Genomic DNA, 144,179 nt, shown 5'->3' with positions numbered 1-144,179 from the left:
GCAGAAACTTTATGTGAAAGACACCCAAATTCATGTGATTCAACCAGTTTCCATCTAGATTTCTGACTTTTCCCCAGGGAACATCAGGAATGGCTGCTTGAGCAATGAAAACTCTTCCAGAAGTCAAAAGCCTCCTCTTCTGTCTGCTGTAGCCTAGCGCAAACAGTTGCTGCCAGCTGTAGCTGCTGGGGGAAGACAGTCACTGAAAGAAGCAGATGATGGTGTGAAAGTGAGATCAGGAGTCGTACTTCAGAAAAAAATATGTGGAAGGAAAATATACTCTGGGGAGATGGGAGCAATATCTAGATTTGTCTTTCACTGTGTGAGAGTCAAGCGCCTTTGTCTAAATGGTTACAGGGCTTGGTTGTATGCATGTTTAGTCTGAAAAGAACTTCTGAAGTGTCTCTTATGACTGTATCCTAGATTTCAGTATTACATCATGTATTATGCCAGGCATCACAGTCTTCTTATAGAAAAGTGAACAATACTAGTGAAGGGACAAACCAAAAAAAAAATTATTCCGTAATACTCTTTATTCCATGTTTCCAGGAGAGGGATTAAAATGAATCTAATAATAATCTATTAATACAGCTCTCATCTGTTATATAATTTATTCAAAATTTACAGCAAGTTTTCTATTTTAAGAGAATCTCTAATTGATCTTGGCTTGAGTTTGCATTGTAGGCAAAATAGTGGCTTTTTAACACCCATAAATTGTAACTGTACTAATCAGGATACATTTAACATTCACTTGCCTTGGACCCAAATATCAGTATACTAAAATAGTGTAACTAACAACAGTATCTAAGGATTTTCTAACACTGTGATGGCATAACTGGACATTATGTACAAGAATTTTATACAAATATGTGATCAATGTGACCACCAAACAGGCAAATACAGGTGAGTACGTGTAGCAGGCATTCAAGTAACCACAGTTGTCAGAAAAAATACGCAGAACAACCTTCTTACTACACAAGAAGGATGACCAGCAAAGGCAAAAAGAAGAGAAGCAGCTCTGTGACACTGCTTTTTGGAGGGAATATCACACACAGTCAAGGAAAATCAGAGAAAAAAGAAGTGGCCACCTTAATCTCAGAGATGCCAAGGGTTTCACCAAGGATCAGTCCTAACTATATAGCATCAGCTCTGAAGTATTGTATGCTCAGTGCTAATGTGTTATAAACCAACAATCTTGTATGATTAATAAATGTAAGAATGAATCATTATTGAGAAGTGTGTTGAATTATTTTAGTAAAGTTAATATTCTAAATACTTATCACAGCAATATGTAATTCCCTATTCTCTATCCACATATATTTACCAGCAACAGCATTATAATAAACATGCATTAGGTGAGATTATAGAATGCCTCAGCTAGTCTTCAGTAAATCACTCAGGTGCACATTAAGCTGTAAATAATATGACTAGTTCCACTAAATGCAGTTAAATGACTTACTTTAACAGGTGAAGCATTAAAAGTTTTGTTTATCATGGGAAGTTTGGATGTCAGATCTTAAATCCTAACTTTTTAATGTTTTGAATAATCAGAAAAAAAATCACTAGGACCACAGAATTGTAACAGTGACATAGCAAAATCCCACCATGGACCCACCTTTCCATCAGTAAAAATGAGTTAACTCTAATTTCTCTAACCAGTAGAGAAAGCAGCTACAGGACCTATTAATTTTATTATCCTGGATATCTCATGCTACTGTAATCTGTGATGGTATACTCTGATGTCTCAGAAGTCTCACAACCATTGCAGATTTATTCACAATACCAAGATAAGAATTAAGGAACCCATTCCCAAAATTTATAAGCAAGCTTTCTGCACAATCCCTTGAGAATACTTTTGCAGCTTAGCTTATCTCTTGCAACTTCATTTTTGGAACAGTGTCTTGTTCTAAGCTGGGCCAGAATCATGAACTGATCTGAAGACAAAGTAGGCCATGAACAGGCAGAATTTATGGCAGCAACAGAGGGAAAACCACCAAACCCTACCAAGTCCAGTTTGCATGGGTCACAGCCCTCTTCAGAACTGGGAAGGAGAATAAGGAGAGTGGAAACTACAGCTGGCTGCATGTATTTCCTTTCTCAGTTGTCAGGCCTGTTCTCTAGGTAAGCTCGACATAGGCACTCAATATTAAAAAGAGTTGGGGGACAGTGGCTGAAGAGGCACCTTACAACAGAGAGACAACAGAGAGATTCGCTAACTATGGACTTAAATATTTCTTAGTCTACAGTGGCTACAAAATATCAAAATGATAACAGTGTGACTTTGCAAGAAAATTGAAACAGTAGTTGTGTTCTAAGGGTTTAGGGCAGAGAAAATTAAAGACGTTATTTTGATTACTATTTCTTGCTGCTTTGCTTTTTTTGGAAATTCTCCCAGGACATTTCGGGTTGGTCTCTTTACACTTCCTCAATTGGTCTATGGGGATTTCTAAACTCCAAGCTACAAATGAAGATGTGTATTTTATGATTACATCTAACACTGTGCACTAGTAATAAAGGAAAATTTGATGTGCTTGTATTAGTCAGAATCACATAATTTACAGAGGCAGGCATAGCAGTTTGGGTGGACTGAAAAACTGTATTCTCTGTAGACAGTACATAGAATAAAACTTGAACACTTCTCATATCCTTTCATAGTATTAGGCTGAGGTCTCACTTCATGATGTGAAGACTAAGCAGCAAAGTCAATAAAAACTCCGCTCATTCCTTCATGCTGTACTTTAACAGAGAACACTAAACCAGTAAGAAATCACATGAAGCTTAATGTTGGCTGGCCATGAGAAACTGTTTAAGTGATTGGCTTTTAAAGTAAGTTACTTGTTTCATCAAAATGCTGAAGCTTTTCCTCTTTTCTGTTCCTGGGAAAACAGGATAAAAGGCACCCCAGGGTTCAAGAGCAAGTTCCCTTATATGTACTTTCACCTGTCATCTTGACCATTGAATTAATTCCTCATCTGTCCATACCTGACCATTATCTCTGCTCTTACATGTAGATTACAAACCTTCTAATGCAGGACCAATCACTTGTAGTGTATGCTCCCCTGCATGGCACAATGGATGCAGAGCCCAAGAACCGAGTTCCTAAATGTTACAATAATACCATGAGATCCAACTGACAGTCATCAGTCAAGCTATATCTCATTGATGAACAGACTGTATCAGTTTAGCTTACAATGAATGACAGAACACAGTCAAACTGAAGATTACAGCCCACCTTCAGTGTAGTGCTTTGAGCCCTGGTTTAAAAGCTGTGTTGGGTTCCAGTGTTTTAATGAAGCAGAAAGACTATATATAAGTTTTAGCAGCTTTGCTCTTACTGAAATTCCATTTACAGGCTGAGTAGCTATATTGTAATTGTGTGGTCCCCCATCAGAAAAAGCAACTTTCAGAAGCTTCTGTAGCCAGAATTACAGACTAGCATCAAATATCCTACAGTTGGAGGACTAGGCAGGAAGGAGAAAGCCCTTTCCTTTCTCTGTCTGATAATTAAAATGTAAAGCCTTCAGAGCCAGCTCAGCCTTTTCAATATGCATTTGGCCAGTGCTGAGCACAATGAGCCCCAGAGTCCCCAGTTAAAATGCCTATATCCATCACAACACGAATGAATATGTATTGAATATATTCAATAAGACATTAATCCATCAAATAGCTCAGGGTGATTTTCTGCTTCCTAAAGAAGGAGGAAGGCTTGAAAGGAAGTCACTTGGGCTGTAAACAGGAGTTCATCATATTCCACTTCCTTCTGAATTGTGTAACAATTTTTCTTTTCATGGCTACCTGATTTATGGCACTATACAAAGCTGAGCTCCTAACTAAAAGCAAACCTCAGCAGCACCGGAGGCTCCTCTCCCAGATTTTAACTCCATTCTCACTATGCCCACAGCATCATTCTAGCACATGTCTGCAGAAAGCAAAACGGTCTATAGGTCAAATCAAGATAATCACAGCACTCAAATCTGCATTCAGGAGAAAGACATTCGCTTCTCACATTCTGAGGGTGTGCCTCTGCAATGAAACAGGAACAAACTACAGAAGCTGCACCTCTAATCCTTTTCTCACTCAAATTCTATGGTAGGAAGGAAGATAAGGCTTATGCCAGTGTATCTAACATCTGAACTTTAAACTCACACCGACGTTAAGGCACCTCTAGCCTGATCATCTGTATTTTTGTCAGATAATAACAGATGGTGATATTTGATACAAAATAATCAGCTCACTTAGCAAAGAGTTGGGCATGCATTTTCACAAGGCATCTGATGAGGCTGAGAAAACTTCCCATGGGAACAGAATACTGGAATTATCACCCTTATAATAGAAAAATATAATTAATTCAAAAAAGAGCAAGTGAAGGTACACTTAATTATAGAAACCACAGTACTTACAACCTTTATGCTACTGGAATTACATTTGCCAAATATAACTGCGAAAAGGTGACTTTCCCACAGTTAATAAATGCCAGCAGACAAACTGCTCTTGAATGTCCTGTTCTTTACCTAGAGGATCATTTTGCAGTAATACAGATATTATCAAATAAAATAATTGGAACTAAAGCTGGTCAGGAAATTTTTATCAAGTGCTCTTCTCCAGAAAATATCCATTTTTATTATCATTAATACTGAATTTTTGGCAGAGGAGGTTGACTCATTTCTTTTAAAAAAAATAAATTTCATGAAGTTTCCAATTTCTATGCCATTTTTCATGAGAAAAATAACACATTTTTTCATTACTTTCTAATTTCAGAAGAATAGTAATCTAAAAAGCTTTAGGCTAACAATAGTGAGCTTTGTATGATGATTTTTCTTTACTCATTTTAGAACTAAAATACTATTTTCACCCTTCCTGCTGAACACATTTTTCCTTTAGAAAAGTATTATAGCTATTATAATGACATCTTAGCTGTGCTGAAGATGAGGAAAGAAGCTTATTGAATAGAATACAATAAAACTTGCTTTGTTTCGTCTGATGTCTTGTGTATGAGAATATACACATTATTGACAACAGGTCAACAATGAGTTCAACTATAAATTGAGTTAGCTGCCAGCTCTGCACACCTCAAAAAACTAAGCCTTTCTCTGGGCAGTCTTTAAATGGGCTTTCTCAAATACATGGTATACTCTGTGTGATTCATATTATATGTGCTATTCATATAATATTGCAAAACAGTTTATTGTTCTGACCACAGGATACTCAAGATCACAGGATAACATTGCTTTGGTGTCAATTCAGATTCATTGGACCTTGGTATTCCAGAACCGAACACTTCATCATGCCACTATAAATCTATTTGGTTCATTGTTCAGATTGTACACAAATTTTACCTGAGATTAACAGGATCCCACGATGCAAAAGGTCTGCCTGTACGCAGACCACCAAAAGGCAACACAAAAATGATAATTGCATAATAGGAGCAATAACTGATGGGCCCATCTGGTCTTTTATCTGGCTTACCTGTCTAGGATAAATAGATTACTCATATATCATAGACTGTCATCAGCATGGAATAATAATGTCATTCAGGCTGGAAGAAACTTACCACTGTGTAGGCCAAACTCCTGCTCAAAGCAAGGTCAACGGACAAATAGTTTTATCCGTAAAATATACATTTGTCTTCAAAGACATACAAATATGGTAAGCTTCCCTGTTAACTTTCACCCTTGTAAGTTCTTTAAAAATTGTTATCTTTAAAATTAAAGACAATAAGTAAAACTAACAGCATCAGTAGAAAGGTCTTCCAAACAAAATGCTATTCTGCGTGCTAGTGTAGTATGACACCTGTTTCTTTGGGCTTATGTACTCATTTCTCAGCAGGAAGACAAGAAATAGAGGTATGTTTATTTGAACAGCTGAAGAACAGTGCAAAGACTTTATGATGGGAAGACTGTGACCTACAAGAATCTTCTCTATTACCAGCTGGTTTTAAAACCTTTATATATTTGAAACTCTATCACATATAATGAAGAACTAGGAATTTCTTACTTAGTAAAGCAAAAGATCCAAAGTCTCTACCTGATGTTTCAAAGGGGAATTTAAAAAATTTTTTAAAGTACATTTTTTCTTTTGTCTCTATGTGTCTTGTTCTTAGAGATAGTAATGCCTGCCAAATTAATAAGGTTTTGTTAGTCTTCTTCACGTTTCTCAGCTAGGCATCAAGGTCAGAACAAACAATAAGATAGGAGGAGGTAAATGGGGTGCAGTCTACAATTCATGATGGACAGGCAGTGCCTATCCTCACATTTTGAATTCTTGGTCACACGAAAGTAGTACTGAAGAAAATGTGCGTGTTCAGGCTGCGTTCTAAAGAAAAAACCCTGTTGTGAAAAGAAAGTAAAAAGAGAATTTGAAACATTCTTCACTGGAGAAACAATTGCAAATGTAAAGAAAAGGATTTCTGACTTGAAAACAAGAAGTGGGGGAAAGATCCATTTTACAGACAGAAACAGGACAGAAATAATTACAGTATCTCATAGAACTCCAGTTACAAATTTCCATCATATTTGTGTTCAAAAATATGTGTCACTTTTAAATATAAAACACCATGCTAGTCATAAGCAAGCACTATACAGACTCATTCAAGTGTGGGAAAAAGAAAAGTGTGGGAAAATGCAAATGGGAGGGGTAACAAAACTTGTGCTGACCTTTGTTCAAAGTTCCCAAGAGTAAATACAAAGCAAATTGTAGCTCACATTGTGGCAAGTTTTTATGATGCCCTACATTTGATTTGTGAACTTGTCTGTATTCAATAACAACAGTAGAAAAGAGTGAGGATATAATCCCTCTTCAATTTTTCAGTAATTCTAAGGCAAAACCCAGTTAAGTGTAAGCTATTTTTTTCACTGGTGTAATGCCTGAGAGATCATTTCTTTCATTATTTTTTTTTTCTTTTTCCTTTTTTGGTTGGGATAGTCAACAAAATATTGAAGTAAACTAAACAAAGTTGAAAGGAAAAAGCTGTGTTCCTTTTCAGGAACAAAAATTGAGCCTCTGTAATGTTGTTCCTCATAAGGGATGCATATCGTCTTCTGACTGTATGCTTTTTTATGTTAACAATGGTTTAAAATTATTCCTCCTGACTTTGCATTCATTAAAGTAGTATTTCTCAAAGTATATGTGCTGTTACCTTGAAAACCATGTCTTTCCTACAAATACTACCATTTTTTCTATTCTATTACTTTAATTCTAAGAAAACTCATACAATAAATATTCTCAGACGCTGTAAATATAAAGGCATAAAATGAAAAAGCCACTGCCACAGCCCTGCAAAGACACTCAGCTGTGTACAGAGATCTTCCAGGAGCATTGCTGATGCTCTAAAAATCTTGAATTGCTTCCAGACGTGCAAGATATGAAATCAGTTTATTGCTGCATGGTGAGATTTTCTAGAGAAAAGTCCAATTCTCATGGTGCTTACAGGCAGTTAATATATACTATACAACACAATAGAAACACAGAATGTGGCTAATGTACATATAAGTAAAAAAAGTTTTTCTAAGAACTAAGGGCATATGAACAAATACTTCAAAGAGAAATTACTAAATTCTTCCCAGAATTAAAAAGAACAAGGAGGATTTCCCCACAGACACAGGATTTCTGCTTTATCTTTCTTGCATCACAATAATCCACTACTGATTGAAACAAAATCTTTGCAACCATTTACCATTTGAGACAGCTCTTTTCTTCTCTAAACCAGGAGAATAAACATTTCCAAACCTTTTCTTCACCAAACATGAGAGACACCATCTCCTTCAGCCACATCATCCTATTCCATTAAGAAAAGCGCTGGCTTAACCATTTTCATAACACTGTCTATATTATTTTTCCCAAGCATTTCCAAGAATGCACTCTTCCTCCTGGATCTGCACAGTTAGAAGTGAATGAATGAGCCAATGATGTATAGAATCCCCTAACCTGTCAGATCCTTCAGAGATTATCCAGAAAAAAACAAAAAAAAAAAAAAAAAAAAAGGATCTAGAGTCTTATTATTACTTTTTCTAAAACCTGTTCACAGTGAGAATTCTGAAATAGGGCAATGACATTTGTCACTCCACCACAAAGCAAGAGGAGAGTCTTTACACAGGATGCTGGCATCCTACAAACACCAGCATAAACAGGGACAGTGTCTTAGGTGGACAAAGCATCATCATTCCATCTACTTTAGCCTGGTTAGTTGATGACTTGGACTCACCTTGTGACGGTTCCCTAAAGAAATGAAGTTTCTCACAGAGATTTCCTCCCAGCTCCTATTCTATGAATTTCACTGCTTAACAGGACAACCATGCACAAGAAAGCTTTTTACACTGTAATTTTTACAATTATATATTTGCCACTGAAGTACAAAATAAAAAACAGTATGGAACAATTGTTTTCTTACTGACTGCCCATTGTTTTGACCTAAGCTTTTCAACAATTTTATAGCCTAATATTTAAAAACAGTACAATCCAACAGTAAGCCCATTCTCACAAAAAAAATCAAACCAAAACAAAAACAAACACAAAAACAAACAAAAACCAACAAATAAAAAAGCTCAAAGCAAACAAAACACCCTCTACTAGTTAAAGCAGAACCATCAGCTTTTATATCGCAAAGAACTCCAACCCCCTCTTGTGACAAATGATCAGAAAACAAGCACAGTTTCACAATGTGGTACTGCACAGTTTGAAGCAGCTTCCACGCAAATAAAATTCCTTTAGGAGGATGGTGAGACTGGAATGAAATAGCTTAGACTGAATTATTTTTTGCTGATTTCTTCCCAACATCAGAAGAGATATCACATGAAGAAAAGCATCATAGTACGGTGTCAGTATTCTGTTCCTGCTTGCTCTCTGGGTAATGGTTATTTGGCTTCCTTTAGTGATTGTCTTAGACAGAAAGGCAGCCATCAGATAAAATTGCACAAGATAAAAACAAGAAGTGTTTACCGGTCAGTATGAATTTCTTCCACCTCTGTCACTTGTTTGTATGCCTACTATACCTCAAGCAGAGTTTACAAAAAAAACTCTGCTGGCTTTATGCCATCTAGAAATTTTTCCATGCCATGGAAATACTCAGGTATAATCCAAATGACTCATGGATATAAAAAGCAGTTTTGGTATAACTTCTTGTTCTAGTTGTGCATAATAAACATAGCTTTAAGGACCACCATATAAGCAACTTCTCTTTAATGAGAGAACTTTTAGCATAAATTCTCCACGAATATGATTTGTAGAAGAGCAAGGGACTAAAAATGGAGGAATATATGTGTCAAAATGCCCATTAAAATGTGATCTGGCCTGACATATCTCTGTATTTGCATCTGTCTACATATATATATGAAACTACTCACAGACTTTTTGTATCTCAGAAATTACATTTCAACAGTGAAAAGAATACCTGCTTATACTGCACTGACTTACTGACTCTATAAATGGATAAATTCAGCACCTATCTAATACTGGTGTATTGGGAAACAGCCAGCACCAATTTTCATTGCTGTTAATAGAAATTTTTCAGAAACCTATTTAGTGCATGAGAAAGTTAATGACTTTCAAAACTAAGACAGGACCCTAGGCAAAGGGTAAATTATCATGGTTCAGAAGGATTGGATTGATTCTTCCTTCCTGTATAATTTAATTTCTAATCCAGGACTTTACCCACAGGTAGGTAAAATACACCGTAGATGTTTTGAGTATGCAATCCCTATACAACGTAAATTCATTCATCTTATCATTCATTCCTTCCCTCTTGCTTGGTTTTGAAAACCAGCACAGTAGGACACAACTGCCAGTCCAAATTACTCACAGCCTGCTTCTCACCCCTTGACATTTAGTTCTCAATTGAGGGGAGATGTTGTCTGGTAGCATCTCCTCTCAGCTCCTTAGCAGTCTGACTTTATCTCTTCGTATTGTGTCTCTTCTTCAGGTGATAAACTTAGCAGCAGACTCACCCTTGTTTCAGAAAGTGTCACGATTTTAGAACTAATCCTGGAAGTGGTTTGTTTCTGCAGCAGCATTTGAAGTCCAGAACATGATCAGAGTTCAGAGCTCTGACTTGCTGACAGCTCTGTACAGACATACTGGTCCAAGCTAACAAGCCTCCTACTGAGCATAACTAGGAAGGAGCCTATTGCTTAAAACAGGCACAGCAATATTTAAAGTGCCTGTGCAAACCACTTTCTGAAAATTTTCAAGATAGAAATGCTCTGAACTACCCCTTCATGCACTGATGGTATTACAAAGTTATCTATATAAACCTTCATAAAGACAAGTCCAGCAAGACAGAAAAGCTCACTTACTCATTTCACAAAACAGATAGTTAGGCAAGTGCAGAGTTGTCTGATTTGTTTCAAACCTTTTTTTTCTTCAGAGCGTCTCCAATACCTCCAATTTGCATGTATATACAGTTTCACTGAGGGGTATAGACACATGTTATTAAGCAATACAAAGCAAACTGTATTGTTAAGAATCAGCCTTCTACAATATCAGAACTAGAAGTGTTTAATGACATTTCTACGAACTGCAGATAGACAAAGATCAAAAGGTTTAGAGTAATTAAGATGATCAATTGTAAATTCAAACAGCTCACCTACTCAGACCTTATCTAAACCTAATTACTAAACCTAATTATCTAAACCTAATCTTAGCAGTTCAACTCAAATTAGTCCATTGACTGTCTGTGTTCAAAAGACCGAGCACTCAAAAAAATTCAAAGATTGCAGAAGAAAAATAATATCAGTCAAATTTCCTGTAGAACCACACGCATACTCCTCCAAGTATCTCTTGTTTGAGTGGGCCATCTGGTCTGAATGAGCAGTTTAAATGCCAACTGAATAAAAGGTCTCCCTCAGCCTCATCTCTTCTTTCTCTAGTTTCACCATATGTCTAATTTTGAGCATTTCCTAACTGACACCAGGATGATGGCTTACTTCTCAGAGGTCATGATCAGAAGCTCAAGTATTGTTCCCTTATTCTCCACCTCAGAGCAGTGACCTAAAGTACTGCTTAATGCTAGCAGTCTTTGGGGACAACCTCTGACCCCAAGTGGTGCCATTCCTTGGGTTAGATGAAAAGCTCCACCATGGTCCCTGAGCTTCAGTTGCTGTGAATGCACCATTTCTTGCTTTTGCTAGCAGGTGTCCCCTGCCAGACATACAGGCAGACTAGGAACTCAGTTTGGGTGTGAGTTGTGACACTCTCTTATTTACTCATCTATCACACTTCTTCACAAGACTTTCACATTTGCTCATTGTTTCCGTCCACACAGCACTCCAAAGTGGCAGGACACTGGCACTGGATGCCTTATAGCTCAAGTGCTGGTTACAGATTTAAAGTAATCTAGTGATCTCAATAGAGGAAGCAAAACATTTTAAAGCCCTTCTGAAAGCATATTAAGCTCTTGGCATAGCCACTGAAAAGGTGTGAAAACAAAGATTAAGAAGAGATGGGACAAACTGGAGTAAGTTCACTGATGCAGTGCTGCACTCACTGCCACTGGAACAAAGACCTCATTCCTCGCTTCCCTGAAGGCATGGGCAAGTAGTGGGCTTAACTCTACTTCTGTAGTCCTCTATTCCCACAGATATCTGCATGTGTTATTTATGGTGTGGCCTAGAACTTCCAGGTAGTAGCAGTACATCATAGAAGAGCTTGAACTGCTCCTTAGAGACAGTAGCTGGAACTCAGTGTGCCTGACCTGATCTGTTCTATGCTGAGCAAAAGCCAGAGGATAGGAACTAGTATAATGTATCGGGAAGACTTTCCTGAAGCAGTAAACAATGTACCGGAAGCAGAAGACAAGCTGCAAATAGATCCAAATTTAGCACTAATGAACATGGTTCCAAAATACTAGCTATCAGTGCTGAAGACATAAAGCTCCTATTAAGCAGATTTCACATTCCAAAATTAGAGGGAAGTGGAAAACCTGCTTCACCAACACTAAGATGTCATAACTCACAGCACTCGTTATATGAAGTTGCTAATACATTGTACATCATTTTAATCTTGATATACAACATACTGTATGTTAAAATGAGGGAATCTAGAACAAATTTAAGGCAACTCACATCCTGTTTATTAATTGGCAGTGTGAAATTGTATCTGTTCCAATGAACTTCATGTTCAATTCATTATAACTTAATCCCACTGCAGCTTTGCTTTTCACTGAATAAGCAATTATCCTTTTAACATTATGCAGCCCCACCTCAGGAGGTGATACCACCTGTAAAAGGTTTTAAATGGATACCTGTACTTAGGCTATAGTAATATTAAACCAATCAACAATAGATATTCACCCCTCCCTGATACTGAAACATACACAGCATATAGAATAGTATTACTGGGTTATAGCATTATTAGCTATACACCACCTTAGCAGAGCTCCATAAGCTTTTAACTAACCTGACGCTCTTCCTGTATTTGTACTTTGTTGAACACAAGCAGGCTCATAGCTTCCTGTGTGATGGTGATAACACATGTCTGACTTTGTTGCTGGCAGCTGGAGTGAAGGGGAAGACAATGCCCTTTGACCTGTGAAAAGCAGTATAAAGCTTATCAGATCCTTTGCAGATATCACTAAAGGAAATGGGCTGGAAGAGTTGGCCCCACATAGGAAATATATATAAAAACCTGTCAGTACTAATCTTTTTGTAATGTCATTAAAAACATACTTTTGCAAATCTGAGTCCCAGCTAGACAATGTCATTTGTGCAAACTGAACTGAAGTAAAAGTGGAGAGGAAGAATTACATACCACACTTAGGTTCATATCACTCGAAATGACTCAGTAGTCAATAGTATCGAGACTGCTTCACTTTACAGTGCCAAAACAAATCTTTCTTAGTGATTATTTCTTTGCTCCACTTCTGAAATAGACCCTTAAAGGTCATGTATTGTATAAAACGTTATACACAACTTTTCCCACTAAACAGTTCATCTGGGGGTTCTGTTTATCTGGAAGGCTGTCTAGACAAACAGTGGTAAAGTAAGATCATGGACTGACCCCCACAAAACCCCCATACCTAATGAAAAATATATTTGCAGGTTAGTGTTAGGATAATGTCCTTACTGCCCTGCCAGATACTGTAGGCAGCATTAGTATATTAAGCTTTTAACATGAATCATGCTGTTTTAAATTGGGATAACACCTACCTGATTTACTTTGCCCTATACAGTTACAAAGCCAGTTAAAGAGCACCAACAGAATAGTTTAAAAAAAAATCACTAAGACCTTTTTTTATGATTGCTGAAAAAAAACCCCACCAAAAAAACCCAACAATGACAACAGGCACAAGCTTGAAAAGATTATGAGCAGAGATTCAGGAAATCAAATTCTTCCTTTTGATGTGCTCGCTTTGTGGATATGACAACACCAGTTAAAAAGTAATTTTTCAGTATCTCCACTGACTTAACAAGGGAAATTTCTAGTAATTTCAACTGGAGATGGATGTGAGTTTAAAAAAAAGAAGAAATATAATCCATCATCCTCACATTAGGTAACTGAAAGAAATCTGCAGTTGCTGGGTGAGGCATTAGCAACTGTAGAGCTTCAAATCTTTTCATGGAAAAGATTTTAAATTGTTGAGGTTTTTGGTTGTCCGTATACCCATTAATACACAGTAGTATATAATAAAGTTTTGTGTTTCACACTCAGAACCCCAGTCCTCTTAAACAATGGTATATTAACAATAGATAAATCATTTAGCAGTCAGAAAATCACACTGGAGATCATGCTGATGGTGTCAATATAAGAACGTAAACAAGAGTAAATATTATTCCCATATTATTTAAAAATATATTTTAAAATAACATCCAGGCAGATTATTGGCAAAACCGAACACACAATGTTCTGCTGCATATCTGCCCCAATCTATCAATGCTGTGCTCTGTTCCAGGTATCTGTCAGAACATGAGCTTCATACCTCTGGAAGAGAGGAAGAGGAGAACTAGGTTTTTCTGATTTGGGGTATTTGTTGGGTTTTTTTATATTTATAGCTTCTGAAATTATGTGGAAGGAATGCAGCTAGCTGATGTTTGCCAGAGATTGGTACCTGTGTGGCTTTACTCAGAAACTACTATTCAGTTCCAGGAGCTCACACAAGTCAGGTGTTCTACTGAATAAATTCAAATCCCAAACTTATGATCATTGTTTAATGATTATTAGTAAAGCAGAAAGTAGCTGATCAGGACTCCACTGTGTCACTGTCAATATATACTGAGAGAACTCACTCAATATATACTGAGAGCCCTGAACTCCCCCTTCTTGAGGGGGGAAATTAGTCTAAACAGGCAAGGCAGGGAAGAGAAGGAAAGAAACACTCCTGATAGAGAACACATGCACTGAGCAATTTTGCTCAAGGTCACTCAGGAAGTCTATAAAAGAACCAGGATTAGAGTCTCCTCAGACATGATCTATCATTAAGCCACAAGGTCATCCTACTTTTTAAGTCTTACAATACTTAAGGGTTTTTACCACTAAGTTAGTATCTCTGACAGGAGATATACCTTCTATTTTCATGATTTGCAGAAGATTTCAGAAATCTAATAATTCTTTTTGATTTCCAAAATCTTTGATCTATGTTTGTCCTTTTTTTTTTTTTTTTTTTTTTTTGGTTAAAGAGCTTCTTTTGGAATAAAATTTCTTACTGTCCTCCTCCACAGTATTTAGAGGTTTCTGGGATAAAGTGATTGTGAAACACACGCTGGAAACAGATATAATTAATTCTCAACCAAGGCAGGGAGCATCTGTCAGACTTAACTCCACTGGTAAAGAAATATTTATCCTATGAATCTTGTGGGCTTAAGCACAAGGTAGGTATGTATGTATAGAACAGGACCAAAGCATATAAAAGAGAATACCTAACCTGACATGGGCACAGAAACCCTCTTCTCCCCAGAAATGGGAAGGTCAGTATTTCACACTGAATTTCAAGGGGATGAAGGGGAAAGAGAGTAGTGGTAGAGGCATTCTCTATCCTCTGTATCCAACAGCTACCAGCACACAGAAAAAATGACAAAATGTGCTTGGAGAACATAATGAATAAAGCATAAAATTTACCTTAGAAAGCTTACCTGGAAGAGGAAATATTTAAGATTACATATCTGTCTTTGACTTGCTTGTATTTCATTCAGTGATGTTTAATACAGAGAGTCTATCCAAAAAAATGTACACAGACCAGTACATAAACTAGCAAGATAAAAAGTCACCTTTCTGCTCTCTGGCCCAATAAATCTGGACTTACAAGAGCACAGTTTCAACAAGAGAGGGGCAGAGTACCTTTTCCTGTATGATTTCACATAGCTTTAATTCTGGAAATCAGAGACTTCCCAAGTAGACAGAAAATGGAGATTTGACCTTCCACAGCAGTGGAAATTGAAATTTTCTTCAACCTTCCACTTGAAAATTAAATTCAGTGGTACTCAAAATTGCATTCCATAAGGACGAAATAATCCACCGTTGTCTGGACACTTCATGGTAACAGTTTAGAGAGATGGAGACAGATGATGCCACCTACCATACCACTTACAAAGTCAACAAAATTTAGGATTTCAAGAAGCCTTTATGCACTGAAGTTAAAGATTATGATTTCACTGCCTTAAAGTACAAGAAAACAAATCAAGAGGCACATGCTATCTCAAAGAACATTAGAAAAAATGCACTATTACACAACAGTTATTTCTAAAGACCATTAATAGAGCTGGATCCTGCTACATAGCGTGAGGTTTCTCATACTAGGAATATGCAATACAAGCTGCTAGGCATGCGGGCAAAGATTTGTAGTGTCTGATCTGCTTTGATGGTGAGGAAAATAGTGTCATTTTGCAGTCTGTAACATTTGAAGAGGATGAGGATTAAGAATGCTTGTTCTTGGAGGCTAGTAAGCCAGAGAGAATGAAAGGTAAATAAATACCAGACCAGCAAGTTCAAAAGGTAATTTGTAAGAGCAAAATGACATATCTTGTGTCATGTCATGGAACAGTTTGTAGCTGCAAATGGTAACAGTCCGTCGTGTGTTATATATAATAACCAAATATAACAATATTCCCCATTCGCTCACGAGAAGGACTCCCTATGCTATGACTTGGGAAAACTGTGGGTCTGAAATATGCACAATGTAGCTGTTCATCTCAACATTTACTGCAGCAGTTTCTTTTCTGAAGCTATTTCTCTGAAGAAGTTCAACAAAATCTAAAATTTAGTGCTTTATATATGTTTGTAATCCTATCCTTCAAAAGTTCAGCAAGGTAAATGCAGTGTTATGTATCTTCCTCAAATTCAGCCCTGAGAATTGTATAAATCACAAGAGCATGGATTGGTCTTAGTTATTCTTAAAATTCTTCTTCCCTCAGAGCAGATATTGTACATTCCTGTATGGCTGTTAATGCTATGACATCTTATGTTTAGTGGGGGAAAAAAAGAAAAACGTGGAATATAGAACCATAGGATGGTTTGGGTTGGAAAGGATCTTAAAGACCATGTAGTTCCAACCCCTTGCCACGGGCAGGGACACCTTCCACTAGCCCAGGTTGCTCACAGCCCCGTCCAACCTGGCCTGGAACACTGCCAGGGAGGGGGCAGCCACAGCTGCTCTGGGCAACCTGTGCCAGGGCCTCACCACCCTCACAGGGAAGATCTTCATTAGATCTAATCTAAATCTGCCCTCTGTCAGTTTAAAACCCTTACCCCTCATCCTATCCCTACCCTCCCTGATGCAGAGTCCCTCCCCACCGTTCCTGTAGCCCCTTTCAGCACTGGGAGGCCGCTAAAAGGTCTCCCTGGAGCCTTCTCTTCTCCGGGCTGAACACCCCCAACTCTCTCAGCCTGTCCTCACAGGGGAGGTGCTCCAGCCCCTGAGCATCTTTGTGGCCTCCTCTGGACCCACTCGAGCAGGTCCATGTTCCTCTCATGTTGGTGCTCCCAGAGCTGGACACAGCACTGCAGGGGGGGTCTCACAAGAGCAGAGTAGAGGGGGAGAATCCCCTCCCTCGCCCTGCTGGCCACACTTCTCTTGGTGCAGCCCAGCACACAGTTGGCTTTCTGGGCTGTGAGCGCACATTGCTGGCTCACAGTCAGTTCTCCCTCCACCAGTACCCCCAACTCTTTCTCCACAGGGCTGCTCTCAATCCACTCCTTACCCAGCCTGTATCTGTGCTTGGGATTGTCCCAACCCATGTGCAGGACCTCACACTTGGCCTTGTTGAACTCCATGAGGTTTGTGCAGGCCCACCTCTCCAGCCTGTCCAGGTCCCTCTGGATGGCACATCTCTTCCTTCCAGCGCGTCGGTAGCACCACACAGCTTGGGGTCATCGGAGAACTTGCACTCAGTCCCACCGTCTGTGTTGCTGACAAAGACATTAAACATCACGAGTCCCAGCACTGATACCTGAGGAACACCACTTGTCACTGCTCTCCACTTGGACATCGAACCATTGACCGCAACTTTTTGAGCAAAACCATCCAGCAAATTCCTTATCCACTAAGTGGTCCATCCATCAAATCCTTGTCTCTTCAATTTTTTATTTCCTAAAACATCATTCAGGAGAGATGACACAGTAGTAAAGTGAAGGAAAAGGACATAAACAAGCTGGTCCAGGAGATTTTGCAAGAAGTCTGTGATATCTAGTGAAAAATTACACCCTAAAGACTTTGCTTAAGAATGTTGTACCAAGGTACTTTGTCTGTTAATCCCCTTCCAACTCCCCACCCTTCAGCCTCAGCCTGCAGGCAGGGGTCTTACAAATTGATTGAAAGAAAAAACTCTTTCTGGGATTATTTGACCCACCACTTAAGTGAAAAAACAACCACTTCAGTCCTTCCAGGTTGACTTGTCCACTTGAGGTGACTCAAGTCACACTTGTGACCATCTCACCGGAGTCACTGTACCGTGTCACTCTATCAAGTCCCTGTGTAGTTAGTGACTTCCACACTACTCTACAGTTCTTTCCAACTCAGGTACCAGGGGCCTCAGCTGTTTCTTCATGAATCTAGCATTCAAAAAACCCTGTCTAACTGTGTTCTGAGCTCTGCACTGATCTGTATCAGGGCCCTGCAGTGAGATCAGCTTTTCTTCATCAACACTCTTCCTCCACCACCTGTCACAGGGGGCATCCATTTTGACGTGGCACAGCGCCAGGCCCCAGATTCCTGCTGCCTTCCCGTAACCTCATCCCAACTCCTCTGGCAGCCCCGGGGCCCCTCTGCTGACTCTTCCTGCTGTTCTGGGAGCACTTCAAAGAGGTCTAGCACAAGACAAAACATAAATGGGATTTAGGACCCCGTTACCACATTATATCTATTTATATTCCAGTAAAGACTACACAAACTACTTTTATATTATCAAAAGACTCGTAACTATCAATTGTTTAAAGAATCGATACAAATATTTAACATAGTGAAAATAAACACGTTTTTCCAGACTATCGGGAGTGCAACAGTTCCCCCTAGCGACTGCGACACAAAATGGAAACCCGCCCACCTTTCTGGTAAACGTTTTCTGACCTGTTTTGCCTTACAAAGAGCACGGAATAAACCCCGCGTATTTCGAGTGCGTTAAAAAAGAACCGAGGAGTGCCGAGGGAAGGGAACGAAGGGGGTGAGGAGGCGACGCCTCCCTTCTCCTGAGAAGATCCACCGGCAGCCGGCGGGAGCAGCCCCGAGGCCCGCGGGAGCCTGGGCTGGGCAGGGACCGCCGCCCCAGGCCGGCCGTGCCCGGCAGCCCGTCGGGTCGGCCTGCGGGGCCCGCGGCGGCGCCCCCGGCCATGGCGGCGGCGGGTGGGCGCCCGGCAGCGCCGGCAGCGGGCAGCACCGTGCGCGTCGCGCCGGAGCTGGGCCGTGTCGCTTCGTCTTTCCGCGGGCGCTCCCCGCCCGGCTGTGGCAGGTGCCGGGGCAGCGCCGCGCCCGCGCCGCCCTGCCGGCAGGGACGGGCCCCGCGCCCGCCGCCGCCCCGAGGTCCCGCCGTTTCCCCGTCGGGTTGAGGGCGGCGGTGCGCGCTGGAGGCCGCAGCGCCCGTGTGCGCGGCCCGACCTTGGTGCGCGGCGCGGCTGGTACTTCTGCAGAGCAGCACCGGCACGGACCGCGGGGCAACGCGCGCTGGCACCAGAGCTGCGCCCTACATGCGCCTGTTGGCTTGGTTTTAGTGCCGGGGGGGTGGTGGGGGGGTAGGGAACTATTTTTATATATGAGCGCAGGTGTGTTTACGTTGGAGCAAAGATAAAGCTGGTGTCAAAAACAGCCACACAAGATCCACTTCGGACTTCAGAAGCAGCCCGTGAAGCTTCCACCGAAGGCCCCTGCGAGCCCTGAACGGAGCCCCGAACCACTGCCCTAGCGTGAAGCCTCGCACAGAAATCCATGAAATGGTTTCCTGCAGCCACAGCAGTTTCTGTTCGCTGTTAAGGATGTATTACTTGTCTCAGGATTCAATAGGCTGAATAAAGCCCACTAAACAACAGAAAATTACTATTTTTGTCTAGGCTAAGTTTTTTTGGCAGTCTAGAAAGTTGAACCAAGTCACTGAAGAAATCAGTGACAGCAAAATAAGCCAGGAGGAGGACTATACCCTTGATTGAAATTAATTCTTAAAAATCTATTTAAATTTACCAAACTGAATCTACTACTGTAAGATTTTCAGCTTCTCTCATCTAATCACACCATTAACACTTTCTCTGTAAGACTGCGTAGGACTATTACAAGGCTGCTCCACTTAAATTGTCAAGTTAAACTGACAACTACCTTACTTTACACTGATGTTTATACATATTAGATATTTTGATCATGAATTGTAGGATACTGCTGAAAAAGTCTCAATTACCAAGAGATCATGAATGGAAGTATTAGCCTTATTTATGGCTTGCATGTAGAACTTAATGGATTTTAAATGCATGAAGCAATGTCCTCCAGAGTTTTGATAAAATTTCTTCATAGATAAGGGTTCTCCTCCTCTCCCTCTTCCACTTAAAGTTTAGTGCTTTCAGGCATTTTACAATTCGTTTTGTATTTCCGATACAGAACACTCTGTTACATCATTGATTACAACTGCAGTCTCAAGAAAAATGAAAATGCAAAAAAAGCAACAAAGTACTTAGTATTTAAAATGTATATATTTATATAACATTTAATATTTAAAAACACCTTGTACTGAAGTTAATCTAGTGCTTTCAAGATGTGCTTATGGGGTAGACACTGACAAATTTGCTGCCTCATTTAATAAGAAATTAACTATAGAACTACAGTTCATCTTGTACCACTTTTTTTCTAGCAAGTCCTTCAGCATAAACTAGCTGCAGTGACTTTTCTAATTTAGGGTGACATTTTTATTTTCACATCATTAGTATTTCATGAATGCTGCCAATGGCTTGAAGATTCCCCCTCAAACTTATGGGTGTATGAAGAAAGTAAACTGTGCAAAATGTAATCTTTTACTGATTTTGACATGGCTTTCTCTCACCAAACCCACAAACCTTTCTCATCCAAAGGATAAAATCTGTATAGCTAGGTTAGCTTTCTGACATGAGTCAGGACTTCAGGCTATTATGAGCCAGAATCTCAACTGGATTTTTAGATTTCCTTACCTAGAACTTTAGGAACTCAACACAAATAGCAAAAATATCCCACAAAATAATTAGTCTAAAGATCTTTTTCCAAGTAGTAGCAAGGCAGCTAAATACAAAACAACTTCAAAGAATGGCCACCATTCAAGAAGTTATTTCTTAAAAAATATTTACATACAAAAGTAAACATCTTGTACATAGTCAGAACCTAGTTTGCATTTTTTCATCGGAACTAAATTTTAGAACATTTTACTTTCTGAAGTTTTGTACAGTCAAAATAACTTCAGTAGAAACCAGTGAGGCCGTTTTCATCTTAAGTCGTCACTAGAATTTGTAACTAGTTTCTGGCTATGGAATATAGTGACATGGGATATCAGAACTGTACCCAGACTGAGTTTCAGAGAACAGATTAATTTGCCAAAGCTGGCTGTTAGCAGAGGGATTTCCTACCTTGCATCATTTTCTTCTTGTGAAAATAAGGAAACTTCAAGGAAGTTCCTTCAGTGTTTTACTGAGGTGTCAGCATTTGGTTATGAGACTAGCCTCTTGAATGAGAAGTAAAACACATTCGGTTCACAAGCATCATGAATTATACTCAGGAAATCATGTTTCCTTCTTTATTATTCCATGTTTCAGAACACGGTGCAAAGCTCAATTCGTTGGGATCTGAAAAGCTTTTTTTTTTTTTTTTTAACACAGGTCACTAGAGGGAAAAACATTATGCTGTTTATTTTTCCAGGAAATAGTATTTCTAGAAAATCCTCTGTAGTTGTTCATTTTCAGTATTTAGAAGTAAAAACTTTTTTTACTCTGACTTAAACATATCTATAAAGGCCTTTTGGAATTAAACACTGCTTTGATCAATAGATTTAGTAAACCAAATTTAACTTACTGAAAAAATACTGAAAACTTCTCAGTTTAGAAACATTTTTGATTCATTTTTGCATTGGACACCATTTTAGATAAGAACTTGCATAAGCAGTATTATTAACAGTTACTGTACAAGTGATAAAAAACAATTTACAACATTCTTTTGGCTGAAATGTACTGCATATGTTTGAGAGAGTACCTACCGCATTTCACAGATGGAGAACTCTTACAAGTGAGACAGTGCCAACACACTTAATTTTTGTGTTTATCTTTGTGTTTACTTTTGCTAGATGCTTTTAAGTTGGGTCTTCTGGAAAGAGAAATTGAGGATGTGCTTCAGCAATTGCATCAAGAACAAACACAAAATCCAGAGGAAATTCTCTCACAAACATTACGCCAGGAGAATGATAGATACATTGATCAGAAAGAAACTGATGAAGAGGATGTTTGTCCCTTTTGTCAGGAGGAGTTATTAAAGTGACTAAAGGAGTTATTAAAGAAAATGTTTCCCATCACTTACTGTGTATACAATTTGTTCTTTGTCTTGCTACAATTTTCATTAGAGAATAAACGTTACAATATACTTCGCTTCACTACACAGGGAAAAATACCTGGCAGGTGTTACAGCCCTTTTCCAATCTGGAAAATTCGGAAATCCTGCAAGTTAAAATGTGGGTTGGAGGGGAAGGAGGAAAAGAAAAGGGATGACTACTTAGTATTGCTATGTGATTTTTTTTTTTTTTTTTTTTTTTTTTTTTTTGCACATGCTTCTGGAGAGATTACAGAAATTGGTATTCGTTTTCTATAAATACAGCTATGGTAACAACATTCACACAAAATGTATGAAAATTTGGGCTGGCCACCAAGATGAAATGGAGAATGACTCTGTAGTGAAGTGTCCACTTTGCAGAGAAAAATTTGCACCTCTAAGGTTCATTTTAGAGGAATCCAGAAACTCTAAACAACTTGTGAGTGCAACAGATGAAACACGACTGGATAGGCACCTTGGAATCCACTGCGATAACTGCAGAGTATTTCCTATTGTAGGAAAGTGCTACAAGTATTTTTTAAACCAACATTTTGACGGTGCTATGTCTTTGAGCATATTTTATAGCTTGTCGGTTATTTCTCTGCCTTTATTATAAGTAACTGATTTCACCTACAGGGTAGACAATATGTGCTTTGTAAAGAAATAAACATCCATGGTAAGCAAAGCAAAGGTTTTTGGTTTTAAACTTGCTTTTAGTGGAGTACATCTCCAAAGAATTCTGTAGCATGTATTTGGAATTGTGTTTTTCAAATAATAAATTTAGCTACTATTTTATGATAAAGCATTGACTGCTTGTTAACCTAGCTCCTTATTCTGTTGATGTGTTTTGGTTTTTCCTTTTAGGTGTACTGCAAGGATTGAGTATCACCTACGTCATGAATGTTTCACTGGCTTTTGCCATTCTCTACATGGTTTTGTTTTTAAACAAGTACCAGAAAGGTTTTCTTTCTTACATCCTACCCTGACCTATATCATATTACTTGATCTCAGTTCCCCTTACACAAATCATGCAGATCTTGCATCGAATTAGACTTACTTAGCTACAAGCTAAGTAGCTACAGAAAGATACTGAGATAAGCAAAAATAACACCAAGAGAGCTCGGTCCTCCTCTGCCTGTATATGCTGCACCATGGCACCCTCACAGGGACAGCAGATGCAAATACATCCTAGTTTACTTAACCCTTTCTCATTTCTGTGTGTAGATAAGCCCTTGCAGTTGACAACGTGATGCAAAAAAAGGGCCACAGTAACCAACATAAGATGGAAAGACTTTGAAGGTTCTTTGAACTGTGCTCATCCAGGGCATAGGCATAACACATCAGTGCCAAAACCCTCCCTGGTTAAATCTAACTGCACCTTCACAGAATCACAGAATCATCTAGGTCGGAAAGGACCCTGGAGATCATCTAGTCCAACCGTTCGCCTAGCACAGTTCCCACCTACAGCATATCCTTAAGCTCTAAATCGACCCTACTCTTGAACACCTCCAGGGATGGGGACTCCACCACCTCCCTGGGCAGCCCATTCCAACGCCCAACAACCGCTTCTGGAAAGAAATGCTTCCTAATATCCAGTCTAAACTTTCCCTGGCACAACTTGAGGCCATTCCCTCTTGTCCTGTCGCTTTCTACTAGGCTAAAGAGGCTCAAACCCAGCTCTCTGCACCCTCCTTTCAGGGAGCTGTAGAGGGCGATGAGGTCTCCCCTCAGCCTCCTCTTCTCCAGACTAAACCCCCCCAGTTCCCTCAGCCGCTCCTCATAGAACATGTGTTCCAGACCCTTGACCAGCTTTGTAGCCCTTCTCTGGACATGTTTAACTCTATGTCCTTTTTGTAGTGAGGGGCCCAAAACTGAACAAAGTAATCAAGGTGTGGCCTCACCAGCGCCAAGTAACTTCCCACCTTATTAACTTCCCAATTGTATTACCTAGGATAGTAATTACCTTCTGAAAGATGTGTACCTGAGATATTACAGGCTGGGGGAAGTTCTATCAGCATGCTTTTTTTTTCCAAGTAAGTGCTACAAGAAATTTGCTAGGAGTCCAGGCCTAGAACTAGAGCGCAGAAACCACAAAATTAAGGAGCTGTGAAAATGAGTATGTGCAGTTCTACAGATAACAGCTTCTTTTATACAGTTAATTCACTATGTAGAATCAAAACAGTAGAAAAAAAAAATCAGTGAATTCAGATTACTGCGACAACCATAAATAGATATAATTATGTCTCAGAAGCTAATTTTGCTGCCACTTTGTCTCTAGATCTCCAGAAATATCAGCATTTCAAGTTTGAGAGAGTTGTCTTAGAAACAATGAGAATGTCTCCAAGTCCTAGCTGAAGACTTCAAGTAGACAGTCTTTGTTCCAGGCTTTATTGGACAGAAATGAAAAAGATGATACAAAGAGAAAAAAAAAGCTTTTGCTCATCTTTATATTTGCCACATCAGTGCACAAGGATTTTCATCAGAAAAACAGTCCTACCTGATTAGTCCTGGATGCATAAAAGATCAATATTTTAAAAACTTTCAGAAAGGAATAGAGGTTCATATTCCAGGATCACCTCTGATATGAACTGGTACAAAGCAAAGGCTGAAGATATTTCTGTATCCAGGTACTATGAACATCTGCTTATAAATTAGTCATTCTTCTATACCATATAAAAACATCACCACTATAAGCTGATGAGGCTTTTATCCTTACCTTATGCTTTTATCAAAAAAAAAAGAGAAAAAAAAAAAAGAAAAATCACTTTTAATTAAAAACTAGAAGAGTATCAATTCCTACCCAAACCAGACTACAGGATTAGGTTTAGAGTCCTATCCAAGAGAGAGCAAGATACAATCCCACATAAGTTCAAAACTAAGGTAGCTTTGCAAAAGATCACAATATTTGGGTTATGAATTCTGAGCTTGAGTTTCAAAAGGTCATGAAAACATTTGTAGCTTTTATTCAGAGAAACTGATAAAAATTGTTGCATAAAATTCAAAGGTTTACATTATGTAACTGTTCAGGCTAAAGGAACATACTAGCTTATTTTTCTGGGAGGGGTATGTATCTGTTTAGGACTGTCACAGTAAGATTAACATCACTGGAACAACTTTCACAGCAGCTCTGGTTTAACAGACTGGTTAGCCCACGCAATAATTTAAGGTACTACTGAAGAGAAACTTCTGTCAGAAAAAAAATTATCATTCTGAAGTATTCAGCTTTAGTTGCTGTTTCTCCATATTTACTGGGTTTTCTTTGTTTTCTTTTAGGACTAGTTGTACCCCAAAGAACACTGTAAAATCTTTACCTATCATTTTAAGTAGTAAACATAGTAATTTACTTGGCCTGGGTATTCAGCATAGACTTTGAAGAGCTTTCAACTTGGCCAGCATGTAAGACTCCTATCATGTAATTGCAAGGTAAGAGGAAAAAAAAAAAAAAGTGTTTTTAATATTAAAGAGCCAAATCTTCATATAGCCTGTTAACTCGTAGCACATTGGACTTTCTGATGCTGACACCCTCCAGCACATGGTGTACCTGAACCCTTAAGGCACCACCGCTAAGCGTTCACGTCATTAGTCTGAAAGTTCGCATCCTTACTGAACTGCATGCCTCAGTCTTAACATCTGCTTTAAGGAACAGGAAGCGTAAAGGATAGAAAGGGCAGCTAAAATAATTAATTTTTTACAAACCAGCAGCAAGAAGCAGCATAATGAAATGGTCTGATACGTAATTCTCTGCTAGTAATGAATCAGGTTGTTCCTATAGTCTGCATTGTTATTCTTGTAGTTTGGACAAGGTAAGTAACATTAGAAACAAAAGTTGGATCAGGGATATGTATGTTTTATAGCCATTAGTGACAATTTAAATACTTTTCACTGTTATCTACTGTTACTGATGTTTACTCCTCTACAGAACAAGTTCTGAATAATTATGGTACTTTTCTTTAGGAGCCTGGTCCACTATTCATATTCTTCCAGTTCTGATACATTCTGCAAGAACTCAGCAGCATCCCTCTGAGCAGATCACCCTGAACACACTTAAAATTTATGAAAAATTAAACCAGACTACTTTGCAAAGATTTAGATCCTCTGGGATATTGAAATGCTGAAATACTGCCTTTCACCTTAAGCCACAAAAAACAGATTCTTTCTGTGCTTCTTAATCAGTGGCAGTTAGCACCTTCCCAGTATTTGAGAGGTACATTTACATCTTCTGAGCAGTTTATAATTTCAAAAATTTAGCAGTGGAGCTTTGATCTGTCTCAGTGTACTTTTTGCAAAGAGAAGCCAAGTTTGCCTGAAAGTTGGGAAGCCTTTTATGAGCCTACAGCAAGTATTATTATTTGGAAATACATATTACTCAGCCAACCTGTGAAGTTAATCTTTGCTAGTTTGACCAGCACCCTTAACCAAGTTCACAGAAGATAGCCCTTTTCAGATTTATGTAACTCAAACTAGCTTACCTGACCAGCAGTATTTCTTCACTGATGACACAACAGTAGTAATATAAATTCAAACTGCTTACTCACTTGTAGAATCTTGGTTACAATCTCAGTAGTTACTGCCTTTTAAGTCCAGAATTGATAAGGAACAGAATCAAAAGGGAAATTAAGCTGAAAGGGAAGGCTAGCAGGGTCATCCCTGACTCCTTATAATAGCAAATACATGTGTAATTATATTACATGTTACAGTTAAGTAACTTGATATTTGAAGCACCTTTAAAAATTGGATTTAAATATCCAGTTTACAGCAGTTAGTAAAATTTTAACTAACTTTCTTTAGCTTGCCAGTGCCCAAAACTTAGAATCGATTCATTCTATACATAAGCCCTGTAGTGATCAGTGAATTTCCTGTGGGTTTGCACTCGTAACATTGCAGAAGAGGCCTCTCTGAATTACTGCTATATGTAAAAACAATTGATTAGTCCATATTTAGCTAAGAAATATTACACAACAGCTGACCTTCCAATCTTTTGAGTTTCATAGGGAATTGACAGTTGGCTACTGCAGTAAATAAACACACATCCTATTGATGTTGTATCCAATCCTCTGACTTGGCAGAATATGCCATTCATAATGCTTTGAGAAGCTAGCATCAGTTTGACTGTGGCAATACAAAGTAGTTCCTTTTTAAAAAGATGGCTGTAATAATTCCACAATTCTAAGATATCTCATGGAGTTGAATTTTGAAATCAATTTGTGCACTGCAAGTCATTCAAGAAAGCACAATAAGGATGTGGGAAACACCAGCCATCAACAGAGGCTCCTAATGAGACCACCGCCTAAACAAAATCATCTGAACTTTTAAGAAAAATAGATTATTGGCAGGAATTCCACTGCATACCTGCTCATGACTGTCTTGTTTAGGATAACATAGCTATATTTTTACTTTTACACTCCAAACACAGGATTTCTTAGAGACTAAGAAACAATAAGTGAATAATCAGACGTCATGAACTGTAAGTTCTACAAAAGTTGACTCAGTGCTGAGAGAAATGTATTAAATCTCAAATAAACTAAGGAACTGATCTGGCTGAGATGTATTTCAGAAAACAGCCATATACTTGTAAAATTGTAACTATTTCTTATTTACAAGTTTTTAACCTTTGATCGAGTAAATTACTCAAATGTAAAATGCAGAAAGCTTTTACATTCTTGAAAGAGTAGTTAGGTAACTGGCAAATTAAGCCAGATTCATTTTAACATTATTGATGAAAGAAATTATATCAAATGTGCTATTTTCAAATGCGCAATAGTAAAACCAAGACGGGAAAAACCCTATTTACAGTATCAGGTACATTCTGTAAGATCTGCTATGGTTTCCTGATCATGGTCAAAAGAGGAGCTAAGACTCCAAATAGGATATAGGAACTACCCACTTAGCCATTTTCAATCATGCGCAGATGGCCAAGCCAAAGAATTCCCAAGTCTAACAATTATTTCCTAAATGGTAATATAATAAATAAATTCGAATTTTAGTAATTTTAATTTTAAGGTCTAGATTCCCAATAAGTGTAACAAAGACTTAAACTTCAATACCTGCACTAAATGTAAATATAAAGCCCAACTGAAACAAAAATACTTTTCTTTCAACCCAGTTGCCAGTTGCTGATTAAACAGAACAAAGAGATATGCAATAAGAACATCCCATTTTTGAAGTTTTATTCTGAGAATCTAAGAAAATTGGGAATATTTTGTTGAAGTTTAGCCAGATTTACGACTTGTCTTTTTCCAACTATCTTTCTATTTAAAATCCAAATGTGATAGCATGTCTAACAGCTTATTTAGAACAAACAAAAGAATATCTACTTACACATACTTTAACTCTTACTTGAGTAATATGTATAGTTTGTATTTTGTGTTTTCTATAATGACACAGAACAAGCTGAAACTCAGTCAATTTTGATACAAGTATTTGCACTTACAGATCAGCTGATGACTCAGATGCCCAATTTTTACACAAAAGTCAAATATGATAGAAAATACTGTTGTTTTCTGTTGAATTGGAAATAAAATTCCTGAGATTTCTTTAGCTTCTTGTAGAGAGAAAGTTGACTCTATTTTAAAGTATCTAATGGATTTGCAATGGTTAAAACAAGTAACTTCTCAGGAAGGTTAAAAATAAAAAGTTACTCTGTGAGAGTAAGAAACCATGGTAGGAAAACCTTTGCAATGTGTTTGTCTGCAGACTTGCAGGGTTTCTAAACAATGGTGAAAATACCGAAATGTGGCTTTTGTGAAGCTTAGAAAAGAAAAAGGCTTGAGAAATACTAGCGTTAGATACAATTAAGAATAGGACATTACACCCTGAAGTTTATCTTAAACTCTTCTATGTCACAATATTGTTTTGTTCTTCTACCTGGATTAAAGTACTTTGAGCTTATTCATAGCTGGAATCGATGCCTCTTGTCTTATGACTGTGCAGACATAGAGAAATAATCTTTTATTTGTTATGGGAGCCACAGAAAGTCTCTAAAGGAAAGAATGGAGAAGAGAGAGATTAGACATAAGAACAAAAGCTGAAATAATACTCTGGGTAACCACCCTTTCCAATTGCAACAAAATCAATTTATACAAGGAATAATCTTAGCTGCACTAACCAAGAAACAGGAATCAGATTTAATGTGGATACAGAAGTTTTTCTTCAGTAGAAATGGAAAAATAGAACAGAGATTGTGACTGAATTAGAATTAGCAAATTTAAGGATATTAACATTCTTTTGTCATTGGAATTATGATGGTGACAGAAATACACAGTTAGTGATACTTAGCAAAAAAGTGTTAAGTGAGAGATATATGTTCCTAAACAATGTATGACTTCAAAGACATTCAAATAAAAGTTAAGGCACTGATGACTTCTTAAAATTTTTATTATATTGCATAAGCTATAACATTTTACAAATCTTAGTTACATTTTCAGCAACAGATACACTGATACTGTAGTAAATAGAGATGAAAATACACCTCTGACAAAATATAAAAAGGTAGAAATACTTAAAACCAGGATACTGAATATCAAGAATGTTTTACATGAACAACAGTCATACTACAGTGTTTCTGAAAACGATTGCCAAAGTAATGAAGTGTTTGTTGAATATAAGGCTCCAACGTGCTAAGTGGTGAGCAGTCAGTGCCATCAGTTCACCTGCCTTTCAGCATCTCAGAGCCAGGCTTTTTATGAACTCTATGCTCTAATGAACACTAAAAAGTGCCTTTCTACACGGTAAAATGTTGTAAAAATATTACTGTTCTAACATGGACTGAAGTGCAACAAGTGCTTCAAAGGAACTGAACCAGGTAACTGGGTAATAAAGCACCAGTACATTTTGGGGAGGGGGAACGTAAGAGTGTTCAGTAAGTCTTAAACTGAAAAAAAATGATTTGGTAAAATAATTCCCAAGCCGAGAGCGCCAATACTAAAAATAATGACACAGTTTTTCCCCTGCCAGTTTTAAAAAAAAAAAAAATAATCTGAAGCCTTTTTTTTTTTTGGTAATTAGAACATACAGAATACTGCGTTTAAAAGAAAATGAAGCTCAAAATAATTTCAACCACCTTTCATGTAAATTTTTAAACAGAAACGTAGCAGCCTACTGTTAGAAGTGTGGCACAAATTAGTGCAAACTGCTACAAAAGAATGCTCATTTTTAACTCTGTAGGCGTAGTACTGTGTTCTGTGTAATGTCACCATATTAAAAAAAAACATTTAAAAACCAGAAGCTTGTATTACATAAATAATGCAGGTTAGGCTCCATATTGAGATAAAAATTCCTTCTAGAAATTAAGAATTAAGTATCTATCTCCATACATTTTCTACTTCTACTGGCAAGGAAAGTTAGCAGCTAAAAAAAGGATTTTTATCATTATAATAGTTTTTATATATAAACATATATTAATTTCATTTTTGAAGTTAAAATCCCAGTCAGTTTCATACCTGTAAATCCAGTGATTTTGAGATGCTTACTCTTGACTTATGAAGTTGAGTCAGATCCCATATGTGCATTTTTAAAAGATACTACTGTTCAGATTGCTGAAGATATATATTTTTAATTTCTTTTCGAACATAAAATACAAAAAAACAGGGTTTACAACAATTACCATCATCATCAACATGCAGGAGTCAGTATTCCAACATAAAAACCAAGAGATCTGCCTTTTAAAATATTATAAAAGCTACATAATTGTATGTATAAATTGAGGGGCTTTTTGGCTAACAGAAAAAGAACCATAATGTGCTTTTCAGATAGTCAGGTGTCCCACTGATAAAATAAGGCACTTCAGCAGGCTAATTTATCCTCAGATTTTGCTAATAGGCAGTACTAGACAACAGATGTAGTGTACTGCCTTGTAATTTGCACAGTGTTAGATCAGTAATATTAATAACCGGTTTCACTTTTAACTAATGAGAAGAATTTAGACTGGTGCCCATTCATTTCATGCTCTTTGGTACAAATTACTGCAAAAGCAGACAACTAATCACTCCTACATTTTGCGTTATATTTTGTGCATCATCTCTAGCTCTACAAAGGTAAATAATATCTGTTAATCATCAAATCAGTTTTGCTTTCAGGTTTGTAAGATACCATAGTTCTTCTATCTTCTGACAGTACTATAAGGATTTTTCCTGTTAATCAAATGGAATTTTTAAGTGGTTCCCTTCCCCCCCCCACCTAGATTTCTATAGTATGTGGCATTTGGTAGCAATCTGAAAATTGCTGTCAATTAGCTTATTCTAGATAACATATCCAGATAAATGTGCATACAGCTGCATACTATTTAGCCTTATCATTTTCCTTAATTTATGATGCATTGAAGTACTGACCTAACACACATCTGCAGAAACAAGCCTTGGCTAACTCCATTAACCTTATCAAAGACAGGTCAGACCTGGAACTGGTGTACCCTTCTGCAGAAAGAATCTCAACATCAAGTATTGCAACTTGATGCAATTGGTGGGGAAACTATCCTGAAGTTTGGTGCTGGGTTTGTGTGTGTGTGGCAGGGTTTTTGGTAGTGGGGAAAGGGGCTACAGCAGTGGCCCCTGTGAGAAGCTTCTCAAAGCTCCCCAGCTCTAAACTGGACCCGCCTCTGGCCAAGGCCCAGCTAATCAGCAATGTGCGATAACGTATTTAAGAGGGGAACCCGAGAGGAGGAGGGGAGTTGTGAGGAGAAAACCTCTGTGACCACTGAGGCCAGCAGAAGAATAGAGGAGGAAGGGGCGGGGGGGGGGGGTACAGCAGAGCAGAGACTCCCCTTGTTTCTCATGGTGAGAGGGCAGGGCTGCCCCCCCCACCCATGGAGGTCACTGGGGGAGCAGAGGTTCACCTGCAGCCCATGGAGGACCCCACGATGGAGCAGATGACTGTGCCCAAAGAAGGCCGGGACTCTGTGGGAAGCCCCTGCTGTTGTAGTTCAGCACTGGGAGGATTGCAACACGTGGGAGGGACCCACATGAGATTTAACGCTCATGATAAGGCCCAGGAAGAATCTGTCACTGTGTGCTTAGAGGCAGCAGCTGTTTTCTTGTAGCATTATCTTTGCAGATACAACTGCAGCAATAATTTCTCTCTACAGAATAGTTTTCTCATATTCTGACACAGTTATGTATGTATTTATTTATAATATGAAACTTGACTTTATAAAAGCCTCTTCAAGCGTAACCAGTAGCATAAGATGTGATAAAAGCAAGTTACATACAGAAAAGCTGGCATGTGGGATCCACAAAGCAAACAAAGATAGCTGTTGCTTGACTGGCCTGGACAGAACCAACAGCTGAAGACAGCCTTGAAAATGGTATCACCAGAACTCCAGCATGCACACTCCAGAAAAGAATTTTACACCCTCAGTAAGAGCTACTATCTAGTAGACATACCAATTCTATATATGATGAGATGCCTATTTTTCAGAAAACTTTGTTCTACCTTTCCTTTTACTGCTGAAAAGCCCAGCAGCAAGAAACTCTTGCAAGATCTGTTCCACGGACTTTGCGTTGTTTGCACAAGCTGAAGTGCACCAGAGGTTCAGCCTTTAAAGGGGTCGTGTTGCACTACTGTATGTGCAGGGTAAAACTGTGACTAAACCAGACGGCCAAAAGCTCCTTCAGAATGATAGTACAGAACCAAACTCCACTCTCTTGATCAGCTAGCAGAGCAGATGGGAAAATGCACTACATCAGTACATCTCTTGGCAGCATTACTCTGAAGTCCTAAAGTTATAACTGATCTTTTCAACATTTCTTATCCTTTTTCTTTGGTGATCATATACCTAGTTTGATGCAGAACAAGAATGCTGGAGTTCCTTTGAAGTCACATGAATAAAGTCACTGACAGTAGTCTATATTTTTTAATGATACAAGTAAATTTGAGCAATTAGATCTTTGATATCTACAATGAAAAAATGCATTAAAATAAATCTGCAATATATTAAAGTTATTGTGGGTGAACAAAATTTCAAGTAGATACATATCAATTTAATATTAACACCTCAAAGCCACTAGCGTGTCAGGGATTTTCTGTTGTGTTCAACAGAATATATAATACTCTCTTTTTGAAATGGGAGCCATCAGAACTGATGCAACTCTAAGAGCAGGGTGATATTAAACCTCAAAAGTCAAAGCAGCTTTCAGAAATGTGCATCTACAGAAAATATAGATATTGATTCCTACTAATGTATATAACAAAGCAAAGGATTAAAAATATCAGTATTTGGGGTTAGAGTTAGTCATACACAAAATCCAGTGGAACTGCATATAGAAAAAAGTACTGTGAAAATGTATTTGGTATAGGAAAACTGAATTAGTTACCTAAAAAGAGTACCAAAGGCATGCTAATATAAGCCATCTTCACCTCTGAAGCAGATGAATTGTATAATGAAACCAGATTCTTTTGGGCAATTTAATTACAGACTTATTTGCACATGTCCCGATTTTGGCTGGGATAGTTATTTTTCTTCCTAGTAGCCAGCACAGTGCTGTGTTTTGGATTTAGTATGAGAATAATGTTGATAACACAGTGATGTTTTAGTTGCTGCTAGGTAGCACCTATCCTAAGCCAAGGACTTTCCAGTCTCCCGTGCTCTGCCAGCCAGGAGGTGCACTAGAAGCTGGGAGGCAGCACGGCCAGGAGAGCTGACCTGAACTAGCCAAAGGGCTATTCCATACCACAGGACATCATGCTCCCTACAGAAACGGGGGGGAGTTGGCCGGGGTCCAGATCACTGCTCGAGGACTGACTGGGCATTGGTCAGCAGGTGGTGAGCAACTGCACTGTGCATCACTTCTTATTCATGGTGTTTATTTATCTTTTTGCTATCTTCCTTCTCATTATAACTATTATTATTAATTTCAATTATTAAACTGTTCTCATCTCATCCCACGAGTTTCAATTTTTTTTCCAATTCTCCTCCCCATCCCACTGGGGGCAGGGGGAGAGAACAAGTGGTTGCATGGTGCCAAGTTGCCAGCTGGGGTTAAATCACAACCGTCTTTTTTGGTGACCAACAAGGGACATGAAGGGTTGAGATAACGACAGATCTGACCAGAGCATGTTAAAACAAATTTGCTATAACTGTTTACTGTATAACAGTCACTGGTCACAGCGTTGATTTATTTGCTCACAGAGTTGTTGCAAGAGCTGTGTTATGTAATACTTTACTTGTATATGTTCCCCCTTGTGCTATTTATCACCTCTGGGGGATGGATTAAGGTTATCATTTTGTTGTACTTTGTAATACTGTCTTATGATAAGACAAAATCACTTGTTGTGAGGCCAATCATTGGCACTGCCATCATCTCCCTACTTCGGGTGCCATCTCCTGGAGATTATTAATAATTACAATTTTTACATTTTCTCCTCTGGGAGCCAAGCTATGGAGGAGTCACCTTGCCACTTCTTCCCCTTCTCTGCCAGGCTAATTACAATAACATTTGAGAATTTTGAAAATTTTTAATATCCTTGGGATGTTCAAACCAACATATTCCTACTGCTAGGAACCAGTATGTTCCTGAATGCGGCTCAGTTCTGGTTTAGGGTTCAACCATTTAAGAACACCACCCAGAGATCCACCTCAGTGACAGTCGCTGAAGCTACTCCAACCCCCACGACAGCATGACAGTCTAATGAAACCATAGTTAAGGTCTCACAAATCCAATAAAGAATTTTGGTAAAGGAGACAGTCTCTGTGGAAACACTGGGGTTGTGCAGGTAACAGCAGGAAGATACGGTGAGAAGAGAGGGTCCCACGGCGATGAGACCACATTTTTCTGAGGCTGAACTTTCCTACCTTGAGCAACCCCATAAGGAGCCAACAGAGAAGCCGTTTTCATGGCAAATGCACCAAGAAGAAAAGTCAGACAATGGTCATACCTGCAGGGAGGGGGGAGTAACTCCACAACGACCCCCAAACACACCAACCCATTTCCAGAAAACTCTGAAGGTACAAACTATGTATGCACCAAAGCCAAGAGGATTCTAGAAGCACAGACTGTGTGTGACACCTAATTAGTCTAATGAGTCTGTCCGGAGGAGAAGCAAGGGATTCTAAAAGGACATGAATCAAAGCCCTGAGTGGTGCACCCCTCTGGAACTGGACATCAAGACTGGCTGGACCAATGCTGGACCAGATCCGTGACTTGTGAAATCTTTCTTTTTTGTCTTCCTCCCTCCCTCCCTGCCTCTCTTGCTCTTTTTTTCTCTCTTTCTCTCCCATTCTCTATCTCTGCATATAAGGCAAGGCTTGTCAGGGCATATTTATGACTTGTTGGTATGTGTTGTAAGATCTGCACATTTCTGACATGTTAAAAGGTTTACCACTTGTTGCAGAGGTTGCAAGGCTTACTGACAGTTTCATGCCAGTATCTGTTAACAAATAGAAGTCAAATTTTGTGAATTGAAGAATTCCTGGTGTCATTTCACCTTAATCCTGACCTGGGAATCAGCAAATCCAAGTTGTTGTCCCGAGAAACTGGGATGTGACAGAGGCACTGCAACTACTCAGAGCCTGACAACAGGCACTGTGGTTACTCAAACCCTGATGATGGGTGATGCAACTGAACCAGATAATCAACCAGTGCCAATATCAGTCGCACCTATATGCAACAAATAGACATGAAAGTCGGCTCATTTAGTAAAGGACGACAAAGCAGGTCCATCACAAGAACATGAGGAGGAGGCAGGACAAGAGGAGGTAACACTCAATCCCTATCCCTGAGTGAGCTGCAGAATATGCAAAAAGATTTCAGCTCTTGTCCAGGCGAGCACATTATCACCCAGCTGCTCTGGTGCTGGGATGACATGCCTAGTAGCCTGGAACCAGAGTGTGAGGAAGCCAACCAGCTGGGATCACTTTCTAGGGAAGGAGCATTGGAAAGGCAGTTGGAAAAGGGACACAAGCCTTCAGCCTCTGGAGATGACTCCTGTCAAGCGTAAAGGAAAGGTATCCCTTCAGGGAGGATGTTATAAGTCACCCAGGCAAGTGGACCATCATGGAGAGAGGTATCCAGTACCTAAGGGAATCAGCTGTACTAGAGATGATTTATTATGACCCGGTAACAGGTCAGTTACCCACAGATTCTGATGAAGTCCAAAGCACACAACCCATGTGGTGCATATTTGTAGGAAGCATGCCATCATCGTATGGCAACTCATTGGTATTAATGACCTGGAAAGATGGAGAGGCACCGATGGTGGGTGAAGTGGCTTGCCAACTCTGGGTATATTAACAAAATCTTTCTTCCTCTCTATAGGCCTGCATTTCAGTTGTGGAAAAAATGTCTGACAAGTGCAAAAAACTGTTCCAGGAGTTCCAGCAACTTGAAGACAATATAGGTCCTACTCCTCACCTGTATGGACCAGTATCTCAGCTATTAAGAGTTAAGTGTTCTTCTGCTCAAGAGAGAGGATATGGAGGGTACACACCATAGGCTACCCTGTGGTTTTTATCTGTGTGACCACGGAGAGGACATGAGGAAGTGAAATGGAAAATCTACCTCAACCCTAGAGGCATGGGTATGTGAACTGCAAGGAAAAACAATAACAGATGGGGGTTCTTCCAGGAAAATTGCTGCTTCAGCCTCCAGCAGACAGTTCCCTAAAGTGGAAGGACTGATCTTACTCCTGATCGTACGGAAAGAAATTCTGATCTGTTTTTACAAGTGAGTAGAAAATCCTATGACCAGTACTTCAGGGTACCTGCCTCTAGTCAGGTGAAAGAAAGTGTAGATGAATTTTAAATATAACCTCTGGTATATGTGAAATAGATTTTGAGGCCTAGTAAAATGTGTTCAGGTCTTAGCTATCTTGCAATATTACAAAAGCAACTGGAATGCTGCTCAACAGGCCTGAAAAGTCATCTTAGCCTGCTTCTTGTACAGTCCCAACCCAAGGCTGGTTTAAAACCCAGTCAAGCTAATCATATAGAGACAGTTTTAACAAAGGATGATTAAACACAGGTGTTTTGCTAGATTAAGAGAATTTAGTATATAGAAACTGCTTGCTCTACCTAAGCTTTTAATAGAACTTCTTGAAGTCTTTCTCAGAACTGTGCAAGATGAAAATTAGTGGAAGAAAGATAAATAAGATGATGACCTGAAAGATGACCCTGAAACTGAAACAAGGACTAGAAACAGAAGAGAAGAATTCAGCTGAGACAGGGGACTGTAGTGAACTTTAATAAGTGATGAGAATCAAGAACTAAAAGGTTGAGTGGAAACTTACAAAGACTTTGGACTCAGGTAATAGCTTTAGAAATAGTATATAAACTGCACGAGTCCTTCAGATACTTGCCATTCACTGTGGCCCAACTCTGAGTTGTAATAAAGCAAATCTAGAGATACCCACATCTGGTCATTCTGTTTCTTCTTTGAACAGAGAGGAACCACGCGGTTTACAATGGCCTGGCAAGTCAGACCCACAGGAGTACAAGGCCCTAGTAGACATGTGTGCACAGTGTACTCTAATGCCATCAAGCTATAAAGGGGCAGAACCCATTTGTATTTCTGGAGCGACAGAGGGATCCCAACAGCTAACTGTACTGGAAGCCAAGGTGAGCCTAACTGGGAATGAGTGGCAAAAGCACCCCACCGTGACTGGCCCAGAAGCCCCATAATGCTTGGCACAGATTATCTCAGGAGAGGGTATTTCAAGGGCCCAGAAGGGTACCAGTGGGCCTCTGGTATAGCTGCCTTGCAGACAGAGGCAATTAAACGGCCATCCACCTTACCTGGTCTCTCGGAGAACCCTTCTGTTGTGGGTTGCTGAGGGCTGAAGAACAACAGGTGCTGATCGCTACCACAATGGCTCTGATGGCAGCCCACCAGTATAGGAGTGTATGCAAATCTGCTGAGAGAGAAAACATAAAATCTCTCCAAGACTTAGTGAGAGAACTGCAAAATGAGTTGGTGGAAGAAAGGGCTATAAGTGAAAGACCAGAGACCCTGTTAGGGGCAAATCGCCAACTTAGTACTGAACTAGACTTACGGCACAGGGAGAAGATGCCGGGTGAGGCGCTTAAGGATTAGAGTGGAGCTGGTGACTCCAATTCCAAAAGCAAGCTTGGTTTTTCATCTCTAGCAAAGAGGGCAGAATCTCTAAATCCCAAACCACTTTACCCTTTAGAAGATCTGGAAAATAAAGTGGTATTGTGCCCTTTGATAAAAACTGAAATAATAGGTGCTGGGGAGGAAAATGCAGAGGCTGTGACAAAACAAATACCTTAGCCTCAGATTTGTCTAAGCTTTAGGAAAAGTTTAGTGAGGGAGACTGAGACTGAATATGTGCGGAGTATGTCGCTAACAAAGGCAACTGAATCAGGCTATCAGAGGATGAAATCCAAGGATACTGGGAGCCAGGGGTGTTTCTCACAGTAGACAACCCCAGAGAATCCTGGTCCCTGACCAAAGGGTGGATTATCAGGCAGGAGGTCTAGACCTCGTAGGAAGAGGAGATCCAATAAATACTGATACCTCCAATTCTGATCACTTAACTAAAAGCATCCAAAAAGCTGCCTACCACCAACTTACGCATCATAGACAACTAATCTCGAGGCAGCCATCCCCGATGCTACTGGCTGCTGATCCTGACCAAATGACCCCTGCTTATAAGGGGTTTGCTGGACTCCCTAAAATTATATGAGATTCAGTTGCAAGACCAATTAAGGGATGTCCTGACATTGCGAGCAGGAAATCCTGCCAGATCAAGAATGGGCAGAGCCCTAACCTGAGGGGAGGTCACTCAGGAATTAATTATGGAAGGAAGATGGGAGCAATTGGAGGAGCCAGTAAACAACGGGCAATGGTACAGAGGATAGAACAAAAAGAACATTCACCACCACCTCCTGTGCTCCCCAAGAAATCAGGAAGTCAGAAGGAATATTAGGGGTCAAAGGGATTGAGAGGGGAATTCCCTGAGATTTGATGGAAGGAATACCCACCACGGCACTGGAAAAGCTTGTCTGTGCATGGAGGAGCAGGCGGAAAGTACCCCTCAAAGAAGGACTGCCTGTATCATTAGGGTAGAACCTAAAGTGAGCCTGCAGACAAATACTCCCTCAGCCCCAGAGGGAGATCTGATCAACTCTGAGTGAGGAAACCATACGTGCCGCCCCAATAAGTGAGCCAGGGGATGACAAGTGGATCCATTTAAGGAAACTCACAGAAAACAGCTGAGGGCATTTAAATGATTACTTTCCCCCCTGGTCCCCTTAAAACACCAGTCACCTTTTTAGGGTGTCAATCACCCTAAAATGTCAGCACTTCAACAGGATCTTGCTGGCCACAGAGGCATAGCTGCTGGTAAGCAGATTTAGGTAACCAATGTATCTGGAAAATCTCAACCCAGGCAACTGCTTGGGTCAAATGCTGGCTGTCAGAACATGAGACCACAACGGACACCACAATGATATTGGCATTGCTACCAACCAACATTTTGGGACTAGATTTGCTGAAAGAATGAGCTGAAAAAACTCAAGAGGAAGAGAGTGGGTGTTTCCAATAGCCGCATGCACTGCCGTCTGTGCGGCTACTACAGCCTGCACCTGACCTGCCCCCTTATAAGATCATTAGTGTCAAACCTTACCTGCTCCCCTTAGAGGCAAGAGAAGGGATCACTTTGGTGACAGCTGAATTATGGGAGCAAGGGATAACCATCCCCCCGCACTCGCCCTATAATTCTCCGTTGCGGCCAGTCCATAAATCCACTGACTATGGGCATCTGAATGCCAACATGGGCCCTTTAACAGCTGCAGCACCTAACACAGCTGAGCTAATTGCAACCATACAAGAACAAGCACATTAAATTCTAGCAACTATCAATGTAAAAGATATGTTCTTTATGGTCCCTCTGCAGGAAGCAAACAGGGATTGCTCTGCTTTCACACAGGAAAGCATGCAATTCACTTTTACACATCTCCTCCAGGGGTACTGGCACTCACCAATAATTGCTCACTATGCACTGGCTCAAGAGCTCGCCAGAATCACTCCTGGAAAAGGGGTTAGGATATACCAATATACTGATGATGAATGCACGTGGCCCTGATACCACAGTATTGGCACAGACTCAAACAGAAATAATTACTCATCTAGAAATCTTGGGCCTCCAACTTCCAGACAAAAAGATACAACTCCCATCTTCCGATGTGAAGTTCCTGGGTATCTAGTGGAATAGTGCGCATTCCCCCTGAAACCTTAACTACCCTCGAGCCAGTTAAAATGCCTGGGAAAAAAGAAGGAACTACAACAGACCCTAGATTTGCTAGTATTTTGGAGGAAACACATTCCTGATTTTTCAATTACAGCCTATGCCCTCTACAACCTAACCTGTAAAAGGGCTGTTGGGGACTGTACCCCCATTCACAAAGAAGCTCTGAAGTTGTCAGTTTTTGAGGCTGGGGTACATCAGGCCTTAGGGCCAATACACCCAACAAATCCACTCCACATCGAGTGGGATTTTGCAGTTTATGGACTGTCCATACATACGCGGCAATGCAGACCAGAGGGCCCAATCCAACTTATCAGGTTCTATTCATGTAGCTTCAAAGATGTGCAAAATCAATTTAAGTTTGAGAGAAAGGCGTTTTCATAGTTAGCCTAGCTTTGCAGGAAGCTGAAAGAATCATACGGCAGCAGCCAATCATCTTAAAGAGGACCCTCCAAGGTCTTGAAACCGAACTTAGCCAGAACCCCTCCTCCTGTGGAAGTTGCACAGCAAGAAACAGTAAGAGAGTAGAATCTGCAATTAGACCATCAAATCCACATGTGATGGATAATACCCATTTTAACTTACGTACGCTTTGTATTTGTGCTTTGTAGAACTAGAGAAAACCAGAGAAGGATAGCAAGGGATTCACACTAGCCCTGGCTACATGAATTGTTATTTGTGCTATTGGTCTATTGTTGTTTGTTAATTTGTCTGTTGCTATAAGGAAAGATGCTTTGGAGAGCCTTCTCCCTTGTCTTCAACTTTTCCACTGGACAACAGGGAAAAGATTCCCCAAAATTAGGCTGAAATTTGATTCAAGGTTTTATGCTCATCTGAAATAGCACCAATCAATGTGTTTGTATAGCGCTACCAAACTCCACTGACAAAGGAATTCAGTTCAGCCTCACTAATCTAAACATCACCAACCTTGTGAAAAGGATTCTTGCCTCTGGTAATATTTCATGTAGACCAAATTGCTCCTGGAACAACACCTCCAGGGCACCTTTCATGGCACTAGAAGATCCTTCTGACGATTCAAGATTTATTGTCTTCCCTGAGGAGTAAACCTTGGATCTTGTCACACCTGGAAAAGTGAACGTTAGAATGGAAGAATGGGTGGAACTCAAGTGGTGCTTGTAATTTTACTCAAGAAAAATTTTATTGTGAATCCTGAAGTATATGGAATTTTTTAGGGGACACAGGCATAAATGAAGTATGGTCCACCCAAGAATATAGATGTTCAAAGGCGACAGCGACTAATGGTACCAAGTGTACTTGGGTCCCCTGGTGGCCATCACTAATGCAACTTGAACTCCAAACCCCATTTGAACTTGACTACCACACAGAATTTAAACCTTCATGGTGTATCAAAAATTCCCCAAAAATCCAACCTCAGCCAGTGGGTCTGGTAATGGCAGTAGAGCAAGGAAGATTTTTTAAAGGATACCAGAACACAGTGTGCTTCCTTTTCTTAAGTGTATAACCCAATTAGATTGCACCAATGGTGCAGGTAACCCATTAGAAACTTGGTTTGTTTGAGAAATAAGAATCCTCATTAGTGATGTGCATGCTTGCTGGGGATACCCCACGCCTGATTTAGACACCAGTTTGTATAACACTAATGATAAGGCTACATGTCAGAACACCCAGTACCTGGCCCCTTATGGTACCCTTGGGGGTTGTTCAAATAGCAAAATGTATTCCCATATAAATATCCAAAGACATGCTGGTCTGAACGTGGAACTGGCATTCTAACTTGTCCGCACAAGGTGTTTAATTACTCAACAGCCCCACAGGATCAAAGGCACCGGGCTGGTCCTAAAGCGCAACCCAAGTGGGCAATACTTGGGAGTTGCAATACCTGATTATTATACCTTGGGAACGAATGCATCCCTGATGTTAGAAAAATATATTTACCCCATATATCACCCTCAAAAGACACCAATTTGTCCTGGAAAATATAACTTAGCAAATGCATGTTTTGTCCAACTGGACACACTGCATTTGAAGAACTTAACACCCAGGTACAAATAGTGTCAAAAATGATCCTTCAGAACTGATTAGCATTGGACACGTGGTTGTTGAATGAAGATGGGGTATGTGGGATATTGAATCTAACTGACAGAGAATGTTGTATAACTACTGATAATGACCCCACTTCAACTGAAGAAGCCCAAGCCAACAAGAGAAGTTGCAGACAAAACCATAGAACTTTTCGAAGTGATGCAACCAGGAGACCAGTCTGACAGAGGGTCGTGGCTGACCTCTCCCCTAAAGTCCTTGGGACTCACAGGGTGGGGAAATTGGCTTGTTAACATTAGACTTAGGTTGTTATGTAGATTCTTGTTCTTAATGATAGGCCTTGCAATTATGCAATGTATGATTACCCACTTGCTCTCCTCTACTTCTTCTCTCTTCTCTCCTACTGTCCGGTATGTGAAGATTATTACTGTGGAAGAAGATCTCCATAATAATTCAGTTCAGCTGAATGTCTGAGCCACAGGGTGGTGTGACAGCCCAGCAAAATCACAGTTAATGCCTCAAACATCCAATAAAGAATTCTGGTAAAGGAGATGGGCTCTGTGGAAACACTAGGGTTGCACAAACAACAACAGGGAGATAAGGTGAGAAGAGAGAGTCCTACGGAGTCGAGACCACACTTTTCTGAGGCTGAAATTCCCTACCTTGAGTGACTCCATAAGGAGCCAACAGAGAAGCTCATTTCATGACGCCTGTGCCAAGAAGAATGGTCAAACAACTGCCATTCCTGCAGGGAGGGGGGAATAACTTCCTGATGACCCCCAAACCCAGTGACCCATTTCCAGAAGACTCTGAAGGTACAAACTACATATGCACAAAAGCCAAGAGGATTCTATAAGCACAGACTGTGCATGACCTAATTAGCCTAATGAGTGCAAGTGCCCGACTGGAGGAGGGGCAAGGAATTCTAAAAGGACACAAACTTTAGCCCCAAGCAGCACACCCCTCTGGCTGTGGACATCGAGACTGACTGGACCAACACTGGACACAGGACTGGGGAAATCCTTCTCTTACGTTGGTCTCTTTTCCCCTCTAGATCTCTTTCTCTCTCTCCCTCCTTTTCTCTCCCATTCTCTATCCTTATATCCCTGCATGACTTACAGCTTATTAGTGTATTTTACAGGATCTACCACTTGTCAGCATATGGTTAGCAGAGGTTGCAAGGTTTACTGACAAATTTTCATGACAATACTTCTTGTGAGCAAATAAAAGGTTGAGTTTTGTTAACTGAAGAATCCTCGGTGTCATTTCACCTTAATCTTGACCTGGGAAGCGGTGAACCTGAGTTGTTGTCCAGAGAAATTGGGATGTGACACCTCCCCATCCCATCAGGATTGTATATAGACATTGTATGTTTGGGTTTTGATATAGAACCTTAACCAAGCTCTAAGGGAAATATATATATAAATAAAGCTTTTTTTAGGATTATTTATAATCAAACTGCCAAAGCCAAAACATTGGAACTTATTTCATCAGGGAAACAGCTTCAGAGCCACAGAAGGATATTCTATACACTATATGAAGCACATTAAGGATGCATCTACTCTTCTGTTAGCCAAAGTTGAAACAATCACTTTGACAAGATGAACATTAAAAATAAAGAATATTCTGATGGCCTTTTCCTTTTTCTATAAGTATCTTAGTTACATTTCATGCATTCATGACTTTTGGTAAATTTAACTCTAAGATGAGTCATAAATAGTATTTATATTGCATTATAGACCAAATTTTGTGATCTGTTCTCTCATGCTCATAAAACCCCCAACTTTTAAAGCCTGTTTAACCCCTCTGCAATGCACAACCTAGACAAAAGCAGCTCAGGCTCGCAAAATGTAGGCACATAAACCTCTGATGATCTTCCATTTCTTGAAACATAAAATAAAAAGCAACAGTATCAAACTCTCCTGCTAATGGAAACTATTTCAAAGGCGTAATTCGTCTAGACTTGCATACTTTTTCATTATGGGTCAAACTCTAACTTATAAATATGCCGGGATTCAAGGCTATGTTGTGGAGCCCAAGTGGCCCAACAGCATGCAGAAGAGAAGATTTTAACTGACTATGAAGCCAAACAAGACACTGGGATCAGTAGTAGCAGCAGCTTTGAACGCTACCAGAACCAGTCCTTTTCTGCTGGATGTGCCACTTCATAGCAGATGTCAGTCTTCAATGTTCACAGTTCATAGAGCAGATTAAAACAAAGCAAGATGGGCAACATCTTAAGACAGTGGGGAGCATGAACTGCAGCAGGCATGGAGCTTGTACACTTCCCCCTTCTGCCACTGCTATGTGGAACGGCAACCTTTTGCACATGGATTCTACATACAGGGAGGGCAGTAATGCTATAGAGCTCTGCTGATAAATCCAACAGAGCTTATCTGCTGGTGTCATGGGACTAACTGATGAAACACTTAACATTATACAAAGAAGTATAACAGATCCATAGAAAAGTTCACATATAAAATACTGTACAGATGGTCACAATGACTAGGAACACAGCTTAGGAATGGCTTTAACTAGTCTACCAATGCATAGCAACAAGTATGAAAAAATTAAAACATGTGCCTACATTTCTTACTGTGCATTCCCAGAGGTGTGTCCAAGAATGACAGGCTAATTAAATGTGGGCCCTCCCCATACTGCTAGTAAAATTAGGAACTGGAAAATTTTAATAGTAGCACTTCCCTGTTTTCAATTCACGCTGAATATCAATTGCCCAGTTGAAGTTTAGTAACCCAGTTGATATATTTTTTTAAAATGTAACCTTTTCTTGATACTAGAAAACATTATTTCCCTTGCAAACCCAACACTGCAGAATTACAGAAGCAGCCAAGAGGTCAATAACCAGCAGGGAGAGCAACACAAAGCACACTGTGTTTTAATTTATAGGAATAAGCGGCCTCTCCTCTCTTTTCTTCCAGATATTGGTTTTGCTATCTCTTTTCATGATAGATGGTCTATCCCTTCTTTTAGCAGAAGGGATACCAGATTCATGACTTCCTGATACAGTTTTTCTTCTTAGACCTTCATCATGCTGTTCTGTGACTTGCCCATTCCCTCCATCCAGAATGTGCCTCACAGCCTGGTCCTCTGGAGTGCAAACAGTGGTCCCACTTTCACTGCTGCTCAGATCCAGATCTTCCAAGTAAAGGATCTTAGAATGCGGCATATTTTTGATGAAAGTTTTCTCTCTCTCCAGTTTCCTACTAGGATGATGCTCATTCATGTCCACACCAGAATCCAGACTGGTATCATTACTCTCTGTTTTTCTGCCCTTTTTCAGATCTATGAAAGAATGCCTCACTTGAGCAATTGGCTTTCCATCCAGGGACACAAACCATGCTCGAGGATGGGGAGATGGTTTTCCTTTAGAGAGTTCCAATAATGTTTGTTCTGAAATACCTTGAAGTTCAGATGAAAACGGAGTCATTACAACTGCTTCATTCAATGTCCCAGGAACAGAGACAGATTCCAGTAAGCTATTAGTGTACCGGCTCCAGTTTGATGCTTGAGAAGGTAAACCCTCTTCGCTAGCTAGTGTATTGTTTTCATCTCTGCAGACAGAAGGCTGTGGATGAGAGTGCACTGGCATTTTTGGTAAGGTCTGCATGTAACCGTCACGATTCATGGGTTCCATCATGGGGCTATATATTAACTGCCCTTTTCTTGGCAAAGTTGCTGATTTAGCAGGATGCAACTGTTCTGGGGAGTGGAAAAGTTCAGAGGTTTGAAGAATAGCTATAGGTTGATTGTAAATATGCATTAAGTGTTCTGGGATATGGGAAAGCCCATACATCTCTTCTTTCAGTGAAAGGTATCTGTTTTGGTCTTGAATGTCCCTAGGAGCTTGGGAAAGAGTACTGTTACTATGCTTCGGCTGCTGTAAATGCCGAACTCCAGGAGCAGGCTCTAATGAATGGGCTGAATTTCTTGCCTGACAGGATGACTGATAAGAAGCATCCTCTGTGTAGATTTTAAAATTGTCTCGTGATTTTCCATCTTCTGTGTCTACAGACATCCTTCTTTGAGGGCTGTATGAAGAAATCTTCGGTGTGTATAACTGTGACTTATCCTCCAGCTTTAAAGACCCTTTGACAGCATTGATGTGATTCATGTGAGTTGTTGATGTTGTCTGGTCTTTTTTAATGACCTCCAGCTTAGTTGTATTTTTTTCCTTCTTTTGTGTCCGACCACATTTATCCCTATGCAAAAGAGATGCAAGGTGACTGTAGAGCATACTAAGAAATACTAGACAGTTGACTACCAGAGCTGAAGGTTAGAGTCTGGTTAAGAAGTTATACTGTAATGTGGCATCACAAACTTAAAATTAAGTTCTGTAATAACTAATTTTTGAAAAAATATTAGGCTACACATTAGAGTTCAACTAAGGAAACAAGTCTCAATGTCAAAAGACTATTTTATCAACCTTAAATTCCATTCATGCTGAGCTTATTAGAGCATCTCTTTTTGCTTACCTGCAGTAACAGAGAAGAACAGCAAAAAATCCAATGATAATGACAACAGTACCTCCCAGTATGGCCGTAAGGAACACTGTGTGATAGGCTGTTATGTCCTTGGAAACCGCACTAATAATGGATTCTAGATTGTCAAACAAAACCAGACAAGAATTAGTTCTCAAGCAGAATTATTTGGTTTTGATATGCAGATCTGTAGCTAACAAATGAAACTGTACTTTTCCAGTGATTTTGTGTTCCTATGGCACTACGTTCATCCTTCCCTTCTCACCTTGCTATTTCAGCAAACTAGAAAATATACAAACAGTGGTTACAATATAATGTATCTTCAAAGGTTCACCTCAAGTACTAAAGCCTTACCATGACATCTGTTCACTTCCAGTCAAATTACACTTACATTAGTTGTCCAAACTGACCTAGAAACACGGTCTACATTTTCTATTTAGTGCTTCTGTCAGAAAGTGATATCTGTTTTTAAATACTGACATATTTTTCCTGTAAAAATCCCTTTGCATGTATTTGCAAGACATGCAAGAAGTCTACATAAAACAGAATCCACTGGGACCGTTTCACCCAACAATAATTTTCTTGTTTTATTTCCTCCTGGCATACATAATCCTCAAAAGTAAGGGATACAGTCCTGCTGATTTTTAGATCTCCACAGTCACAGTTCCCTTGCAGGCTTCTTCCAAAAGATGATGATAGTATAAACATCTAAGTTCAAATACAGTCTGGACTTTTTCCCCTATAGCATTTGAAGTTCTAGGAAATAGTAATATGCACCAAGGCACACTATCAGGATTCAAATAAAAGTTATCCAACTGTTGAAATTGCATGTCGTTTTTCCCTTTCTTTTGTTAAATAAAGCAATCAAACTGAGAGCCTTACGACACATTGGTACTTGAGTTACTCAGTAATCTCTTTGCCGGTTATTGCAATACCTTTTGTTCCAGGCAGTGGAGCTGCTATCCAGTAGCCTAAGTGTTGAGCAGTGTATGTCCATACTAACTGACCATCTGCTTCCTTCACCATTCCCAGCCCACGGCTTACCCAAGCACCTGGGAAAAAAAAAAAAGAAAGAAAAAAAGGACAAAATATTGCACATGCCATGCAGGATTCTTCTACAGCCAAACCATTAGTAATTAATCTTAAGCTATTATGAAAAATACACAAGGTCACAAGAAAAACAAAATTCTGACCTATACACTATTTATTACACAGATTTAGCTAAACATGCAAACTTTCTCTCTTGACAATTTCATTGCAAATATCCCTGTGTGGACATTTACTTTGAAACAAAGCAACACCATTGCTTACTGGAATTATTGTAATTCATTTTTCTATTAGCAAATGTCTTCCATAGATACAGACACAAATCATTTGGAAAATCTTATTATATGAGCTTAAGTACGTATGAAGGTCAAGACTACATAAAAAATAAATCAAGGAGCAGGTAATTTAAGGATATGAATACAAGTTTAACATTAGCTAGCAGCACTAGGTAGGGAAGCATTTTAATCTAATAAACTACAATAGGATAAACAATGTTTGTCTTAAATGTTTCTCTCCTCCTCCTTGCCCCATGGCACTAACAGTTCAGTTAGCCCAAGGAAGGTCTATTGTTAGCACGCAGATTCCACACCATCTGTTTGGCAATGCAAAGGACAGGTATTACGGTATGCCAACTTCTACAATTAATAAAGCATGCAGTAGAAGAGACAGGATTATATTTAATGCGCTTGAACACATTTATTGTGGGCCAACTGTGAAATTCTAAGGAAAGAAAACAGTTTCATATAAACAACCTCACATTTTCAAACTGCAAATACTGAAAAGAAGAGAGAACCATCAGTTTTTTTAAAACAATAAACCAAAGCATGCAAAAATATAATTAATTTAAGTCCTATAATTTCAATTTTTCTCCAGAACCCTTCTTTCAGCAAAGCAAAAGGAAATATCTGCCAGACAGGAGGTAAAGATGAGAACTGACACATGCCACATGCATGTGCAGATGCACACAAAACATCATTTGGCAGTACAACTTGCAGCCTTCTGGTATGTGTGACGGCTGGCAGAGGGGAACAGCAGCAGCAGCCACCCAGAGCCCTGAACGAGGTGGTTTCTCAGTTTCCTAGAAAACCTCTTGTCCAGACTCAGGAGCAAGAACAGCTGGAAGAGTCTTCTATCCCTAACTCTCATATGAAGGCAACAACAGATACTCAAATTCTATCCTGGCACCTCTAAGGCAAATGTCACTATACTGCAAAACTACTCTTTTACAAGTGTTACAGGGGGGCTATGTACAGGCTATGTACAAACCCAACACAAAACACCAGATATAAAAGGAAAAAAAAATGTCTAGGTCTCCAGAAGTTTTTCCTTAACTGAACAAATCTATAAGAAGCCATATAATCTTTGCTGCCCTCTTCAGTAAATATCTACCACCCAATATAGTCCACAGAAAATAGTACACATCAAGAAAAACATTAAAATGTCACTTATGAGTAAGCACATACTCTCTATGATTTACTGCCATTCAAACAGATTTACTGCCATTCGAACAGAAGGATATCATTCTCAATTTAACGTTGCAATGCAAGTTTGGTGTTTTTTTTTGTAATTGTATTAAAATCCGCAAAGTACTTTTGGTACTAATGAGGCAAAATATTTAGTTAGAAGGAAGCCACATTCAATATATGTCAACAAATTCTGCATTTACAGCAGCTGGAATATAATTCCAAAAGCTCATTTTCCAGGAACAGTCTCAATACTTTTGAGTAACCCCAGGGAACAATGCACAAACAGAAATGTGCAAGCAGTTTCTATCTTTTTTTCTGGTGCATATGGATCCACCTACACAAGGTCAAACAGAGACCTCTTTTCTTACCACTATCAATACTGACATGGAAGCTCTGATTACCATTATGACACACTACCCCAAGACTTCTGAGGTTAAAGTGTGTGCAGATATCTTGCTGAGGAGATCCTGCATGCAACATCTTGGATTCCAGAGCCTCGTTATTCAGTGCAGTGGTAGCAATCCATTCAGCTCAGGTGGGGGCCTACTGCTACTTACGGATGCTCTCAAATGCTTGCTGGAGGAGCTGAGGTGCTCAGCTGTCCTCAGTCACCAGAATCTTGACTACAGTTACCTTAGAAAAAAGTCTTTTTGACCATGTCAGATCAGAGGTAAAAATGAAAGAAACAAATTTAAGAATAAACATCCAGAACAGCGAATACAGTTGCAAATTTTCACTGTAGAGAAGAGACAAGGAAGTAGAAGAAAAAGCAGAAGAGTTATGCCCCAAAAGTCTCTCTCTTTGTCCCCTCTCCTCAGCAAGCAGCCATGAACACCACCCCTCAGTGAGCACCCATTACAGTCAATCTACCTTCACAGAACCTCTATCAGAGTACATCCAATCTGAGAGAAAAAACCCCAACATTTAATTGTTTTTATTGGGTCAGCATGCCATGCTCCATGCTCCTTGACTACAATTAGACATGAATGGTAACAAAAGGTTTAGAATGTCTAATTTCCAGCCTCCTCCTCCCATGCATACTATAAGAATAATGTTGTTTCCTTTGATAACTCTTATTTCCCCTTCATTTAACTTTCTGAATTGCTTTTGTTAACTAAAGTAATATCTATTCCAGTTTTAGTATCAAAGGATCTTTAGAGCTATACTCTAGGAAACAAAGCATCCAAATCTTCAATTCTGATTTGTATTAAGAAAGCATTTACAAGATTTCCAGGCTTAAAATTTAACATCACTTAAAATGTACGATCCCTGAATACTTAGCCTCCCATGAAAATAAAAATCTATTATGTTAAAAATTTGTTCAGTAGGAATGCTAATGAATTTTACCAAAGCTTTTTGAACTAATGAAAGCAGGAAAGTTCCTTTGAACAATTCAAGCTACTCAACCAAAAAAACAATACAGAACCCCTAATAAAAATCTGTGACTATTTACCACCACCTCATATAATAGTGCCATCACTGCTCTATGACATACAGTATCATGTGCCCAAAACTATACACATGTGCTAAAAGGCAGAGTAACAAATAACTTATGCCACTTACCAGTTTTCATATCAAATGTCCATGCAGGTATAGCATCTCCTGGTTTTACAGTACTTGTGGGAAGAGGAAGTGTAATCTGAATGGGACCATTTACTTTCAGTTCTTTCCCAGTCAAAAGAACATTTACGCATATTGCAGCAAGAGGAGCTAATTCCATGCTTTTGAAACCTGAATGAGAAATATCTTGTCTGTAATTCTCCATTTACAGTGTATTTGAAAAAATAGTTTAGAATTAAAAATCTATCCTAACTAAAGGCAAGTCCTCACTTACACCTAGCTACACAGTCAGCTGTCGTCAACTTGGTCATATAAAAATCCACATTCCTTCTCTTCTGGACTTTTAAAATCTTGTGATTAAAATAAAAACCAGTCATATCTATACCAAATTTGTAAAAAAGAAACAGACTTTTGACATACAGGTTCAATGCTGACCACAGAACCAATGAGTATGCAAAACTTGGCTTGGGGGTGGGGAAGGAGGATTTTTCCCCTCAGATAATTTGATTACAAGAGCTAACCCATGTGAAATAGGATAAGAATTTTGGTATAACTGCAACATACATAACACTGAAGACATATGCCAATATATGACTGCTGTATTTCTCCTTAGTTAAGCAGTCCTCAAACTTTCCTGTAAGGATTAACTTTCTAATTAGGCAGTTAAATATTTAAATCATGAGGCCTGTCAAGGCATTCAAAGGAAATGTTGCATATACAAAGCTTTACAATGCAGCCTGAAAGTTTGTTTCCTTCACTTTCCTTACACTAACTTGGAAATACTTCAGAATGCACACTATGACAGGATGGTGAAAGAAGCTGAAACAGAATTAGTAAGTACCAGAATAATGTTAAACCTATGCAAGCTGTTAGAAGCTGGTTGTGAAAAAGCTCCTGGTATGTCAGATACCAATTATCTTCCACCTGCCCTAAAAGGAAGCCTATTGCTTTAGGAGTATATGAATAATTTAGAACACATGCCAGACAGATTGAAAGGAAAACCTGAAGGGGAGAAACACTGCTTATTCTCCTATGCTTTACATTTAAAGAGGTGAAATATAGATAAGAAAGCCTTTAAAATATGTAAGTCAAGATAGCAATACATATGATGATTTTAATTCAGTGAAAATTAAAGAAGAGAGCATGACAAATTCAAATAAGCCATGTAGTGGCCTCCTCATGCACTGCAATGAATTTAAGAGCCTCATGGCTTCAGGTCTACTGGGAATAGAAAGAAAAGAACAAAAGAAGGATGGAACTGCACACAGTACAATCTACCAGAGATTACATTATTTATGAAAATAAAAAAAATCTTATAGAATGACAAACACTAGAAGATCCAACTGCATATGAGCAGTTATAATGACTCATGAAACCACTTATCACTTCATCCAGTGAAACAGATATACAGAAAACATTACAGGTATGCTCTGTATTCATAGCGACTACTTGGTTTCAAACAAGCCTGTGCAGATTAACTGTCTGCACTCCAAACCAGAGCTTCCATACAATCTTTACACTAGGTGTAAAGCTCCTTAAGGCAGCCATTCTAGTGAAAATACAGAAAAACCCACAGCAGAAGACAACTGCTGCAGTTTCACTGATTTCTTTAGGTTCACCTAGTTTACACTCTGGCCATAACTTTTAAACTGTTTACTAAATCAGTTCCACAGTCTCATGAAATCCTTAACATATACATACACACAGAGATATATATATATGTAAAGCAGACTCTGAAGGAGTATTTCAGCGTAGTAAGATATGTTTTCAGACTGCATGAAACGAGATAAAGAGTGACATATCTTACTTACCTGACATGTTTACAAGCCTACTACTATAGAACAAAGCTCTGTAACGCAATGCAAGCAGGTTAAGGCCCTTCTAATTTAAGTGTATGTTTTTCTGAAACACCATGCAGTCATATGCATTACCATTTGAAGATTGCTTTTCAGAAAAATTCTTAAACATGTATTTACGTACCTGATTTATTTAGAAGAATTCCTGTTGTATAGAGAAAGCTGTCCACTTTCAAAAACTGCTCTGGCACTGTCAGGTAGGCTGTAACATTTGTAATATGGTGATTTGTTGGAAGCTTTATTAAAAATTTTGGAAACTGAACACTTGGTTGAGATTTGGCATCTGTAAAAGAGGAGTATTTTGTCTTAGGAATGGTAAAACACAGAAACAATGTTTTTATTGCTGTTCAGAAAAAACATTTAGCATAACCACCTGTTTTCACCCATTTTCCCCCTTGTTTGTGTATTTCTAGTCTAGCACTTGTCACAGCCACACATACAGCTACACAATTAACTGAAAATCTGGCTTTGAGTAGATAGGTCTTATATGAGAATATGAACATGGTTAATTTTTGTTTTTTGCACGTGTACAGATGGTTATCACAAAGTGGTAAGAATATGGTCTGCATACACTGAACTTACCAGACAGTTTTCCAGTAATTAAGACAATATCTTCAAAGAGCCATATATTAGCTTGACGTTGTGGGAATAATGAAAGTGTCACAGACGAGTATACTGTGGAAAGTAATAATACCTGTTATACTGTGGAACTGAGAAAAATCCTGTAAGATCTGTGATTCTGAAGGAACAGTGAATAGATCAGTTAGAAAAAGAGAGTATATGAAGACTGGATAAATAAATTACTCCTGTTGTCCAGCACAGGAATTTTAGTGGTTAGGCAGGAAGACCTCTGTTGTAAGTTTGCTACATCTTATGGCTTCTATGGATAAACAAGTGGTTAGAATTCTTAAGAGTCCATCTCTTTTTTAAAAAAAACACATAACTTTTTTAAAGCATGCAATAGTTAAACTGGAAAACTACTGAGGAAAGACAGCTGAAAACTGTAGCAATAGGTTATTCCGTTATACAGGACTCAGAGCACTGGCATTCCAGGAATCACCAAGATACAATTTTCATCACAACTCACTACCAGCCCTTTGCTAAATCTAGGTAAACAACTTTGCAGAATATAGTCATGGTATCACAATATAACCTATTTAAAAAGAGATATTTTCTGTTTTACAATATTAAGAATTTTGACAAATCTAACAGATCATTCACCCTTGCATCTGCAATGACAGGCACCACCTGCCTTGACTGACTTCATTCAGTTATTGTCAGTTGACAGTAACTACCCAGACTGCTGAGGCAGACAGAAATTTAATTACTGACAGATACAGTTTAATAATAGGACTGTAAGATGCTTACGTACTTGGCATCCTCCCAGTCTTCCAAGGCAAAGGTGTTAACATGTAGCCATCCTTGTACGATACGATAGTTAAACTTAATCCTAATTTGTAGGGGACTTTTATTAATACTGCTCCGTTGCTTCCAGTAAGAGTAGAATTTGTCTTTGTGTAGTTAACAAACACTTCTACAACCGCTTGTTGCAGGTACTGATGACTGATGATGTCATTTACTTGAACTTTCAGGGTAAAAACAGATCCTATTAACAGAAATATAAAACAGGAGGTCATACATCATAACTAAGGACCATAACTTAAATATGTAAAGTAGTCCTAGAGTTTATGTCTTAATTATTCATCCACTTTATGGTGGGTCCCCATGTCAACTGAGAGTAAGCTCTGGCCATAGGGAGGGGTAATCACACAACTATATACCACAGAGAAGGCGAAGCAAAAAACCTTGAGATGGGGTGCAAAGATGCCAAAAAGTATTTCCTTTTTGTAATAGTTTATCAGCAGTGTTTATCAACTAGTATAATACCTAACCAGTTAAAAAAAAACAATAAACAAAACCAAAATTACAAAACAAATCTTCCCCTTTTCCTTCAAGCTTAAACATCCATGACAATGTAAGGTTCAGTGTGCCTTGCAAGTGCTCTCCAGTATCACACTGATAATACTGATGGTCTTGTTATACAAGTGCAACCCTTGGCTTGGGACACATATTTAAAGATGAACCTTGAGTTTCCAAAACCAGTGAACCTAATGTCTACAGACTGTGGGATAAACACATTTATTTTTGTATGTGTAAAACTATTATAAAGTAACTAAATGCATCCAGACACTTTGACTGTTTTAATCTATCATCTCCCACCACATCTATACTTCTGGTCTAGTTTTCATATTTCTGTATTGCAACTTCTAAATAGCATTTGTCTACTGATAATTTGAGGATCTGACATTCCTTTACAATACCTAGCAGAGATCATGATTACAGTGACTGAGCAATATGCTGAAAATAGTAAGTCCACTTGAACAGTCTTGAGATGCTCTGAATAACATCCAATTTCTCTCCCACCTTGATTGTATAAAAACTATTAGGGAGTCTTTTCATAGACAGCAGGTACATGAAAATGGACAGAATTCCATGTTATTTCTTTCCAGTATGAAATTAAGTTATTATCATAAATTAAAGTCTCAGGACCACTCTTAAAAGTATTTAAAATAAGATCAAATTTCCTAGTATTTTGGTTACAGATACACCATTACATTACTTTATACCCAAATATTTTCAAATACATTAGTTATGAATATGCATTTCTATTTAGGTCAAATGTCAGGCTAAGTTTGTTTGAAATTTATCTACATAAAATCATAGTTCAATTTTATTATGTTATCTCCTCTATAATTGAGATTGACATTGCACCAAGGGATTACTACCATTGACCTTGATTTAAATGAAAAGGCCTTGAGAAGCCAAGTGCAATCCATCAAGAAAAATAGTACTTAGTGAAGACATCCAGGTTAGGCCTCTCTGAAATAAGTACTTTTTTAGATCTACTGTATGCATGGAACATACCATATATTCAAGACAAAAAAGGACCAGTACACACCAAAAGCTACACTGGCCTCAAATTTATTGCTATTATTTACATATACAACAAAAACTTACTAGCTGTGCCAGTTTGATTCTCTACAGCATTACAGAAAAAAGTCTACATCTCCGTGTGCAAACTCATACTACTTTCAAAAAAAGAGATCCCAGTAATACTCAAACGGATTTGACTAAATTAATCAGAAAATGCACAATAGACTTAGAACAATCTGTCCTTTTTCCTTATGCATGATTATTTCATAAAAAAAAAAAATGCTTTCAAATCGCTATTGCTAGAGGGGTTTTAAACCACATAATGATTTAAAAAAAAAAAAAAAAAAGTCATGTAAACAAGGTATGGCTACTAAATAGATCTTCCAGGCATTGATCTAAATACATATATACTACCATAATTACAGTGGTTTCCAAAACCTGGAAGACAAGTCATTTGCCCTTGGCCAATGACTATTTAAAAGGCTACTAAATAGGGAAAGCAGACTGTGTACAATATTCTGATCCTGTACTCCTGCCTTCCAAGTGATGATCTCATGAAACGGTATTTCAAACATAAAAAATTCAGTAGCAAAAAATTCAAGCTCGTGCCAGTAGGAACCAATACAAGAAATGTTTGGTATAAACTAGTATTTTAACAGCTGGAATCAAGTCAGGAGAAAAAGGGCCTGGTATTAACAGCTGAAACAAGTAATAAAAAAATTAAAACCTAGAATGTACTCAGAAATACACTTTCTTTCAATAATTTCACACATAATGTGTATTTTCCCATTTCCTGCTAACACAAAAAAGTGTAATGAAAACACAGGGGTGGGGAAATCACCACATTCCTCCTCCAGCTGTTAGTAAATTCAAAGGTTATTTTGTGCAAAAATATTTCTTCCTCTCATCTCCTTCAGTTACAGCCATATTAAACCCCACTTTTTTACAAGCTTAAAATAGACTGCAAAAATGTAAGAAACTATACTGTTTTCACTCTTTCTCATAATGAACTGACAAGTATCATTGACTGCTTTTAGCCACATTCAACTTCCATTACTTTTTTCTCCTATGGGTTCAGAAATTGCCACAGCGTTTTTCAGAACTGATTCTCTGCCTGAAACAGTGTTGTGAAGATACAGAAGTGAGGTTGTAAATGCAGACTGAAATCCTGGGAAGTTACTGAGACAAAGGTCTCCCATGTGAAAACAGAGTCATACAATGCAAGCTCTGAAAGAGTAATTACCTGCGTGTTACTGTCATATGTAAGTAGCAGTTACTCAAGTGAAAAATGCTCACTTCACACACACTAATATTAAAACAAAGATTAAAGGAGACTCCATCCCTAGCTCTCATTGGCCCTATCTTTTGTGCTAACACAAGAGTCTTCCTGACAAGAGAAAGTATGCCAAAAGGCTGGGAGCAGTTCCCTCCCTGCAAGTAATATATACAAGAAAATAATATAGATTTTCTAATATCAACCAGAATATACTCTACCACCAAGTCATTTGAAGTTTGTATGCAATGATTTTGGAGAGACATTTTTAAAAAAAAAAATAAATCTTTCCATTCCTCAACACTAACAGTGAAGAAGACATGAGCACACAAGATTACACTTCTGAATCCAACAGCTAGTGAAATGACTGTATGTAAAAAAATCCCAGTTAAAAAAGCCAGAATCCAACTGTAGCAACAATTTTCCTCCTCCACAGTCATGTTTCACTATTGTTTTATATAAAAGAGTGTACCAGAGCATCCTACAGCAGGCCAGCCATAACAGCCTAGTTAAAAATCAAAGCAGTCATACGGTCCTAAGAGCTCAGACTATGCGTGCAGTGGTGGTCCAACACGTGTGACCGATCTGTATCTTTCCAACTTGATACCCCTTGATCAAATCCCTCTTCAAACCAACGCCCTCACATGCCTCACATTCATTTAATGTGCGAATTTATCAGATATTTTAATGGCACTGAGTTATTAACAATATCATACTAGCACTCATGACATCTACTTTGCAAAGAAAATCCTGCTTTTTTCTTTTTATGGAGATCTGAAGACACAATTCCTTAAGGACACTTTTAAGTCTCAAATATAATGAGAACCGTGGTAGAATTTTTTTAGTCATAATAAAATGTACGAGAAATATTTCAGATGCAAAAAACTGAACTGCTGGTTAACTGTTTTAATAAAACCAAAGCTAATAAATTACAAAAAATAGATGAAAACTGTAGTTTTTTTCTGGTCGCTAACACAAGTGGGTCAGCTGCATCCCCATATTAAACAGATTTGACAGAACTCTTACAATTAGAAGAACGAACTCAGTCTTAGCTAATTTCATTTGTGCTGCCTCACAGGAGGGGAGTTTTGTCTCTTGGCAAGTCCACTGGAAATGCCAGCTTCTACGACATTTAAACGTTTGCTGATAAATGTTCATACAAATGCAGCAGTTATTTAGACAAAGGGAAACAAGGCCTGCTACCACGTTTATTACTTCAGAAATGTCACAGCCAGTAAAATGACACCTCATTTCTTCCAGCAACAACATCTAATGCCTGGAATTTGGCTTTACATCACTGTCCTAACTCAGAAATTATATCACAGAATTAAGCCAAACAACTGCTTGGAATTGCTAGCCAGGTACAAAACATAACAGTGAAAAAAAACCCCAACAACCATACCCAAAACCCAAAAAACCATACTGCTCTTTATCATACCCCTATGAAATTTATTCTTAATTCTTTACCTGTAGATAAGCATGTCATCCGATTACCATATTTATCTGAGATTTAATTAACATGGTCAAGGCCAGAGACTTTACAGGCACCAATATATTCCAAATGACACGTACCATTAACTGTGAGATACAGCAACGAACACACATGCGTGGGGCACTGCTCGGGAAGCATTCCTACATTTTCTGCAACCCAGTCATAAGTCCCTTTCCCTATTTATCACCTAGGTCATATGGCAAAAGAGGTTCTACACCTCAAAGGAGGCAGTTACTCTTCTCAAACACAGAGACAACTACCCAGTTAAACAATTATCTTATAGAGTGGAAGGAACAGTAACTATGATTAAATTATTCATTAGTTCCTTCCTTCAGAGGAGACTTTCCTCATCCTTGTGTAGAGGTGTTTAAACCCATGCCAGAAAAGCCACATGCTTACACGTGTTTTATGGAAACTGCCTACACTATATTACCATGCTCCCAGCTAACCAGACAGATAAAATGTGTGCTGTGCAATATGCTTGGTCTTAACTGACCGGACAATCCTTTTTCCAGCTTTTACATTCACAGAACACCGTATTTTTGGGCTTAACATAATTAGGAATATGAAAAGTGCACTGATCTGTAAAGAAGAAATCACATGTTCCAAGAACATCAGGTTTTACTACCCATGTTGTATTGCAATAGATTTCACCATGGGGGGGGGGGGGGGGGGGGGGGGGGGGAATCAATGAAATATATAATCTACACAGCCAACACACATCTGGCTTTAGTAAAAAACGGTCATACAGAAGCAATCCTCCTGCCCACAAAACCCAATCATTAGTTCTTAAAATTTCCTTAAAACTACGGTAATGTCAATGACAAACTACAAAAGCATATCTGTAAAAAGTAAAAGCCTGTTATATATTTAAAGACCATTAAAAACACACGTACATGAAGGCGAGTCGGGGCAGCAACTGTCATGGGAATGATTTAATGTTGAAGTAAGCCCTCCTCATCACAGCACAACATCAGCCTGTGGTTACCTTTTGTTCTTTATTAAGGTACAATGCTCTGACACAGTACAGATTTTTCTGCCTTGCATAGTGCATTAAAATGACATAATAGGTGACCCTTAAACTCTAGTAATTATTTTATGGCTATAGTCTGACAGTTATTGCCAGATACTAGGATAAGCACTCTGACCAGTTTTCAGTTATGCTTCTTAGGACTATCAAATAACCTACAAATTTCATTAATAACCCCTATATCCTAACGTAGTCATTTGCTAGCTATCACTGTTCTTTTATGCTTTGTTACTCGATGAAGTCATTTATAGGCCCTACATACAGACAGACACGTACATGTATAAGACATTTCTGACTCTACACAAATAATTTCACAAGGGCATGTAGCAATAGGACAGGGGGTAGCGATTTTAAACTGACAGAGGGTAGATTTAGATTAGATCTAAGGAAGAAATTCTTCCCTGCGAGGGTGGTGAGGCCCTGGCACAGGTTTCCCAGAGCAGCTGTGGCTGCCCCCTCCCTGGCAGTGTTCCAGGCCAGGCTGGACGGGGCTGTGAGCAACCTGGGCTAGTGGAAGGTGTCCCTGCCCGTGGCAGGGGGTTGGAGCTAGATGATCTTTAAGGCCCCTTCCAACCCAAACCAGTCTGTGGTTCTCATTCTATGTACTCCAAATCGGTAACAAAGTATCTCATTTAAATACTAATTAAGTGATTATAGATGTTTATATGCTATTTATATGCTGCTCCTCTGATTTAAAATAATAGCATAAAACAAATGCAGAAAATTATTTTTCCTCCCTAAAATGACAGCAGAATACGACTAAAATACAAAAACACACTGCAAATGTTTCACCCTGTGCAATTTTAACTTTGTCTATTAGTTACAAATACATTCTACACATTTTATTTCCAACACATTGTAACCGAACTAAGAAGCAAGAACCTCACACAGTTCACAGGTCTGAGGAAATTCAGCAACAAGCTGTAAAATTATTTATCTGGAAAAGAGAATATTAGATAAGAACACCACACACAAATATAATTAATCTACCTGGCTGAAAAGAAAAAAAACACTTAGAAGTTGACAACTACTTGACACATTCATTCTTGCATTTAATACAAGGTTAGAAGTTGTAGCACCCCTCTCCACAATCACTCTGGGAGTTAAAACCTTCATCTAGTTAGCAAGCAACCATGTAACTAACTATAACCATGAAGTGACCAGTAAAGAACATGGCTGCATAAGGACAGGCTCAGGTTACAGTGACAGCTAAAACTTGTCCTTGTTTAGGTTGATCTTTAAGCAAAATGGCAGCATGATTACTCTAATTTTAAAGCAAGTATAGGCTGCTCCTTGAAATGCACTTTGGAAAAAGAAGATATTGACATTTTACTGACATATATCAGGGGTGCTGTTCAACAGTGTTCAACTACATAGACTTACAGAGAACTGCTTTCAGGCAGTGCAAAGATACTGGAAAAAATATTAAATAAATTGGAGCCCAGAGCTAATCAACATTTGCCCTATCTACACATGAACAGCCAATCCTATGGAGGTAATACCACCTCATAACCAACATGGTACAGTTCCATAGCTTAGCACTCCCTTCAAATATTTTAAGGCAAAATTGAATATTAAGGTATATATTTAAAAGAACAGCTTTGGCAAAAATTTCTGCAGTGGCACAGAACACATTACTAACTTTCAGGGACAAAGCAACAAAACGGGGCCTGAGAAAGTAGGACAGCACAGTATTTCCATTGCTCTGTTTCTGGTCAACCCATTTGCACAGAAGCAAATCAACAAAATCCCTATTATGAAGGAGCTAAGGCAATATCCTGAGGGGGACACTCAGTGCCTTTTACACTGAGAAAGGCTGTTTTGCAGGAGACACTTTAACCCAACCTTGTCAAATCTAGGTGTCTCCAGCAAGCACTTGCTTCACAGTAAACAGAAACTGTAACAGATGAGAAATTAGAAAAAATTTGAAGACACTTACCTAAGTGGAGGATTTGTCACCCTGCATGCTACTCTGACGAGCTTTTGCCGGGAAAAAAATAATTCTAATTCCAAGAGCTTTTCAAACATTTTCTTTTACATTTGCTTCAAACAAAGCATTATTTCAGATACAAAGAAACACTTCCTTACTTCAGTAGCATATGCTGTGATAGGCACATGCAGACCACAGCACCAGAGTCCTTAAACATCTGTACACTGGTAAGAAAAAAAGCAGAAACTATTTACTAGAAGTTCATTCATGTTGATAAATATATTATTCCAGCACATACTAGACTTTTCAGGTGGCCCTCCTTCCCACACTACTGGAAAAAAACAAAGATAGTACTTCAGAAATCATTTCACACACTATCCTGCTTCCTCAGTTCCAAGACAAAGCTAGGCTGCATCTCTTGAAACAACTGGATACGCTTGCTTTTAAGAGCTAAGCAAAACAGAAATGTAGGAAAGATGTAAACCCAACAATCTACTGTAGTCTCCAATAAAAACACCTCATCCTTGCTCCCATTGCTTTCTGAAAACTAACAATTCCAGTTCCTATTTCTCCATGCTTTTCACACTGTCCTCCTTTCTTGACAAAGCTCTGCTCAGTCTTCTTCCTCCCATCCTGGGGCAATCTCTGATAAGGACTCCCTGTAATATTTTAGCTGATCATGAAGAAAGATCAATACTTTTCTAAAGGTGAGGTTTTCTGCAAGCTTCATAAACTAAAAAGAGTGATAAATGCATTACATAAAATTAAATGCATTGATTCAAAACCATCAGGATGTGCACTTTAAATGGAGACTTCAAATCTAGCAGATTGAAAAACTACAGGGGATTGCCTGTGGCAAATTAGCACATAATCCAGAGCAAACTTCAAGGTTCTAAGTAAATTAGTAGGTCAAAGACTAAGTATTAGTTCAAAAGAGACCCAAAATCCAGTTTCATGTTATAGTAAAACTGTATCAGACTGTAAGGAGAAGCTGACCATCTACTGAAATACTGGAAAAAGTGTAAAATATTTTACAGATAAGGATAAGGCCTCCTTCCCTTTTAAAAGTGACTTTGGTAGCAAGGAGAATAAAAGAAATACTAAAAAAAAAAAATTTTTTTTAAAATCGCACTACTTTAGAAAAAAAATGTTTTTCTCAGTCATATATTCTCGTTTTTTTCCCAGCAACATATTTATAGACTTAGCACCATTTCTTTACAGAGAATTAAATTCAATGAACAACTTCTTTGTAAAAGCATCAGTAAAAATTCAGTGTTATTTACTTACAATTTTGTTTTGCTTAAACAGAATAATTATTTCCCTTTTATACCAACATCTTTCAGGGTTTTATATTTTATATATATTTGTGTGCATACATAAACACAAATCTTAATCAAACAAGAGAAAAGGGAGGTTTGTTTTTTAAAGAAGGAGGTGAAGAAAATTACAAAACACCTTTAATAGAAATCTTGCCCTCAAATATTAATTTAAATTTATGCCTCATTAGTACTTAGGCACTGAAATAATTTCCAAAGTGGTGAACAGCCATTAGGTCAGTGTAAATCAGTCAACTTTCCCACAACTTTTGGAATCGGTTCCTCCAGAATCAGAAGTTAAAAGAAAGATTAAATTTAATAAGGATTAAATATGGCCAACATTCAACACTGACAAACTGTAGCTATCATTTTGATACGAGGATGTACTTGCCTAGCACGAGCTAACGCTTCAAAGAGGTGAAAGAGTTTAGAAACCCCTCGTATTTTTCAAATAGACATTAAATAACATTCCAGCTATCTACTTCCATGACACACTTGTACAGATACAGACTACAGCACTATCTTGAGTTCACATTTTCTAAAAAAACTGCCACAATTCGAACATGCAGATTTTTAGTGCTTGTAATTATTTTATTTGATTTGGATTATTTTATGATCCGGACAGACTTAGTTTGAAATCTGTACTATTACAAAGGTAAATTAACATTTCAGCTTTTTTCAATTTTAAGATCTGTTGTTAACAAGACTGGATTGATTTAATGAGTTATTTAAATAAATAAATAAATAAACCACGAATAAAACAACCCTATTCTCCAACAACTGAGCAATATTCTTTTGTCTTAAACCAAATGTATAAAGAAACTGAAAAAGCATGGCATTCATTCCACAAATGTTGACATGAGCCAGATATTGACAAAATTAAGGTCCTGCAAAAATCAATAAAATTAAACAGATCTGTATAGGCTGTACCCTTCATGATTACTACTGCACAATCAATAAACACCTTCCTAGTATGATCATGCTTGTATGTACTACGCAAGAACATCACCAAGCTAATCCATAAAGCTGCTAACAGCTCACCTATCCAGGGCGAACATACCCCCAGACACTTGCAAGTGCACCTAGTAAGATATATGTAAAATTGAAAACAAACAAGCATTTCCCTTTAAATATTTTTATGGGCTACCTAAGCAAGAGCTGTGAAATTTAGACATGAAAACAGTTAAGAAATTTAGATGGGATTTTTTTGCCCTGCATTCCTTTAACACTGTGTAGTATACAGATGTCATTAAAAAACATCCACTGTAATATTTTCAAGTGTGTATCATGTACAGCTGTAAGGTACTCATTTAGTAACTAGTTGCATTATGTTTTTTCACCATTAGATGCCTTATTCATTCAACTCGCATATTAAAATCAGAACGTTTCACCATCCAAAACAGAACATGAGAACTCACAGGCTACAATAAACCAGAATTTTCATTACAGAATTATATTTCACATGTCATCTATATACTGGCATAAATAATATGGATTTCAATAAAATTAAAAATCAACACTTGCTAATGAAGCTATGACAATTACAATTACCATAGCAACTTTGCATTTTTATTTGCTGCTATTTTGTTACACCAGCCAGCCTGATTCTCAGAACTCTGGTTAGCATGGAAGATAGAAGCTGAAAAATTCACCTTCCTAGGGCAAGGGAGATAGGCAGCAGACAAGACGAAATGTTGCAGTCTGCAGAGCTTAACTTATTTAGGATTCATTTATTTTAAATATCATCTTCCATAACCTTAGCTAAGTGAGATAAATGATTAATATTTACAAGACCCAAACTCTTAAATAATACTTATATATCAAAAATAAATTTGCAAGTGAAAGATATTTAAATGAGCAAGTAAATACCAGTAATAGAGCTCCTGAAGCCTACAAAATAGAACACCTTTGCCCAGACATTTCAGAGACCATTATAACTTTTTTTTTTTTCTTCATCTCAACTTACTCACTGGCTAATACTAAACCTGAAATGCTGTTTTCATTTTTTTAAATGACTGCCTGTATCATTCTAGCTTGCATCAGAGGTGAGGAAATGAAAAAAATAGTATTAAAAATTGACACTTTGTTATAGAATACAGGGAAAAATGTACAGAAGGGAAACATCAAAATCTGCATAATACTCTATCTTTAACACCCACGTTATATTACACACCCTCAAGAAAAATGGACAAGTCGACAAGCGCTATTGGGAGATAAGCAAACAACATGCATTTCCCACTCATGAACTTTACAATCAAACCTTAATTATGTAAACAGGAAAAAAAAAAGTTTGAGCATCACCTCCTTGACAAAATAAGACCATTTCTTATAGAGAATTTCTAATGATTTGTCAAACCTACCCTTTAATGGTCAATGTACTTGGACAGTGGAATAATATTCCAGTAACCCTGTAGCATGAATCATCCATTTTTAACCTAACGGGTGAAATGCTGGGGTCTCAACCCCAAGCCCCAAATTGAGGTCAACATATGGGTGATTCCCACAGCCCTTCACAAAGGGGGGGTGCGTTTGCCTTTAGGCTTCCCTCCAGGGTGGTGCCGGCCTTGCAGACAGAGCCGTTGGGTAAATGAGCCCCAGGGGTCCCGCAGTCAGTAACCCAAGGTCAGGTGTCCCACTGAGGGATAAAAGCTGGGACCACTTGCAGGAGGGGCAGTGTCTGTCTGTGAGGTGGATGCCCTGTGCAGAGTTCCCTGTTGGGGAAGGACCTCCCGCCTCCCTGGGACTGGGCTTCAATCAGGTCTGGCTGTTGTAAATGTGGGCTGTGTAGAGATTCAGTGTGTGGCTTCCTTGGTCTTATGTGTTTGGCTTGTTGACTTGGTTGTCTCCTGTCCCTTCTATGGGAAACTGCATGTCACCATTTATTCCACCCATTGTTGGGTCAGTGGGATTGATGTCAATTATGTATAATCTGACTGACTTGTTTGTACCCCCAGCGCTCACCCATGTACTGACCCTTTTATATCAAATACAATTTGGTTATTGGTTCATCTTTATGCTGGCTGTGTCCTTTATGCTAGGCCTAATAACTGGCAAAACAATGGGTTATGTACAGGATTTGTCACATGCAATTCTTAGTGGTGGCTAGTGAGTGGAATTAGTTCAAAAAAATCTGTGCAAGTTCAAACATCCCCTTAACTTGGCAGAGTGAAAAAAACCCACCACCTCACAGGAAAACGAAGTAATACCTTCTTCAAACATGACACTTAATGCCCTGAAGGTTTTAACCTTAAGACATATGTGCCTCTGTGAACTCACAGTGACACAATATAACCTGCAAGCTAGTAATTCAAATGTCAGCACATATCACTTGCTCATCCCAAAGAAAAACTACTGATGCATTCACTGACATTATTCAATAACATGCTGGTCACTATTCTTTGCTGAAAACATTTTTCTTCCTGAAAAGCCGCAAAATCTCATACTATTACTTAAAAAAAGATATTTGCAACATTCTAGTAATGTTTACCTTTCACTTATAGGAAAAGATCCTCTAATGCCTTGGAAGAAGGCCAGTGTGTAAAGACATGTATGGAGAAAATACAATTGAAAGTTTGCAGGCCATAATTCCTTAACTGTAGTCCTGTACATGCAAGATGGGAATTTTCTAATTCACTAGTTACAAAATCCATACTTCAGTAACAAAACAAGAGCACCCAACAAGCTACACTCTCTTTCATATATGAATTTTTATTAAAGTTCAGTTTCATGAAGTGAATGATCAAAGAATCACAAAACAACAATAAACCAATAAAAATATCATTAGATTTTAGAAAAAATAATTGCAGATTCCTACTAATTCTAATTAAGAAAAAAAAAAAAAATGAAGGATCTGTCAAATCAGATCACAGGATAAAGCAAAACAATTGAACCAAGACTGCCCCCACAGTAAGTTCTGCATACATGGATGCCATTGAGGTAAGTGGCAATACAGAATATATTAATGAACCATTATTGCCTCTCTACAGCTCAGCGCAGGATAAAGTGCTCCAGGATCCAGCTAAAGGACAGTTGTTAGAGATGAACATGCTGCCCGTCAACTGTGTGTCTCCAACACAAACACCACCACCAGACACACATACAAGTTCTCTCTTTGCAGCAAGTGGCCAAATTCCTGTAGGGAATAATTGGAAAACAACTTTGCACCATGGAAACCCTTCCAGGATGATGGAAATATTTTTAGACACAAAGACTAAAATCGGGACAGTAAACACTTTTTTTTCCCCAAAAAATACTCGGATTCATTCAGTACCTCTGATATTGTGCCAACTGGACTGGGGGGAAACAAATCCACTTAAGTATTTCTGAGACAGCCTGTTCCATGAAACGCTGAAGAATCCAGGAGACAGAATTGTAGACTTGTTTTCTACACTGCCCTTATGGGATTAAAGAAAACCCCAAGCAAATAAAAAAAAAACCAAACAAACAAACAAAAGGGGGAAGAGGAAAAGGAACCTGACAACTCAATGAGAGGCAAACAGCCGTGACAGATTCTTTTGCCCAACACAGCCCCAAAACTATACAGTATCTCACAAATGTTTTGCTGGGTCTCTTCCAGTCAAGTTAATGAGAGGATTTTCTCAACATTAGTGGTCCATAATCCAAATAAAATCTCTCCTTCAACCCAGTAAGAGTAAATTTTCTCTCCTGCTCCCACAAACAATGAAATAAGCTCCTGTAATATTTATCATAAAGCATAATTAGCATTATTAACAGCTTCTGTTGTTCCAAACAGACACTCTACTGATGTCCTGCATTTACCCAAGATAAAACTATTAATTTCTCCTCTTCAGCCACTTAATGAAAGCCTTCAGAACAGAGGAAAAATATTTTCCACAATGACCAAAAAAAACTTTTTATAATTCCATTAGTGTCTGTAACATTTAGAAGTGGCAAGCACCTCCTTATTCATTCCAGCAAAATGGCCTATATTTTCAAATTTCTTGACATCATTGACCTTTCTTCCAGTTTAGCTCACATTAGCACAGACAAATTACCAACTGTATTTGCTACCTCACAGGAGATAACTTATACCAGAATGTTGCCATCAGTTTCACTTAGGAGACTTGCCCATATAAAGTTATTAATAACAAATAAATTTAGTGTCTTGCCAAATTTCATGACTAAGAGCTCATGCCAGCGCTAGTATCTATTTCAACAGGCTGAGCCAACTGCATTACATGATAAACCAGCCCCAAATATGAAGCAGAGGATATAACTACACTTTCTTGTAACTTATATACATCAAAGGAAAATAATTACCCAAAATGAAATGCAGACGTTTCAAGAGAAACACTAGCAGTTGACACAGCCCAGAGTCATGTACAAGTCCAAGTCAGTGATTTGAGGAGGGCACAAAATGTGCCCTCAAAGTGTGTAGATGGTATCAAGCCGAGGATGCAGTCAATATGCTCCAACGGACCTAGACAGAGATACAGGCCAACAAGAACCTCATGAAATTCAACAGGGACAAATAAAAAATGATGCATCTGACCCCTTCCAGTAGCACCTGCAAGAAACTGACTGTCAGGGCAGTAGCTCTGCTGAAAACATCAGGGAGTCCTGGTGAGCAGGAAGCTAAACATGCCAGGAGTGCACCCTGGAAGCAATGAAGGCGAACAGGATCAACAGAAGCACAGCAAATGGAGCAAGAGAAGCAATTAATCCCTCTCACTTAGCACTCGCTAGACTGCATCTGGCAAGTGCATTCAGTTTTGGACCCACAGAAAGAAATGAGCCTTGTTTAACATTGCAAAGGAAAGGCTCTGGGGGACCTAAGCAACAGCCTTGCAACACCCATGAGCTTACCAAGAAGACAGAGCCAAGTTCTCTGTCGAGATGCACGGCAGGATAACAAAAGGCAACAGTCACAAATTACAGGGAAGGATCTGACTGGATATGAGAAAATTTTTTTTCTCTCTGAGGATAAACAATGATTGGAAGAGGCTGTCCAGAGAGATTGTCCATTCTTGGAGGCTTTCACAGCCTGACAGGAAGGAGCTCCCAGATCTGAATTCAGTGTCAACCCTGCTTTAAGCAGGTTGGATTACACCGCTCCTGATACCCTTTCCACCCTGAATACCTCTGCAATTCCAGATCCTCATAGTTGCTTCCAAGTCACAGAAAACACTGAAAGAAAAACCCACAAAGAACAAACATAATATTCACTTGATTGTGGTTTATTTCAGGTAATACCAATACACTTAGCAAATCTGGGTGGATGTTTCAGTAGGAGTACAACATCCTATGACAATTTGGGACTCACAACCTGATACAAATTCTACTCTTTATTAAGGAAATGGCATGAAAAGATATGCTTTATCTTGCATGACCTTACTTTGCAACACTTCCAGTCAATCAGAACAGAAATACTGATTCTGAAAGTAAAATAAGTTTGACTACTGAAAGGTTTCTCGGACCTACAACTAAACCTACAACATGAAACCTGAAAGCTACATGCACACTCCACTGGGAAAGCTCAATCATTGAAAACAGGTAAAAGACTGATGAGAAATAAAGAAATACAAGTATGTTGACCAGAAGAAAACATTTCAGAAGAAGCAGACGGACTATTAATGACCACCTAGAAACTAAAAATAAACCAAACTGAATTCAACTCTTTCATCCAAAATAAACTGCATGATAATGGGTCAGTGCTCCAATTTATCTAGCTCTACACTACACTGTGTTTAGTAAAAGCGCTCAAGCAAACAGTTGTACAGGCTAAAGCCCTCATTAATCGAATGACACTGTACAGACCCTAGAGTGCTTTTGGGGTGCAGTGGTCATGTCAATAACGCATTTCAACAGGAGTAGGCTGGGGACATGTTGAAGTGGTCCTGAGATTCTTTGTATCTTGCTTCTTCACAACCTCTTAATGCACATGGCTCAATATGTGCCTCACACACATACCCTATAACCACTGTACCATATTCAACACAAAATTCACACTCCCCACCACAGCTATTTGGCCACCATTTGCAGGTTAACCTGCTATAGCTGCCAGTAGTTCAAATAAGACCCACACCAAAACCATCCCATTTTTCAAAATGGGACAAGGAAAATAAGACAGTAGAGGGCCAAGGGGTTTTTTGCTCTCCAACCCACCAAGAGCCACTATTTATTTCCATGTAATCTCAATGAGAGGCTACCTCTTGCCTCTTCCATCGGTAGGACTGCCCTGTCTTAGGTACCTGGCACTATCATCAGTGAATGCAGAATGCTGAAGTGAGAAGAGTCATGTGGAAACTCCAGCACAAGGATCTGATCCTGTAATCCATGTCCTTCAACCGTCTCATTTCCACATTGTGAAGGGTAACAATTGTGCCCTGAAGTTTGACTTAAGTCTTTCATTTACTGGAGACTCTCTTCAAGTCCACAGGATGAAACATAATCACAACCTCAGAGAAGAGAAAGGAGGACAAGAACTTGAGGGGGAAAGAATAAGGATAGCATGGGAACCTGACAGGATTAATGCCCGCACTAGGTGAGCCGCACGGGGCTTATAAATGCACAGATGAGAGACAACATCCCCTCCTAGCCCTGTCAGTCCCAGCAGGTCACACAGGATGGCTCCCAGAAGCCACATCAGACAAGAACACACATCACCAGGGTCACGCCATGCATGTACTGTAAACTGCAGACCTGACAGTATTTTGTTTACAAGAATGCATATTATGATTACAGTCAGAGGGCAAGCAGAATCATTTGAAAAGTTACAGAAGCTGGTCCAACTGAGGTGGGAAAAGGAGATCTTCTTCACATCATCTACAGACAGCTGACAACTACTCATGCAATTCATAGCATATGATACATTTTTTTACAGGACAGAACTGCTAGTGCCACACGTTAGTCCTATGTTGTGCCTGAGAAGACGCGTTTGAGGTAACCGGTGCTTTGGAGTGTCCTACACACAGACTGGACTACGCCTGTTGATGTTTATCTCCTAGTCACAAGAACCTGCTCACACTATAGTATATGTGTGCATTCTCATATGGAAGGTCTAAGCATCACCCCTTCCTAATCTAAGTCCCTCCCAAAATGACAGAGCAATACTTTCAGCACAGGTGACCCTCTGTACAGACTGCCTCTTCTGTAGATGCGAAAAGGAGATGTGGTACGGCTCTACCAGCACATGCTATATCTGTGCTGCACCTCAGACATGGTTTGGAAGGACCGCCCTTTCCCAGGGAGCCAGCTCCTCTGCTAGACGGATCTGGAGTGTCTATTCCAACAGAAAAGATGAGTTACAGCTCAAATGAAATCTCCTCTACTAAACATCTGGTTTAGGGACAGAGGGCGCTCCTAAAGATTAATTCTTTTATGCTTTTTGTCCTGGTGTTGGCTGGCATAGTTATTTTTTCTTCTTAGTAGCTAGAATAGTGCTGTGCTTTGGATTCAGTATGGGATTTGGTATGAGAAGAATGCTGGTAATACACTGAAGTCTTCAGTTGTTGCCAAGAGATCAAGGACTCTCCAGCTCCCATGTCCTGCCCCTGCACAGGTGTGCGAGAAGCTGGGAGGGAGAAGAGCCAGAGCACAGTACCCAAAGCGAACAATTAAATATTCCATATCATGTAACATCACGCTCAGTGTACAGAGTCAGCCAGGAAGGAGGGGGTTACTCTCACACTTCTGGCATTGCAGTTTCCGGATCGCTAGTTGGGAATGGGCTGAGTATCAGTCGGTGGGTGGTGGGCAGTCGCATTGTGCGTTACCCGTTTGCACTTTGTTATTGTTTTATTTCAATTGCTGAACTGCTGAACTGTTTTTATCTCAATCTACGAGCCTCCCTTTACCCCTCCAACTCTGTACCCCATCCCCTGGGCTGGGAAGGGTGAGCGAGTGGCTGCATGGTGCTTGGCTGCCAGCCGGGTTTAAATCACAACATGGGTTTAAACCTTAAGTTCCTTAGCACAGATTGTTACAGCACATATACTTTCATAACGCTCATTGTAAAGCTGTGCACACTCACATCTTCCCCTCCAGCATATGGTAGAATGAAAACCACTTTCAAACCTCATGTCTTCTCTACAGGTACTGCCAGAAAAGCAAAGCAAGAAATGCAATAGTTGCTTTGCTGCCTGCTGAATACAGCTTCCACATATGTGGAAGATGGCAGTTTAGGAGCATACTTGAGGTGTGCTGGAACACCTCTGGCATGCTAGGACTAGGTATATCTGGTAGTTTCAACCTACTGAACACAGAAGCATTATTCCAGAGTACACTAACCCTATGGTACAATGGAAATTCTTGATCGTGGGATCTGGGTGCTCTTAGAGCACAGCAGATTGATATATCTATGAATCAGGAATTAAAGGCAGTATATAAAGAGTAATACAGAGGACTGACTTTGTCACATTGTGCCTCAAATCCCCATCCATTACAGAAAGATATATTGAATATAAAAACATCCAACTTTCAAGACAATAAAACAACCTGCGCTATTTTTCTTAGTTTGACATGCCAAAAATTAAGTTTACTTTGCGTAAGCTTTCCTCTCAGATCTTTGCCTCTGTCTTCAAAGACTTCGTCTGCTAAGCTAGTTCATAGAGAAAGCATGCTACAGATCCCCAGTGACCCAGATAGTAGTTGCATTCCAAATCCTGAAACTGTCTTTTTCTTAGCCTGACAGCAATTCTGTGAATGTTTTTACATATCAATTGGCCTTTGATGATGTTCTGTCTGTCAACAGACTGACAAGATGTAATGAAACTTTAACAAAACAAATAAGCAGTGCAAAAATTGCCACCTTGCAATAGGTAGCTTCCTGCCATCATTGATTACTCTTGCTTCCTGCCACTTCTCGCTGAGTAACTGTGGGTCTTGTTTCTGTGAATGCTAAAACACATTTCTACCCTTGTCTCTCTCAGTTCTTTACAACGAAACCTAATATTAAGTTTTTTGAAATCAGGTTTTCTGAAGTACAGAGCATGATGCTGTATAGTATTATTACAAACTTCAATAAAAGTGTCATGGTGTAAACCCGGCCGGCAGCCAAGCACCATGCAGCCACTCGCTCACCCTCCCCAGCCCAGGGGATGGGGTAAACAATTGGAGGGGTAAAGGGAGGCTCGCAGATTGACATAAAAGCAGTTCAGCAATTGAAATAAAACAATAACAGAAAGTACAAACAGGCAACACACAATGCGACTGCCCACCACCCACCGACTAATACCCAGCCCATTTCCGACTAGCGACCCCGAAACTGCAATGCCAGAAGTGTGAGAGAACCCCCTCCTTCCTGGCTGACTCTCCTCTATACACAGAACATGACGTTACATGATATGGAATATTTCATTGTTCGCTTTGGGTACTGTGCTCTGGCTCTGCTCCCTCCCAGCTTCTCACACACCTGTGCAGGGGCAGGACATGGGAGTTGGAGAGTCCTTGATCTCTTGGCAACAACTGAAGACTTCAGTGTATTACCAACATTCTTCTCATACCAAATCCCATACTGAATCCAAAGCACAGCACTATTCTAGCTACTAAGAAGAAAAAATAACTATGCCAGCCAAAACCAGGACAAAAAGCAAGCTTTCAGGCTTTCAACTGTGGAGAGCTACCTGTCACTTTAGAACTCCTCAGTACATTTTTGTTTATATCAATTCTTTCCCCCCCAAGAAAAAAAATTACCTATTTTTTTAATTTGTGCAGTCCCATGAAAAACCCCAACTCCTTTTTTTTTCTTGTATTAGCAACTGAGTGACCTAAATCATGAACACATGGACACATAAATAATGAAAAAAATATTCACAGATAATTTAATTTATTTCTCTCTCAAACTGCAAATGGTTTATCACCTCCCAGTGTCCTAATGCCCTTCCTGATACTTTGCTGCACTGCTAAGCCTTAGGTCAGCACAGAAAGCTAAGTCACTTAAGAACATCAGCTCCAATAAATCAGGACAAGTATAAGTCTTACATTCTCTCTCTACTTTCTCACCTAGTTGAGAAACCATTATTATAAAACCCAGAGGCTGAGAATGTTGAGAAACTGAACAGCAAACCAAGGGACGTTTTCTGAGCTTATTTCCATAGGTGGAGTTACCTGCTTTCATTATACCATTTCGCTGGGGTGCGCATGTAATACTTTCGGAGTTCTATTTCATAATGAAAGATTTTTTTGTGCACCAGATTGTAAGTCAGCTTTCCAAAGTTTCGTTAAGGTTCTTCATATAAGAAACACATAGATTCCTAACAAATGTTTACACTGGATATGTCTAAACCAAATCAGAAGTCTTATTTTGAAGACTGCAAACCACCTTCTCCTTGTCCAAATATAAAACAACTACTATAATTTAACCCGTAAGTTTTGACAACTTAAAAATAAACCTTTTCCCTGACACGGATTATATTCCAATGCCTAATGGATAAGAAGGTTGTGTTGCTGGTTGCATAAAACAGTTAACCCCAGAGCTGATCAGAATTCTTTAGACAGCCCTGATTTCTTGAGCAGGAACTGTATCCTACATAATCACTCAGTCATGAAAATTACTGAATTTCCTTCTTTATAGGAATACTACAGCATCTCCTATACAGTTTTTAACTCCCCACTCATTTTCTCAGGGTCTGTATCTGACTGCGACAGAAGCTCCAAAACAGAACTGGATTTATTACTGCTGTGCTATTTCCCTATCCAGACACTACAGAGACAGTAAACCACAAACTTTCTTCCATCAAGCAACAAACAAGACAGTCACACAGCACTATTTTTTTAAGCGCATCATTATGTGTTATCACTCAAATTCAAAGCAAGATTAACAAAGCAAGCTATCAAAACCAAATGCTCCTCTAAACACGTTAAGTACCACCTACACACCAATACACAAGTCATTAGGAAAAATATTTCACAACTAGAAACACTGAAAATAAGTTTAGAAAAGCAGTAACTCACACAAGGGTGTGTCGGAGAGATATTTCTACTCAAGTATCTCAAAAACGAAGCACAAGAAAGTTGTCTCCTCCTTGAATAATCAGGAAGAATAAGACAACATACAAAAGTTTAGAAAATTCTTAAAGAGAAATCCCTTGTCTAGAGCACTGCTATGCATTAGATAGCAACTCATCATCACATGCAAAGAGATGACATTGAGAAACGGGCACAGAATCAAATTCCACAGGCAGCATCCAGACAGTGTATTTATCTCCAACAGGTATAAAAGTAATCTCTTATTTTCTTCTGGGTTTGCCAACAATCACACGTTCATCTCATCAGCCTCAACAAACAGAACCAAGAGCATAAATACACACAGCATTGCTAATTCTTTCCTTTGTTAAGAGCCACTGTTAGTTGCTATTGCTTTTTAATTTCACCTGACAAAAATCAAGCTAATCTTCCCATCGTATGCAAAGTTACCTGCCTAAAAAGCGATATAAATTTCTTTTTCCCTGAATTCTAGAATGTGAGGCAGATGGTGAATGGTCTGTAACAAATACAATGGCAAGTCTTGTTTATGCTGGGATTACAAAAAGGTATGGAGAGTACCCACAGCATAGAACATACAGTTATATGACAGAAACTTGAAGAAATAACACCAATTTTAAAACATACTTCAAGTCTAATTTAAGGTCCCAACGTGGAAAAAAAATTCCAACATTAAGATGGTGTATGTCATCTTATGTGCTGTCTATACATAATGCGACAGCTTTATTTACACAACTGCTGTTTTTTCCAACAGAATCTTGTTCATTCAGTACACGTCAGATCTGCCATGGAACTGATGCAGTTAAGTATTACTTATTCAATTAGTGGTCTCTGCTCTGTTTATTGCACAATATCTGCATTATAAAGAGAATAACAATGCACCACATCCAGAATATCCCAAGCACCATGACTGAACACAAACTCCTAGCTCCTGTAAAGGATGCATCTCAATAAAAATAAACAAAAGGGAACAAGGAAAACAGAAACAGATTTGCTGGATCAAAGCCAGGACTATAATTTACTGAATTCTGTGCTTAAGCCTGCTGACCTCAATGCTGAGTATTCGAAGCTCCCAGCAACTTCTCTTCAATTGCTTCTGCACACCAGAGTCTAGATTTCTAAACTGCCACACAGAAAATGGAAAGACTCACTATGAATAACAAGGAACCAAGACAGGTTTTCCACTTCAGCAATCACCACCCTGACCAGAGAGGCCTGCCCCTCTCTCCCCAAATATTTTTTTAATAAAATTTGAAAGAATAGCTACATCCATTGGGTACCACAAATCAGAGTAACTGTATGAGCTGAGCCCCTCTTGTGTATGTCTTCTGTGCCTTGTCTTTAGAATTTACTTACTTCTTTTGGCAGAGGTAAGTTTATTGATGTTTTTAAGGAAGAAGAAAGAAGAGATGAACAAACCCCCTCTCCTATTCAGCCATGATGTGCAACTACCTTCTCACTGTTGCATTTCAGCATGTCAGCAGTACAGTCTGCACCCCAAGCCTTTGCACACAGCTGTGCTGACTTTGGCATCTCTTCTCAGACAGCAGAATAATTACACTGGTAGAAGTCTGTTAATCCAGAGGGAAATTGATCTGTAGAGCTGTATAATTAGCTTCCACAGAACGGGGACGTTGATACAGGAATGTCAAATGAGAAAAGGTTGCGAACTCCAACCTTAGCTTTGCACCTTCCCTACGTTAGGAGAATAAGGCTCCTTTGCTCTAGCGACACTGGAGTCACAAACACAGAGCATAAATCCAAATTCAGCCAGACTCCTCCTCACTTCCAGAAGCCGCTGCCTGCCTGGCAGTTCCCAGCACAGGACCCGCAGCTGAGGCAGGAGTGGTCTCTTCAGAGCATGCCCCTTAGGAATTACTCTGCTGCCAGTCTTCTGATGGGAAGGCAACAGCCATTTATCCTGCCCACCTTTCAGCTGTAAACCATCAAAAGAGAATTTAATGAAAAAGACATTAGTATCTGATAAAAATAAATCTGGAGTCAGGCTCTTCCTTTTTAAAATTTCAAAGATGTCGATATAGCAAAAATTACTTACATGCTTTACTGAAAGGAAATACCACAAAAAACCAAAGGTGCTTAGCAGCTTCTTCAGAATAATTAAAAGTTTCATAGCAGTGATTAGCTTGTCTTTTTAAAAGGTTCATCAGTATTGGCTTTTTTCATTTTTTGATGAAAGAAAAAATTAATCAAGATCAATTAGAAAGCTAGCCAACAAGTGAAATAAAGCTTTAAATACAGTTAAACATAACATAAACAAATGCTGAGGATCAGTTCAAATGATAATGTTTAATATTCATAAACTGGGATTCATCATGAAAGCTGCGTAATGCAAAATTTCCAGGACACTCATACCTCAAAATCTAATAATAAGCACAATAAAAACCATAATAAGCAAATAAAAGAAAGCAACAGCAACTAGGCTTGTGGGTCTGCAACAGCAACAATAGCAAACCGGTAGCACGTGGATCAAATTGTTTGGTACCAACAAAGATTCTGGCCAGTGCTGAAGGCGATAAGCTTCTGGGAAAGAAATCAATACCTGAAACCAAAGAGGATCATTGCATTACAAAAACTGTCCCCCCCCCCCTTTTTTTTGCCACTCAATTTTTAATGAGCAAAATGTTCACAAGTTAGAAATGCTGCCAATGTCTTTTAAGTGAGGTTTGCTGGTGATTAATGGTATATTCCTCTAGAAGCATAGTAAGAAAAAAAAAATGAAAAATCACCAGTTCAAAAGATAAAAACAAGAACTAAGCTGTTCATCAAATACCCTTCTTTAAAGTCTTACAGTTTAAACGTCTGGAAAAGAAAAAACAAAACAAAAAAATCAACCAAGCAAACAAAACCCAGTAAAAACCAAGAAAAACACAAGAAAAAACAAAAAGCAAATCAGGGCATTTTAGGAGTGCATCAGGAGAATTTAAGAGTGTGTACATATCCTACCAAATCTAGTTTCTTGCTCTACATCTTTAAGAAGTTACAAGACCCTAATTCAAGATCTTTGCTTATATTTCCTAATTAACACACATACTTTGGCAGCTTTATAAATTGGCTTCCCTTCAGCAAAATATTAACCATATGCCCAAAACTAAGGACATTTTATAGCTTCTCGAAGTCAACTGGAAATAGAAACATGCATATATGTTAAAAATGAAACATATGTTCTAGTGATATGTCCAAACAGAGCCTTGATGCTAAAAGGTCTTAAATAATTCATGCCTGAAACCATTTTGAAATTCTTTGGTGAGAGGCTGTATATCAAGAAAAATGATGGCTTAATCCTAATTTCAGCCACTAAGACTTCAGAATATACCCTTATTTTTTAAATTAGACGATAGAACCAACACCTTATCACTTGCCTCAGTTCTGCAAAGGGCTAACCTCACACATCTGACCTAAATACCAAGGCCTAGTATTGAAATAAGCACATTATTTTCATACTCTCAGCTGCTGGATAAACGACGTATCTCCTCATTTTGCAGAGCTGCAAAAACTAACGAGCTCACCAGCCCCATCACTCATTTGACAGGCTAACGCACTGCACATCGATCAGCTGGGGTTTCTTTTATTTATTTTTATACTGATACAAATAGATATAGAAAAAATATATTTATATTTTAAATATGGTGGGGTTTATGTAGGTACACATATCTTGCTCTGGTGACTCCTGCCAGCAAATCGGAATTCATGGAGACAGGCATCCACCGGCACCAGTTGCCTGGCACCTGAGGGAGCATCTCCCACTCGGTAAGGAAGAGGCTACCCGGTTACCGGGATGTATTTCCCAGCCCGCCGGTAACCCGCTGCCGCCGCCGCCTACAGATATCTGGGTATATGAAAGATGGATCCCGCTCGCCCCGGAGCGGCCGCCTCGGGCCCGCTACCTGCTTTCTTAAAAACGTCGCGGCTCGGATTTTTTTTTCCGCTCCGGGGATGCCGCCCGCCCCTCGCAGGGTGCCACGACCCCCCCCCTGCGGTTTCACCGACCGGCGGAACCGACGCGCCCCGCTGCACCCGGGGCGGGGAGGGACGCGACGGGGCTCCCCGACGGCGCGGCCCCGGAGAGAGATCTCCACAGGGAAGGCGGGAACGCGGCGGGGAATCGGTACCTGAGGCCGCAGCGGCGGCGGGGGCACCCCCCGGCAGCGCCGCCCGCTGCTGCTGCGGGCGGGCGGCGGTATCGACGGGAGGCGGCCGCCCCATTAGCAGCAGCGCGACCGCCAGCCCTAGCAGCAGGGAGGAGAGGCGCCCGCAGGTCCCCGGCATGGCGGGCAGCCCGAGGGCAGCGGAGGCATATTGCGGGCGAGGACGCGGGCGGCAGGCCGGGACCGGCGGCTCCGGCGGCAGCGGCGGGACTGCGGCGGCGAGGGGCCGCCCCGCCCCCAGCGCGTAACGGGCGAGGCGGGGCCGCGGTGGCGCGGGCCGGGCCGGGGGCAGCGGGCGGCGAGGCGAGGCGAGGGGGCCGAGCCCCCTCGCCTCGCCTCGCCGCCCGCTGCCCCCGGCCCGGCCCGCCATGAGCGGCCCCGAGGCCCTGTGAGGAGGTGCGGGCCGGCGGTTCTACCGAGGAGCCTCGCCGGTACCGGCTGAGGTGTGTCACCCTCCGCCGGCCGCCTGGCTGAGGGGAGGAGAAGGGCGCGGGGCCTACTCGGCCTTCAACCGAGTTACCGAGGGAACGAAACCCTGCTGGCTTGCTTTGGGCCCTCCGAACTGGCAGCGGTTCGAAGATTTGTTGGGGAGGGTGTTAAAAGTGCATTTGGCAGCGGGGCGGGCACTTAGCGTTGCCTTGTGTCAACTCGAAAGTTGCAAGCAGTCCTTGTGGCAGTCATCCTTGCTCTCAGGAGGATCTCCTAAAGCTCTGATTCTACGCACAGGCATGTCTTTGCCTTATTTACGCGTTTATTCACAGTCCCGATATCAGACATCACGCGTTCTTTAGAATGAACGATGCACATCAACGCAGGTAAAAGAGGAAGGCATGTATAGACCCACCAGCATCGTGGAAAAACTACTTAAATTGCTCAATAACAAACCAAACTCACCCACAGCATATGCAGCCATCTCCGGGGTTGCGAGCTGAACACATACCGGGACCGCTTCATACCGAATTTCACAGTAGAGTTGATGAGTGTGCCCGTGCCATGATTTCAGTGAGGCAAACGTTTACAATAAGGACTTGTAGAACTGGATGATACTACATTTTCAATGTATGTTTGAGCAGTGAATATAAATTTCCTTGAAAAGTATAAAATCCCTTTATTTGCCTTTTAATAAAGATTAGCCAAGTAAAAGTCTTTATTTGTGACATAATGACATATTTGGTCAAATTCTATAGTTTCCAGACCTCAGAAAATTTCTGCCATGCAAGGGAAAAAGGGGAACAGTTACAAAGGAGTATTTTAATATACTGAAATGAGGAACTCCCAGGTTACAGTATATATTTTCAACAGATCTCCTATAAAATCTAACAAAAATAATATTTTTCCTTCCGAGTTAATCTCATTCTATACAGTACACTGTAATAAAGTCACGCCATTAACAATGACTTCAGGGAGATTTGGGATTGGCATAGAAAGTACACGTTACTTTTATCACAGTTGCTGAGGTTGTTGGCCCCTTTTGGGACTGCCAAAGAACAGACTGACTTCACCCACTTGTGCATTATGAACAATCACTGCCAGGAGAGTAATGCTGCGTTAGGAAACGTACCCCCACCTCAGCAGGTATTCTTCAATGCTTTTCTTTAGAATAGTTTCTCTTTTATTCATCATCACCAAAAAAAACCTGTGCCCTGAAAACATTATTTCATTTGACAGGACCTTCAAGTAAGCAAAAGAGCACAAAGCCCAGACAAATCAAACAATCATTTACTTGATGTGGAACTCTCCTCCCGCAGCTCACAAGAAGGAGAGATTCTCCCTCTTGTTTAGAAAAACCTTTGTTCAGTGCCTACCTAACATCCTCTCACTCAGCTTCCTATTTCAACCTCTTGTCTGGGCACTGCAAAGAGAAAGAGGCTGCTGCAGCACAGCCTCTGTTAGAGTTGAATTCATTTTGGAATTCCTGCAAGGTCGCGTGGTCTCACGGTGGAAGAAAGGCATCTACAGAAAGCCAGCTAACGCTCTGAGCAGTTTGCTTCCTTTGGGAACGAATTTGTATGTGGTATTGGCAAAGTGTGGATCACATGTTCATTTCCAAATGTTTGTACTCTTGGGCTTTTAGAAAGATATAAATTAAGTTTATTTGGGGAGGAATAGTTGAACAAACGTGGCAGCTGCAATGTTTTAATGAGATGTTTTAGAGGAGAATGTAAAATTTGTGTAAACGTGAGCTTTTAATATCTAGTATATAATTGTGGATTACAGACATACTATGAAATACTTTCAGATGAATTAAATGCATTTTTAAAAATATGTCTAGGATAAAAAGAAAACCAGAATTCCTGTTAATTAAGAGATGTTTTATTCCAAAATTGTAAATATCAGAATGAACTCAATACTTACATTTTTCAGATTATCCAATCATAACACTTTGAAATTTTATATATAGATATAAAAATACAACCTAACAAAATCAATCAAATTTGAATTAGGTTGAAAAGAACGAGTTGAAAGAAAACCATAGCTTAATAGCTATATATTTGGTACCAGTACAAAATTACCGTGCCACAATATGCACTTTTTTTGCAAGTTTTATAATTTAATAAAAATAAGGTGACTTCAAATGTATATTGCTCTCCTTAAATGTACCTAAGACCTTTGAAAGAAGTTCGTAGTTACTGAAACTATTCCCATTTGTTACAAGTATTTACTACATGACTAAGAAACTCAAAATGCAGCACACTCATTAGTATGTTAATTTTCTGCTTGTGCAAACAATGCTCTACTGATTTAATGCACGAGCAAAACAAAAAAGGCGAAAAAAGTTCTATGACGAAGAAATAAAATGTTACATTTTCAACATATTTGTATCATAGCAAATACAGGTTTCTTTTCTTCATGGACTAGAAAGGGCCACCTAAACCTGTAACAGTTTTTTGAAGATTCCGACGCTACATTAAATCTTCAGTTACTTTGCAAAAGCCAAGGGTCAAGTTTTTCAACCTTAATGCAGCATATTTGGAGAAGGTCATTACATAAAAGGTTAGATTTCCTGTGTAATATAAAAATTCTACACACTGGAAAAAAAATAGACCAAAATACTAAATACCATAATCACATGAAACAGTAGTAGCACTACAGACTCAAACCCATTATTGTATAATCTCTAGTCAAATTTTCCACACTGGGCTTAAAGAATATTGTATTAATTCTCTGTAACTCAAGAGTTAGTAATGGATACACTTTAGAATATACATCATGTTTCACCCAATGTGGGTGATCAAAAAACCTTCAATACCATTCATTTATGACCTCAATTTAACACACTGGTGTTGTTAATATCCTTTAAAATATTGACCACCGCAAGTCAACAAATGCTACATCACTTCTTAGGTGAACAGATGACTTGGCAGTGAACTAGATCAGATCATGTTATATTGCACTTGGGAATTAAGAAGCTTGAGATTCAGTACCAAGGAGTTCAGATCCCACTAAAGTCAACAAGAGTGATTAGAGCTCAGCATATAAACATGATCCAAACTGTGGGATTTGTTTGTGATAGGAGGCCACTGCCAACAGAGAACTAATGGGTTCTTCCCATCTCAGAAAGAGACAAACAAACAAAACCATCTCTTTTGTGCAAGCCTCATCTGTGGTCTGCCACCACGTTTTTACTTTTTGGATTACCATTTTCCTTTCCTAAAATGCTTTTTTCCCCCTCATTAACAGCCAACAGCACTGAACACAAAGGGTCACATTCAAAACCAGTTGTAATGAATGTCAGGTTTTCTGTGACTTCACGAGACTGTGGAACAAGTCTTAGCCTGGACAGAAGACAAAAACTGACTACTTTGAAACCCCTGATTTTCACCAGGGTAATTGCTGCTCTGTGACTATTTGTCAGGGCGTGGGAAAAAATACTACAGCGCCTATGCCAGGGCAAACCCAAATGTTGCAAAAATCCAGGTGCAACATGAATCCTTCAAATCACATGAACATGCTGATTATAGCTGAAATATTTTCAAAATATCTGTGTGAGTTTACCTTGAAGACTAAGCATGGACACAAGTTTAGAAACAACTAAATATTAAAAATCTTTGCTTGGAATAAATGTGTTATAGAGTATATATAATAAAATTTCTTAAAAGTTTCCACATGAGTTATATGAATCAAAGATCAATGTGTAAATCAAAATTTAAAACAGAAAGATGGGACAAATAAGATTATAAACTTGATACTGATATCTGTGAATATTTCCTCTAAGATTCCAACTTACATTGATAAATGTATCCCATATTTGACTTTGCAGTCATGCTTAAACAAAAGCTATCAGCACAATTTGGTAGTTTCTTGAAAGAAATGTAAGCCTATAAATTAGGTTCCTGGCTTCACGTTTTCTAAATATTGATAGTGTGCATTTTCTAAGATAAATCACTTTTTAATATTGATGACGAGATGCTGCAATAACTGCAAACTGGAGTATATACAGAATTTCTTATTTCATTATAAAAGATGTAGCTCTTAAAATAATTTGTCTAAATATTTACGTAGCTGTTGATTTTATATTAATAAAAAGTATATTTCTGAAACAACTCTCAAAAGAGTACTAATTCTCTGTTATTGTACCTTTTTCATGTTTGCAGTATGCAACTTACATCAACTTTGACTCAAGGGCATTAATTTAATTCAAAAATACATTTTTTTTAAGTTTCTTTAAAGCTTTTAACATCATTCTACAATAATACATCAATGCCTGTAAGTCAGTGTGAAATTTATACTGACAAGTACATAGATAGTCTGTAATCTTACTGCTAAATCTAGAATGTGATATCAAATGTTTCCTGCACCCCCATTCAGGAAAACATCCTGCTCAGAATTTTCCTGAAACACGAATGTTACTTTAAACTGAATTTGGGGTGCTCTATCTATGCTCACTAAGTAACCTGTATAGTCCATTTACATATGCTACTGTTTGGGGTTTTTTAACCAAACTGGAAATTAATGGACACGGGAGAAACAACTGTTTGCTTTTATTCTCCAGTAGCGTACAAGAAAACAGAAATCATTTAAATAAGCTTGACTTTATGTAACTTCAATAAATGGAAAAAAATTTCCATAGCTACAGTAGTTGTACCAAAAAAATGTACCTATCTATCCTGAAAATCGGCAAAATTAGAGTTTCCAGTTGCCACAGTAAACTTAAGATGCAGTTAGTACTGACATTAACAATGCTACGGTACCCCTTCCATGTGAGCTGAAGAGATCCTGATCCTGCCTTTTTTTTTTTTTTTTTAATTTTCATCTCCTTATAACGTCTAGACATGCAAGTAGCCTAATAAATTTCAAGTCAACATGGTGTGCACATGTAATGAACGCACACGTGTTAAGAATTAGAGCTATAATCTGTCTGATGGACTCTTAAACTTCTTAACCTACTAAGATTAAGACTGGGTAAAAACAGTCTGCATGCATATCAATAATCAGCTGACAAAATGTGTGAACTAGAAGCCCATGTAAGTAACTGAAACTGCGTTTTATCAAAGTCACAGTTTGAGGCCAGGATCAAAGCCTGACTCCTGATTCTTGACTGTATTACTCGTAACAATACTAGAAGACAAAGAAACCATTGGCCTGAAGACCTTGAAAGTCCACTGAAAGCAGAATTATACCCTCTCATATAAACTAATTAAATCTAAACAAATTGTCTAAAACAAGAACATGTAAATGGATAAATATGCAAACCTGTGTACGATACATGTACTGGCCCCCGCAGACTTTATGCTGTCTCTCTTAATGACTCAAATGCCATCATGGTTCTGTGAATAAGAGTGGACTTAAGGAAAGCCATTTTAAATTTTAAAACTCCTTAAATTTTAAAACTTCTAAAATCTGGTATTTTTAAATCCCAGAAAGGATGCAGAAATGAGAGTTGAATCAAACTGTTCATTTCAGGTAATTCTGGGTTTACTGGACATTGAAGTATTTACGTGGGAGATGCAGCTTTGAACAGGACCCACAAGATACAAAACCAAATCAAACCAGAGTTTCTATCCTTTTAAGAGCTTGTCTACATAGAAATGTCACTGGTATAATTACAGTAGGAGTCTTCCTTTCTGTATGTGTCTGCATACAGGGAGTTTGTAATGTAATTTATTCCCTTTCTGGAATAGGGAATATACAAATCATAAGGCACCTCTGTAATAGTTTAAGTATGTCCACTCAAGATTTGTGCAACACAGCTACATGTGGTTGCAAGCCAACCAACCTCCTAATTTGCAATTACACGTCTACTGAAGTGCATATAGACAATGTTCTTGCATTCTCTCCTACACATAAGAAGCTTCACTTTACCACACCAGTGTTGAGGAAAATAAGCCAACAATGACATAAACCTGTGGCTTTAAACCACTGAACTTTTCATATGTTTAAAAAACAACTGTAAAACAAGATATTTAGTGTCTTTTCTGGTAATGAAATGTATTGAACATAATGAAATGTCTTGTGCAATGAAATGTCTTTTGTGCAATGAAATGTACAATGAATGAAACAATGACTGACTGAAATGGAACAAGCCAAACCAACCTTCTCTTTTCAAACCCTTTTGCATTGCCAGCTATACTCTGCTTCATTCGGCAAGCTCACTGTTCTCTCAGGGCCGGTGGCAAGGCAGGCATGAGTGTGGCTAAAGTACTGATGTAATCTAGATCCATTTGGCTGGCAGATAGTCTAGTATAAACATTCTCTATATTACTGCATCCTGCACTTGGACACGGTCAACCACGGAATGTGAGAATTAACAACAGCTTCCTTGCAGTGCATCAGGTAACGTGTCACAAAGTATTCCCTCCATTGTTTTACCAGAAACTGAAATTCAACCCACGTAATATACAGACTTAGGCTCAAACGCAGTGGAAGTTTGACCTGGGAACATAAAGGCTATGGGTTTTCTCATCAGACATGTCTTTTGGCAGCGACAGTCCAGCATCTTGTCCCTGGCAGTACCTGAACGGATCCATACTGCCAAGACTTCTGTGGAACACCTGGACCCTGCTCCGTGGAAATGCACAGCGGTCTTTGAATCTCACCCTGAATCTTTTTACTAGGTCCCATCGAAAGTACATCATCCCCAGCTTTCTACCGCTCACTTGTTTCTGTAGGCTCAATCCCTACAGTAAGAGACCCAGGACCTGGAGAACAATATTTGTAAAGTCTAGAGAGAAACCACAAGACAGATGACTCAACAGGAAGAGGAACAGGCATGCAGATTAAGTATCAGCTGTGAATGATTCCACTGAAAAATCTTTTTCATATTTTTTGAGCAGGAGGAAAATCATCAGCAGAGTTAATGAGTCAAAGAATATTCTTCAGTTTTGTCAAACAAGCTGTGTTCATTTTTTTGTGCAACTAGCTTTCAAGAGCTAGGAAATGAAATGTAGCGTACTCCAACAAAAATTAATCAAAACTAAACGTGTAATCCAGCAAGTATCTACGGAAGCTGTTTGCTTCAGGAGCAAATGCAGAATCTGCGTAGCAATTCATGTAAAGTTGGTCCGTGAATCAAAAAAGATGAGTCTCCTATATCCCAATAAGCAAAATCATAGCACTACATATTACTTGATTTTTTCACACACAAATCAGTGCAGATGCGTTAGTCACATGTATGAACATAATTAATACAAAAAGGAGAATTTATTTTGTACGTGCTGATCTCTTCTGAGACCAGCAGCTTTGCAGTCATGAGTGTTTCTTTCCTTAAGGAGGAAAGCAATATTTGTAACCAAGATGTCGGCATTTAAAGATTTCAGAACGTGTCACAGATAAAACTCTGTTTAAGCTTCTGATGTGCCTTCCCCATTCTCATGCGGTTGCAGCTGTTCTCTTTCTTGTTCTTCCTGAGGTGGTCTTACACGTTTGAAAAAGCCCATCTGTGATTCAGAGAAGAATAAAGAAATTGCAGTGTGATTTTCACAATGTACATGCATACTTTCCTTCTTGATCAGATCTTAACTGATTAATTATTTGGTTTTTTCCCTCCTACTCTTTTTTTCTTATTTTGGACTGCCAAAGCCAAATAAATACCATCTGAAAAATTAAACTAATTCGTCACAATCACAGACATCCTCTTTTACTTAACTTCTTCTGGACAAAGTGAAAAGTTTTTACAGTTATCCAAAAACTTAACTGATTCAGATGATTAGAGGACAAAGGTATTTCTGGAAGCTGCTGGTACTATTTGAAGTAATACATGACCAGTAAGGAAAAGAAAACAATACAGAAAACCCAAATGCAGTACTTACCCTGTACATAACAAACACTAGAACAGCCAAGAGCAATAATCCTGCTAGGACAGCCAAAATTATAACCCACACTGGCACAGGCATAGGCTGTGGTTGAATGCCCCATGTAATATTTGTAGTAACCTAACAGAAAAACAATATCAGACTTTGCACAGGAGTGACATGCCGAGTTCATTCATGCAGTTTAGGTCTTGTATATCTTTATTCTGTAGTGTTTAAAATAACCCATCATAAAATATCTTTTCTCTCCAATGTGAGTAAGCAGCTGTAGAGTAATAGTGACATAAAAGCTTCACTGATCCAAATTTAATAGAAATGTAAAATTACATAAAAACAGGGGTTTGGAGTTTTTTGTTTGTTTTTCAATCAGTGATACCATAGCTACATGTATTCTGTAATGCTTGATGATTTTCATTAAAACTGTAGGAATCTGGAAATATTTGGGAATTAAGAGAAAAATAATTCAGGGCTTTTCCTTTTTTTCTAAAAAGGCAGTATTTCTTGAAACAAAAATCAACTCTACAAGGCTTAGGAGAGAAAATAACAGTCAATAGAAACCATATTCAAAAAGAAATCAATCACAATCCTTTTCAACGACTTTAAGATCTTTTATGCTATAGAGCCTACCAAAAACTTTCAATTTGGCAGCCCAAATAAATGGCCTATACCTTCCTTTCTGTTTGCACCCTGTCTCCTTTCTCTTTGAAACCCTCTAGGGCACAGATGGTCTTTCTGTTCCACATTCACATTGTACTTCATATAATATAATAAAGCTCCATTATTCAAGCTCTAAGTGCTACTATAGTAGGAGAGAATTTTCAAGTAATACATTTCTCAACAATGGCATTAATCCTAAAAACATCAGGATTATTAATTATTTTTTTCATTTTTAGTTAAGTCTTTAAAGCTACAAATATTGTTAACTCTAGTTTTAGGACAAAAATTTTTGTTTTACCCTCAACTATATGTGTCTAACTGAAATTAAAATATGAATCAGGTATTTGATACAATTACAATTATACCAAGCCACATAAAAAAGCTACTTGACAATCATTGTTTTTATATTAATTTCAAAATATTTCAATGTATGGCAACTCAAGATGGATGTAAATGACTTACTACTGTAGAATTGTGGATATCTTCAAAGGAAAGGTTCTTATAGGGGAACTCTATAACATTGAAAGAAGCGGATGATTTGAGAGAATAGGAGTGATTCTGATTTTCTTTCTGTGTAAGAAAAAACAGAATTAGTACGGCATGTGGACACAAAAATCACTTTTTATGTTTCAGAAGCAGGGACAGAATATTCAGTCACTCACATTCATGAAAGTTTGGGTCCAAAGGCGTGATTTTAAATACAATATTGCACTCTTTCCCCTTTCCAGATGGCCAACTTGACAGACTATCTTTAAACAATCAGCAGTTCCACAGCCCTGCATATAAAAACAGGAATGATATTACAAATACAAAAATATTTGAGAAGTCATTAATGGCGTTACTTTACTCGTATACTTACTTTATTGTCCTCCTTTCCTGGCAAAGCACCATAAACTATTCAAACATATTAAATAACCCACAATATTGAATAATTACTTATGGTATCCCATAACCTTGCATTCAGAAAAATATTATGTAAGCCACTTGGATCCCAAAGGTGAAACAGCTGTCAGTAGCTTTAAGGTATGTACTTCAGCTACGTAAGTAGGAAAAAATGTTGGAGGGTAGGGGGGCGGTTTCTGGTCAATTCACGTTACCATCATCCACATGTTTTTTGATAGGAAAACTCACAGCAATTAACTGCACTTGGCGCCAACAAAACATGCTTTGTTGCATTCAGTGGAAGTCTTTAAATTTAACTGACTTTATCTATAAGCCATACTTAGGACTACAGCAGTTCAACTGGCCTTCCTCAACCACATTTCCATTAAAATCCATCAGATAATATTGATGCCAAACGATCAGTATTTCAAGAACAAAGCAGAGCAAAACAAGGCTTCATTTTATAATTGTGATTTTAGCTGTACTACAGATAAAAGCATTGCAAAGTGTAGGGACATCTGCCCGTGTAAGTACAACTCAGTTCAATTATTATGAATATTGGGTATTAGTCTCTGGGGTGAAATCCTGCTAAGTCATTGGGAAGGTCTGGCAAAAACCAAACCCTCAAAAAACCAAAACTTTAGAACTGCATTTATATATACTGAAAAGCATTTGCAGTTTCTATCTAAAAAAACCCCAAAACTTTTCTCACCATAAAATAAGAATTTAATTCCTATTTTCACTTTCTTTGCTCAACCCTTTTCTTGTCCTCTCCAAAGCCTAAATGTTTCTGGAATCAGGGTTGTACTGCCATAGCCCTGCTGGTCCCCCCTAAACTCCCAAGCCTTTCTCTCAGCTCCCCATGTGTCCTGCCTTGCCCAAAGCAGCAATAGGTTCATGTCTGCAAGTGCAGTTAACAAAAACACTGATACAGAAATATATTTACTTTTTATTACAGATTATTTCTCATCTTTGATGGTTCTCCATGTGTCTGACTGCAGAATATCCACTGATCAGCTAGGAAACACATGTTGTGGAATCAGCTGTAATTTGTAGCAAAGATGATGACTGCAGCACTCACCTGCTTCCTTTCAGTTACCTTATTTTACCAGTCTTCTTCCTATGAAGTACTGATTTTCAATGTCAGAGAATAACACAATATAGAAGAGACTGACATTGCATGAAGTGCCCAACTTGACCTGTGTTTTTAAGGACTTACAACAGCACAAAACTGTAGGCTTATGGCTCACTGGCTGACTACCCCAAGGAAAAGTGATGCACATTGGAAAAAAAAAAAACACAAAACAGCTCCAGAGCATAAGACATTTTTGTCTGTTAATCATTTAAATACAGAACATGGATTTTCTGAAATGATTCTTCATCTCATGAAGCATTCATCTCCATCTTCATTTTTTAAAAAATGAAAATACAATCAACACATTAATGTTGAGAGCTTACCAAAGTATGCACATCTCCTTCGACGGCAGTTACATCCCTTTGACTGATACGATGATCACGATTATCTTCCCTGCTAAGTGTTTCATTCTTATCATCATCTTTAGAAGCCGAAATCTAGGATACAGCAAGAAAGCCCAAATAATAAGTAATTCTTACATTTAGATATTTGTAGACTTGAAAGTCAAAGTCAAGAAAAGATATAACTGATCAGGTTTCTCTCCCTCTGTCCTAGCTGTTCTTCAGAACCTGGCTTTACCTACAGCTGTAATTAAAATGTTACTCCTGCCTTTTCTAGAGGAAATTTGTATTTATATGTTCACTAAAGTTGCTTTCTGATTATCAAAAATACACAAGTATTCTTTGTTGTTCTATACATTGAATATCTTCCCTTAGTCTTTTTATACATATGTTTGCTTCAGTTCTTCTAGAACTAATATATTGATTTTTACTTCTTGTTCTAAACTGTCTTAGAATTCAGCTCTCTGCTCTCAAACTTGCTGGTTTTTGTCTGTGTTTCTTTGTCTAATGCAATGTAGAAAGGAGTTTCTTCTGCTCTGTGCCCTGCAAACTGCACGTTTTGCTGGCAGTGATAGCATACTTTTAAGCCCTACCCTACTAAAACACCCCTGTTGACCTCTGTGGCATTTGGATGAGGGCCTAGATAAATAAGCTAGTAACAGAAAAAATAACACCATTTTCTTCCAAGACAGAAACCCCGTAAAATTTACATAAACAGTCCAGAAGCATCTGGAATGTTTTTGTTCAGTCAATTCCATTGCTTTGGACTTAAAACTCATACAGTACAGTCTTCAAGAAAAAGAAAAAAACCAACAAAAACACCATAACTAAAAGAAACAAGACAAATTTATCTGAGTTGACAATCTTTTTTTTTTTTTTCACCTGCTATATGCATTGACAAATGCTATCAAACAGTGCAGTCTTGTTCCTCAGAAACAGATGAAAACTTAACTCAGTGTTAGATATTTCCAGGGATTTGGGTATTCTGAGTGTGGTTCCAAAACAAACATACTTCACTCCATGCGAACATAAGCAAAGTCTTGCTTACCTTAATTTTCAATGGATTGATTTCCATATCAGAAGTGCAATTCATGGGACCATCAATTTCATACTGAACAATATACAACAGGGTGTAGTTTTTATATTTGTAAGGCCACTGCACAGTCATCATCACCTTGCTGAATGCACTTGGACCATTGTTTCTCAGCTGATTATGAAAATAAAGTTAACATGTAAAAAACCCCATGTCACCTTCTTTGTTAATGTGAATACAGTTGTTTTATATTTGAGCCATAGATGATACTGCTGCTACCTCAACCACTTACGACAATAGCATCGACAACTTTACCTAAAAGTGGTACCTAAACTTCAGTTCCCCCAGCAGACAAAACTTAAAATTACTTCTGTAATTTGATAAAAATTACTTCAAAGAAAAGCTATATAGCATTACATTTTTTTGCCTTGAAGAAATGCAAATTTTTTTTCCTTGAAAAAATGTATTCTTTTTCTAGTCTATTGGATGAATCACAGCCACTGTATGTGTCTCAGCCAAGATATTCTGAGCACAGCTACATAAGTTTCGTTAGATAAATGTTCCCTTAAGTTCTAGAACAACTTTTAACTATTATTCACACAGCACTCTCAGTAAGTCTTATTTAATTAAACAATCTACATTAAAGCTGTGATCATTCTTTTAAGGACATTTTAAATAGTTAAAATGTTTCAAGGCAAAAAATTTTACAATAATGATTCAGAACAGTTGGACTACAGATGAGGATACTAAATAATTTACAGACATAAGTAATTTTCTGAGATCAAGTTACTTCAAATGTTTTAGCCTAGATTTCAAAGGGCTAGAAAATAAAATATATATAATGATGTAAAAAATCATCCTCTTTATGTGGCCACTCCTGCTACACTAATTGCAGGCATTCCATCCCTTCTTGCAGATAACAATTATTGACCCAGCATTAAAAAAACCCACAAATAAATCTTTATTTCCATGAAAGAACAAAATGAAGAAAAAAATTTATAATTTACTCCAGAGAAAGCTACACCAAAAGATTTCATCTATCACAGAACTATGTAATTGAAATTAGCAGTAATTGCATACCTCATAGATATGCTGAACTAGAGGCCCAATATCATCTTCTGTTTCGGGATTCTCCTTTGGCTGCCAGTTTGCAATAGGAAGGAATATGTGATCAGGAGATGACACACTAAACAGCAGAGCAAACAAGTCGTTATTTTATAGTATGAAATGATAGATGTAATTCTCTAGAACATCTAAAAAAAAAATCAACATGCTTAAAATACAATCTCCAGTTTTTCATCCACTGTATATAAAACCATAAAGAACAGATTTTGAGTGGCCTGTATATTAAACGTTCAGTTTTCTTCTCTACACAAAAAGATGAACTTTGTATTTAGAAACATTTTTTTCCTCTCCTAAACTTTGGATTCATCCTACAGTATTTAGTAAACTATTAATAGAGTCAAGATACATACATGTCATCCAAAAATACAGAGTGTGAAATACTTTGATAATGAGAAATATTGATGATGTAGAGAATTATCAGCACAGTCAGAAGAATAATTCAGCATGCACTGAAAACCTCGAAGCTAGCAATAATGCTTTTCAGCTGTGTCATCCCTGCATGTCTCAGATATTAACAAAGTTAGATCACAGCAATCAATATAGTGGAAATTTTAAAGAATTATGAGTTGGGAATTTGAGTTAACTGGCTAAGCAAGAGGACTGTATAACTTCTATGTGTGAAATATAGATTTCTGATAAGCAGAGTAATGGAGGTAAATGGAGTCACTACAATATTAATACTATGCTTAAGACTGAAGAAGGTGAAGGCACTGCAAATTTATCTTCAATAGGACTTTCACTTTTAGAAAATGCATCAAAGGTTTCTGGATAAAAATACAGTCAGTTTGTGGATGAGGAAAGTGACCTGGAGAAATGTGTGCAACTGCAAAAATGAGAGGCTCTTTTTTTCTTCTAAAACCACCTCTAGTAATAGAGGTACAATATTCCATTTTGGAATTAATTTTGTAACTATTTGGAATTATTTAAAATCCGAACGTCCAAAGGGTGGCTAGAGAGAACCGTATTTTCTTTATGATTAAAAATTCCCCAAGGCTTCCTGAAAATTTACACAGACCTGAAAAAAGTTCAATGAATATGAAGATGGATACATACAAAGCTCATTTAAGAAAGATGTTTATCAAAATAGTATCAGTGCTTACCCTCTAATTTCAACAGCTGCTAAAATAGCAAGGTCAGCCTGATAGAATGCTACTGGACTTAGATTGTCATACAGGTTGGAACTGCAGAGAAAATCAAAGTTAATTTCTTACATGAAATAAGCTAAGTATTAAAAACAACCCAACTTTAACATAATTGTATGTAACATCACAACATGATTTTCGAGCCACTGTAGGAAAGCACATTTACTAAAAACCAAGGAGCAGATTCCAGCAAGTTCTCACTAAAACGCATGACAGTCCCACCCCCAGCGCAGTTTGGAGGTCCCTCAGCAGGGAGAAGTCAATAAAGGACACAAATCTAACGCTGCCTCTGTTCCTTAGCTGCCACATATAAAAAACCTCAAATGCCATTGCTGTGGGGTATCATCAACTATACAGCTAGCAGATTGCATCACTGTTCTTGCATTCAGAAGTCCTTCCATAAAAGCCATAAAATGTTACAGAAATGTCCTTTCTCTTCCATCAGAAGAGCACGACTTAACAAATATCACTGACTGATTTTTCTCCCAGTGAAAGCTGGTTAGTGACCGACCACTGTCAGCCCAGGGAAGACGACAGACACCCCAGAGAAGATCCTGCACTTTCTTTAAAAAGAAATGGAGTCACATGCCACTGGCACAGTTTACTAGCTGATGGAGAGGAGAGAAAAAAATTGAACAGCCAGCCACGTGAGATCAAAGAGATATTTAATGCTGCCTAGGCCTTTGATCACTATGGCAAACCACTATATCATTAAAATAGAATGGCAGGTTTAAACTTAACTCTTGTAGATGAAATAAGCATTTGTGGATGAGAATAATTTATTCACTATATTAAAGAAAAATGAAGTCCTTAAATGGAAAAAATATCTTTTGGTCCACCATGGGGAAGAAATAGCAGCTTTATTTGCACTGTCCATTAAGCAACATAAAACTGTATTGGGTAGAGAGATTCCTATTGATCACATCTCAAATTTTAAATAATATCTCCAGTAGGTATAAATTCAAATTTATATATCATATAAATATGAAAGTGCCATGCTCATCTTATAATTGACAGGAACACTACTGTTTTGTTCCATTTCATTTTTAGACTCTTATGCTGGCTACTGTAAAACACTTAAAATGGAACACTGCATGCTGCTTCCGCTCAGACCATCACATGCATTGACTTTTCTGAAAGACTTCTATCTCTCATCCTCAAAATACACAAAATTTGAAATTCTGGCTTTACAACAGAAGGAATTCAAAGTTCAAACATCAGTTTTAAAACAGGGCTAGAAACTCAAAGACACAAGTCATTCTGTGGCACTACACAAGTATCAGGAGATCACAATAGTATGCAGGTGTTTCTTGAAACACTTTAAATAGTTTTGTTCCCCATTATTAGTATTTCACTCGTGGCATGACCTGTCTAAAAGCTGTAAGCAAAAGAAACTCCATTCAAAGAGAAAGCTGTGTTTTCTTACATTTTTTCCTCTATTTTAGAAAATGTAATTAATTAAAAAGATGTTTATCTTTTAAATAATTACAAGGCAAAGACCAAAAATTAGTCCAGACTGAAACTGTGTAGTTTACAGCCTGTTTATTTAGCATGTTCTCTACCAGGTGAGGTACACACTCATAGATCTCCATACCTTCGGATTTGCAAGTCAAACTTCACAGAGGTATCCATTTCAGACTGCTGGTGCACGCTGAAACGCAGGCCAGCCAATAGCTTCAGAAAAAAAATTACTGTGGTTCAGTGGAAGCACAATAAAATATACAATAAAAGCTTCTTAATACTATCATACTACAACAAAATTGCTTGAGGCTCATGGTCATAAGAGAACATACACCGAAAATTGGCAAATAAAACCTGTCCAGTTCATCAGGACTATAAACGTACCGCGCTCTCTGTAGATTTCAGCCAATGCACCACTGCCACAAAATGGAAATGTAAAGTTTACATTATGCTCACCTCCCTTGTTTCAGCCATTTTTACACATAACTGAGCCTCCCTACATGTTTTAAGAAGTACTGTAGCCTAAAGAACAGTGCACACTTTAATGATTCTAAATTCAGTTCCCAAGGTTTGTTCTAAGTCAGTGCATGATAGTTGCTGCAACATCTGTACAGTTCAGCTTGATATACTTTGAAAAGCTTGAGAAATAGCATTTATTGATCCATACAAAGTGTCTCTTGGAGGAAAAGCACCATCAAAGTTCACAATTATGACTGATTTAACTTTTTTTCCACAAAAAACAAGACATTAGGTCATATCATCTTAATATCTGCCAGGACCCACTAATAGGTTTTTTTTAATTCCTCCAATTTCAGCTACATTTGGTGGAAGGGCAAAGGTCTCAACTAGACCAAACTCTTGTCTCAAACTTCACAAAACTAGGCAGAAGAGAGAAGCACTATTAGGTTTCCACTAAGAGAAAGGTGTGTTACTGACTAGCTCTTTATTATGTGCTAAAAAATATGTATCAATCTAAAGACAAACTCACGAGGGACCGAAGTACTTTAATTCCACTGTTTAATGAACTACTCCTCTTGAGTTGCATCATAACACTCATGAACACTTCTTTCAGCCTTTAATTTACCTATAAAGTTGAAACCAATTACCACTGAACTAAACATGTGGGCATCTAAATTGCAGCTAAATTTAATCCTATGTGTAAACATCCTGCCCAAACACTACTGCAATAAAGAAAAATGGACTCCAGTTTGAGCTACTGGACACCTGTTTGACCAAACCTTACCTTAGTTCCTGCTTTCATGGGATTTCCCAGGTCACAAACTACCATGCGAGTTTGATTCTCTGTTTTAAATGCACATGACAGTCTTGCTAAAGCCTGCATTAAACGAGAAAGAAATATTAAGGAATGTCATTCCTTATATCTGGACACCTGTATGAAAGCCTGGAGAAAAGTTCTAGACACACTGTTTTAATTTTAATATAATTGCTCAGTCCTAACACAGTCAAGCACTAAAATTAAATAAAATCTTGATTATGAAAGTCTCCATGGAGACAAATATTTTTGATATGACGTGGAAGCTCTTTCCAAGGTTATAAAAAGATAAATTCAACACACTTATATTGGGTAGCATTGATGATTTTTGTGACCTAAAGCATTTCTTCACATGATTCGTTAAAACCTACATAAAGAAACTTCGACAATCAGGCAAATTCTCCATAGAAAAATAAAGATTGGAAGGCAAAATAACATGAATACTTACTAACTTATTCAAAAAGAGGTTTTAGAGGAGATATCAGATTTTGGATAAAGCCAGATCACAAAGCTCTAGAGTAGCAGAGGCAAAATGGAGAACCAAACCAAGGCATCGTCCAACATATAGGAAGGATATGGTATCAAAGTTAGAATCCTCTGATACAGGGGGAAAATAGTTTCCCCCCTTAACATTCTGCAACTTTACAGACACGTTGACTGATCATAGCTTACAGTCAGTAAAAACAAAGATGAAGCAAATCAGAAAGTATATATTACTTATATATAGGTATAATGGGCTATAAAAGGAAAGTCAGGGAATAAGTTTTAATATTCTGTGTAGTCAGGATAACTGACACCCAAGACTTTCTACATACTTAGGTGGAGGAGACTAGCAATCCCCAACATCGCTTTTTGCCTCACAGGTGCCCAGCTCTTTACCTAGCACATGACATGCTAAATCAAAATTTAAAATAAATTAACAAGGGTACTGTTCAAATAAAGACTTGTAGCAGATAAACTGTGTCGGTCACACAGATGATTCTCCTTTGTTGCTACCAGTAGGCTCTTGAATTGAAGCCATCCAGCCAGCTGTTATATAGCCTTGGGGCTTGGAAGAACCTTATCATTTTTTTGGTGCTTTACTTTCAGATTGAAGCATAAAACCCACCAGTGATAGACCCTCTCCCACAGACTTCCAAAGCAGCACCTGAAATATGACTACACAAAGAAGAAAAATAATTGGAATTTTACCTCGTTGTTACGAACAACACCGATGAAATCTGCTTCGGGTGGAACGATGACAAAGAGTTCTGCTTCGTAGGCTCCTTCCCCTTGATTCTGCGCATTGACAATTAGTGTCAAGGGATTGTCATCACCAATATAGATCTGCTTCTGATCACTACAAAAAACAAGTGTAGAAATGAGCTCTGCATTCAGCTTTCAAAGTGTATTGAACTGGTTGAACTTATAAAAACAAAAGATATTCTGAAATTGCACAGACATTAGAGAAATCTGGAGGCAGTACCCATTCTTCAGGAGTATCAGGAGAACTCTGCACTACGTTTCAAACAAAAACATGTCTATAATTACAAAAATGGAGCAAATATTGCATGCTGTTTTGTAAGAATCTTTTTTATTAAATTTAAAATAAACCACAAAACCACCAACACTTTTTTTAAACAAAGGACAAACAATTATGAGCAGCTAAATCACTGTGTACATTTTGAATTACATGCCTACTTAGCAGAGGCACAACCACCCATTTATAAAAAAACCTGATGAAAGGCTAAGTTACAGAATACAGCTAAGACCTCTGTAATACGTTTGTTTCAGATAAAAAAAATAATATCTTTCTAAACAACGTATTTTCATTTCACCAACTATAAGGAAACCTAACTGTACCTGCACCGATGTTCAATGTTTCTAAAGCATTTGCACAAATTGGTATGCTTGTGAACTGTACTACTTACATGCATGGGCATATGCTATAGCTCTGCACTAAGGGCATAAAAAAACCCCAACCAAAACAGCTGACATTTATAAGTAGAGATAATACACTAAGAATGGCTTTCAGGCATAGAAAGCACAAAAAGCCCAGACTCACGAAACTGAGTTAAAACTTGTTTCTTTTTCCCAGGTTTAATAAAAGATATTACCAATATCAATATTTTTTTCATATGTGTGACAACACAGTCCTACTCCACCTGGATAAAATCATGCCTGTTCATGTCTTCAAGTGTCTGTCTAGTATAAAATAATGGAACAGTGGTACAATTGCAGCTAACACTGGGTTATGCTTGCTATGCATGTCCATCTTTGCAAATATACAAATAAATACTGTGTACTTACAGTGGGGGCAAGGGCGGGGGTGAGAATGTGTGCTCTCCCTGTATTACATGCTAAAGATATTAGGTTACAAAGCAGAGAATGGATTTTCCTTAAAACAAGTAAGTATCAGTTTAGATTGTATACACTGAGGAGTCCTATTTATTTCCATACATCCATTTAAGAAAAAGTATTACAAGCTCTTCAAGTTTAGAATTCAAGTAGGGAAGTTAGTTTTCCCTGCATTATTTTCCCAATGTATTTACCTTTCTACAGAAACCTCCAGCTTTGGTTTGCAGATATTATCATCACCACAATCCAGCAGAATATGTGCCTGCACAAAAATGAAATGGATAGTGTTGTAATAATTCCTGTATGTGTTCTAACATACATTTCCAATAATACTGTTTCACCACCAAATTAAAAAAAATTTCTAAATAGCTGGTTATGAGATATTTTCATCTCATTACTCTCAGAAGAGATCAAATGAGTTTTTAGGTATAGGGGGCACTGTGCCTCATCCTGACACACTGTAATTCTAGGACTGATGTCTACACACCTTAATTGTCTTTCCAGACTTTGAATTATCTGTTCATCTTGACTTGCATTTCCACTACCCTTTTTGCAAAGAAGTGTAAAGATTTGTATAAAGGGCAGAAATAGAAGAACTATGTTTATTACCTTAAGAGAACTACAGGGATAAAAAGAAAATACAGAGCAGCATAGTATGAGCAATGGATGAAACATTACAACCCTTCAAGATTAATACCTTCAATACTACCCTAAATGCTTTTTTCCAGAAAACTATTAATTAGTATGCATAAAAAGGAAGTCCAGCACTGAGGAATAACATGTCAAAAAAGAAATTTGACACAGAGAGAAGGAAAAAAGACAAACATACATACAAAACTCATTAATATTTCCATAATTCAAAGGCTAAATCCTAGGTGTATATTTTGGTATCTTAATTTTTCAGAAGTCCTAAAATGAATGTAAGTACTAAGTACTGAAAGCTGAAAATATGTTCTGGGTTCTCTCATCATAGATTATGTAAGTATACCTGTCTGCTCATATTAGCAGGAGTGAACTGGTTGAGGATAGGGTGCAATCCTGTTGCATCTGCAGCTGTTCTGTAATCCAGACGATATTCCATAAAAATTGTAATGGGAGTTAGTTTATCCCTAAATTCTGATTCATCCTGAGGAAACCAAAGATTTGAATTGCAATTAAAACACGTGAACTAAACAACAACAAAAATACCCTTTAAAAGTCTCTATAGGCAACAAGTAACCATCCCAAGAGCAATACTGAGCAGTATTTTTATTTATTGTTCATGTTGTAGTAGAAATGAGGAAGCCACAACATTAAAACTTCTGAGCATTTTCCAAACTAGAAAATCTCTTGTCAGAAAACCTCCTGTGTAAGCTCTGAAGATGGTCAATTTCAGTAGTAAAATGCCTGTTTAACAAATGGAAAACAAGAGCATACAGAAGTATTAAGTCATAGAACTATAACAGCAAGGAGCCTAAAGGGCTATACAATGCCACTCTTTCCTGTCAGACAAATTCAGTATGCTTCTAGGTTCCCTCAAACATAGTAATCTTTGGACTTGTGATTCCTCCTTCCTAAAATTATTACTTTGCACTTAAGAGTTGCTGACTTTCATACTGTTCATTCCAAATGATTCTGTTTATCAAATGCTGATCCTGCCTTTCAGAGAACTTACAAACCATGTCTTAGCTTTACGTTAGCCACAGATTTTATTAATGAAATATAATGAAACACAGTGAAAATTATTGAATCTAGAACAGCTCATTGCAAGACCTTACTTCAGAAGCTCTCTTCTGTGGGCAGAAACTTACTGTTTTCAACTGGGTTTGCATGCCATTTAAGGTAATTTCGTCTAGATCATGTGTTAATTCTTTATGAGAACATCAGGTGGAAGTGTTAAAGCTTTACTGACACTGAGATCTGGGATGTCTATTTCCACTCAAAAGGCCAATCAAAGAAACATACTACCTATCCCCCATGAATCCTTAATGATTACTTAATTATTTTTATTGTGGGTTTTTTTTGAGAGGTAAGTATTTTTAATGTTTGATTTATAAGTACTCAGAGATAAATCTGAGCTGCATCTAACTTACACAGCTACACTTTCAGATGTCTTTCCTTATTTCAGTCAGTGTTTCTTCTACTGGATTACACTTTTTAATTGTTAGCACCTGTCCACACTTGTGAGGACTATAAAAAAAAAGACTGAAAAAAAGTAAACTTAATATTTCAACCTTCTCTGTCTCCTCTGTTATTTGCTGTACTCTGCTTTTTAGTTACACACTCATATTTTTATTTATTCATTTACCTCCAAAGGAGAAATGCAACCTCCACTTACTGACTTTCATGTTCCTTGGAAATTGTAACTAATTTTGTGCCTAGATGACTTGTCTAAGAAGTCCATAACAAAGTTCAGAATTGAATTTCCAGTCCATTTAGTGACGAGGACCGTAGTCATAATAATATCCACCATTCATCCCCTGGCATTAATGATACACCAGGAGACACATATAGTTTCAGTAATTTTAGGTCTATACATTGGGCATGAAGTTTCTCTAGCATTTTTTTTTTCTAAAACATCTGCAGGAATACAACAGAAAATTGACAAGGATTGTAAACATGCTCAAGTGACTTGCAGCTGGGTTGTCAAAAACCACATATATCATACTAATTTTTGCTTAGGCTTGTGTTCTTGATGGTAGAATGTCTGTGTTTAGGTAAGACAGGCCTGTGAGAGACTCAGAGGCACCTTATGGAACATCCTTGAGATTCGTGCCCTGCTGTGGGAAAGATCAAAGCACTGTGGAAATCTACACCTGCAAAAATCCCTGATATAAACAGGCAAAAGCAGCAGGGTCTGCTGCTTTTCTTTCTTCTCCTCTTTCTGGCTAGCAAGGACCAAGCTCCATGATGCTGGCATCCCTGCTTGCATGCCTCTACCTGGGTGCTACTGCGGTGATCCCCCAGGTCACAAGGTAACAAGAATAAATTTACTCTTTGCATTTCATCCGTGATTTTGTGGTTGTTCCTGCATCCTGCCTGTGTTGGCTCACACATTACCTAACACAAGGAACTTGTAACAGACAACACACCAAAAACTACCTGCCTAAAAGGTAAATGGCTACTTACCCTCAAAAAGGCATCAAGTTCTTCACAATTCATTTTGCCCCCCTTTGTAATAGTCATGTTCTTAGAGTGGCTAGGCTGTTTGCTGTGGAGAAAGAGAGCCCTCCTTATAGCTCCTTTCTGCTTAAGTTTATCCAACAGCAGCTCCACTTGGAAATCTGTCCAATTCAAAGCATTTAGGTTAGGGATATTTCATTCAATTAAACACAGTGCAGATTCCCATCAGAAATGGAGCTGAACATTGATTTCAGCTACAATGAAAACCTAGTACTTGGAACTTTCAAAATTTCCAGTTCTTTCAATATAAAAACTGTTACTACATTAGTTCTCAAAACATTAACTAACAAGCACTGCTGTTGTCCTAAACTGGACTCCGCTTTTTCCCCTAAAAATTGGAAATATATAAGAGCACTGATACATTTGTAATAATTGCTATAGAACTGCAAGAACAAAAGTTAAATTTTTTCTTCCCAAAAATGTTAAAGCAATCTTGCATATATTTAACTGCATTGCTAATCTAATTACTTCAAATATTTGATATAACAGCTATTGATATGAATCTTCCGAGATCATACCACCTCTATACATGCCATACAGAAAATAAGGAAAAGCTTTTATAATCAGTAAACAAAACCTGATTGTAGCAGGTTGTCTGCCACACCACAAAATCTCTTAGACACAACTTAGAAACATGTTTGAAACAATCTCTTCCTGATTCTGATCCAGAGAATCTGATGAAAAAAATCAGTGATATCAATCATGATTTCAACAGAAAGGTGAAAAGTCCCTTGTGGCTTGTCTGTATTTTTCAGGTTTAACAATGCACATACTTGAACATTCTTGTTTAAAACTCCCCTCAACAAGAGTTGATCTCAATTCTGTAAAATACAAAGGACTTTCCAAGACTAGTTCCACCAAGTGGTTAAACATTTGCTTAAAGTGCCAAGTATGCTCAATCCCACTGACTTCAACACAACTTCAGCAAAAAAACTGTAGAAGACAGTCATATAGATGTATATGGTTACTGAACTGGTAGGATTGTGTTGTGAAGGGTAACCAGCTGTTTCAATAATGAAGAGGGACAATGACCAGTGCTCATGTCTGCAAACCACATAAGACTAAAGTTTTTAAACTAGCAGAACTTACTGAGTGAATCAGGGAGCTTTCCTTTGCCATCCGCTTTTAAGCAGAACTTTACTTTGAAGCTGTTTTGAAGGAAAATAAAATATTAATTTCACACACTATAACTCTCATTTTCTTCTAAAATTCTTTACTGTTTTTCTCAGTTCAAGGGTATTCTCTTTTGAGACTCACTCACTCCCAACAGCTATTTTCTACTGGTGGAGAGAAACTATAACCTATTAATAAGTAGACAGCAATGCAAGGCTTTGGAGCCTTGACTCATCTAGGAACAGTCACCTGCAAAGCAGAGTGTTGTTTCCTGAAATCAAATATGGCTTATTTATTTTTAAAGCTAGAAGGAACTGGCATACTGAACTGAAAAGGAAGCTAGCTCTAGAAAGGAACAGTGGGTTTGGATAATAGTCCCGGAACAAGAACCAAAACCAGTTTACAGAGCAGATAATTTCCCAAGTGTTTTCCAAAAGCCCACCTAAAAAGTAAGTTAATGGGTAAAACCACTGGAAAAGCTGTGATCTACTCTGGTCAGTAGGCAACTGTCAATCTCTGCATGTAGGATGTAATTTCAGAGTCAGTCTAGCATGTACTGAAGATAATGCTGGTCCTTCCACTGTTGTTCAAGAATTCTTATTTTTTATTGTCTGTTCTTTCAGAGAAATCTGTGTTTGATTGCCTTTTTTTAATTCGCTGACTAGACTTCCTGAATCCTTATGAAAATAAAAACCAAAAAAAGGCCCTCCCCTCAAAGGAAAACCAAGATACTCTGCTTACCAAGAAACTTTTACATCTGACAGTGAACAGGCTTTGTTTTCTGGATTTAGAATGGTTGGATTAACTTCCAGGGCAGCATTTACTCTAATAACTGGTCTAGCCCTGCAAAGAAAGCATCCTCTTGAACAGCATTCAACAGCATGTTAGACAATCCCCTCCCCATAAAATTGTGAAATATACGTATAGACACACAATATTTAGTGAAACTGCAAGAATAACAAATAATCACTGAGTAGATTAAGGAAAAGCAGGAAGTTTCTCTGTGCCCTTTCATTGCCATCAGTCAGAGGACATGGACAGTTGTGTTAAGAGGAAGTCTCATCTATTTCTAGCACAGATAAATAAGGTATTTTCCCTAAAATAAGCAAGTTTGCATGAGAATATCAGGATTGCAGTGTAATAGCTAGCAGCACACTGTGTATGTCAGAATCTAGAAAACTGTCACTCAGCATTTAAGACAACTTATTTATATTTTCTCTTAACTATAAATTTTTGAGAAGGATAAATAATAGATAGCAGACTAGATTTACTCAGTGAAAACAGCTGTATAACTTTTTTTAACTCCAGAAGTTTGGAAGGTGGAGTGGCAGAATTTCAGACTTCCCTGACCCTGCTTTCTTTTGTAGCTCAAGAATGCTGCTGAGCTTTCATTCTGCTGGCACTTGTGAAAAAGCATAGAGGGATACTTACCTATACAGAACAGCTGTGTCAACACCAAAGGCTCCAACAATCAAGTCTAGGAAGAAATGAGAAATATGACACATTACAATTTATTTTTCAATATATGCTGTTAGTCAGAGGAGGGGCTACTGTTAAGTTATTCTAAAGTGACACTTAGAGCAAAGGACCTGGATATCCATTTTTGTCCACATCTGTGGCTCCTTTCAGTGAGTACCCAAAACTGGGTGGCATGGTGCGAGCGGCCCACTGCCCTTCAAGAATTTGAGATGGGACTGCATTCAAACCATTTGCTCTTCCATTGTAGATGTAGACAAGTCCTCTCTTGTCCTCTCCACCATATGGTGCAGCAACTGCAATATCTGTAAACCAAACGAACAATTGTCAACATCTCCAGGCACAGACTAGGAGAACACATTTGTGCTTGGATCAATCAATAGTTTCTGATATTACAGTTTCAATGTGTGTCAGTAGGGAGAAAATGCAACTGGCCTTTAAAATGCTCATCAACAACATTTTTTTCTTTTCATTGGATGCTGTTTTTTCTGGAAAGTATAAATGTTTAACAGGAATATACATCATAGACTTGTAGGGGGGGAGGAGGGAAAGGAATAGTTCTGCAAACACGTCTGCGCTTCAGTAACTGACTTAAAGCCAAATCATATGGATTTGAGATGCTTTTGAGAGTATAAAACACCCAGAGTTAGTCACTGTTGGCACCAAATGACAAAACTCAGTGAGGCTATCTGCTCATTTCATTAACACGCTCATGTTCCTCCAAAGGGTGTGGCACTTTATAAATTCTCAAAAATTTAAATCAGCCTAAAACAATGGTAAATATCAAATTCCAGTCTAACCTGATCATGGCTTGGCAAAATGTTATATGGAGAACTTTCAGTTAGTGCAATTATGCTATCTCTTAAAGCTTAATTTATTTGAGAGTACTTATTATCAATGACTAATAAACAGTAATAAACAAAATGCTAATTGGGCTATCTTTAAGGACAGCTTCAGACACATGAGCTAATTTCAACATTTCCACAGTCAGTTCAAAGACCAAACATGAAACACTATACAGAGCAATTACATGACTCCTTCCTCTTTCCTTAAATTTGAGAAAGTTTCATGACAAGATCAAGGACTCAAAGGTTTACCATTTTGTATTTTTGACTTGTTTTTACAAACTTTATGAAAATGGTACAAATTCCAATCTTACACCATACTGTGATGGAAAGCATTTTAATTAACACTCCCAAAATGAAACAGAGCAGGAAAAGCAAAAAATCAGACTAAATAATGGCAAGAATTAAAAAGAGGCAGCTTCTGCTATGATTTTCTCACCTACAGCATATTTCAGATTGAAATATCATAGAATCAAAATATTTTTTGGATAATCTCATGTAGTGACCAGATTTTGGCTATCAGCTGTAACCTTCCCAATGTCTTCTAAAATAGTTGCAGCGATATTGCATCTTCTCACTAGTTCTATATACTATTAGCAGCTAAAAAGGTCCCTTCCAACCCAAACTATTCTATGATTCTATGATTTCATTTCAAAAATAAATTAGAGCTACCTGGGAATTGAAATATTAGCTGATTTTAATTTTAGATCTTTCAGAAAATCCTTTGCTTGCCAAGCAGAATGGAAAAAACAAAAATGAGCATTTTTTGAAAAGTCACATTCACAGAATCACAGAATTATCTATGTTGGAAAAGACCTTGAAGATCACCCAGTCCAACTGTTAACCTAGCACTACAGTTCACAACTACACCAGATCCCTCAGTGCTATGTCAGCCCGACTCTTACACACCTCCAGGGATGGGGACTCCACCACTTCCCTGGGCAGCCCATTCCAACACCTGTTTGGAAAGACACAGCCCGTTCTGGAAATAAATGCTTCCTAATATCCAGTCTAAACCTTCCCTGGCACAATTTGAGGCCATTCCCTCTTGTCCTGTCACTTGTTACTTGGTTCAAGAGACTCATGCCCAGTTCTCTGCACCCTCCTTTCAGGGAGCTGTAGAGGGCGATGAGGTCTCCCCTCAGCCTCCTCTTCTCCAGACTAAACCCCCCCAGTTCCCTCAGCCGCTCCCCGTACGACCTGTGCTCCAGACCCTGCACCAGCTCCGTTGCCCTTCTCTGGACACACTCGAGTCATTCAATGTCCTTTTTGTAGTGAGGGGCCCAAAACTGAACCCAGTCATCGAGGGGCGGCCTCACCAGTGCCGAGTACAGGGGTCAGATCCCTTCCCTGTCCCTGCTGGCCACGCTATTGCTGACACAAGCCAGGATGCCATTGGCCTTCTTGGCCACCTGGGCACACTGCTGGCTCCTGTTCAGCCGGCTGTCAATCAACCCCCCCAGGTCCCTCTCTGACTGGCAGCTCTCCAGCCACTCCTCCCCAAGCCTGTAGCGCTGCTGGGGGTTGTTGTGGCCCAAGGGCAGCCCCCGGCATTTGCCCTTATTGAAACTCCTCCAGTTGGCCTCAGCCCATGGCTCCAGCCTGTCCAGGTCTCTCTGCAGAGCCTCCCTACCCTCGAGCAGATCAACACTCCCACCCAATTTGGTGTCATCTGCAAACTGACTGAGGATGAACTCGATGCCCTCACCTAGATCATCAATAAAGATTAGTTAAACAGGAGTGGCCCCAAAAACAAGCCCTCGGGGACTCCACTCATGACCAGCTGCCGAATGGATTTAACTCAACTTCACCGCAACTCTCTAGGCCCAGCCATCCAGCCAGTTTTTTACCACGAAAGTTTGTGCCCATCCAAGCCATGAGCAGCTAGTTTTGCCAGGAGAATGCTGTGGGAAACGGTGTCAAAGGCCTTACTGAAGTCGAGGTAAACAACATCCACAGCCTTTCCCTCATCCAATAAGCAGGTCACCCTGTCGTAGAAAGAGATGAGGTTTGTCAGGCAGGACCTGCCTTTCATAAATCCATGATGACTGGGCCTGAGCATCTGGTTGTCCCTCATGTGTTGTGTGATGGTACTCAGGATGAGCTGCTCCATCAGCTTCCCGGGCACCGAAGTCAAGCTGACAGGCCTGTAATTTCCTGAATCATCCTTCCGACCCTTCTTATATATGGGTTCCTACCACTCTTTAGGAAACACTGGAGTATGACTTGCAAAACAAAGTTTTCTCCCTAGGATTCCAGGAAGTCTCCATCCCAAAACTATGAGAATCTTGTCTGCTTCATTGCTCTCCATTCCTATGTGAAAGTAACAAGAAGCACTGGCAACAGGTTTCAGAGTCCACGGCTTCAGTTGTACCAGTCTCAGACTTCTCATCCAAATACTTGCTCAAGACAGCTCTTGGTACAGTTGACTGTAGTTGTTATGGGATATTTTCACCAGGCTCTTCCATTTTAAAATAAAAATCTAGACTTTTATCAGGAAAATCTCTTCTATCAAAACATTTTTAACCAGCTCTCTGAAAAAAAACTTCTTTTCAGTCATCATTATGTTTCTGGAGAGGAAAATTGGCTTTAAGCAACGGAAACAGGAAAACCGTATCAAAGATCTTCTAACAAGTCATAGTAGAGTGAGATATTTCATCAAAGATTCTACTGTACTTATCACTTAGAAAGTAATCAACTGATCAGTGTCAAAGCTAAAATAATCCATGCTGTAGTTTAAATGGTATAGTCTCTGCTCGATGCATACATGTAACTCCTGTTAGCATTCTTGGGAGTAGCATACAAGCATCGAAAGGAGTCTAGACCTTAGTGTCCAACATTCAGTCATGGTTAGACTGCCTAACGTTTGTGCGCAGAATCCACATTCAGTGTGATGTCTAGATTTCATCTATGAACAAAAAATACTGATCAATAAATGATGTCCTACCATTGAAGCCATCCTGATCTAGATCCCCCAGAGGTGCAATAGAACTGCTGAATCTTGCAAATATTTCAAAACCATTCAGCTTTGTGATCTGAAACCCTCCAGAAGGTCGTTGAAGGCAAATGGAAACTTGGCCAACCTCTTGAAGTTTCCCATCAGAACCTCGATCCATAAAAAGAGGGGCTCCAATAAAGAGATCTGTATAACTGGACCAAAGCAAGATAAGGTTTTTCAGTAACAGCATCAAAATTCAGTTTTATTCTCTTAAGTATCTGTTAGTAGGACTAACTCAGCACTGAAGTCAGTATTAAGATGAAAGTTAGCTATCTTTGAATTGCAACCAAAGGCAAATATTTATTGACAAAGTAAGCACAAATAAAGCAGAATTTAATGCATTTAAAGCATGTGAATGTACACATATGTATTTATGCAAATAAATACAAAAACAAATCAACAATTGTTAAAAAAAAGTGTTGAGCTCTAGCAAGAAAGTGCGTTGCATAGATACACATTAATCCAATAATGCAGACAGAAATCTATGTTGTAGGAAAGACTTTTTATTAAAGCTTCTTTTTTTCTTTCCAGAAGCAAGTTAGGTGGCAGTGGAGAGAAGAGGGCACTTACTTGTCCCCATTGATATCTGTGGCAGCCACGGAATACCCAAAATAGGCAGCCATCTGGAAAACAACATTCAAACTGAACTTGTGAGTTATAGTGATATAAACACACAAACAAGTTTATACAAAGATGTATGAAGAGATATTAGGGACATGATAATATATATCACAACATTTTTTGTCTCCTTATATTTTCCTTTCTCTTCCTTACTCTGTAGAAAAGAAACTTTTAGTTACCTTCCTCTTTCATGATCTAGCCCTCTTTCCCAATTCTCAAAACAGTCAGCATTTCCTTCATTCAAATAAGATTGTTCTTCTAAGTAGCACTATGAAACGGGAACTCACAGAACATTTATTTTTACAAATCCTACAGAGTTCATAAAATTCTTCTTTGGCACATAAGCTAATAACATATGGAATGTTATATGTACCCTAAATGCTGTCTCAACATGTCATCTACAGGAATAGCCTCCTGGCCACCCACCACACTGAATAAAGCTACATACCTGCTCTCCAGTGAAGTTGTACATGGAAGACATGTTCTTCCCATTGTAAATAGACACCTGCACATGAAGAAACACACATTACAGAATACCAACAATATTCAGCTTTTCTATTTATTGTAAAGTTTAATGTTTCAAATTTCCTACCATGCCCAGAGTTCTTGCTGCTCTTGGGACTCCTGATACAAAGTCTGAAATATAAAGCAAGACACCTAAGTAACATTCAGGTCCCAAAGCACAATGAATTTGCTTGATCTGAGTAGCTCATTCCTAGTGCCTTATCCATTTTCCTGTGCACTGTATTGTTTGTTCTACACTATTTATGTGAAAGACTTGCCCAGCCTATTAACAAGATTTTTTTACGGAAGCAAGGGTCTTACCTTCTATGCCATCACCACTGAAGTCTCCAACAGCCACAGAATAACCTGTTCAACACGCAAAATTAGTAAATTACTTCAATACCTTTCATCTCTCTTTACACTCTTCATAGGTCTTTATGAACAGTTCTCTTGATTCATCTTAAAATGCAGTGGAGTAAATACTGCCTCTAAGTAGCTTAGACTATGAACAGCTACATGAGTAGACTCAAATTCATCAGCATCCATGAATTTGAGATCTGAAGATAAAAATTTTGAATTTATCATCCTGGGAACTGTCTTGGTCTATCTTTGCTTCTTCCTGAAGTCAGTTAGACGTATATGAATCTAAATGGTGACTTCCTACTCCTCTAAAAGACTCTCCATTATTTTTCTTCCCAAACATGATTCTTTCACATTTTTATTTAGTTTTGGTAAATTATTTAGAAACAGCTGCTCTTCTAAAAAAATAGTTATGTGACGAACTCCTCACATAAAAATCATACCTCAACCATTACCAAATTCAGACTGAATCACAAAGCACAAAAATCCATAGAAATATTTCCATTTATTTTGTCACCAGGTGCTTTCTGAATCAAGCCTATGGCAAGATAACTAAGCTTCTGTCATATATAAACTACTGCATTTTCAGGTATGTCAGATATTGGATTAATAGTAGCGTGACTTAGACTTAAATATGAATAACGCAAGGGAGTTTTTCAAGGCAAGCTAGGTTTTCTTTCTTTCCAAACTACTCACCCAAGTAGCTGTCATCAAAAGCAGCACTGGCAGGTCTGGTTGCTAACTGGTCATCATACTTTGTACTGTAGACTTTGGAGTCATATTTAGCCACAATCTCCGTCACTCGATCAGAAATAAGTTGGCCTAAAGAGAAAGAAAACAGTTTGAAACCACAAATAAAATATGTGTGCACTCATTCAGTAAGCAACAGGACTCATTTACAGAATACTTGCTTCTAAAGCAACAACTCTTATGAAATACCAACCAGAAAACAGCCAATAGCAGCAGGATGTAAGTGAAAATTTGAATCCTACTTCAGCAGAGATTTATGCACATCTTTAATCAAAAGCACACAGAGAGCTCACTGAAAATAGAAGCTGCTCCTACATGTAAGCCAGGACTTCAATGGGACTGCTCAGTTAGGTAACAGTAAGCTTATGCTTACGGTATTGCAGAACTGAGTCATCGCCCCTTGTCTAAGTACCATCATACACGAGCTTAACATGGCAGACAAGAAGCTGACAGGATGAACACAGCGTATGGCTGCTGCCTCCTGACACTTCACCAGCCACTAGGTGGTGACTTCATTACATTCTTTTCTTCGAGTTTAACTCTGGAATCACAAAAATTTTCTTTCAGAAGAGCACTTACTTCACATACGTATTCATACATGCATGAAGTAGAGGGAAAAATACTCCTCCAGCATCTCAAAATGTGGAATCAAAATTTAGGGTGAAAAATCTACGTTTTAGAAGTATCCTATTGTCTTCTAGTCAGAGCTGAGATTTTTTTCTTTTTTGGTAGAAGATAATCAGGTGGTTTTGGCAGATGATATGTCCCTTTTTCCAGAAAGCAATAAAATGAATACACAAACATAATCTATATCATACTGTATCTGCAGTTTAGTTTCAATTATTCCATTTTGTCGGAATTTAAAACATGGGGCTGGAAACAAGCCTCCCATGCTGTGGAATCTACATGTAGGCTGGCATGATACAGAAAATCTTTCATAAACATTCATATTTACACAAGAGTTTGGCAGCTATGTCCTGACTGTAGCAGCATCATCTTTTGAACAGTTATAGTTAAACGCTGAATGATCCTGCAAACAAATACTGACTGATGCCCACATTATAGGTAATGTTCTGTGTAAGCAACGCAGTTAGAGGTAACATGCACCATGGCACAAACAGATCAATATAAACAAATGCAATACATCTTTTCCATTGAAGGAAAAATAACAAGAGGTCTCTTTATGTTTCTCACTGAAAATACATGCTTCATATGTGTGTCATATTACAAAACATGTAGATTTTGAAACAACAAGCAAAATATCCTAAAGGAAACTCATCCTGCTGGTGGAAACAAATTCCACATCCCTGGGACAATGCCTTTAAAACAATCACAGAGTTATTTAAAAGACAAAGACACATCTATACAATTATTACTTTAGCTTTAATCTGTGTTGCCCTGATTATTCAGGAAATATTTTGAAGGATGAAGAAAAATTATTTCTGTTAGTTTTCTTACTGATGGAGACTGACAGCAATTGGAGGAGTGTGGGTACAAATGAATAAGAGGATAAAGAGAAAAACCAAGGAGGTTAACTTCTCTGTGACTTAAATGATATATCTCACCTTGCCAGTAAAAACTTCCAGGTCCTCCAAGTAGCACTCTGTCTCCCTTGGAGGGGAGGGGGGGGGGGGGGGAGAAATAAAGAAAAAGAAAAAAAAAGAAAAAAACACATTAAGCACATCTAAAGACAAGAGAACATGTCCTGTGTTTATGGGAAGTAATCCCATGCATGTCTATCACTGTAGCTTCACTTAACCCAATACATTTTGGGTTTTTAAGGAATGAATAATTAAAAATTCATCTTGTAAAATTCTAAGACAAAAAACAATATGCCTTCAGTGACTTGTTTCTCTGTTTCACCCATTTACAATTCTAGGCAGAATTCTGCTTTTATTGTAATTAAACCCCTCTACCCACATAAATCTAAGACAACAGAAACACAATTAGGAGAAAACTTTAAGACTGCTACAAGGCAACCATAACATGTTTTTATGTCAGTACACAAAACTAGTTTCATCTTCTGCCCCTGCCACTTTCTGTAACTTATCTTTAGAAAAGTTTAATTCAGAAAAGCTGTGATGAAATTCTCCCACTCTGTATTCCTTGGTACACATGCAATCCACAAACTATTTTATGAAATTTTAACCACGTTAGCTATCCCAGTGCTGGGAATTTCCACCATAAGCACTGAATTGGGCCACAGGCTTTGCTGCATAATTAAGCCACTTATTCAGGTTTTAATCTTAAAAACTCCCATATTCACCACTCCAAAAAATCTAGGTCAGAGATCTGGAGATACGCTATACCCAGGCTTGCTCACTCATCTCAGGTTTTGGATTAGAGCCCAAGGTTGGTTTTAACTGGGGCTAGAGTCTGTACAGTAAACCTGAGGGGCACATGCAAAATAAATATATACTGCACTTTGCAGTTTCCTCTGGAGGAAAAACAAGAGTGTCCTCAGGCAAAGAGTGAAGGGATATGAACCAATCATAAGATGTAAAGAACACAAAAAATTGCCACATCTCAAATAGGACTTATGTTGTGTCAACATGTCCAGACTATGCTAAACAATTTAGCTGTACAATATAAAAAATTATAGTTAGTTCTCAGATTTGTGCACAGCTTTATTGTGCTTGGATTAAAAAAAAGAAAAAAGAACTATAAGAGGCAGGGAGACCATAAAAGTAGAAGAAGCACAAGGCAGATGGCAAAAAGAGAAAGTCTACTTCTGCTAGCTGATGAGAAAACCAAAACATAATTCAGAACAACATTGTTTACCAGTTCCTTTTAGCAGTATGTTATTCTTCCTTCGAGAAGTCACACTATCTATGCACTGGTCCCTTCAAAATAAGTGTCTCAAAAAGGCTGACTACTACAGTTTATTTCATGTGAGGACTAGCTGCAGTAGAGGTTTATGGCATGAGGCTGGAAAACCGGATTATCTGTTCAGGAATGTACATGATTCCTACAGGAGGTGGAAGTATGCTGCTGTGAAGATGTAGGGAGGAACAGAATATACCAGAGTGGTTTGAAACTATTTTTGTTTTGTTTATTTAAAAGGATGTGTTTGGTTGTGGTTCTTCCCCCCCCCCCGGAACAGTAGTTTACGTTTAGTTTCATAATAGCTGGGCTTGTATGTGCTCTGTATCAGGGATGTTGTTAAATTGCATCTGTCTACTGACTGGCAGCAATTGAGAAAGAATCACATACCTTTGTAAAGTCAATACTAAATCCACCTTGACAAAATCCCTGTCCATCTGCATCGATAGTAGCTATAAAAAAGAATGGATAGAAAAGAGAGAAAAATAAATAAAATAAATATTATCAGTACTAGATCAGATGATTCTGTCAATACTTTCCAATGCAAATCAATATATTCTCTTTATCAACAACTCACAACCAAATACTATAGCAACGTCAGGGCTGGCCTAACATACATATAACTTTAACATATGTTCTAGCCTAATATAGGCAAAGTAAACAGCAACTCCATATTTCTTTGCATTTAGTCTTCAAACGTTTTGAGAAAAATACTTTTATTCAGGAAATAAGGCATTTGCAAAACAGGGAGTAAGTTGGGGGGTTTTGTATGGAATAAAAAACCGTACCATAGTGAAAGATACATAACTATATGTTGTTTCAAGTAATGGCTTAAAACAAACAAACAAAAAGCACACCTGGCTGAAAAAATCTCTATAATCTGAGACTCATCCCAGCAAGAATTGTTATGGCTGAGATAATTTTACAATTATACAGCTCCAGAGTAGAAATGTTGAGACCCCCTTATCTGGAAGTGTGACTACTTAACTAGCTTGATTTAGCTTAATATACACTTAACTTATTTTTATGTTGGACCACACTGGATTTCATTCCTGCTGTTCACCAATGGTATTCAGCAAATTAAAAAAAGAAATCGTATCTTAACATTCAACTTTTAGACTTCTATAATTTTAAAAAGGTTATAAGCATCTGAATAATCTGTCAACTCAACTACATGATATGGATGCAAAGCGTTTGGAAAATAAGACTCAATGTTCAACAAGGAATGTAATTAAAAGAGTGCATTGATACATATGCATGCATATGCAGAAATCAGAACCTACTTGTACAAAGCCTTGTCTTCTAAAATGAGCCTTCTCTTTAAATTACTTGAATAATTGTTAAGCTTCAGAAAGTTCTAGAGTTGGTCTTTGAAAAAGCACTTGCTACATAATTTTGCTCAAGTGATTACTACAAAAGGGGTCCTTTCAAGAATTGAAGTCCTCAAGTCCAATGATACTTGGATCTAAAATTTTCCTCTGGCCTACAGTAGAGAAAGTGAGGTCCGCATCTTGAACATCAACTGGAGGATGTCTGGATCTAGTTTATTTTTCTTCCCTGACTGCTGTGAGACTATACATAGAAGGAGGAAATACCTGTAAAACATCCTGTTTCTAACGTGCACAAAACATAACACAAGAGAAATTCCAAACAGAAAAGCAACAAAGTGTTCTACACTTACTTGACCTGCAGGGTGCATATTCTACAGATTTAGATCCGGCAAGCAGGTAACAAGTTCCTACAGGCTCCCTCTCTTGTTTTGTTTCAGTCCTCCAGTGGTACAATGGGGCACAAGCCTAAAGAAGAAAATACAGCAGTGAGGAAACAAACTCTTCAAAATGATGGGGGGGTATAGAATAATACAGTGAAATTCCAATCTTCTACAAAACAGTATTAAAAAAAAAAAATTGGCAGATGTACCATGTGTTATTAGAGAAGATTTCTATTATCAGGGCTGGGGCAGAACTATCAGCAGTTTGTATTTTTAGAAACAGTTGATTTATCACAAGAATTATAGAAATAATCATTTCTTAAAGCAACAGTGGTAAAGAGTTCATCAAGGATTTATAACACATTCTGCCTTCAGGAAAACTAATTCTACTACTTTCCTCAATACCAGACAAAAATTCTAAACCTTTGTTTATAAAGAATTTTAAAAGGCTACCCAGTAAATTCTGAAAAAGACAAGCCATACTGATTCGTGGGATTTTATTTAAATACTGAGTTATCCAGATCTTTTCACATTTTTTTTCACTACAATATCCTCGTACCAAGACATATGAAGGGCATCAAAAACCTACCAGAATTTTATCATTTTTGGATCTCACAGAGGCTCCAAACCACTGATGAGATTTAAATTCCAGTGGATCATCAGGTGCAAAATCTCTGTTGCCTACAAAGAAAATGAAAAAGAAGAAAAATTTTACAGGAAACTGTACAGTAAGAATAAAAAAATAAAGATAAGTCATTGGTTTTGATGCATACAGAGAAAAGCAAAAAACAGTAACATTGGAAGAGATCACCCCTTCATAGCAATAAGCTTTAAGAAAGATTATTAATTTTTACATCTAGGGCCAAATACAGCTATTTTTACATACAAAGCATTTGTACAATACTAATTTCTTGTACAAGCACCAAGTTTATATTATCTTTGAACAGCAATACAGTAAATACCTCATACTTGAGATATTTGACTTACAAGTCAGATTACAGCACTGCTCAAGAATCAGTGCCTAAGATAAATTATGACTAATGCCTCTAGAATAAATATTGCCCTGATTAAATTAGATGAGTTTTGCCTTTGGCTAGAATAGGGACAGAAATTCTTCTACCAGTACATCTCTATTCTGAATGTCACGGCAGTGTACAAAGCACGGCAACCAGTGTGCTTACAAGCTATGAGTAAAGTGAAGGAAAGTGTATTCAGTAACAAAAATATTGAAGAGTTTTCTATACAGAAGAGCAAGTTAAATAAGAGGTAATTTGTACTGGTGTCTCTATCCTGATTGCTTGGTGATGAAAGTTGGTTGAAGCAACTTAATGAGTGCTATTGCTGCGGTGTGAATATTAAAAGTCTTTAAATCATTTAATGTTTCTTCCAGTTAAAGTGCATAACAACAATGGAAACTTTGCCAGCCTTATGAGAAAACTGATGTCGCACTCTGGAAAACATATCTTTTAAAAAAGTCACCTAAATAGCTTGTTTACAGCGCCTAAAGCTAAAGGAGTCAGCGAGGTCAACAGCCATACATGCATCACTTCTACAGACTGCTGGGGGGAATCCCCAAACCCAACCCACTATGAATCAGAGACCTGTGACCACTTGAATCAAAACTTCCTCGCTTGTCTTACACCTTATATAGAATGTTTTGTCTCCTGAGACTGTGTTACTTCATTAGGAAAATCCCATGAAAAGGACGACAAAAGCGATTCTAATCTGCAGTCAGACAAAACCAGCAAGTATCTGGACTAGTTTTGCTCTTAAGATTAGAATTACTTAGAAATCAATGCCAAGCACATAGCATCACAAGGAACTATTGTGTTTTTTTCTAATTTTATCAAAAGTAGTTTAAAAAAACCCACTTCCTTCTGTCACCCTCTGCTCCACTCTCTTCTTGAAGAGGTGCTAAAGACACGGAAGGCCTGGTGATTAGCACCTCTCCACAGATTTATGTACACTCGACCACTTACACTGTCACCCTTGCACAGACAGCAATGTAGCTTGGAGACCTGCATGTCACCTTCTCAGATTACAGAAAACCAAAAACAGATCCAAGATATTTACTAAATAGGTAACTGTCTTTATCACGCTTCTAAAATCCCCATTTTATCATCTTTTCCCTTCCTTTCCTTTAATTCATGAAAATCCACCCAAGGACAGTTTTGCTCAAAGGATGCAATTGCACCCTTTTTTCAGATGAAACTGCCCCCAAAAGGGGCTGCAGTTCCCATGTCCTCCTGTCCACATGTTCCTACTGCCTGACTCCGTCCTGGCACTACTACCTTCCAGTCTCACCGTCACAGCATGAACCACCTAAGAATGAACGCTACTAAAAAAATACTCAACTGGATCAGGGACCAACCCAGCTGACTACACGGGGAGTGAAACAGTGCTAACCTGCTGGGTAGAGACAGAAACATACGGCTGGAAACTACATCCTTTTTGGCAGCATCAGGGACTTAAAATTGGTTTATTCTGCTTGTAACCACACCCAAGGTTACACAGCCTAGAAAGACAGATTTGGCTTCTACCCTCTATTTGTCCAGCTATTCTTGAATACAAAGGAATCTCTCTGCTTTACTTGCCAAACAAAGCTTTAGACAATATAAAACTTGAGAATAGTTACAGCATGGCATTTTACACCTTTCTCTCCTGTTGGATACTTATACAACGCTATTTACCTATGACTAAAATGAAAGATAGTATAGCGGGTTTATAATGTAAAGCAGAATCCTATTTTGCTAGGTACTATAAAAGCATCTAGGATGCCAACTTCCCATTTAAGTTTAAAACAATAGGCAGCAAGTAGAAGGAATGGTCTTGTTGCAATAGCAGATAAGCAGCCATTCGGCATTATCAGCAATCTGATTTTATCACAGGTGTTAAGGAAATTAGCTCCTTCAAGTTTCAGCTGAATGCATCAGCTGAGACAGCATAAAGCCATAAAAATAAATTAAAAAAAAAATATTAAAAGACAAGAGAGTACTGGTTACTAGTGTCATCTACCTATAGCCTATGTTGACTGCACTGGAGAAGAGGGGAAGCAGTAGTTTAACCAGCACATGCTGCCAAAACAGCCCCTCTGCGCTTTCTTGAGCTGCAGGTGCTGCCCACCCACCAAGGAAGAATCAACATCCAGGACAGCAGCTAGAAAAACTTCTCTACCTCAGTCTTTAGGGGACAAAATGATTTATTCTGCAGTACTGAAAATGCCCTGATTCAGCTCTAAACTGAGGATAATATTAGAACCCTCTCTCCAGTTTTATTTTAATAGGTAAACATCTAGGCTTTGAGATCTTTGAGTCAACTAGCATACAAAAAACTAGAATCTGCAAATAAACACAACCCCAAGATTATTATGTTCCAAATGTCATGACTTCAGAAGCCAGCATCATAATTTCTAAAGGCCTAAGTAACAAATTAGGAATTCTTATGCTTAAAGAAACCCCCATCACATCGTAAAATGTGCTCCACTGGGCAATTTGGCTAAATAAATTTTATTTAAAGTATGCTACTATTGTAAAAATATTTTACAAGTATCTTACTCAAAGTGTCTTACGTCGGTGCAGATGTACATAAGACAACATCTGCTACAAAGTTAAGATGCTGAGTTTATCCTGTATTCAAAGCTTCTTCAGGTTCTCTAAAACTAAGGGGGAGTCTTGAGGAGAGTGGGTTGCTGTTTAGCTTGAGAATGGATGTAACACAGGAAAGTGCCTTAAGACACAAAAACTAGCTCCAAGTAGAAAGCACATACACTGGAAACACAAACTTTTCAGATAAAAATTGCAAATATTAAATACAGACCAAATCTGATGTTAAGTCTCCATTAAAGAAGAAAAGTAACCTTTATTTGCCCACTCATTTAAAATTCTCCCCAGGAAAACACTGTGCAAATAGAATATGAGCCCTTCCTTCATGTCCAGAAGAGAAACTAATTTTATGAGGAAATCTGGAAAACACCTTGTCATCAGAAACCCCCTTGCTTTAAATGAGACCATGTGGGTTTCTGTTCTTGACTGGGAAAAACAAACATAAAGAACACTTAAATGTGAGGCCTTACTGAAGCAAATCAAAGTTAAACAAGGTGTTTTAGCTATCCTGTAAAGTAATTTGTCATAGGAAGATACAGTACTGACTTCAGCATTTCTATGTTTTAGTATAAACAAAGAGCCTGACTTCATTATTATCACTGTATAACTTTTCAGTGGTAGTTATAACCAAAAAAAGCGCTTTCCCCCACACCCTTTAAAATCAGTACCTATATTACATGAAAGAAACTGTAATACAGCTAGGATTTAAATACAGGGATTTATAAATCCATACCATTGTTTTTATGTATTACAGTCATTCTTACTACTATACCAGTTCTTATGGCCACTACTGGTTTTCTTGAATTTCTAAATTCTTCTAGAGTGTCCCAAAAATACCTTAGAAATATCTTTAAACAGGCATTCAAACAAATATATCCAGGCAATACAAACTATGTTGACTAGATTTATTCAAGAAAACGTTCAGAGTTTTTACACAATGGTATTTGTCAGACTAAAATGGAGCCACTACAGCGACTTCTACTTGATGGGTCATTAATTCTAGCATTATGTCATCTGACCATAGGGTATTACTTTCTATCTGTAAAGGCAGCTTATGCGGTGGTTTTTCCTTTGCTCCTTCTCACTGTAATAGACATCACAGAATGATTTTACATAACTTTTCCATTAGGGAAAAAGGGCTGACATGCCAAGTCAACAGTGCTTTGTCTCACAAAGTACGTTCTAGGTGCGTGATGGGGTTGTCAAGGCAGGAACAGAACTGCTTTAAAAATCCATTACATGGGTGCATTGTTGCTGCAGGACCAATGGAACATTGTCACTTTACTGCATTACATAGGATTTAAATTTATAAATGGAAACTAATGTGGAGAGATGCCAAGTAGAAATTGCAGAAAAAGGAAAAAAAATAGTCTAAGCCATCATAATAAAAAGATCAAAAGTTCTTTCAGTGCTGGATTTCTTTTGGCTATCAGCTTTGGATAGTTGGCGCCTTCTTTTTCCAGTGTAAATGTTATCAGTTACAGAAACAATGGTATTACTACAAAATGACTGCAGTTGAGAGCGGATGAGTTGTAACTTGCAGCCTGCCTGTTTGCATGATAATGAGAAAACTGAACTAAAACATTTGCGCCTGATCTTAAGTGCCAGACTTACCAAGATAATCATGAGTCAAGAGGCAATGAACTGAGGAAGCCTGATTCAGTGTCATCATACTGTGAATACTTAAGAAATGTAAAATTTAATTAGTCACCCAATTCACAGAATTTCCATTGAAATAAACCTCTTTGTAACTATGGCAATTCAGAGTAAAAGATATTGCCCCTTATACTTAAAAGGAAAATTTCTGCTAATAGCCAAAAGAAAGAGAAACTTACAAAATATACAAGAGCACTATTTTCACAGTATATGAAGCTAGTTATCTTCCACCCAAAACCTCAGCGATTTCAGCCTTAGTTAATAAGGCAAGAGCGAGTGAGTACAAGCTTATCTTTACTTGAAACTCCCCATGCTGGGAGGCAGCTGATGGTTTAGCAACCCTGGTTAAGCCACAGTGTTTTCTTAATGACTCAGAGAGACGGGAATAGAGAGCTTCCCTCTACTCCCCTTCCCTCTTCTGAGGTATGAATCCTGCTTCTTTCCTCAGGCAGTGCTGGAACAAAAGCATCTTTTCCCTTTGCCTAATATGAGACACTCTTTTTTTTTTTTTTTTTTCCAAACCAGTCATATAGTTGAGATCCAACTACACATGCACAGAGCCAACAGTATTCATACGCAGAAGTTTACCTAATCAGAGAAGCATGAGCATTTTCCCCACTGTCAGCTATAACAACATGTGGAGGAGGTTTTATACATTCTGCCGTCCTCTTTTGTATTCAGAGCAGTAACAACCCAGAGCCCAACATAGACTTCAGTTATGCCAGAACACACGATAAGGATAACAACCAAACTTTAATGGGACTGAGGTAATGATAGATGTAGCAAGATAAAAATCAATCCATTTTACTACAGATGAATGAATGGTCTCCACAAGATTTATTGCTTTATTGTTGACTATATCGACAGCCTTTGAGATTGAAATCCTCATACAGATTGCACCCTAATATGAATAAAACAACCAGCTAAAAATAAAACGGTACTTTGTTAAAGCATACTATTTTCACAGAATAGCGACCCATCCCACCCTTCCTTATCCATCTCCTTATTTCGTAAGTGGCAAGGATGGAGTTATGAACAACTGACTCATTTGCACAAATGATCAATATCTCCAGCAGGCAAATATAAGCTCATAACTTCTCAACATCAGATTTTATGCTGAGCAATGCTACAGCACAAAGCTGCGCAGGGCAGTTAAAATACCCACTTCAAACTAAATAGGTCACAGATAGATACAGCCATGCCAAACTGGTGGTTTAGACTTCCAAACAAAGACTCCTATTGTCTAGAATCACCCACTTGGAGATAAGAAAAAAAAATGTGGAAACATAAGGAGGAATCGGGAGAGTTTTTTATAAGCATTTCCCATTTCAAAAGCTTCTTTCTCCTCTTTAAGCACAGATCAAAATAACCAGTCTTAAAAGAACTTAATCCAAAAATATTTAAGAACAAACTATTTCTCTAAAATTACTCTGGTGAGTCAAAACACATGGGAAGGGAGGGGGGGAGAGGAGGGACAGTACAACTGTCAAAGTGATAAAATTTTATGCAGCCAGAGGCTACACTGAATTCTTTTTCCAAAGCATTAAAAGCACACCACACTGAGCTGAAAACATCTGAGATGCTCTTAGTTTTTAGTATTCAACAGCTTCTGTAAATTTCCACAATCCTGAATTTTGAGATTTAATATAGAGAACAAAAGCAGTAGGAAAAGCTTTTATCAAAAGAAGGAATGACAATTTAGCAGTGCGTTGATCTGTTATACTACGTGTCTCAGAAGAGCAAAACACTACATAGTCTGAGCAAGCTGATCTTTCTGTGCTAAAAACGAAATCTGCTCAAGAAATCTGCAATTCATTAGCATAGAAGTTCAAAGTTGTTTTATGAGCATATTTTCCTTTGTAGCAGTTCGTAGAGCTGTCTGCATTTCATCAGATTATTCTAAATGCAGAAGCTCCTGAAACAGCCTCAGTACTGCACTTTTTGATGCTGACAGAGCTGTGCTTTCAAGCATCCTGTACTGGAGCAGGTACATTTCTCAAAAGTTTTCTTTAAAAACTGGCAGTTTTTTGCAAGAGGAACTTTATCATCACAAAACTGTTTGGTTTTATTTTTATGAAAAGTCATGGGAGCATGAAGAAATGCTGTTTCTATCAACCCACTTCCCACTATTCTTGACTGATGAAGAGCTAGGACCCCAAAGACAAAAAGTAAAATAGTATCAATAATTATAAAGATTGTTTCCTTTTCGAAGAAAAGCACATAGGAAATTCATTTGGTTTACATTAATCTGCCACATATTGCTCACATGTGTATAGTCTGATTAACTCCAACTGGTTACATGGGTCTCTGAAGAATTTTTTGTTTGTTTGTCAGAAGGAAAATTCAGAGTGATCCTGCTCTCTCAAACTCCATGGCCAAAATAATGGCAATATTTATCGAGAGGCCAGACAATTAGCTAAGTGTATCCACCCCGGTATTCCATGTATGCCAAACTGTAAACTGCATAAATGAAAACATAAAATGACTTGCCGATTTTCCTAAAAAGCACATTTGACCACCACTCTGCTCACTGGTTTTGTTGTCTGGTTCAATGAGCTTTTGACTGTCCTCTTGCACAGAAAAAACACGTTTAGTTTTATACACAAAAAATGGACAACTATATAAAGTAAATTTAACTCACAGAAACATCTTTAAATTTTCAAGAATCTTTTCTCTGAGCAAGATTATGGGTATACGTTCATTAATGTTTGGTAATATCTATGCAAGCTGTGCTCTGCTAGTCCATGAAGGCTGTGGAAGGAGAAAAGGGGAAGGAGAATAGATGTGTCTTTAAAACGAGTGGTTTTGGACCTTTGTCTCAAAACTGATCAGGAACAGAAGATGGACTGCTATATTAAGAGCATTCCTTTTACAGTTTATCCACAGAAATATGTTTTTCCTGGAAAAAGCTGCTAAGCAGCTGGCAGATGAAGTCGTTAAGCTTTCTAAGAGAGGAATCGCCTCTCCAGTCAGTCTTGTAAAAAGAGTAGTACTAGGGCTCAACCAGCTGTAAGAGCAGGTTTTCCACCATTTGCCTTCCCAGATTCTTTCTTCTTTATAAGATTCAGAACATTCCCCTACGTAATAAAACAAAAAAGTAACTAAGTTTTCAGTCACAAAATTACCTGGTGTGGAGAACAGATGAGAATGAAGACAAATATTAACCCACCTTGACCTATAATCTGTGAATTTCGGTAATCTGAATGTGAAATGTAAAGCATCTTGCAAAGGAAACGATTTACCAATATTGTTTATGCTTATAGGAGCTTTGAAGAATATCTTGAGAATGTAAATTTCCCTATGGTGCTTGTCCTGAAGAAAATACAGCCTCCTACGCATTCTGAAACTCTGAAAGTTACCTGAGACAGATAAGAAAATCCCAAGTATCTTACATGACAATTCAATTGAAATTGTGGTAATGCTGTGGCAATTGTAGTAAGAAGTCAAAATACACAAGAGTACAAATACCAGAAACTTCAGTTTTGTGACAGTGGCATATTTATCTACTGAACTAATGAGGTAAACAGGAATAAGGCAAAAGTTCAGCGCTTACATAGCACTTTTTCATCATGTCCATTTCTATCTGGATTTGCAAGATAACCTGTTAAAGTAACAGATACAAACAGTGCTTCATATTCCACTTCTGCAACAGGATCAATGAAAGTGTGCATGTGAGGAAGCTTGCTCTGGTGGATGGTTCCTTTTTCACTTTAACCTTTACGTGCTTCTAAAAGCAAAAGCCATCCTGGAATGTATGCCTAATGATACTTAAAAGCCTTTAAAAAAAAACCAAAACCAACCCTTTTTGGCCATGTACAGACAAGCACATGTAGCACAGCTATATGCACCCCTGAATTTGAGGGCATTTTCTACCACACATGTTTGTTATGCAATTTTCACATAGTCATAACTATGTTAAATCAAAGCCAACTGATGTCAATGCTAAAATGCTCAGAAGCCCCACAGCGAAGCATCTTTACATTTGGGAAGTGTTAATGTGCGATATAAACATTTTGCCTTCCAAAGCCACCATGTATACCAGAATGTCAAAAGCAATTAGTATAATATGCACAGAAACACACGCACATAGACATATATACAGAATTACAGAATACTCTCTAGTGTATTTTTACATAAATGTAGCCATTGTGCTAGGAGATTTAGGATAACGGGAGATCCCCCTTCCCCTCTGGAAATATATTGCTGTTTTAGATGAGAAATACACTGTGTAGGAACAGTGAAAGAACACCTTTTTTGGCCAGCAGTTTAAAAATCATAATACACACTTTAATGAGGGGCTTTCTATATCACAGGCTAGTGGGAAGGCCATGAAGGAGAGGGAAATACATGTATTTTCAGCATGAGAGCTGTGAGAGTTCCATGAATGGACTCCTACTGCCCAGCTCCCGGCCTGAAAGAGCCAAGCTGTCACACAGAGGAAGGAACAAACAAGTAGTAAATTTTGTGCAACCAGGAACTATCAGCTGAATGACTTATCACTTTCCTCCAGAGGAGCTGGGATTAGGGTAAATGCAAGTAATAAGCAACACTGCTTTAAGGCAGGGGCTTGAACAACTCCTCCCACGATTAACATAAAGCAGCTAGTAGTACCTTCTCTCTTGGGCTACGTAAGAGCTTTGTATTTGTCTCATGTAAATGACCATGCTTCTGTGCTAATATGATATTAAAGCCAACAGCAAATGTTAGAAAATAAAACTCAATTCTGCGCAGCCACTACTGTGCCAGCTCAGCTCAGAATGGCCTCTATATGGATGGGGAAAAGCAAAAGACCCATAAAGACGGACAAAAACTATTAGAAAAATCAAGCAATGTTTAGGAAAAAATAATAATAGAGAGAAAAAAACCCTACTCGTGTTTATTTGTGACACAAACACAAGACAAGCAGACAAACACAACCGCACACAGTCAGAACAAGGCTCACTCTTTCCTCCAGTCCCTTGCTCCGTCCACAGTGCAGACATGACCTTGCCCTTGCTCTCAGATGCTGCGTGCAAAATGCAGTGGCTTGGCCTGATCCGGGATGTGCCAGCTATGCTATCTGGCACAAGGAAGCAGCAGGAGGATGAATAGGGGAATGCTGTCTAGTCATTATAATTCTGCAACTCCACATATGGAGTTTGGCAATGACAGGTAAAGAGAGAGAAGCCACAAGTACTAATGTTCTTGCTATTTTCACAGATCAGATTTCTCACTAGCTGTAAACAATTAGAAAAGAACTCTGAAGAAACCCATCTAATGAATTATGCAGAACCTCTGCTGCTTTTTCCATTAACAAAACAGCTCAAAAATAGGGGGGAGAGATAAAAATTTGCCTTGTATTTGCAGTGCTCAGCAAATCATATTACACAGTTTTTGAAACAGTGACAGATGAACCTGAATTCTTGCAGAGGTCACACCATCAGCTACAAAAAGCACCTTCACATTAGCACCACAAGTCAGTGGTCGAGTCATCTGTTTCCTATTTCCTGCAAAGTGAATCACAAGTCATCCCTAACCCCTGTTACCTTATGAGGTAGGGGCTGGCCAGAGTGGGAGCTTACACTGTGTTGGCAGTAAGACACTGTCATCATAACGCAGGGAATCAACCATTGTATTATGCACAAAGAAAAAGACATTTTATTTTGTCTCCGCCAATTTATTATTTTATTATGCTGAAATACAATGCTTCTTTTCACCCAGAGAATAATTGACAAATGCGTTATTTCCCAACTCATTGCCACAAAGCTGGAATGAGTTAAAATGTGCCTGAAACAAGTCCTCTTAAACCACTATGACCTGCTATTTTTACTGTTAAATTTCAAGCGATTAACATGCCCGTTACTTGTTTGCCCAACAGCATATACCTTGAGCAGAGACAAACAACAAAGGAGTGTGGCCTCTATATCTATCTACTCTGTGTGGAATACAGAAAAGCCTAGTGCAAATGTTCACAGTATAAAGGTGAATATAGATAATGTGAATAGATAAATGCACTGCAATTCCCATTGGAAGATGCATCTAAAACTACCCCAGTAGCCATTCTCTCCCTACTATAAGTTTTTTGGTTGTTGTATTAATGGTGATTATTCATTAGGGACATCCAGATTCTTTTTTTAAAAAACCCACACATTTGTATTCTAGTAAACAATAAGTCCAAAGTAAAAAAAAAAAAAATCATGATTTTTTCTGTCTTACACTGGTGCAGATAAAATGTCACACTTTGTAGCTTATTAGAGATCTTAAGTAACCTGGCAGAAACATTCGGACAGAGTGAAGTAAAGAGACTGATAATGACTTGGGTTTTGTGTGCACTATTATGTACTACTTTTAGGATTTTTTGCAAGACAACTGGTAACATAATAGTTTTGAGAAAAATACATGTAGAACACCAATATTTTGTGGTATGCCTTGACAATGGAATTGGAAGAAGAGCTTCTCCGCTGTATCGTACATGATTTACAAAGGCCGTATAAATCTAATAGCCTTTAGACTGCCAAGTCAAAATACCAACAGAGGCAAAAATTAATTATAACAAAGTAGACCTTAAAAGCACAGGTGTTTCCTCTGCCCTACCACATGGGTCTTGCTAATCCACTCTTATGACATGGAAAGGTTTTTCCACTGGCCTGAAACATGCTGTGGAAAACAGGATTCAACACTGACTGGCTCAAACAGAAAAGCACATGCAGTGCGTTCTCATATGACCTGCCATAGCTTGTGGAAATCACTATGAGTACCAGAGCATGAAGAGCAAGCAAAGTGTTCAATGTCAGCATTGTTGCTGCTCAGCTTTTGTATACTTCAGAAATGGGTAAGTAATGCCTCTGACCTGAGACACTCTGAGTGCTGCTATCATGTCACAAATACTATGACGCTACCTCCAAGGAAAAATAAAAATTTTTTTTTTCCACAGACTGATGTTTATACTCCCCAGTTTCAGATGAAACTTCCAAATATTTCAGCCTATACCACCTTTGCTGATATTAAAAAGTATCTTTCCTCAGATGCCATGTTCTTAATAGGGCCTTGGGGCCCTTAATAAACCCCCTGCGGTTTAATTAGGTTACCAAATGCTTTAGGATTACTGGAAATTACAGAGGAGAAATGTAAATAGGTTAAAAAAAATAAAATAATGTATGGTCACTCAGGCTTTCAGCAAATATCAAGGACAACGGAAACCTAGAAGAGAGAGAGAAAAAAAAGAAAAAAGAAAAAACAAGCCTTGACTAGTTGCCAGTCCAAAACTGGCTGCATTCACATCGACCATCAAGAAACCCCACGTGAACCTGAATCCCTTCTGCTTTCTCACATGAGGATTAGAGCAGAGACCTCCCCCATCTCCCCTCACAGTGAACTACATGTTACCTGTGGAGTCAAATATAACTGGCTGGCAGTTTCTGTTTGAATTCCAGTTACATTTGAGCACCTGGCCTCCTTCCACAATGTTGTGCTGGGTAGTGTTTGCTTTTGGAGCTCCCACCAGAAGAAATATCCTGCAGTAAAAAGAAATAAAACAAAAGTTTAAACACCTAAGGCACAGACATTGTTACTTTATGACATCTGAAGAATTAATAAAGCAAAAGCCTTGCCCATTCAAATCTAAATCTGAACTACTCTGAGTTTCAGAGAAATTCTTATTAGGGTTTAGGTCCTGGGTCCCTATTTTCTGCAAGCAAAAGCAGGCAAAAAAGCACATTTACCAAAAAGAAGACACAAAAGATGATAAGAGAAAATTAAACTATTCTGTCCTACTTAAAATTATATTTAAATTGAGATAAACACCTTATATACCCTTCCTTTCAAAAATATGTATGTATGCAGCAGAACAGGAAATGTACTTCTGTAATTTAAGAAACTCATCAGCTGGCATCATTTCTGGTTAATTTTGTATGTAAGAGTAATTCAAGGAAGTCAGTCAAAAAGGAAACAATATATAAACAAAGCAGTAGTGCTTCTGAGCTCAGAAGGTACTAAGTGGTGAGTTGGCCTAGTATTAGCAAATGCTTTTTTAAAAAGAATCTCCAAGTACCCCAGCGACACAACCATGGGTTTGTACATTAATGAATCTTTACTGAAATTCATTACACAGTAATAATTTTTTTATTAAGATCTGTTGTGCTTTTACAAATCTCTGCTTATATGAACATGTTAAGTACACTCTGAGCAGGAACTACTACAAGATTATGCCTGTGCAGGTGATAAAATTCAGAAGCCGCTAAGTAAGAAACAGACTGAATAAAAAGGCAGACCAAGTAAGGTGCTTCGCATGTTCCGACAAGGTGATTAACATCTTCCACAAACTCCAACACCTCTGAGGCACACTTGACTCATCAGCACTTTCCCGAGGAAGACAATTTGAAATATAGACAAGACATATACAAGACATAAAATAAACGCTTTCTTTCATCAGAATCTGCTCTGTTGTATTTGTTTAGACTGTTTAAGAGAGAATATAGCTTGCAAGAGCAAGTCTTATCATCATGTATCAGGCATTATGGTTTAGTTTTGAAATTGTGTTAGCCGAACAAGCTGCAAGACTGGTTGGAGAGAACACTTACAGAGAGGTAGATCCAGACTTATCAAACTTGCTCTGGTTTTCACAGTCATCTTCCAGACTTCACTTTAGTACAGAGCTAAGTTGGTATTTTTTAACATGTAAATACCAGGTATAAACATGTAGCACCTCATCAAAGCTCAGTTCATATGAAGACCAACATAAGCTACTAGTTTTCAACCTGGGTGAATTTTCAGAACCTTAAAAATTTCCTGGTGTGGACCCTGATAGAAAATCCAGACTAGCTGGCAATCCATTTGTTTTCCTTAGTTGCCACTCACAGACCCTCTAGATTCCAAGAACAAGAATTTGAAACGCTTTAATTGACTTAAAAAGTTCTCTCTGGGCGTAACAGAAATGCTTAAAAATAAACATCACAATGCCAAGAATCACATTAATTATTATAATTGCAATCTATTAAACAAGTGGTAGCTTGCCTCCCACTTTACTCTTGCATCACTAGCTTTTGAGATGCCCCACAAATTAAATACTTGTTTAGAAAATAAATCATTCCCATTCTAATCATATATTTTAAATCTTTGTTAAAATAATCATTGTGATGAAGTTTATTTCATTAGGGGACTCCACAAAGGTTTAGTCACCTCTTTTCCCAAAGCAAAAAAAAAAAAAAAAAGCATTTCTGTCATCATAGACCAAATGAGCAGATTTTGTCACAGGTCTTATAAGAATATACAAATTACCTAAATACAAAAAAGTCTCTAGTCCATATACTTTGGGAAAGGGGAAATAGAGGGAAAACCGTTATTCCCACAGGAATATGCCAGCTATGCTTTGACATATTTGTCTCCTACATGACACAACCATCTGTCCCAACACAATGCTGTGGACAAGGCTGGGAGCGTACAGACATTCTCCTAGCTCAGCTTTGGTAGGTGTACTTACAGGATTGATCACTCACCAGTGCTTTTTCAGGGACCAATAAAGACCATACTTGTATGATGGAAGACTATCAAATGCAATTCTTCTAAAACACAGCATGTACGAGAAACCTTTTTCAGTTTTTATAAAGTTATGTTCAGTCACTTGGTATTATAGTTATGCCCTCTGTCAGGCACCCTGATACAAGACTACTGCTTTGATTCCTAGAATAGGTCTTTCATACTGGACTTCTAAATATGCTTTATTTTGGTATCCAGCAGGTCAAAATAGACTATGAAACTGCAACTTGAGCATTCAAGAACTAATAACACTCCTTTGTTGTCAGGCTAGTCAATCCAAATAGTTTTAGCTCGACTAAATTTACTTAATCTCTAGTACTCACGTAAAGAACAGGCGAGAAATAAAAATGCTAAGCAACAGCCAAGGTGTAGGAACCACATGACACATGTGACACTCAGTAGAAACCATATAACAAGGCTTATTTTACTAAACACCTTTTGCTAATCATGTGGAAAGTTTACTCAGTTTTCTACCTCACATTTAACTGCAGGTATCTCTGAGCTCGCTGTTCATCACTACTTTTCTTTCCCCTCCAACATCTTGAGGGAATCTGCAGACATTCCAGTCTGCCTGGTGTGCATGTGCTGATCCTTCTTGAACGAGGGGGAAGACACAGGCCTATGTCTGGAGGTTGCTGGATACAAGTATTTCTGGCTATTTCAAGAGGCGACATACCCGTCTCCATAGGCATAAACTCAAAATTTAACACCTGTTCCTGTGAAAGTTACACAGCTACTTTGTTTTAATTATGAACTTAAATTCAGGCCGGTACCAGGATTTAGCTTTGCAGATACAGACTAACTTCTAGTCACACCAAAAAAATCGAGAAAAAAATTCCCTTAAAAATACGGAGTTTTCCATGCTGTCTGAAAATCACTAGTGTTCAAAGTTTTTTTGTAAAAAAAAAAAAAACAAACAAACAAAAAGCCAATATTGTTTTCTTTTACAGCCACGTACTTTGAGGTCAACAATTATTATAAAAAATAATGGAAAAGTTCCAAATAGTGATTTCAGTGAGAGCTGGGTCACATAATTCCTTACTGGAAAGCAAGCAAGAAAGTTTACTACATGCAATTACAAGTCTCCTAGTAACTTTGCAGCCACACATACTGACTTAAAAATAAAGGGAGGAACACAAATAGAACTTTTTTTTTTTTCTTTTAGTATTAAAACTTACAGGATTAAGATAGCACAGAAAGATGTTGTAATACATGCAAGTCAAGACAGGATGACTTTTAACATTTGTAGGCAATAAAGAAATGCAAACAAGGCTAGCTGATGCACTGCAAAAAGACTTGCTCAATAGCTATAGAATTTGTTTATGAAGTTTTATGAGCTAAGGATCCAGAGAGAGAGGGAGAAAAAATCTCAGCATGACGGAATACAGCAACTTTTCCAGCTTGACAGCCCTTCCTTAAGATGGGAACGGAGGGGGAAAAACGGCAAAAGCTTTAAGATCTTAATGTAGCCCGTGCCTGAGTAATACAGACTAAATTGATTATGGCAATACCACAAGTTTGAAGGTGGTGACACGACTGTTCGAAACCCTGAAACACACCAGCTACTGCACATCGCCTGATTTCGGTCTGACAGGAAAGGAGAGGCGTTCGGGAAGCAGGCGCCTGCTCCAGACCCCTCGGCAGCTCTGTGACCGCGCAGATCCAGCACGATACAAACGCGGCACTTCTGCCAAGAGCAGTTAAAAGAGAGCAGCGGAACTTGGGAAGCTTCACGGGGCGAAGCCTCAGGTGCGAGGCGCCGGGCAGCGAACACCGCACCTTCACCCGTACCCGGCGCCGCCGCTACCGGCAGTTGCCGAGGCTGCCCGAGCACCCGCCGGTGCCCGCCCGGCCGCTGCCGCCCGCAGCCCCGCCGGGCCTCCCGCCCGCCGGCTCCGGGCAGGCGGGAACGCCCGGGCCGGGGAGCGGAGGGGGCCAGCCCGGCCGGGCGCCGCCTGCGCGGGGTCCCGCTGCGGAGACCCGCCCTCCGCGAGGGCCTGGCGCCGCGGGTCCGCCTCGGCCCGTCCCGCCCGCCCGGGCCTGGGCAGCGGGCTCCCGTCAAGCGAGCGCTGCCCTGCCCGCAGCCCTGCCCGGGCGGCCGCCGCCGCCCCCCTCCCGCTCCTCCTCGCCGGGGCACTTACGAGGACGCGTCGGGAGCGAAGAAGTCCACGGCGAAGCCGAAGTAGCTGCCCTCGGGGCCCGAGTAGACGGCCGGGCGCTCCGCATCCAGATTGAAGGCGCTGCCCGGGGCCAGCGCCGCGCCGCCCAGCACCAGCGCCAGCAGCCACCGCCACAGCCGCGCCATGGCCCGGCCCCGCGCCGCCTCCGCGGGGCGCGCACAGCCGCGCAGCTCGGCCGGCGGGAACGGGGCGGAGGGGCCGCGCGTTTCCCGCGGGCGGCGGCGGGGCGGGGAGCGGAGTCACTTCCTCCCGCCCTGCGCCCAGCTCCCCTCTCTCCGCGGGACGGGGCCGGCAGGAAGGAGAAGCGGCATCATGTGGTGTCGCCGGAGGCGGGCCCTGCCCCGCGCTGCCCCGCGCCGCTCCGCGCCGGGCCGCCCCCCGCCCGCCTCGACCTTCCGCCGGCAGCGGGCGGGCCCCGGCGGGAGCGCGGCCCCCCCCTGCGGCCGGGGCGGGAGCTGAGGGCGCAGGACGTGCCCTGCGATCCCCCCGAGGTTCAGGCTGCCCGCTCTCCAAACAGGGTCTGCTGGAGCCGAAGCCTGGGGGAGGGCGAGTGCTCCTGAGAACCGCTGGGAATGAGAAGATGGGGACACATCCACACTGCGTAAGACAAAGTCTTCCTGGGTAAGACTTCCTCGGTAAACCCTTCCTTAGCAAGTCTCAGAGAGAGCCCGTTTCAGGAGAGTGAAAAAAGAGTTCACCAAGAGTGAAGGAAGTGCCAGTGTGGACCCATCCCTAGAGGAAAAAAAACCCAACGATTTTCGAACATAACAATCTATTAAGTGAAGTGATTTAAAATGCCGGGGTCACAGCAGCGCCCTGCAGCACCTCCACCAGCGATGGGGATGCCGAGCAGCAGGTGCAGGGCTGTGAAGAGCTGGGTCTGAAGCCTCCCGGAGGGAAATCTCACGCCTGTTTTAGCACTGCACGACCCACCCCTGCCCGCCATCCGGACTGAACCCCTTCAGTCGCCGTTTGTGCCCTTGTATCATCTGTCACTAATAGGAAGACCTTGGTCCCACCAGGCACATGTAGGCAGGCTGCTGTCGAACCCCTCATAGCCTTGCCTGCATCAGCATGCAGCAGACTTCCACATCTGCTCGCCATAGTAGCTGTGTTTCAGGGAAAAGAAAACATGCTAGGACACCTATAAAGTGGAATTAATTCATATTAAGAACATTAATTCATAAATCCTATATTGTTACCGTGTAATCAGTTTCACACTCCTGCCACCTCGAGTCTAAACTTTCAGCTTTGCTCTTCTTATGTGAGCATGATAAAGTAATAGGATGCTTCAATAATGATGTTTCAAGACCTAAGTACAAGTTAAAAATATCCAATACATATTTACCAAGGGACAGAGTTAAGGGCTGAAGGAAAATAAAAGTACAAAATAAGAATATGAAAACCCAAAGCTATACAGGAAAAAAACTCAGAAAACACGTGGAGGGATTATGCTGAGGCCTCTAACAGATGTGATGAATTCTAGTACGACTAGCTGCAACAAGAAGTTGAAAATCCTACCTTAAAGGGCTTGTTTAATTTAAAGAACAGAAATTACATCAATTAGCCTTTCTAAAATACCGGTATAAATCCCCTCAATCTTTTGAGCTGGACATGGGAACCACTGGTGAAACTTTTGACTTAGATTCTGCAAGAGATCATTTTACTTTGAAATCTTAAACTGACTCTAAGTGGACTTTTGAAGGCTCAGTTCTAAAAGGTTAGGTGCATCAGGTAGAGTTAACAATATTCTGAGTGAACAAAAAAAGAAGCTGATTACTGAGAATGTTTTCAATGGAGAACAATCATCATGGCATGAAATAATTAAAACCATCAGAAATACGGTAGGCAACTTGCAAACATTATGCTTCTGACTGTATTAACAGAACTGCTAGTTAACCTACCATTGAGAGACATGATTTAATAATCATTAAGCATTCCTGAAGTTTTGATGCAATTGCCTTAATTCAGTGCAGAAAAGTAGTATATTAAAACTTTAACCTAAGTCCATTTAATGTATTTTCCTTTTAATGAATTACTCCTTCGAAGAACCCAAGGACCTTTAAAAAAAAAAAAAAAAGTGCTTTCTTCATCACCAACTAATGAATCATCTGAGTATCAGTTTCCTGTTTTCCCTTGGAGTGCAAATTTACAGTCATTGGTTTGTTTTTTTCAGTAATGCCCAATCAGCCTACATACATTCACCCATACTATGGTATTTAGGCTTACAGGAAAAGCTGTAATATGTAAAGGATTCCAAGGGGAAGAACTGAACATTGATACTGGGTGATTGTTTCAATTTCTCACTAAATGAATAAAGTTGCTTTAAATGAAAAACTTCAATATTGTTATATCTTAATACAGTCAGATTTTATGTTAACATGCAAGCTAAATTATCTTGAAATCAATAGAAAATACAATAGACTAAGAGAAAGAGGCAGAGTAATGGCAACCCTTTAAAAGCTGGATGTAAAATAAGTGAGCTGTGTTGTACATGATCATGATGGATTCTTGACAAGCTTACTGCTGCTTAGCTACTGTTAACATTTTTTTGCAAGTTCATGTGGAAAAATTACCAATACAAGGGGAAAAAGAAAACAAGGAACAGAAAGTGAGAGACGATTTCACAATAAATTGTTTTCATTGAAAAGGGGTTGCGAGTTAAAAGTTTTCTATTTTAAAAAATGCTTTATGTCTGAACTGTTTCCTCCCATCTAGAAATATATTTCATCACCTTGATACTTGTGCAATCCTGTGGCACGGTTGCTCCACTATAAGTAGCAATTTCTTCATATTGATACTTCAAAAAAAGTATATTTTAAATGTAGGTTTTTCAGCAGTCTCATGGTCTACAAAGGAAGACCCTTCCAAAACATTTCCATTTAGTCATTCTCACAGCTGCCCTGTCTCCAGTAAAGTGTATCACAGCTTGACAAACAGCAGCACACAGAAGATAACTGGCTTGTTCAAGTAAATCCATGGCAGAGCCAGAAAGAGCCACCAGGTAATCCCATGTGCCAGTCACTTGTTCTTGCTACCAAGTGATAATAATAATTCCTTAAGGAAGGCAACTCAAAAATTCTTATTCTATCAAGAAAAGGAAAAGAGTTCCTATATCTAGACTTGATCCTTGTTGCTAGTTTTCCTCTTTGCTGCCTCTTAATAGGTAAAACCATTAATATTAACTTTTATTGTTATTTACCAACCTCTCACAGCTGTTGTACTACAGACTTGATCAAAGCAAAACTGCAGATGAGTTAATAAGTTCCCAAAATTTAGCAAATAAGGCAATAAACAAAAATAAGAGATTAGTTTATGTGTACTTTGATCAGTAAATCAGTAGCTTAGGGAAAAGGAGGATTTATTTTCTTTACTTGTTTGTATAACTTCACATTACACAAACAGTGAAGACTAAGTTATTAGTATTGTTTTACCAAATGATATATTTTAGCTTCCTAAGGCTTGGCTGTGCAGCACTACTGCTTGTTAGTGGATTGCTGAAAGACAGGTCAGAGGAGTAACTCAGACTTGAGTGTCAGAGGTTACTCATCCCTAGAGGAGTCTTTTTTCAAACTGTTTCCTTTCTTCAAGAAGCTAATTGCTTTTTCAACAGCTCTTTCGTGCATATCTGCTTTCTCCCATCATTTGGGCTAAGAAAGGTGAAGTGGCCTCTTCCTGACTCAGCGCTGCGCACCCTGCTCCACTCCCACCGCGTGTAGTCACCAGCTGCTAGCGGAAGCGGTGGCGTCGCTGCTGTCTGGCCTTAATTCAGAATACAATCAGAGTCAATCAGTCTAGACAGCCAGAGAGCTTAGCCACATCTCCCTATACGGCATTATACCCCTCCAGCCTCAACATGAGAAAAAAAAAAAGAAAATGAAGTGTACAGGCTTGGCATTATACTTGTAATCAAAGCCAAGCTTACTGTAAATGAAGGAAAGTCTTTTCTGTTGCAGAAGAGACCAAGTGATTGATTCGATTGCTTGCATTGAGCCACTAGGTCTGACAGAATCACAGTCAAGAGAAATGAAAGCCTGAAAGAGACTTTGCTGTTCTTGTAAAGCAGGAAATGTCCTTCCAGTGAAGATGTGATTTTTCTTTACTAGGCTGTTTTATTCTCAGCATGACTAACATAGATAAACAACAGCTACTGAGATCATATTACAGAATGTAAACAAATGAATTATATGTTGCTATATTTACTCTCCTGTTATCTCTAGATTCCATTTACAGGCTACTAAGCTATTCAGTGGTGAAAATTAACCACTAAGAAGTGGGTAGAAGAACTGGAATTCCATTTAACAAGACACTGAAATTTTTATCTGTATTTATAATGGAATAAAATTATTTTGGATTTCTTTGTTGTCTTAAGAACTGCTTTCCATTATTCAATAGATAAAACTAACTTCCTGTTACAAGTTGTTAATCTTACTAGTTTTTACTTTTACAACTAGTTATTAACATAGCTGAATAAAATTTTGCAGGATGTAAAGCAGTTTTGGCAGACAGGTACTATTTTTTTTCTTTTTGCTAGTCCTTAATCTCCAGCCTGTAACACTGACAGATTATTTTAGGCAATTTTTCCTTTTCAATTATGTCTTGTCCTCATGACATGACATCAGCAAGAAATGGACAGTCCTACAATTTGGTAGAAATTGTAAGTGTGCCAGCCACCACAGTCCTACTGAAAAGGCTCAGCAAGATGTCCCTTACATAAGTGATAAGTTTCAGTCTCTCAGCAGATCCAGCACTTCACAGTATCAGTAGTGTTAATATCTGGAGCAAAGAAAGGATTACCACTAATTTGTTCCTGGATACTGCTATTAGTCTCTCAGAAATGCCTTTATTGACTTGAGAGCTTTACTACCTATTTTGCTCCTGTGCCATCCAGACACTTGGACCCATAAAGCATCTTAGCTGCCTGGGACAGATCTTTTAAGAAATAAGTCACTTTCTAACAAGGCAGTAGAAAGCAAGTCTAACTTGACCAAAAAGATGGACTTTTGTTTTGGACTTGTTTTGTTTGCGTCAGTTGATGCTTTTTGATTTTTTGTTTAATGTTAGTTTTCTTGAAAAAAAAAAAACAAAACCACCCAGCATTAAATCTGAAAATTATGGAAGCGTTATTGGGCAAGAAGCACAAGGAAACCACTACAGGGATGTTGTAAGCTTAATTTGCCTTATTGCTCCTTCGAGCAACTCACCACGTCAGCAAAATCTCATTCAGTTGTTACGCAAAAGCTGTTCTTAGCCGAAGGCTACAGAGTAATGCTTTCTTTAGAACAACGAAGGTATGACTATATTTTTTAAATCAGCTTCTAGCTGGTGGACAAGTCTCAGTGTAGAGTTTGAAATCTTCCATTTCAAAAGGAACTGAGTTGTACCCGGGTTTTTTTTCTCCCTGATATGTTCAGTACCAATAGCTGTATTGCTTCAGTATTAGTCAATGTCTCTCCACAATCCCCTTTTTGTGTTTTACAGAATGCTTGTTACTCTCCAGGCCTTTTTTTATATTAGGATTTCATACCATTAAATTCAGAGACAGCTTTACTTGATTTACAAAAGTATTTGTATTTCTTCATTCTAATAAAATTATTCATTATAAATCACGTTTGTCTTGGTTTTTGCTTCACAGAGCACTTCTGCAGATCTAACAAACAAACGTATACTCATGTCACACAGTAACACCCCCAAAGGCTTTGATATTTTTAAACAGTATTTTTACTCTAGAGAAAGGGATCGACAGGAAATAATGAGAAACGGATCAGAAAAAAAACACCAACACCTCTGTAATATTCTCCACACAATCTCAGTAGAAGAATTTTCATAATATCCATGCATATATAAGATATAATAGAGGACAAGACGTTAAATAGCACCCTACTCCATTAAGGGTGTAGGAGCATATCAACCAGAGGGGAGAGCCTGGGAACTCACACACCTACCTCCAGATCCACACGGCACCCTCAGCTCACCATGGCAAAGGAGCCTTCAGGAGACAGGCGGGGAGAGAAGGGGATCTCTGGTCTTCTGGTGGGAAAGGTCTCGGCAGAGCTTTCTAGAATGGGATGGGGAGAACATGCTAATCTAGAGAGCGTAATGGAGTTGGCTTTCTGTTTCTAGAGTAGGAGAACAAAACAGGTGAGAGGAAACATGGAAATCACATGCTTTCCTTGTTCTTTCGACTCGAGTGGAATATGCGTATTGTGCACAGAAGGTGTTTCTGCATTTCGGCTTCTCCTACCCTACTGAACCAGCTGACACTGCATAGCATCTGTGTAGCCCACCCAGTGAAAAAGCTCCAGCTCCCTACATGTTACTACTACAGTGGCAGCTCTTTCATAGGCTGGTTCCACCAGACAGAACTGTGCTTAGACCTGTGCTGCTTCTTAAGCTGCCCTTCTGGTTTTATCCTGCAGAGCTAGCAAATATGTAGCAGGCACAATTAATACAATGATTAAAGAGTCAGTCCTAGTATCTCTTCACCACTCCCTCCTCCTTTTATTTCCTTTCCAAAAGAGGTAAATTGCTTGCTGTATACCATGAATTTAACTCCTTTTCCGTTCACAAAAGATCCTCAAGAACCCACTGCTTATATGCAGTTCTCCAAAGGTGAGGAAGAAACCATTATTTCTCTGTCATCTTATTCTTAGTTGCATCTAAATTTCTTTCCCAAGAACCTTCTCCTCCTCTTGCCTGTCACTGTTTTCATATAGTTTTAAGTATCATCCTTTCTGATGAGACCACCAGCCATAGCAAGTGCACACAGAACACATCACTGGAAAACAAAGTTTTTATTTAGAAAGTGGAAGTGACTACGTCTGGCAGAAATACTTGTGAAACAGTATTATGCCAGGAGGAGAGACACAGAACACTTCCCTGCAACCAGGACCTACAGGCATAGAAGACAGGGCTCACTTTCTAGTAGATTTCCATTTATGGAGAATTTCCAGAAGACAAGAAGCATTTTCTAGTTCTCACATTCTTGCCTGTTTCTGGTTACACAGAAATACCGGCGATCACTGCTTCCTGTTACAGTGATATTGCCATTCCTGTCTTTAGCGCGAACAATCTTCTACTTACTAAAAGTGTGACTGTTTGTTATGTACAACTTACTTTCTATTCCCTAGTTTTTGAGAAATTTTCACTGATTTTTTCTATGATTCTTTTCATCATGCATTTTCAGAGTAATCCAACAAAGCTCAGTCTCAAAGAGCAGTCATCTTTGCTTTTTAATTCACTATTCCAGAAACATCATGCCATATCTTGCCTTGAAGCATCTGTCCTCTAGTGCTCCCGTATTACGGTCACACTTCTATGTTCCTGCTAAAGGATTTGGAACAAAACCAAGTTTAAAACGTACCAAGAATTCACTGGTTAGCAATAGGAAAAAAAAAAATTCTTCAGACTGCTCTATGCTTAGTAATGAGTTCAGATTTTAAACATGTTGAAGGATTATACAGCAAAATAATAATAGGATGCAGAGCAAGTAGGATTGAAAGGCAATGGAGTAGTCAGGCCCCTTTTCTACCTGATGCTCTGAATGTTCTTGTACACTCAAATATGAAAGCACTATAGGATTGGAATAAAACAAGTTGACATGGGAAAAGATATTTCCCTCCCCCTCTCTCTCAAAAAGGGTTTAAAGTGTTTGAGCCCAGGCATCCTGGGCCTTGGTAAATCACCTCAGTCATCAGCTCTAACCTCTTGACTTCTGAGGACACGTTACCATCTTATAGAATGCCCCAAACGTCCTCCCTCTTCCCCACGCAAAAATCCCCTTTCTACCAAAACAAAGCCCAACTCACCCTCACTTTGACAGCTGTTATATTGTGATCCTCTGTATCCAAGGAATACTGTCCTGTCTGGCATTAATATTAAATCAAAGCACATTGTTATCTAGAAACCATTACACTGGTGACTGTGTTTTTGCTGGCTTAAAGACATAAATGTTTATGTCAAGGAATAAAGCTAAAGAAAATGGATCAATACAGAATCAGGTCTTAACCATTCTAACAGAGGCTTTGGCCAAGGGGTGTTGTTTGGTGTGGGTTTGTTTTGTTTTAAAAATGTTTATTGTTTGCTTCTAAAACATTAGCCTGCAACTGCTAAGGAGGTTGTGTTCCAATAGACTGCCACTTGCATGCTGCTGGAGAAGGAACTTTTTTTTTGCATCTATCAAAAAGAAGTCTGCCAGTTAATGCTGACAATAGTTATCAGGGAGAGAACTTGCAGACACTTCCGCATATTGAATAAAGAGCACATTTAAAAGCCTTTTCCTTTTTGCTAGAAGATTCCTCATTCCACTTCTCCCACCTCGCCACACATACAAAGAATAGGCAATTATTTATGTATAGCAACTATTCTGAAGAACTGTAACTTCTATTTCTGTGTGGAACACAAAATCTAGAATTACTATTTATAGAACACAGACTTTTTGTATTGACAAGAAAAAGACCAAAGAGCCTGTGGTATAAGGCTGATACTACTGACAAAGTGTAGTTCTGACACCTACTAGGTTCTTATTCGAGGAAAAAGTTCACAAAGGTGAGACAAAAGCAGTTAAACTCCTCTTGATCCCTTATAGTTTATCCTCTCTTATTTTGACTCTAGTTTGACAGACATTTGAAGAAATAAGATCTTTGCTATGGCCTTTTTGACCAACTTTCCTAATGCTTCTCTCCATTTTATAAACAACCCCCTAGAGCATTGAGAGCCGCATTAGGAGAGCACACTGCAGGCAATAGGGTGCTTTGCTCTGTGCTTGGGAGGGAACCCAAAGGGGGAAGGCAGCCAGCTGCTTCCACGACGGATTAGAGAGATCAGTCAGAGGAGCCTCCCTTAGATAATGTTTATACTTGGAAGATAGAGAAGACAACAGAAGAAAGTGATGAAGAGTGAAGATCAAAGGTTTCTTGACTAGAAACTTTGCTGTTATCTGATTTCAAGGAGGCATTAAGTTGCAGCTATAGTTTTCAAAGTGGAGGTCAATTAATCTTTTTTTTTAGTCTACTGTTCCCAAACCATGACAACTAAACCGCTTGTTGTGTCAGACATTATGAAGATTGGGAGAAAACACTGACTGAGAGCTTGCAACGGATTCGCTTTACTGCGGAGACTGAATTACCATGCTGTCTTCCATCTTTACAGGCAGTGTTCAGAGCACTGGACTGACAGCCTCAGTGTCAGAAAGTAAACCAAGGAATAAAACAGGAATGAAGATGAAACATTAACAGGACAAAAGGTCTCCTAGAATAGCAAGCCTGTTAAAATTTATGAGAGGCCTGAGAATTGTAAGGTTTTAGCTGACTTCCTACAACTACAAAAGATGCACTACACCCATATTACATGCTGACAAGACAGTTTCATTCCAACACAGGTCCAAGGATGCAGCAGCATCCACAGAACATGCTTCCCTAATGGCTGACTGTACAGAGAATATTGTTTTGCCTCGTGAACCTTCTACAATAATTTGCACCTTGCTGCCCTCTCAGGAATGCTTCTACTTCTTTCCATGCATTTTTTTTCTTCAAGGAAAGCTGTGATGCTTTCTTTTCCATTGTATCTTGCTTTAATTTAGGAGCCCATCTCATTTTTGAAGTCCAGTTGGGTATACTTTGGGAACATCTCTTCAGTTTTAAGCCAGACTTGCTCAAATTTGTGTCCAAATGTATTACAACACCTCCACAACCATTTTCAATCACAAATGTAAAATAAAGAGATTACTCCAAGGTCTCTTTCACTAAACACAAATGAAATGCTGCTATTTTATGATAGGAAGAACGGATTATTTTTGCCATTCATTTCAATACTGTGCTATGAAGGAGCCTATTGTGGCCACATATTAGGGCTGTAACATCATAAATGAATAAAACATCTCATCCTTATTCCTAATACCAGCAACAGCCACTCTCTGTAAAAAGACAGAGCATCCATTGAAGGGAAAGAACTAAAAGAAACAAAGCCAAGGTCACATCTAAACCTCTAATACTATCATAAGGGGCAAAAGGGTGATTTGCAGATATCACTGTAAAAGCACTTAGGGTGATCACAGCTACATAAAATACACCCTGGGAACAAAAACTATTTGCTTCATTAAGCATTTTGCTGATTAAGGCCCATTCATAGCAAAGAATCAAGCACCTTGAGAAAGCTTCTAATTGTGCAAAATAATGTTCCTAGCACTAAAATACATCAAGAGATTGTGTTCTTAAGAACTGGAATACATCAACTCCTTTTTTATATCCACTTTCTCTGCCTGGCATCAAGTCAAAGCAAAGGAAGACAGAGTATCACTTCCTCCAAGTACTTTTCCTTAGAGATCTAATATTACAAGCTAGGAGTCATGTTCAAAACAAGACGTAGTGGAGCTGTGGAACTGTTGGGTTTCCAAAAGACACTAAAAATGTATAGGGATTCAAGGGAGAAACAGGGAATGTACTTGGAAGAGAAAGCCATCACTGGCTACATCTAGTAGAGGAAATGTTGTAGACAAAGATTTGTTGGAAGTTACATCTGACAAGCGCTCCTGGGAAGTACAGGATCTTGTCCTTTTCTTACCTATTTCTTCCCCATGTGTCTGGTTTTTAGAGTGTGATCAATTTTCTCTTGATCTGATGTCAGCAACTGCTGTTAGCTTTTTCTGCGGTTCCTCTGGTCTTCCCAGATCTCATTTTTCCAATTCTCTTCCTATTTTTATTGATGTTATTTGGGGGTTATTTCTCCTGAGATACTTCAGGTGAATATATATGAGAAATATTTGCATATGAGAGCATTCTCTCAAGTTTGGACTGTAACAATTTCACTGCGAGGGATAAAGATCTAACCTTGTAAGATTTTTAGTTTAGTCATTTAATCACTCCACAGTTTCAGTAAGTTATGAAAAAGCAGCATATGGAGCAAGAATAACAAACACCATTTATGTAACCTCCAAGTATGGTATTTTAAAGATACATAAGCTTACAAAGTATTTAAGTCTGTGTTGCTTATTACATTCAGGTAATTTTTAAAAAGGGGCATAAACATTGCAAGATAACTAGAAATCAGCATTCAGAATGTCCAAGACTACTTTTTTGATGCTTGTTATTCCATATATCTGACTAAAGAACTGTCAAGGAAAATATTCATAAAAATATACTAATTTGTATGTGTAAGTTCTTCCTATACAATCTATTTGCTAAACAAACACAATCTATTATGACAGTACTGAATTGCCAAGAAAAGTACCAGAGCTTTGCCCAAAGTTTATCAATAGTAAAGCCTCCCCTTGATAAAAAGCAGTTGGGGAGTGCTGTCCATTAAGAAATGGCAACCTTTCTGTTACAAATAAGTAGATAGTGTAATAGTTAAGGTCAGTCTTCACATTTAATTTTCCTCCCATTTTTTTCCAGGCCTTCATCGACAGCATTTATAATAAAACAAGTAGGGAGCTCTGAGTAACAAAGCAGTGGCAAGCATAAAATTCAAATTGCACAGGTCTCAAAAAAAAAAAATCCTACGGGAATTTAAAGCTAGCCAGTTTAAGCAGTTCAGGCAGTTTATGCATGTGATGGAAATGGGATTTTAACAAACAATCAAAATTTAAAGCCAACCAGTGCTCTACGCCCACAATAGCAAACACCAGGAAGGAAAGTCATAGGTTTCCTGCAGCATTTTTTAAAATTGGTTTTGTCTAAACAGGTGTCCAGTAACAAAGGTGCTGTGAAGACAGAGTGCTACACTAGCATATTTCCTGAAAATGTTAAAAGCCATGGCTACATTACACTTCTCACACATTACTCATTTATGAGAAAAACAAGATGATGCAATCCATGGTGAAGGCTGCAAGCTTTAGGAATGAAGTTTCTTGCAGAGGCATTTCTTCCCTGGCTCATAACCCTTTACAGCCTGACCTTAACCTAGTAAGTGCCTCGGACCGAGCCTTCCTGCTCCTTTAACAGTGAAATACTTGTATTTTTGACCCATAGAAACTGGATGGATGGTCACTGAAGTGAAGACACTGCTGGCACTTTTCCACAAGTGACTCATCCACTTCGTATCACACTAATTTCCGGAAACTTGCATCAGTAGGAACAACTCACTAGTAAGTCACATTCAGGTGGACTTCATTCTATCACAGTGCTCATTATTCCAAAATATTAATAAACCATGTACTGTAAGGCCTTTTCATTCATTTTTAATTGAGCATATATTGACTGAATCTCCCCATCAGCTCTAAATTTAGGCTTCTGTAACTCACAAGATTAAGAACTTGTACTAGGTGTTACTCAAGACTATCTTCAAGCAGAAGGAACAAGTAGCAGTATACTGCTACTAATCCTCCAAAGTATGCCTGAATGCTACACTAACAAAGTCTTCTTTAAAACCAGCCACCCTGCTTTCATGGTTAGAAACGTAGACAAACCAAGCCAAGAGGCCAGAAAAAGTTCAGTCAGGAGAACTACTAGAATACGTTGAGAAGAAAGGGTGAAACCCAAAAAGGGATAGCAAACTATTGTTTCCTGGCCATGTGAAGTAACCTGTCGATAACTACTACCTATGAAAATAAGTTTTTCTTCAACTAACTTA

The 144,179-nt window shown here is 38.8% G+C and overlaps 3 protein-coding genes across 4 annotated transcripts; 1 reads left to right on the top strand and 2 right to left on the bottom strand.

Moving 5' to 3' along the window:
* The first annotated feature begins 19,759 nt into the window (after nt 1-19,759).
* On the top strand, nt 19,760-22,985 carry ZSWIM2 (zinc finger SWIM-type containing 2). The gene is given in 4 exon segments (XM_074911008.1): nt 19,760-19,811; nt 21,696-21,928; nt 22,182-22,465; nt 22,799-22,985. Coding segments are annotated over 4 exon segments (756 nt in total).
* Nucleotides 22,986-41,263: 18,278 nt separating this feature from the next.
* Nucleotides 41,264-78,889, bottom strand: FAM171B (family with sequence similarity 171 member B). The gene is made up of 8 exons (XM_074910551.1): nt 78,628-78,889; nt 53,952-54,185; nt 53,162-53,254; nt 52,704-52,862; nt 50,727-50,894; nt 47,586-47,702; nt 46,645-46,768; nt 41,264-46,371 (listed from the first exon to the last, which is right to left on the bottom strand). Exons 1-8 carry the CDS (start codon nt 78,782-78,784, stop codon nt 45,048-45,050), a joined length of 2,376 nt encoding a protein of 791 aa, XP_074766652.1. The 5' UTR covers nt 78,785-78,889; the 3' UTR covers nt 41,264-45,047.
* Nucleotides 78,890-80,940: 2,051 nt separating this feature from the next.
* On the bottom strand, nt 80,941-131,960 carry ITGAV (integrin subunit alpha V). Of its 2 annotated transcripts, XM_074910549.1 has the most exons (30): nt 131,574-131,959; nt 127,285-127,412; nt 115,251-115,342; nt 114,632-114,746; nt 113,341-113,402; nt 111,693-111,738; nt 110,074-110,199; nt 109,339-109,383; nt 109,106-109,149; nt 108,962-109,018; nt 108,463-108,515; nt 107,842-108,044; nt 104,163-104,354; nt 104,005-104,050; nt 103,315-103,416; nt 102,550-102,608; nt 101,407-101,561; nt 99,287-99,424; nt 98,493-98,560; nt 97,153-97,300; nt 95,932-96,024; nt 94,822-94,901; nt 93,186-93,266; nt 92,041-92,146; nt 90,976-91,134; nt 89,910-90,023; nt 88,232-88,345; nt 88,032-88,139; nt 86,913-87,035; nt 80,941-86,540 (listed from the first exon to the last, which is right to left on the bottom strand). In XM_074910549.1, exons 1-30 carry the CDS (start codon nt 131,735-131,737, stop codon nt 86,445-86,447), a joined length of 3,117 nt encoding a protein of 1,038 aa, XP_074766650.1. In that variant the 5' UTR covers nt 131,738-131,959; the 3' UTR covers nt 80,941-86,444. The 2 variants fall into 2 exon arrangements, with proteins under 2 accessions (XP_074766650.1, XP_074766651.1); XM_074910550.1 differs by lacking the exons at nt 111,693-111,738; nt 113,341-113,402 and having other exon boundaries at nt 131,574-131,960.
* Between the last annotated feature and the right edge of the window lie 12,219 nt (nt 131,961-144,179).

Source organism: Athene noctua, chromosome 7, assembly GCF_965140245.1.
Source record: "Athene noctua chromosome 7, bAthNoc1.hap1.1, whole genome shotgun sequence".
NCBI classification, from domain to species: domain Eukaryota; kingdom Metazoa; phylum Chordata; class Aves; order Strigiformes; family Strigidae; genus Athene; species Athene noctua.
This window is presented reverse-complemented; position numbering and strand designations above follow the sequence as displayed.

Excerpts from the sequence above, each read along its gene's own strand:
- ITGAV (XM_074910549.1), bottom strand. The coding sequence starts at position 131,737 with ATGGCGCGGCTGTGGCGGTGGCTGCTGGCGCTGGTGCTGGGCGGCGCG. Across the intron at positions 110,200-111,692 it reads TGGAAGTTTTTACTGGCAAG|GCCAACTTATTTCTGATCGA; the intron begins GTGAGATATATC and ends CTTTCTCTTTAG. Across the intron at positions 86,541-86,912 it reads TAGTGTTTGTTATGTACAGG|ATGGGCTTTTTCAAACGTGT; the intron begins GTAAGTACTGCA and ends TCTGAATCACAG.
- FAM171B (XM_074910551.1), bottom strand. The coding sequence starts at position 78,784 with ATGCCGGGGACCTGCGGGCGCCTCTCCTCCCTGCTGCTAGGGCTGGCG. Across the intron at positions 46,769-47,585 it reads TCCACTGCCTGGAACAAAAG|AATCCATTATTAGTGCGGTT; the intron begins GTATTGCAATAA and ends TTGACAATCTAG. Across the intron at positions 46,372-46,644 it reads GTTCTTCTCTGTTACTGCAG|GGATAAATGTGGTCGGACAC; the intron begins GTAAGCAAAAAG and ends TCTTTTGCATAG.